The following is a 115,945-nucleotide window of genomic DNA, read 5'->3' on the forward strand; positions in this document are numbered from 1 at the left end:
AAGATTAACAAAGTTTTTAAAATATATATATATTATGTCAACTACAAAATTATGTTTATATTCTGAAAGCTTACCATTTAGGACAGGTTAACTTCTGAAAAAAAATATTTAAAATTGTATGTGTTTTTACCCATATAGTATCCAAAGGCATTTTTTTTTAATTTACTATTTTTAATTTTTATGAATTACAATTTTAATTCACCAGCAATAATTAAAAAACATGTAACAGATAAGATTTTTCCGGCCATTAAAAAATTGAAATTAGTTAGAAATAAGGTTAGGAATGATTTTAATCATAAATGCTTAAAATAATTTTACTATGGATATATTGCTGCAGTTGTTTTTAGTGTGCTATAAAATTCATTTATTTTATTATTCATTTATTTGCTTTATTTATAAAGCAATAAAAGTAAGCTATAGATAGATTTAAAAATTTTTTGAAATATACGTACGTTTCAATTTTCCAGTTGACAGTTATTATCATTGACTTCCTCTGTGTTTATCAAAAAATTATTGACGAATTTTTTGGAAATTAAATTTATTCAAGTGAATATTATTCAAGAATATAAATTTAACATAATTTATTATTTTTATAGTTTATACAAGGCATAAAAATATATCTGTATTTCATACATTTATGTTCATATATATATATATTATGCAAATATATCATAATATTATACAACATTTTAGAAAGGTTAACTGATTACATTTCTGTAAATTACGCAATCAAGAACAAATTTATTTAAATTTAAAATAGTCTTACTACTTAATTAATTTTTTACTATCCACGAAATATAGTAAATATAGTAAAGTACAGTAAATATAAAAAATTTTTTTTTAATAAATTAATATTACTTTAGTAACATCAATATTTTATGAATGATTTTAATTATTCTTTTCAATCAATGTATCATATATAAAAAACAATATTTTGTTACACAAACATTTATATCAGGAGAATTTCACTTTTAGTGAATATATGAAAAAAGAATTTGAGTTTATTAATAATATCTAATTTTGTTTCTAAAATAAGTTAAAACGTTAAAAAAAATTATAGATCTCATTTATAAAATAATTTTATAAAAAAAAATTCAATTTTTTTTTAAATTGACAATAAATATAAAAAATAACAGAGAGATTGAATATTACTGTAATACTTTTATAAATATACACGGATGTAAATATTAAATGAAATTGTATTTACCTAATTTTAATTTAAAAAATTGTTATGCTTAGAAATAATTTACTCATTCAATTAAATAAATTATAAGTACGTATTAAAAAGGTCACTTAATTTTGTTAATGATTACATATTTAAATTTTATTTATCAACAATTTGAGTTTCTTTTCATTAAATTTTATTACAATAACAATAATCATTTGGTAATTTTTTTATATCTTAACAGATCTGATCAATCACAGTAAGTTCTAGTATTTTTCTTATTTAAACATAATTAATTCCTTAAACGCATTTTTATACATATTGTAAGCTTCCAAATAAATATTGTCATTTTTTCTATAAAAATACAGAACAGATGCCTAGAAGTAAGGTACAAAGGATCATTTCTGCAATGCTCTCACATGAAATTAACAACTTTACAAAACATTCATGTGGAAAGAGAGAGCTCTCACAGTTGAATCTGTTTCAAAAATTAAAAGTTTCATGTAGCTGAGAAGCGTAGTATCGCGATCTTCATTACAACTTTATAGTTCAAAATATACTTTACTTACATGAATAGTAGTTTCCGCAAATAAAAACTAAATAAAACAACTGTCTATCATGTTAGAATAATTATCACGTTAGTATCTACACTTGTATAAATAAAAGAAATGAATAGAAAAACAGTGAAATTGTGCACATTATTACATGTAATATTTGGGAGACGTATCTAATTGATGAGTATCTCGTAATCGTTAAAGGGAATTTCTTCACCTCCGAATGGGATGTACAGACATCCATGGGATGGATGGACCTTTCCAAGAGTCAGTGTATTCTGATGATTGATACGGCCAACAAAGAGTGGCTCCCCATCTTCGGTTTGACCTGCAGGTAAGGCGTTTGGTGGAATGTTGTTGCCACTTACTGGCATCCACATAGGGCTGCAATTGCACAATACCTGAAAAATTTAAAAAAAGGACATTACTTAAAATTAAACTTGTTAAATAATAATAAAGACATTAAATAGGCTCCAAAGTCTTTCTATTTTTTTATATGTGAATTAAAAAATGTTTTCTACTATTTGTATTATAAGTGTGTATTTTATAATAATCAAATAAACTTTGATCAGACTGGTATAAGTTATGAATGGTAAACAGATTGATAGAAACAGATATTTATTCTAAAATATTTGTTTTTATTTCATTATAATAATTATATATTACTTTTTAATTCATTGATATATTCTATTATAGTCATTAATTGTACCTCAATAATAATATTAAGGTATATTCTTATTGTGTATTTATACAGTTTTATGTTTTTCGACTAAGAATATAAGTGAGTTTCGGAGTGACAAAATTAAATAATCTTGTAGAATTTCGAAAACTAGAAAGATACAAACACATCACATTATTTTACTTCATAAATTTCATATTTTACATTTTTTTAAAAAATCTGCTGTTCACATAAGCTTGTATTTCTTCTGTTAAAATGTGTTTTAAAAATAAAAAATGAAAGATTGACATGAAGTTTAGCAAAAATATTATATTATGTTTAATATCAAATTTAATATATTTAATTTATTTACTTTTAATTTTTCAAAAATAATAGAATAAATAAAATAATAAAATATTTAATGAATATTAAATTAACATTTTATAATTAGAATGATTATTATTTTATCGTTAAAATCTATTTGCAATAATTTTTGTGTATTTAATTAAGTATAATATAGCAAAAATATTATTTTTATAAATTAAAAATTCTAAAAGTAAAAATTGATTCACATATGGTTTTATTAATATCATTTAAAGTTTAATTTATTTAATTTATATTTTGTTTTTATAAAGATAAATTCAATAAATATTTACTATCGACATCATAATTATTATAAACATAATCCTATGATTTCATTCATTATCTTCTTTATTCGTGATAATTTCTTTATAAAATTAATATTTTGAGTGTAGAGTAACAAATTAAATTAGTTTTTGTATTTGAAAATAAATAACATTTAATTGTTGGAAAAAATTATTGATCTTTATTAATCTCAAATTTTAAAACTATTTTTAAATCAATACATGCATGTTTTTAAAAATTTGGAATATTTGAATAAATTGTACAAATTATTTTTAGTTGTTTTAATTATTCACGTTGATTACAAAATAATTACTTTCATCAGGATATCAAATAAAATAAATTTAAAAAATCTATTATATAATTTTCTATATTTATTTTTATTTTTAAATATAATAAATCTACCTTTGACCTATTTTTAATAGCTCATATTATATGTCTATAGAATTACATATGTTAATTTGAGTTTATAAATTGCGATTTTTAATTTTTGTAATAGCTATAAAAATAATAAATGATAATGAATTTTTAATTAATTTAACTTCACTAGTGTTATTTTTTATCGAAAATATATATTTTAATTATCTTTGATACATATGTATTAGCAACTTTTAATTTTATGCCCATTTAACTAACTCGTTTTTTATTGTTGAAGCATATTTTACGTAAGTATAAGTAAATAGAGGGATAATAAGATGAAAAAATATTGGATACCTGGTATTCAGTTTTCGTGTGCTCGAGACCGCCCCAAGCCACGTAACAAACACCGTGGCTAAATTTGACTTTACCGGGTAAGAGGGCACCCTCATGGTTGGCTCTGCCAATATAGAGGGGCTCATCGTCTTCACCACCTACAACGGCACCTGGAGGCAGCACTCCACCTTTCACATCGGACCAGATAATGCTACTCAGCTGATCATCAGGTGCCGACGGCGTTGGTGCGGCCACTGTTGCATCTACAAATTTTCAGTTCTGGTTATAAATGGGACTCTACGATTCAACATTAAAACGATTTAGAGGGCCTTTTTAATTAGGCTAATGGAGATTATAGGTTAGCTTGTGAATAATTTGGCAAGTCTCATTCCCATTAAATCAACTTTCCGTTTTAAATATTAGAGAGAGAGAGAGAGAGAGAGAGAGAGAGAGAGAGAGGAGGAGCAAAAGAAAGAAAACACATACATTAATTTTTTCTGTTGATAATTAAAATTGTTTGACACTGGGTAGTTGCTTGTTCTAATATAAAAGTGTTTTCATTATTAATATTAGAAATTATTCTTTTAATATTATAGATAAAATCATTTCCTATTTATCATTAAAACAATCTTTTTAAGAATCTCCAATTGAATACCGGAAAAATTAAGAATTTATTTATAGCAGCACAACAAATTAGAATTATTAATTCAATAAATTTTATTTGCATGCAATACTTATTAATAAACTGATGACATGAAACTATGTACATATCATAATATATCTTTTTATTAAATTGATTAGTAAAAAAACGCGAATTAAATAAATTATTTTAATATACTAAAATATAAGAAAATATGTCCAAGCCTTTGAAGTATTAAAAACATTAAAATTAAATTAAAAGATTAATCAAAAGAGAAAAGCAGATATGAATATACATAATTCGTAAATTAATTGTTATTTTTTTTAACTTTTAGATAATATAATGAATATAAATTCTTAGAACTGTTTCTACATATCACAAAAATTTATTACAATGATTCATTGAATTTATGTTTACCAATAAATTTACAAAGACAATACCCTTAAAATATCTTTAAAAATACAAAAACAAGTTTTACAAATATATTGTCTAACATTTGAATTATAACTTTTAGGTTTATTTTGTTATTATTATTTATTTATTTAATTAATTAAATTATATTAGTTGTTTAATTTAATTTATAACATTTAATTTTATAATTACAAGAAAGATCAACAATAAATCCCATTATTCTGTGAATGGTTATGAAGTTTGAAAACTATAACTGATTATTCTTAATATTCTTCCTAGTTCTGACATACAATTATTGAGAATTATTTCTAAACTTATATATGCGTAATATTGATTTTTTTTAATAATTAATTCTAACAACAAAAATAATATAATAAAAATTTATATATTAATTTACAAATTTTCTCTATTCAACTTGTACAACCTGAATCTATTACGAAAACATACCAGTTACGTATATATAGACAGAGTCAGATTATTATAGAAAATGTGAATATGAACTTCTATATCTATATAACTAAATTCTGCATAATGCGATCGAACAAATATCTATAAATATATTAAAAAAGTAGAACAAAGTTATGAATTTATGTCTTTATTTAAAATTTATTAATATTATTTAATCGATATATAATTTGCGCAATAGTTCAATTCATAATTCATAATATAATTTGCGCAATATTTCAATCAAAGCATTCAATAATTCAATACTAAGATATGATTTAACAGATCATTATCATTTTATTTATTCGGTTCAAAATAAAATATCCGTCAAGTCGATATTCATCATTTGTTTGCTGTCACGTAGACTATTACTTTTAAAATCTCAAGGACACTCACTGAGAGATCGTTATTATTTGTTTCTCATTCCTTTACATTTCTAGATATAGAAGAAAAAAAATTGCATGCAAGCAATTGCATTTCAGTGCAAAAATATTTGTAAAATGTTATTAGTATATTAATGTTAAAATTTTCATGCTGAAAGAACTCATTTCTGATGTTTACAAAATAGTACAAACTTTGATTTACATTTCACGCTTTAGTATCCGTATTTATAACTTTCAAGTATAAGTAAAGCTATAAATAAACTTAAGCATTAAATGAGCAATTAGTTTGATTATGAACAAGTACGACCTAAATATAAAAATGGTCATATATTTGATATCCACACTTTGCTAGTTTTTATTTTTTTCAAACATGCAGTAGATATTTATGATTTAGTTTTTATTCTTATTTACTAAATTCAACAAAATAAATCTTGCATGTTCCTTAATGGAATATTCAATAATATAATATTTGAGAAGATTGCAAGTTACGTTATTACAAAATCTATAGAAAATAGCCTAAAATATTATCGAATATTTTATATATACATAGCATTGAAAATTAGATATTATAATATATTTTAGGTTTTCTATTTTTTATAATATATAGAGTATTACATTATTGTTTTCTTTCCTTTAAATATTTGTTAAATTATACGTGCAAAAATAATGATTGTTATCGAAAAATTAATTTAAAAATTATAGAATTAAATAAAAAATTCCATTTAAATATACGTTATCAACTCCAAATTGAACCTTTGAAATCGACAGAAATTTCATATTGTAAACCACTTATTTAAAAATTTATGATTAAAATTTGAAAAATGTTATGATAATTATTACATTATAATTTTAAAATAGAATTGATATGCATCAATTATAATGTAATCTACTTGAAGCTAAGCCATTGTATGTTTAAATGCATGTATTTACAAATATTTATCATCTAAAACTTGTTTTCAGTTAAATAAAAATTGTTTCTAAAAATTTAAAGACATATTATAACAACTAGATATACATTTTTAAATAAAACATATATAGGCACCGAAAATACAAAATATTTAATTCTTTAGAAAAAGATATTTTTTAGTAACCTTATAACCTAATTTATGATTAATATTATAATTTACATGTAATATTGTTATAAAATTTATATACTTTTTTACTATTTATTAATAACACAAAATAAAAATTTATATTTTTAATAAACTAATGTATTATATTCAGTTTAATTTCTGTCATTATTAAGTTTATTATTTTATGTTTACAAATTACTATTATGTAGAATATATTTTATGGATTGCTTTATTACTATTAAAAATTTATATGAATTAAATAAATGAAATTATTTTTAAAATGTTATCGGGAAAAATAAAAAATAAAACGATTGTGTTAGAATTATTGACTATAATTAAATACGTACTACCACCATAATGACCGGCGATACATCTTGCTGTAGATATTTAGATTATAAAAGGTATCACTCCAAAAACATACCAAAAATAAAAGAGCAATATGAATTAGTAAAATTAGACAATTTATTTTCATTTTTGCATTAAGATTTAGTTTAAATAAAATTGATTTGGACAAAATCTGATAAAATAAAAATAAGACATTCTAATGAACATTTATATTTTATCATCAAAAATAATATTATAACATAAGTCATAAAATCAAATTTATATGCATGTAACAATTACTAGTATTCTATAAAGATATAAATAGAATTTAAATATAAATAAAAGTAAATATGAAAATATATTTTCAATGATTACTGATCTTAAAAACAAATGCATTAAAATAAATTTTAATTATTCTTCTATTATTATTGTTATTAATACAAATGTCACATTGACAAGTAATAAACAGTAATTCAATATGGTCTATGTCTTTTGCTTAAACTTTACCTTCAATTAGCCACTCGCCAGAAGCACCCCAACCAGTACATACACCAAAGTGAGTAATTTCAAAGGGCTCGGGATCAGTATAACTAAGAAAAGAACTTTGCTCTCCTTCCATTCCCACTGTGATTTCACCATCATTCCACCTATAATTTCCAATATAAATTATAAAAAAATATAAATCTAGATGGAACAATAAGGTAAATAATTAATTTACCTTATCCAAAAACCACGTAGTTCATCAGCACTCAGAATATTCGGGGTGTTTACTTCGATAACATCAGGTTTCGTTCTGTTTTTGCGAACAACAGATTTTGAATTGTTCCAACCGCCGATAAAAACCTAGATTTAATTCGTTAAAATTACACTTTTAATGTTTATATGATTTTAATTTCAATTTGTAAATTTGAGAAAATAAATTATTTTAGTTTTGTCATAAAGCGTATTGTAATAAGCTAACATAAATTTTCTTTTTTTAAATATAACTTTTATCTTACTCATAGAAATTTTATATTTTATTATAAATTATGCAAAAAAATTTCATAGTGTATTGATTTTATAAATAAAAAATAATTAATATAAGAACCTCCCACATGGGGTCGCTTTCATTGGGTCCTGTAGTTAAGGCTATGTGAGCATCATTTGGTGCCTTGATACGGAATTGAATTTGCCTACCGTTAACAGGATAGAAACGGTATTCCAATTTGTTATCAGTGGATAATGCTGTGGTAAGAATATGTATGTTAATGCAAGAAAGACAATTACTGTCAATATACAAACGAATATCGATAAACAACAATTAAAATTAATAAGGTTAACAAAATTTCTATTTATGAAAATCGTTCAAATAGTGAACAAAACTAAAGTTAATAATTTGACGAATAATTATATACTAATGCACAAATAGTCAAAATAATCTATTGTTTTTCGTACAATAGATTTAATAATACATTTCTATCTATATCTATAATTCACATCTATAAATAATTGAAAATTTCAAATTGTACTTACAAATCTAATTTTTTTATATAAATACTCATGTTTACAATTTTAATTTATTTCTAAAAATTTGACAAATAATTAATATGATTTAATATAATTGAAATTTTATATAATGTAGATCGCGAGATATTATTTTTTATTTATCCGAATTAAAAAAAAAACAGAGTATTAAACAGATCGATAGGTTGAAATAAAAATAATTTTATTGGAAAAGTATATATCATATTAAATAGTCAATATTAACACAAGAGCTAGACGCTATAAAAAAAACTATTAAGTAGTTTGTATGAATTCATCTTTATATATTTATCCGCGGAAAGATTTTGAAAGTCATTAATATTTTATTTAATAAAAATATCACCTATATGGTAATATGGTGATTTATTAAAACCATTTAAAATTTATTTAATCATTTACTTGATGTATCATTTTTGAAGATAATACCAAATGATCGATGCTTGATATAAGAAATATTCATTATTATATAAATCTCTACATAATTGCATATTTATAAAAGTATAATGTAAATCTTATAATTTTAAAGAATATTATAATAATAAAAGTTCTTATTTATAGACATTATTGGAGATGGTAAAAAAATATTAATAAACTACAATTGAAATCGTGACTCAAACATCAATTTTATTAAAAAAATTCAAGTGAATAATGCAATTATGAAAGTGTTTAATAAATTAATCAAATATTTTAATCCTGTATAATCAACAAAAGATTGCAATGATGTGACGATTTGAAATCTATTTACTTAATTAAGGATGCATGGATTATCCAGTATTTAATGGATAATTTGAGAAAATAACATTACATCTTGAGGTTTATTATATCATCATATGAACGAGTCCAATTATAAACGCAATTTTCCTCTAGTGTCTGCAAAATGAACACGAAATTGCAAGCGCGTGCTTCCGAACATACACACGTGCGTATCCTTTAGGCCTACTCGATGTTTCATTAGTAATTTAAAAATTTTTACCTCAATCTAGATTATATTAAACGTCTAATTCATATATAGAGAAATTTTTTAAAATTTTTGTACATTTCTTCGTTATTAATGTATTAATAGATAATTAATACATTTCTTGCAAGATATTTAAATAATTAAGAAATATATTTTTAATTTATCTATATTGAAATGCATGTTTATAATATATGAAAAATAATAATCTTAGTTTCTTAAATATAAAATCATATTTATGAATTTAAATAATTTTTATCCATAATTAATCACAAATATTAAATAAGTTTTTATTTTCTTGTTAATTTAATAATAAATATATATTAAAATGAAATACAAGATAGTATCGCATCATTTTTAATAATGAGATATAATTTTATTATCTATAAAAATAAGAATATTTCTTTAAATCCGAAAATAATAATTAGAAATAGCACAACACATTTTAAAATTTAAATGGTGAATATAAATTTGTTATTGGATTTTTCTCATTATATACGAAAATTAATAAATGAAATACAGTGAAAATATAAACTGTAACTATCAAAAAGCTTACTTATCAAAATTATCAAAAAAAAAAAAAAATAATTATGAAAAAGTTTTAGTCAATTGTGTACTATGCTACTTATAGTAAATATTTATGACTTATTAAATAATTATCAAATATTTGCGATTCATAAATTTAATACCAATACTATTTTTTTATAAACTGCATTTATTTAATAAATATCTTTTAAATGGTTTCAAATGTATTTCTTAACTAAATATTAATTATTAAAAAAGCCTATGGTTATTAACGTTCTCAATAAAGTATATTTTTCTAAAAAATAATTCGTTTTAAATGATGTAATAACATCGAAAATATATGTTAACCAAATACAATTTACTGAAATAACTAATAGTTTGAAATAACTTATAGTTATTAGTGATCTTAATAGAATATATTTTACCTAATAAATAATTAATTTTAAAAGATATAATAGTATGTACATACCATATTGTTTATATTTTATATAAATAAAAATTTATGAGGTTTAGAAAAACTTTTGTATTTAAAAATGGAATTCATTAATTGTTACGATTTACAAGGCAGTTAATGTTTACGAGTATAAAAAATAATTTAAAAATAAAATAATATATAAATTAAATTCGAAAAAATGGATAATTCGAATTTCATAAACAGTATTAGTGTTTTTTTAACTTTATGAGATTGTAACAAGATTTCCTTAGTAATAAAAAAAATTTAATTTGAAAAATAGTAGTTTATAATTTTAATTAAATAAAATACCACATTATCAAGATTGTTATTACAAAATCAAGACATGCGAATAACAAAAGAAGTAATTGGATAACGGTGTGTAGATGTTTGTCAGACGGAACATCCGTTACTTTCCGCTGATATTTAATAACGCCTTTTTCTTTTCATCTAATACTGCAATATCTTTTCATCTATTACATCTAATAATACAATATTCTTCTCTAATAATTTGAGACTAGGAATTATTTAATAACTACTTACCTAGTTATTCGTAAAGTATAATAATATAATTTACGCTATTCCTTTTTTACTATTTAAAGTTAAATATATATTTTTATGAATGTTATATATTTATGCATTTGTATTCATATTTTTATAAAATTGTAGTAATAAAAAGGAATTTTTCATTTACATATTTTTTGTTTTATATTCACAGATTCTCTATCGCAATTAAAAATGAATTTTATACTTATTTCCTATTAATTAAATTTAATATTTAGTATTTTAAAATATGTAATAGTATAGTTAATATTCTGTACAGAATACATGCTAAAATAGAATTCAAATTTCGTTGTTACTAACTTAACTAATATACAATCAATATCTATTAGATAAATTTTAGACATAAATATATATTTACTTAAAGGAAAACAATCCAGTGTGAGTCATATTTTGAAACGAAGCCGTTTATTCGAAGAATATTATATTGTTTACTAATTTTAACTTTAAATCACAATTGTAAAGCGTAATATCATCTCAAATATTTCTAGCCATCTCAGCTATCAATGTATATATTTATTATTTTATCAATTTATAGAATATAGTTATGACTAAAATATATTTTATTTTTATAGGAAAAATAGAACCTTATAGAAAGAATGAATATTTATCTTCTACTATTTTAATCAACGTTTGTACATTGCATTTTATTACAAATTAAATTGAAGATTAACTGCAATATCAATGAAATAAAATAAAATAGCAAATTTTTAAAGTATCCTCTTTTTATTCAATATCTTATGATTATATATATATATATATATATATATATATATATATTTATTCAATATCTTATGATTATATATATATATATATATATTCGAATATTAGTTAATTTGTTAACTAATAATAAATATTATCTTATATCAAATACATTTTTGAGTTTTTTCTCTTTCTAATGTACCTCCATTAAACGAATATTTTTTAATTTGAATGCTTTATATGGATTTCAGTATGATAGAGAAATATCTGATTGGTATTAAATTTTTTTCATGTATCAACTGAATTTTAGTTTCACAGTTAACTGTGTAGATTATGACTTTACTTTGCCTTCATTCCTATATTTAGAAAAAGAAAAATAAATTCAAATTATAAAACTATCGTTCTAACATGTGGTAAAGTTGGTTCTTTGACATAACATCCAATATGACTATCCTTCATACAATGAAGTAGTACTATACTGCAATAAAGACAAGAAATTGGTTCGAATGATTCTGTATTTTTAAAAATGTCCTTTAGTCTTCCTATAATATAATCAAAATGTCTTTCAATTTTCTTTTTCTTCCGAAGTTTTATTATAATAAATCCTGCTTTTGGATAACTTAATTTGTTTAATTAAAAAGTTTTGTGCTTTATTGTTCCTGATAGAATAATTTCTTATACTTGGATATACAATATATGTTTATCATATTCAAACATAACGTCTCTACCTAAATAACGTAAAAAATTTTCAATAATAAATGTATTTAAGCAATTATGCTATTAATAATATACTCAATAGTCGTAATTATTATTTAAAATTTAACGACTGCTGATTTCACTTGTAAGTAGTTGATTATCTCATTACTAATGAGTTTAATGGAAACTGCGGAACTTCTACAATTTAACGATTTAACGAAAACGTAATCATTATATATATCGTTCATCTAATGCATGTGATTCGTTTCTATTGATTTATAATAAAAAATCGCATGGTACGATATGTTATTATCACAATATATTATAATAATCGTTGTATTATTTGGCATTAATAGTTTTATTGGTATAATTAGTTAATCATATGAAATATAATTTTTGTATTAAGAATAGTATGTTAAGTATTCTAAGCTTATATTGAGTATTGCTGCAGATACATTCAGGAAATACAAAATAAAATATAATATTTAAAGAATTCTTAAAAAAGAAAACTGCTAGTAAACAGTTAAAGCAAATAAAGCTATATGTAGGTCAGTTCGTTATTGATACGTTAAGGCAGTGTTCGGTGCTTTTTATTTTCAATAATAATTATCGTGTTTACGAGAGACGACAGTACACAGGAAAAAACTAAGCGCAAGGTGTTATAAATTGAAAATGGTAGAAATAAAAACTGGCAATAGCATATCATTATCGGAGGATTTTTCAGCATAGTGCATATATTTCAAATGCGAAAAAAAAGAAGCATAAAGTTGTTACTGTCGTTGAACGAGTTTAAAATTCAATAATACTCACTGATAGCCATTATCGCTCCTTAATGATCTGTCTGTTATTAGTATCAATTGAAATGATAAAACCCAAGTTTCGCGCAATTACGATTCACACAACGTAGTTACAAGCTACGGACTGCAAAGAGAATTGAATAACGAAGAAGACGCAAGTGACACACGGCTTTACATTTCTCACGAACGTCGTGGTAATAGAGTAGGACGGCCAGAGTCTCACCATTCTTCTCTGACTTATGCGGAATCAGCTTTTAGACCACTACCCGCGTGCAAAAGAGCAGACGGCGGCGACATGGTGGTGGATCCTTGTATTTGCAAATATCGCTGACTAGTTTAGTTATTAGGTCCCTTACAAAGTTTTGCCGCGAAAGTCAAACGAATGTGTTCCAATCTACATATGCTGAAAAACTATATTTCTGTTTCAATAGCTTTTTATTATAATGAATAATATTAGATGGATTATTTTACCTATTCTGCACACTTTACGTCATTTTTAATAATTTTTTAAAAATAATTTTAATACAAGTAAAGAGAATATTATCATTTAATAAAGAGAAATATTATTACTATTAAAAAATACGAATTACTATTATTCAATAGTTTTATGAAATAATTTACAAATGTAAAGAGTAAGAGTTCAAATATTTTTACATTATTTTTCAACATTATAAATAATTATAATTGACTATTTTTTAGTAGAATTATTCAAATTACAAACATATCTCATTGTAACAAATGTGCTTCATTAATGCATACTTTTTTAAAATTATGTTTATTTCTTTAAAAAAAGTAACTAAATGAAATAACAATTTTCAAGAACAGAAAAAAGTTGAAGCCATAAGATTTCAAATGAAATGGTTTTTTATTTAGTACGCTTATATATAAATAACAAATACTAGATGTGCATTTATAATATATATATATTCAAATATATTTATTTCAATCAAATTGTAAATTTTAATAATATGCTGTTTTAAATAATCAATAAGTTATTGCATACAAATGTATTATATTAATACATTTATTATATAATTTTTTTATAAATATACATATAAAAGAATATTCATTAGGCAAGATTTTATGCACAATATTCATTATATTTAATTAAGATAATATATAAATATAATTCATATATTAATCAATATTTTATTGTCAAAGTGATTTAAATTTCAATATTTTCTTGTTTATGTGTAATAAAATATTTTATTTTGTAGTTTCATAGAAATACATTGAAAATTTTTAAATTATAATGCTAAATTCTATTTTATATATTAATTTGTATTTAATATTGAAAACTATATTCTTTCTTCGAAAACGTCAAATAAAAACAACAAATAATTACATACAATAAAAAAATTATTGTAATTTAGTGTTTTTTCATAGATATACATTTACAGCTACAACAAAATCTTCTGAATTATTTTAAATTTAAAGAGTTAAAATAATAGTTTCCAAAAAATATACAACATATATTAGCAATAATTTAGAAAAAAGATGAGTACAATTTTTATTATATATATTGCAACAAAATAGTAAAATTCTACATCGTGGTATATTAAATTAAAAAATATACTAAAAGTAATGTAATTTAGTATAAAATTTCAATTTGTATTTTATAAAATATTTTAATATATTAAATAAAAATTAATAAATTCTTAATTTATCTTTTCATTTTTATTTATAATACCAATTTATTAAAATATTTTATATTATATTATATTATATTATATATAAGTATATTAATAAATATACTTATTAAAACTATTATTAACATTAGTTTTATTTATATTATTAATAAATAAATATTTATAAAAACGATTAAAAGTATATTTTTAAGTAAAATTAATATTTTTTCTCAATATATAATAATATAGAATATTTTTGATTGTGTATTATTTAGATAACTATTAATATTAATGTTTATTCTTCAATATTAATTTTTTTATAATAGCACTAATATTATCAGAAATTTTTAGTTATTATGTAAAGCATAAGCAAGTATACAAAATATAATAACAGTAAACTATTCTCTAAGTCGCTTACCTTCACAACATACTGTAAGAATTAATAATAGTCACAATAAACAAAGGATATATAATACATACACAGTTTATGTAAATTATATATACATAATATATAATACACTTTATAAACATAGTATATGAATGATAAGACTGATAAAGTAAAAATGATGTCAATAAAAGTATTTATCCATTATTTTATTATTATAAAAATTAAAATATACTTTGCATATTTTTATTTTTCTTATTACCATCATATTATATACCATAATAAATAAATAATTTTTCGAACTACATATAAATTTGTACCTTTCTTTTTCATGTATCTTTATAAAACCCGCCATTCGTTTTAAATATACTTGAAATTACCAAGAGATGTCACCATTAGTTCATTATGCTATTTGACGAAAACGAAAATATGTAATATATATTACATATTGCTATCATTTATCTGTAACTATGTAACTATAAATATATAAATATAAATATATAAATCTCTAACTATAAATATAACTTAACATTTAATTATAACTAAATTTATATCTTATAATAATACAATAATTATTACAATTTTTTCTTGGTTTTAGTTTATTTTTGTTTTTATTATATTTTTTAAATAAAAAACCATTTCTCTAGTTATATAAATGAATACGCGTTGATATAAAAACATTTTTTTCTTATGAATTATGTTTAAAGAATGATTTTCTGTAGCTGAAGGGATATATTTAGTAGACTAAAAATTTGATCGAATCAAAATGAATAATTGAACAAAGCTAATATTATCCTATTCGCAACTGTAAGCGACGAGGTCATCATAATGGCGTCATAAAGCTACTCTGCGTACTGATTGAATTTGAGGCTGAGTGTATACTTACTATCTCTTTCTTTGTTAACTTTCTACGAAAGCCAGAAGTAACTTGTTCCTTCTTTCCTGCTTTCTATTACTTATAATTTTCAAAAAATTTTCAAAAGTGACAACAATAAAATTGCCGAGTTCCAAATCGAATATATATTTTAGCTATTGTGCGTTTGGCTACGGTTGGAGAATAGAATTGCCAGTAGGTAAAAGAGAGAGAAAGGTAATAGGAATAGTGTGGAGGTAGTATAACGATACAGTAGTAGGAAAAAGAAAGAGGTAGCTTGAAATGGCAAAGTAATTAAAAAGAGATAGAATATATTTAGATGAAGCGGATGGCGACACTGACGGGAAATGGCGGAAGTTTAGTTACAGTCGGGTATTGTAATACGTGCATGACACGGAGAATTCATTTCTCACAAGTGCTTGGCACATCCTCACATACTTTTACGTATTAATGCATGTGCAATGTAGGGGCGACCGCCCATGTACGCATATACGCATCTTAGAGAGAGAAAGAAAGAGCCATGCTAGTGCACGCTGGCTGCGCTGAGAAAAGCAGAAGAGCACCATGAGAGACAGCGACGGCGTGTTAACGCCGTCCTCGTTGGGTAGCCAAGTGAAGCTAAACGCGCGGTTCGTGGCGGTCAGTTATTAGTTACGAATTGCGATTTAATGCTTGTTTTCGTGTGTCTGAACTCATTGCTCCGTATAATGCACTGTTACACGCTCTTAATGACAGCTGCGCGTTTTGCAATCCTTCTATTCTGATAACGAGCCATCGTTGAAAGAGGGAGAGCACAGAAGTTCCAAGCGGGAGAAAAAACGTATAATTTGTGGCGACCACTAAAGAAAGAACGACGACCCGAAGTAAGAAAGAGATATAGAACGATATATATATATAGAGAGAGATAGATATATATATATATAGAGAGAGATAGATATATATATAGAGAGAGAGAGCGAGAGAGAAAGAAGGAGAGTGTCGAGTTATTTTTTGTGATACGGCATACGTATACAATACGGTGGAGAAGGGTACGCGTCCGTAAGGAGGCTTATGTTTGTATGCAGCAGCGGCAGTCTCGGGACGATCGACGGTGGCATCGACGAGGAAAGGCCCAAGTTCCTGACATAGTGAAGTTCAGTGGCGGCAGATTCGAGCAATAGTTGACAATATAGTGAGAGCCGACAATAGCCATTACTCCATCCTCTCTTCGATAGGCGCGAGTGCCACTTGTTTTTTCGTAACTTTGTCAGCGCGCTATATTCCGAGATCCATTCTTACTCCGTTGCGTGTATTTATCCATATCAACGCATATTGAAGTCATCCCAGTTAAAGTGAGACATCCGACATTGGAGATATAACCGTGCTTGTGCGGTGCGTGATTGAGTTGCAGTGTTTGCTTGGGTGGGGGGGGGGCAAAAAAGAGTGTTGTTGGTGGCATCATCAGATCCACAAGGTTTATCCAATTTAACACCCGAAACCATGAAGGAGAAAAGAAGGTAAGGATCGCGAATTCCTTTGCTTTATGATTATTGAAGGATATCCCTATACTCTCTTCTCATTTAATTCGTCTAAATTTAAATGCCCTCGACAACTCCTTGTCGCGGCTGATTTCTTCTCCACATGTTCCTCGATAATTTCGTCCATCGAGGTGGCGCTTCTTGGAGGTAAAGGGTCTACCAGGAAAATAAATGAAACTATCAGTTGCGAAGACGTTGGAAAGGTCTTGTTCGATTAGGAAGTGAGCCAACGTTTACCAGCTCACGGGATATTTGGCGATGTTCGAACTCATACGATGCATACTCCCTAATTCTAATAACGTGCTTCGAGACGTGTTATTGTTTTATATTCTCGAAGTTTAAAGTATATTGCCGACGAGGAGAAGCTTTAGAATTGCCAGCAACTTCAGTCTTTTTATCTATTGCCACCCTATATGACCCCCTGCAAGTTTGACAAATCTCTCTGAAAGTCTAGCACCAAGGCTCTTCCATTCATCTGTTTCGCTTGCGACTGGTCGGTCCTGATGCATTTCGGATTAATCCATTTGAGTAAATCTGGTGCGGCTAAAGCAATTTTACCCCTTCCCCTGTCTTAGCACACAGATTCGTAATATTAATTCTGTTAAATATAAAGTATTTAAGATATTCTTAATGCTTCATGATCATAGCATTCTAAAAAAAGAAAATTACTCATTGCGTTCAATTGTATACAAATTTTAATATTCTATTTTGGAAATGATATATTATTAGTGTAATATTTTTCGAACAAGGAAAATTTATGTACTTATTTATCATATTTCCTTATTTATTTGTAAATTGATAATAATAAAAAATAATTAGGATTTTAATTTAAGAGGGAACTGCAGGTAACGGTAGAAAGATAGCTTTATATAACTAATATGAAGTTTATTTGAAAGGGTTATTATCTATGTGCAGAAGTTTGTACTGTTAAGAGATAGTGATGCAGAAAGTTTTTAATTTAAAAAAAGGTAGATGATATTTAATCTATTACAGCTCAATTTGTCAGTATTCTGTAAGGTTAAAAATAATGTAAAATTTGAGGTAATTTTTCTACGTTCTGCATTTTACAACTATTTTAAAATTCTTTTGATAATGATTTTCTAATGATGCATGACATAACAAAGTTTATAAATTTACCGAAAATTTAGATAAAAGTTTTTGTTTATCTTCTCGCGAAAGAATGTTGAGATTAGCTATCTCCAATATAGAAAAATATGGGATATTTTTTTACTTAAAGATTAATAGATTTTAATTGTGTTACCTTTATCATTACTAGCGTTCTGAAGCGTATAAAATTTTTATTATTTTTGTTCATGTTTTATTTGTAAAAATAATCAGACCTTTGTTTAATAATTTAGATGATAATTAATCTGTAGTAAAAAAATAAATGCTAATTTCATACCATAATAATAAAATATTTATTAGGTAATATATAAAAAATAAAATAAAATATTATAATATTAATACATAAATAACACATAAAATTACATATTAAAGTATGAATGTAATAAAAAAATTTTAATAAATTGGCCGCAGCTATTTTTAAAATAGTTAATTATACAAAAATAATAATATTGAATAGAATCGATTAAATTTTTTTTTTTTTTTTTTTTTTTTTTTTTAATAGCTTATTAATACATGTACATAAATATACAGGCAATGCTTTTAATACGAGCTTGAGCATCTATCAAAAATAATTCTTTACAAAATAATGTTGAATAGATAATTGTATAAATATAACAATAAATTGAATTAAAGAATTAATTTAAGAAGAAATCTATGAGATAATTAACTGGCATTCGTTTTCTATATAGTGGCCATAAAGTACTTGAAACTTGTTATCGGTAATGGATTATGAATGTTTTACAATTTTATCTAGATTATAGACTGTTGACTGTATTATTTTAAGTAGTTATATATACTTAAGTATTATCACTGTAATGACTGCATGAAAAATTATATTTTTTCTGGTACATGTACATATGTACATATTAATATTTTGTATAGGTTTTTTTCTTGTGGGTTTATGATTTACTTGTGCAATTCATTTTTTTCAACATTATTACATGTACAACGCACGTACGCATACAGGATACACACATTATAGATATTAAAATTATAAAAGTAAATTTAAGTTATAGAAAAGATAGATATATTTATTTTAAATTTAGTTGATTACATCTGGGTAAAACTTTCATATATATTATTTGAGTAATTGATTAGAATCGTACTTTTAGATAAAACTTAATACATTATTTAGTATTCAAGTAGACAAAATTTTAAAATAAGTCCTATAAAAATTTTTAATAGTTTTACTTTATAGTCTGTAACTTCTTATTTGTACACATATTAATAAGATTTACAATATCAACATTTACTAAATATTACTAAAAAATACTTTTCCTCTAAAAATTTAATTTATATTGCAAAAATATTATGAAATATTTTTTATATTTATAAATGAATATTTAATTTATGAAAAATACTTTTATAAATAATAGAATTCTTGTTATTAATTTTAATTAAAAGTTTTTAAATGAAATTTTCTATTTATATAATATTTATTTTATGCAATAAATTGCTTCTAGTTGAAATATTGTAATAATTTGTAAAATCTTTCTATATAGTTGTTTATTAATGTTTATAATTAAAAAGTGAATAAGTTTACATTTATATGTCCAATATTTTATAAAAATGCTATTATTCATTACATATTATATTAATTTTTTTAATTCTTCATTATAAATTTCAGTTTTACCTTTATCTTAAATATCTTGAGTTTATTCGTATATCTGCAAACAATTTTTATAGAAAATATCCATAATATTAGTATTATGAGAAACGAGTTATATTTAATATATATTAAATGTTCATTAATTACAATAATGTTAATTATATTTAAAGAGTATATTTCTCTCAAAATAACTTTATTTTTATGAAATAAGATAATATATACTTAATAATATTTTTTATATTTTAATTTTGAATAATTATATAATAAATAGATAATAAATAATTTGACAAACGAATAATACAAAATTATATATAGATCATGTTTCATATGTGAATTTGCAATGGGATCGTCCAACTTTTCCACAAATATGTAATCAAATGTACATCGTACATTATAAGCATTTAAATATAAAATTATATAATTGACTACTTTATAAATAATTTATACCGAATGAGTAATTTGTAAAAATAGAGTTATTTACATTTTTAATTTTTAATTTGACATTTTAGTCATTTTGAAAATGAATTTTATCAATCTTTTAACAATAATCTTATTAATAGACACGTAATTGACTAAAGGGAGGCTAATCAGCTAATTCATATTTTTTCTCATATCTTAGAAATAATTAAAGACAGTGCTCAATACTAATACCGGTGATTTGATTACGTAATTTTTTATTTTTGTCTATCATTAAAAAATTGTGAAATAATTTGAAAAATTATTTTGCACTGTTCTTTGAAAATACTGAAATTATATTAAAAATTATAGTAAAAAAAGTCATAAATATTTTATATTAGAATTAAAAAAACGATTATCAAATGAAATGCAGAATAGCAGAATTTTTTATCAAATCTATCCAAGTTCTTACTGGTAGTATTAACGTATATTAAACATGTAAATATTGGAAAAAATATGTTCTACATTTTCTAGAACATATTTTCTACAATTTATACTTATTTAATTCAAAGCATTGAACGTTATTTAACGTTGAAAATCAAATATAGGAGTATGTAGATTTTAATATACTGAAAACGGCAAAAGATAATAGCTATTCGCATGTGAGATTGTAACCAATTTGACAATGTCTCTTATCTAAAACAGTATTTTTGTATCTTATTGATATAAGATCGGTAGTGTATAAAATATTTATCATTGATTTTATAAATTAAATAAAAATTATTTTAAAAATATTTTTGTATAATATGCTATGTCCAATATTAGATGTTTATAGATTGGCTATATATTGATTTTACTTAATTTATAATTAAAATTGTACTTCTATCATTGTACCAAGTTTTATTATTTATCTAGAATTTTTGGAGTTATTACAATTTTTAATGCAAATTAAAATTCTAATCATATTGATAATCATGTTGATTTCCGATTTTAATATTCAGAACTAAATTTTTCCTTGCTTCTAATACCTATAATTTTAAGTCATTCCAGAAATATTGATTAATATAAAGTTCCTTAGAATAATTCTTCATTTCTTTTTAAAATTTCAACTATTTTAAAATTTTTAATTCATGTGTTTGACATCGTTGTGTATCTTTCATATTACTTAATATATATTTTATAAAGTTATTTCTTTTATTAACAGGTGAATATTTTTCAAAATCTCAAGAATTGTAATGTGAAAACCCGTAAAATGTGGCACATGATAATATAATGATTACTTTCTTATCTAATAAATTCATTAAGTATGTTTGTTAATATTTAATTATGCTTTAATGCATTAAAAATAAATTATTATGAATGAAAAAACTCCAATTTAAAGTAAAAATCATAAAATTTATAAATGAATTTATGTATTGTTCCAAAAGTAATTCATAATTGTAATACGTTATAACCATATACTCTGTTATTCTAAGTTCAGTAATATAATATATATTATTTTCTGTGCATATATATATATATCAACATTAAGATATAGTTTGCAAATTTCTTTATTTAGATTTTATACTAAAATTTTACAATTATAAATTTTACATACAAATATATTTGAAAGTAATTTTCAAACATTTTGTTATTAATATTTATATAACATTACTTTTGTATTTAATTTATTTATTAGATGTTATTTTAAAATGCACACAATTTTTTAGTATATATTAAAGAATATATTTTTCAAAATAACATTTTTTTATTAAAAAAAATATAGCTCATGCATTGAAAACTTAAAAATATTATATTCGTGTAACCTATTAATTTTAACAATATCAATACATAATATAATAACTTGAATATATATATATATATATATATATGTAATGATATAAGTACAGACATAGCAGAAAATAAAAGGAACAACTATGTTAGTAGCTGTAAAAAATTTTATTGATGTTAAAAACTAAGAGAGTTGTGTTTTATATATTATCAAGCACTTTTATTATGGATGACGTTGATTAAGAACTTTTAATTCGATATCTATATCTATTATTTTAACATAACCTGGTATTATTATCTAGTATAATTATTAAATGAAAAGGTATTTAAATCCCCTCGATTTCTCATTATTTAATGAAAAGCATCACTCTTGAATATATTCTGAGGACAAAATATGCGTTTTCAAAAATTTAAATCCTAGCTATTCTCATTTCCAATTTTTTTGTTTTGATTTTTTAAAAATCTTCCTTGTATAGTACACTATGCTATTTTCATTATTAACTTCTACAATAAATTTTTTTCTTCAATTACTTATGCTAGACTTTTTAAGACAATATTTTATTAAAAATACATCGTATCGTTAATTAATAAATACAATAGGTAATTGTAATTAATAAATACAGTATGTAATTATGAAAATTATTTTAAATTATTGAATATATGAGAAAACAATAAATGTAAGACATTTTATAAGTTTATAAGTTGCAAGTATAAACTTTGATACTTGCAAATCTTGTAAAATATTGTTGTTTAATAATTAAATTAATGTTAATCAATAATTATTGAAGTTTTTTTCCGTTTATCATAAATTATTTTTCATTTTTTATATGACATATAATTTATTTTTATATTTATAAGGTGAAAAAATATTTATTTCTAATTTAGAGCAATTAATAATAGTATTATTGACTGTATTATAAAAGTATACGTTATCTTTACGTATAAAGTACAAATTTATTACTATGACGTATTGTTTGGAAATCTAGAAAGTGTGTTATTTAAAAAAAAATTGTAAAATTATATTTTGGTATTGTAATATAATTAAAAGATAATTTTCAGTGTGATAATATTATTTTGAATACAAATTAATTTATTTTATTAAATTTATTGTGTATATCAATTTATTATATTCTTAAATATCAATCATATTTTTGCATTTGAATATACTTACACATATGTGACTATGAATTTCATCATATTCCAATAAATAGTATAAATAATACTCAAAATTTAAAATCATATGTTATTGTTTCATTTCGAAATAAAAATTTGTAAAAACACGAATAGTTTACAAGTTGATAAAACGCTATACAGTGAAACATATTTTATAATTAAGTAACTTACACTTTCCTTTTAATTGCAATAAATAAAAATATTTAATTATTAGATGATTATGGCGGATAATATAGACGTTATATACTGTGGAAACTTAATTAATTTTTGTTTCATAGATCATTAGTAAATATTATAAAATTAAAAAAATTTGTTTTATAAATCATTTAAACTATAAAATATTTTACATAAAAAATGTAGTTGACATTAACTTATATGTGCAGGTAATATAATTTTAGTATTTTACCTTCAGTATTTGAAAAGTGACAAAGTATTATTTTTTGCAAAATGATATTAACGTTATCAACTTTAGAACTGATAAATGTCGATATTTTTGAAACTTCGTTAACAAAAAGATAGTAGCAAAGGAATATACATTTTTTCAATCTAAAATTTACTTATAAAATAGTTTCAAATATATAGTAATAATATTTAAATATAGTAAAAATATCAAAAATATATATGCTCAATTTAGTAATCATTAAATGTATAGTTAAAAACTTTTAAATTTGTAGGTTGTAATAGTGTACGAATCGATGAATGCATAATTATTATCAATCATCTTAAGCTTATGAAAAATAGTTGGTATACTGAAGTAAATCTAAACGCATTTGACAATATCTCATCATGCTTATAAAAATATCGGGTGACTAATGTAGTGAAGTGTAAAAAAATTATTTTGGGATTTTTAATAAATTTTGTTATTTAATATTAATATAATTTCATTTGAATAAATCACTTCTAATAATAAATGCTGTTTATAGTTCTGGCGACTTCTAGATCTTACATTTATATACTTAGCAGGTATAAAATATTGAAAATTAATAATTACATAATTTAATAAATCTTATGATTTTATTATATTTTATTCTTTTATACATTAATATTTCGATAATTAATGTGTCTCCTTGTCTTTAATAAAATGTTATATATGTCACTCGAAACATTTTATTTCATCTAATAATGTTTAGAATGTGGATAAAAAGTGCAATAAAAGAAATAAATTAGTAGAATTTTTTACTTCAATATTTCGGAGATAATGATTTTCATTTTATTCATTATAACGAAATTTCCATCTAATATAAGATTTTCAGATAAAGTTAAATGTATCATTACTGTGCATATAATGAAATAAACTATACTTTTTTTACATTTAATATATGAAAAAACATACATAATGATCATATATACAGCAATTAAATTAATATTTGTTATAAATAAGAACTTATTTTTCGTTTTTGATTAATATCTTTATGGACATAATATTTATAATCGAATTTGATTCCCATAAAAAGTTTATTAACTTGCTGTATTGGGAATTACTACATTATTACGAGTTTTGAACTTTCCTTTGACTGTAGCTTCAAAGAAAATTATAGTTACTTTATTTTTCAGCTTCATTCTATTCAACAATCTGAAAATAAGGATTTACATTTTACAATTAAATTTAAATTTAGTTTATATTTTGGGCTTTATTAGCAGGTTCTATAATTTTAGTGTTTCTGGAAAAATATGATAAATAATGCAAACATACGTTTATCAAATTAATTATTTGTGTTGAGTGAATATATAAATATTTCATACTGTTCGGAAAATAATTCCACAATCCGACGTCAGCCAAACGTGCAAAAATCAACTTGGAACAAAAAAAACCCACTAGATGTTGTGTGGGGTTGCCGGGCAAGTAGAGGGTTAATGCATCGATTCGATAATTAACACAGGTCTGTATTATTGCTGTTTAATTTATTTATTTTACTTTATTTCCAATGGGAATTATTAACCTTGGTGAAATTACAAATGAACTTTATATTTCTTAATAATCTTGTGGTGTTGATATATATTTACTATAAAAAGAAGTAGGTTATAATCTATTGAATATTATCACTGAGAGGTTATGGTTATTGTAGTGCTCTGATCGAACACTACAATATTATTGTGTGTCAATTCAACACGTGTGCAGTTGCCCCTAAATATAGGTCGTAAGAGAGCCTAAATAGAGATTATGCGAAGCTGTGCAGGAACAACTTATAGTTGGAGGGATTGAAAAGCCATTGTGGCGTCTGTAGCTGGTCTTGTTCTAGAGTATGTCCGAGAAGCTTCCGTAGTTGGACTATAATTCGTCCGTCTTCTACATAAGCCGAGAAATCAAGAATCTGTACTAGCTGTAAGGACTCACTTGCAGTGTATCGTGATTTTCCAGTCTCTCTTGGTTGGCTTGATGTGAAGTTCCCTTGCAATAATTGCAACTCTTAAGTTCTTTCCTTGCCTCCAAGTGAGGTTACAAGTGGTCTGGTCCTATGCAATCCAGTCTTGATGAGATCAATTCAACTATACACTAATTCACAATCGTAGAAAGAACTTCTTATTAAAACTCAGCTAGCTAAACGACTTGTCTCTCCGGTCCTCCTCCGTGAGAGTAGGTCGTGACTTATCCTTCAACTGTGAGAAGTATTTGGAAAGAGTAAGTGGTCGTACAGTACATTTTCCTTCTTAAATAGTTCACTGACCCAGTTCCACTTGGGACCCCTTCTTCTTTCAATTGTCCAATCAGAAGTGACCTTGGGCAGCATGATGAATTATGCACGCCTTCAGTTCCACTTCCTTCCGGACTCAGTCCCGAATGTGCTAATCGCGAAAGTGTCGGAAATGGGGAGCCCTTACTATTGGTCACCTGTTCTTGGTCACCTCTCTCTTTCCTGGAATTTGGCTAGATGAAGGGTCCTCTCGGGCGTGGTCGTTTTTTCGATGCGATCGACTAGATGCGGCGCACTTGGAGACAATGCAAGCATTGTCCCAAAGGCTGAGTCCGCACGCACGCCTGTTGCTTGTGTCGCACGTGCAGAGTTTTGGGTTGCAGTGAATTTTCAGGAAATGTTTGTACTCGTTAGTTTACGTATATTCGACACTCAGTCAGAATCTACATCTTCTTGGCAGTAAATACATCACTTTTACTGTACCGGGAAAATATGAGCACGCTTGAAAATAGGCAAGAGTAAATAAGTAAATTATTCACTGGAAATATTTCAGATGTTTTATTGTATTAAAAGAGGTCTCTCATTCTCAAACACATACATTTTATTTAAAAAATATTCTTAAATAAATTTTCTCTCAATTTTCTTTTAGTAAAATAAAATATTAATACCTATTTTCTGTTACAATTAGCAGATTTCAATATGCCCCTGATTTTTACTACGACAATTATATGTTATTAAAGTATTTTTAAAAAATATTTTTAACTAAAAATTTGGTTTTTTTTATATTTTTATCATTGAAAATTATATGCAAATGAATAAAATAAGTTATGACAAATGATGGAGTTATATTTTCTGAAGTACTTTGAAAAAAGTTGAAATAACATCATGAATTGTTATAAATCTTTTTATTTTATACCCAAAAGAATTGTTATTTTAGTACTAATATATTTATTGGTCTAACAGATTAAATATTTAATTCCTGACTAGCACTAGTAAATCCGCATTTCTTTGTTGAAATATTTTGAATATTTATTCTCATCTTTTTTATAATGTTAATTATAAATTAATTTTCATACGATTTTGTATGTTTTCATTTTATAAAGAGAAGCTTAGTTGAAAGTTGTTTATTAAATACATTTTTCATAAATTGATTCCAAATTTTCTAATTTATAATGAGCTACAATTAATAAAATAAAGATTTTTTTGTTTTTCATTTATATATATTATAGTGAAAATTGGATTTAGTAATTTAGTTTACAGGATATGAATAACTACCGACTACACAGGATTCGTTTAATAAGTATTATTTTTATAAAATTTTTTTTTTTTTTTAACGATATTTAACATATTATGAGTTTCAAAATGTGAGAATTCTATAACATTTTTGAAGAAACACTATATGAAAATTGAAATAAATAGTCTATTTATATTTATATATTTTCTAAAATCATTAATTTGCTTTAATTTTCCACGATAATATTTTTTATATTCACGAATATTTTTATCTTTATTATTATGTACTTATATAATATTTTGAATAGTGACAAAATTAAATATTATGAAATGTAGTTATGAAATGAGGTTGTGTCACGTTACAATCCTTATGTAAATATAATCAATCTATCTTTTCAAGTAGACTACTACAATTCTACGTTTATAGTTAGAATAAAGATTTTCTGTTTTTGATACCAGTAGTTTTCATAAGGTTAATGAATAATAATGATTAATCGTCATTTTCATTAAAATAATTAATTACATATGTTAAATATAAAAAATATAATTAATAGCAAATACTAATTATCTATTTTATGATTATAAAATGTTTAATTACTTATAAAAGTTTTATATATATGATTTACAATTTGGCAAACAAATCGAGATATTTTAATATAGGAGAATTAATATTAATTTAAACAATCGGTTGCTAATGATCTTTTACTAGGTATAAAATAAAAATGCACTAATGGCTAAAATGCTAAGGCGAAAAAATTTTTTTCTTATTTTTTCTGTAAAATTTTGTTACTATAACAAAATGAGATTTATCGTCGTTGGACATAAATTAATTTGAAGGTAAAATTTGAGGCTGGGAGAGAAGGTTAATGACATGCATGTTTTGGGTTTTCTCTTGATATGTATTAGTAATGTAAGGCTACATAAATACTTTCACCTGGTTTTAATAAATATTTTGAAAGTTTTTGTTCCAGCCAATAACTATGTTGAATTTAAGAATATTTGTTGCTCATTAGAATTATCTCGACTACCACATTTCTTCGCCGCGCATCTGCATCTTTTTCTGTCCTTCGCTCTTTCTTTGTGTTTCTCTCTCGTTCATCTCGCTATAATTCTATCTTTGACCAAGTAATTTGAAATAACTTAACAATTATGACGCTTCATTACTTTTACTGTAGATTTGATGGTACATAGGACCAATTTCTTTTATTAAATTTAGATTTCGATTGGATTTTTATTTTGCATTATAGTATTTATAGTAATAATCGACGCAATTAATTTTCATAAAATATTAAAATGTTGCTCGCACAATTTAGTGATCTCTAGATAAATATATATATATTAAATATCTATATCAAATTTGAGTTTTAATAGCGTTCAATTATCTGCTGTTTTTATATTATTTACCTATACTTGCTGCGACAAAAGTAAAAAAAAAGTAATACGACAAGTATTTATTTGGAACGATTTTGATATCCTTGATGTCTTTAATTGGTATAATATACGTAAAAATAATTGTTAATTTTTTTGTCGTTTTATATCAACATTATATAACATTATAAAATATAAATTAATTTCGAGTTATTTTTTTTAAATCGTACCTTATATATAATAACTATTTTAATAATATAAATATTTCAATATTTAAAAATGTCATTTTTTTATTACCAGTGTAATGAACTTTAATTGATGTCATTCAACAAAAATAATTATTTACTTTTTATTGAACGAACTGAGTTCTAAGATTATAAATGTTCCATAATTAAAAATAATATGTAATCGATTAAAATTATATAATGTTTAATATTCTGTTTTCGAATAATAATCTCTGTAAAACAAAACTAATAAAAAAGTTAATAAATAATTATATGTGATTATTGTAACACAGTTATATTATTTCAAATTTAATATTTAACGTACGTATTCTAATATTTCTACTTTATTTCTATTTTATTTCGACTTACTATCTAAAAAATTTAGATACATACAATTAAAATTTACAGATTGAATTTTCTTAACACTATATATAAAATCGAAATATTGTAATAAAAAATTTTATTAATGTAATACTAAATAATAGTCAATTATTGAAACTTTAATCATATTTATATTAATACTAACATTTTATTGCTTCAAGCTTGAAAGAATGGCTATTTACTATTATTTAAGATATGCTACTCAGAGACCAAATTTTTATTAGAAAATTTATTAACAGTTTTTATTGTATACGATTAAAAAATATTTTTTTCGTTATTTAAATTCATCTATTATGTTTTCATATGACTGCTTATAATGTTCATAAAATAAAAAAAAATTTAAGGTTCACAAGTAATTGGGTCTATTTTATTAAATATACTTAGTAATTCGTTTAATATTATTGTTTTATATTTAAAATAATTTGATTAAATTGATTATTTTTATTTAAATATTTAATAGTTTTGTTATACTTGGTGAAATCAATTTCAATAGAACAGAGGAATAAATTGTTTGATTTCTTGAAGAAAATGTACTCGATGATTTTTTAATATAAATTGACAATAAACCATTTATATTGCTTCAAACTATTTAAAAGTATAAAAACAGAATAGATTATTAATATAGATACAAATATTATAAAATATTATAAATTATTTAATTTTATATTTATTAGTGAATATACTACATTAATATGCAAACTTCATATGCATAGTTTAAGTATTTACATGTTTGAAAATATTTGCTATTATTTGATAGAGTTATTAAATAATTACTCAATAGCTTACAAAGAATTATAATTTGTTCCTAAATTGTAAATCTGTAAATGTTAAATATTGATAAAGCAATTTGTTTATATTGTACAAATTAATGGCATCAGTCCATTAGTTTATTGTAATCTTTTTAGATTCTTTCAATAAATATTATGTGTAAATATTAATATTTTGAATTTACTAATTGTTTCTCAAAATTATTTTATCGTACATTCTATTTTGACAAATAATTTGCCGAAAAGACTATGTTGAATTATATATGAATATATTAAAATATTAGTGAATTCTAAGAAACTATGTAACATTATTTAAAAAATGTAAAAATCATATTTATTACAATAAAAAAGAATAGATTTTTTTTTTGGTTGTAAATAAATGAATATTTTATTAATTTTTCAGTTTATCATGTATATAATTAATTATTAATAAAATAAGTTATTTTCTGTATACAATTTTTTTATTAATTTTTTGAATGTTTAATTATTTGATTGTTTCGAAATATTTGGTTTACATAGGTCTGTGTCGTGAAATATAAAATTCCATATTTCTTTCATATAGTACCTTAATTAGCGAATCATTAACTATTCAATGAAATGTAATCAATTTGTGATAGTTCTAATACTATTTTCTTGAAATGCTTTAACTAAGTGAATTATGTTACATTTTTATACACACATTATTTTGTTCATTGCGTATATAAATATAAATATAAATATCAATTTTATGTATTTCAACCAGATTTTTGTCATATAAATTTCATTTAGTCATAAAAAGTTCATTCAAGAAATTTCAAATTTTGAGTACATGTATAGAGAACATTCTAATTAAGGTTTGTATAATTGTAGAATTTATGAAATGAAATATATTTATGATTTAATTATATATTAAAATTTAAGAAAATAAATAATATAATTTATTATAGATGGTATTGAAGTGAAAATGCAAATTCTTAAAATATTTAATATTTTGAAATTGTCATAATTTAAATTAAGTTATTATTTCTCAAGAATATTGAATATTTAAAATGATTATTAGTTTTTAATTAACGACAATATTATCGAAATTTATATATGTATATATTTTTAGTTAACTATTACGTTTTATAAAATATACAAAATTATAACTTTATTTTTCATTACACTTACGAAGTGTAGAAGCTATATAATTACACAATTATATTTTGATATTTTGTAGTAAAATATTAATTTCTAGTAACTACAAGATTGTAATGTATTAAATATTTACCAAATTTTTGAATATAATTCGTAGGTAATGATAAATGTTTGTGATAATATAAATATGGTAATAAACTTAATATTAGCAATAATAAACTTTAATTTATAGCAATATTATTAGCTATCTAATTTGTAATGATAGCATATTTTGTTCTAATGCAATAAGAATGCCCTTATAAGTTTGATGGACATTCTTTGTATTGTACATATATAAAATATTATAGTTAATTTATGAATAATTCAAAATTTTAATATATAGTAACTTTTAATAGTAGAAAATAAATTACAATTTTTCAAAAAAATTAAATACTTTATTTTTTATTTTACTATGTACTTTATTATATTTAATGAACTATAATGCACATGTTGCGATATTATTATTTGGAAATTTTCAATTTAAAAAAATTTCATTAACTATAATATTATATATTATTAATTATGTATTTTTTTCTTATTAATAAAAATAAAATTAGTGTTTAGTCATTACAATTTATAATAGTACAGGAAGATTCAATTATTCATCACTCGAAGTTTATTTATTTATATCAGATTACAATTTTATAGATTGTATATAACCAAATATTAACTAATAAAAATAAAATCATAATTATTAGTAAGATTATGCAATTAAAATAAAATACGTAATAATGATACATTCTTATATCATAATTTATTGTATGTGTTTATTTATTCTATATTTACATACTACATACTTATATACTACAAATATATACAAAATATTATTTATAGTAAAATTAAAAAATTAATCTATCGATTTTCACTGATAAAATTAATATACAGAATTGTTTTATAAGTAGAATAAAAATTTATAATAAAATAATATTTCAATTAGTTTACTATTTACTATACTAGATTTTTGAAAATTAGAATTAATATCTTTTTATCTACTAGTTTTTTACGGCTTTTGAAGTTTTATAATTTAATCAGTATTCATTTTTTTTGTATAAAAACAATGAAATTTTTCCTCTTAAAAGGAATATGATTGTTCTCGTCTTCTTAATTATTTTGTAATTAATATATTTAAACAGCAAAATGTAAAACTATTATAAACTTAAAATGTTCAATTGGAAATAAAAATGAAGAAAATTACTTTTTATATATAAGATTGTATTCAAATTTCAAATATTAATTCAGAATTAATTCTTGCCAATTTTTCAATTCATAATGAAATTATTTGTTGAGTGATAAGTGTCGTCAGAAAGAGACAAAAATCACGAAAAAAGTTCTTTTGTAGGAACCCATGAAACCAACTACAAAATTAATTTCGGTAACTATCTAACACCTCTAATGAATGAAACTCCTTAATATCGACAGACGATACTATGCCAATCATACCAGTAATAAAGAACAATTATAACTAAATTAAGAGTTAGGTGGCTCAACATCGTACGTCAGTTATCGCACGAGTCGTTCTTGTCTTGATTATTATCTAAATTCGACTGATTATGTTCTGCAATCGAGCTCAACGCTGACTCTTTAACAACGAATCTCTTAGTGTGACTTCGGTCACGTCCAAGTCCGGCTGTGAAAGCGGGTAATGTGCGATTATCAGGAGCGTCGTCCACGGGAGGACTGTGGAGTGCAATCCTTTTACTGTGGGCGTGTTTCTGATTTTAATTCAAGTTCAGGTTGTGGGAAGATGATGTCTGGACCCGTGGATGTCGAAGATCTTGGAAATTTCTATGGTTTGACAAATCAACTTCAATCGAACATTTATCCATTTCCATATAAGAGCTGTGTTTACGGGCACCAGCAGCAACAATCCCCTGGATATTATGAATCGACCAGTCTTGAGAATGCCGTAATCGCCTACTGTACAGACAGCAAGTGGATATCATGTCCGGTGGCGAATTATTGTCCTCTCTATGAGGCTTCACCCTTGCAATCATTGCAGATACTTCCGTGCGTTCGAGATGTTTGCGGCTATTATACAGCCGAGGATGACATTCTCGAGGAATTTCTGTGCGTGGTTAATATATTCTGTCGTTCGTTAATATATTGATGAATGTCTTGTGCAACCGATCGTTTTCACAAGATAAAATTGGTTAATATTAATTCGTCTCATTCAGTTTGCTGATTATTTTTTCAAACGTATATACACAGTACATTAATTGATGTGAATGGTGTTCCATTTTTTATTGTTTGAAAAAATGTAGATTGTATTAATATAAAAGAGATCTTGAAACACGGTTAGAATTTTTATTATAAATAATGAACTTGTATTTAAACAGAAATATGCTTATTAGATTAATTCATATCATTGTACTATTATATGTAATTGTAATAGTTACTTAATTGATGGAAATGTAATGAGGATGAAAATTTTTATATCGTTAATTCTAAGAGATCATACAAAGTCGATTATTTTAAAACAATATAATTGAATTTATGCTGGATTTTATATACATTTTATTTGATTAAATTAATAAATATTTCTTTAAATATTTGCATTAATAAAAGTATTTTATGTAAAAGTTATTGCCAATTTTTTAACTTGAAAATTTTATAGAAATAATATTAAATTAAATACTTTATACAATTTGATTCCTTTTTAGCGATTTTTTTTATCTTGATGAGCACAAAATAAAAAATACTTTATAAAATGAATTTTATCTTAACTCATTGAAAATCGATTGATTTTATAGACATTATGATAAAATTAATTAACGTGATTATTATACTCAATATTGTCAATATGCAAATTTTATTTGAATTTAGATTTAGATTTAATTTAGATTTATTAAACATTATATAATTATGCCATAGAAATATTAAGTAAATATATAAATAAAAATTAATTATTTATGTAAGATTAAATAAATCGTTTTACTCATTTGCTTAAATATTTTATACTGTTATTATATCTAATATAATAGCGCATTTAGTAGTGTAAAAGAAGAATAATATATTAGTGAGGGTTAATGATGCAAGAGTTTTGTATTAAAGGTTAAAATTTGATGAAAAAAATTTTAAATTCAATATTCTTAAACTATACTTAAATTATATATTTAATCAACTATATTATCTAAATTTCATATTTACATATATTTAAAAGACTCATAGATATCTTCCTTATAGTTTAAAAACAGTTTATAAATATTAATTTAGAACGTTAAACAATGATGGATTTTATCAAACAGTATATTTTTATTTCTAAGTGCAACAATTTTTATTTATGTAATTAATAAAAAATGAAATTTGGTGAAAAAATGTAAAAAAAAAAATATAATTTTGATTTTTATGCAGTGATATACTTATTCAGATTTTTATAGTAATACACAGTAACGAATTAACATATTAATATTTGTTAAGTGGTGACATTTATTTTTCAATTTATATATTAAATTATTTATCAGATGAATTCAATTATCTTAGAATTAAAATTCTAAGAATCGGAAATATATCTGGAACATAAATAATAATATTTTATCACTAATTTAATCTACATTCTATAGCTAAACACAACGATATATATAAATCTATGTCAATATTTATTTATTTCAACTATTTCTAAAAAAATCATTGGTTATTAATTGCAATTACCTTATCTTTCTCTTATATTCTGTTTCAATTCTGGTTGAGCAGATTATTTTCAAGTTATTGATTAAAAAGTTAAAGATGTTGATTAAACATTGGAATTGAATATTGATTTTTTTAGGAGTAACGAAAAGCGGAAGGAAAAATCGCGTGATGCAGCGCGATGCCGACGTAGTCGTGAGACAGATATCTTTACGGAACTTGCAGCGGCTCTTCCGGTGTCGCCTTGCGAAGCTGCACACCTTGACAAGGCCAGTGTCATGAGGCTCGCCATTGCTTACCTTAAGGCCCGCACTCTTATGGATGCATGTGAGCTTTTATTGCGATACTTGTTATGACTAAGAGTTAGCGAGTAGTGAGTATTACACATGCAACATTGATATTACATTGATATAAGAAGCTATTCTTAAATTTTTTTCGCTATTGAAGTTTCTATTTCATTTAAGTTAATTTTACTGTAAATGTAAAATGACGGTAATAGAAAAGGGGGAAAATTGCATTATTCAAATTATTATATAAACAAAAAAGAATCTATGCGGTTTTAGGTAAGGTATTAAAATATATAAATTATACAAATAAATTGTTCGATAATAAATTCGATTACTATTTTAATTATATACAATTTTTTATTTATAACAATAGTTTTGTTTCATATTTTTTATATTTAAAAATTAGAAAAATAATTATTACTTTATTAATAAATAGGTTTAATATAATTTTATTTAGAGATAATTTTTTATTTTATGGTCATATTTCATAAGTTATAATTATTTTCAGAAGGTACTTTTTTATTAACTTAGATTCAATCTTTTTAAGAGAAATGTTCGTAGGATGGTTTGTTTTGTGATACTATAAAAGAGCTGCAATTTAAAAATTAATTGTCAATTGAGATCAAGGGACGTATATATATACAATGACCTCGATTGATCTGATAGATGGTTCCCTAATTTTAATTTATATACTCGAATTTATTTGAATCATTTGTATAAAAATCCTTTCCTGAATTTTATCATCTTATGTTTTTTTTTATTTGAATATACTTCTGCATAAATTCATAATTATAATAAGCTTTATATTTTATCAAAGCGAGTTTAACTTTAATTTTTCACTTCAAGTACATAACTACTCTTTGAATTGATAATCAAATTGTTTTCTTATATTCGTGTTTAGTGCAGAAATTAAGCATATTAAAGTTGACCTCGATGCTACCGTTAATGTACACACACATATGTTTGTATTATTCTAGTGACATTATATCAGAGAAAATGATAAGTGTACCTGTGTTGTTAATACATAAATTTTACTGAAATTTTCTTCTTCAACAATTACATGTTCTTATATTATTTAAAAGGAAGTAGAAATTAAAGCGATTTAAAAATGAATTATATAGATTTATATACTGTATATTATATATAGATACGTATAGATAAATACATTGTCATTTATGGTTATTAAAAAAGTTGTTGAAAACTATAAATACGTAATATTACAAATACAATTAAGTATTTTTTCAAAATAGTTTTATAATCGCTGTAACTTTTTAACTTTTTATATTTTTATAGAATGTGGTATAAAATAATGCAACTTCAAATGGGTTTCAATATTCATTTATATTTTTTTACATATTTACATATTTATTTATAATCTATCAAACAATAGTATATATTATCATAGCTCATAAAAAAAAGAAGGCCTATGAAAAACTCAGGAGCTATTGCTTTTACTTGTATGAAACATTAGTATGTGATACTTAAATATAAATAACAATATTACTTAGATAATTGTTAATGCAATAATAATAATCACTTTACTATTTTTCAATATATCGATAAAAACTATGGTAAAAGATAAAAATATTTATATGAGAATAATGTTTAATATAATTTTATCTGTATAATTTAAATTTTGACTATAAACATTTGTTTATTATCTTATTTTTTCCAAAATAGGTCTTGATGAATATTCAACAAATAAATTTTTCTATTTATTTCTTAATTTTGTTATTTACATGTAATTTTTGTTTTTTAGAATTATAATATACTTAGATATAAGGAATTTGTATCAAATTAGAATTCTTGTAAATGAAACTTATAATTTTAAATATTATTTAGACACTTGACTATGGATATTATTAAAAATATATACTTATATAATAAATGAAAATATTAAACTAAAATATTATACAAATTATAAAAATAAATTTTATATTTAAAGTAATGCATAATTTCATCAGGCTGGAATAAACATATAATAATACTAAAATAAGTGCTAAAACCTGAGTATAAATCTGTCTTAAAGTAAACTTCAGTATATCTATGCATTGTCAACAAATTAACTACAGATGAGAATCCTTGAATGCTAATTAAGTGTGGATAAAATTTAATAGAATGAATATCAGTGTCATATGGATTATTGTTCTATTTCTGACAGAGTAATTATTTTAGTTAATATTTTTGTAAATAGTAATGTGTATATGGTCAACTAGAAATTAAACATTGTATAGTGGTATATTAGTCTATAACTTCTAGTTTCTAATTTCTAATTCCTAAGGTTTATAAAACCGCATTTTTTAGAAACTAAATATTAACACATGTAACAATTAAAAAAATGAAACTATTTTATTTGTTATCTTAGAAAGTTATATTTAGTTCATTGATAATTTAAAAACAACTGCATTAGTGTTTACTTAACAATGTGAATTGATATTGACTTTTACACCAACATAAAAATCTTTCCCAAAATTTAAATTGCGTATTCTATCACTAATATTCTTATCTAATCAAAGCTTTTTATATTATCTTAGCCTTGTATTTAATAGAAATTATTTAAATATAAAATTATACTTATTATAATTTAACATATATATTAAAAATTTTTGATTCGCGAGATTTAAAAATTTTAAGTATTAATATAAAAATAAAAATTATGTGAATTTTAAATTTGAAATAATATAAACCGTTATCAATACGTTTCAAATTTGTGTTAAAATTATTAAACTAGAAATTAATAAAAAAATGTTCATATAATTTAAAACTTTAAAAAAAATTGTAGATATTTCATTAAATTATTTATAAGATAAAATTCTATAAACACACTGTACCTACTGTAGGTATAATTTTGAAAATTCTATTATTGTAAATTAAATTGAATTATCGCTGAATATTTATTATAAAATAGTTATTAATTATAAAAGCCAATCGGACTAATATAGACATTCAATAAGGTTTTTACGTGTTAATTTAATATTAATATTAAATTTTATTTGTATAATTTTTTAATAAAAAAATATAAATAAGATAAATAGAACGTTTATTTAAAAATATCTACTGTGGTTGTTTTATTTCTCTTGAAGCATAATATATATATATTTAAGAGATTTATGAGGGTATTGCATTATAAACAAAATTAGAATAAATTTAATTTGGAACAAATAATAAATGTTTTTTTACTATAATATTAGTATTAATAAAATATTAATAAGATAATTAAAAAGAAGAAAATTATTTAATTTTATAATTAATAATTTATTGCTATAAATATTTATATGATAATACAACTTATGAGCATATTAAAAGAATAGTGTGGTATCATTTAGCAAATATATAAAAGAAAAATTAATTGATTACTATAAATTGTGCTTGTATATGTTAGGAAATTTTGCGACAAGAATTACCGAATAGATTTTTTTATACATTTGTTGAACGATACTAATACAATAATTATTTTATATTTTTATCATTAATGCAATATTGTATATAATTTATATAAGTATAATTTAATAATATTTTGTATTTGGATGCTGTTATATAAATAAATAAATGATTATTTTAATTTATTTACATTTAAATATTAATCAATATCTCCAATTGCTATTAAATAATATCAATAAAAACCAAAAATATAATTTATAATTAAATATGGAAAGTTTGTTACAAAATGTATTAGCAATAAATAGCTGAAAAATTGATTTATATTTATGGAGTAAATTTTTTATTTAAAAAAATTCTATATCAATATTATATTATATTTGAACTTAATTGCAAACATAATATTTAGCCAAAATAACAGTATTTTTGTAACAATCAATTTATGTCTTATCATAAATTATTTAAATTTAAATTATAATTTGAAGAGTTTATAATATGTATTCATTACATTCGTTAAAAGTTTATTACTTTTTATGAAATAATTAAGAAAATTAAATAGTTGCGTAGAAAATTAAGCATAATATAAATTTTTATTAATATTTTTATTTATATAATATTTATATAATATATAAAAAGGATATTTATAAAAATTAAGTACCTCGAAAGTTACATAAAATTTAACTAATGTATAGAAAAATATATTGTTCATTGATTACAGTTCCAAAGCTACCAAGTAAATCAGAGAGCTCGCCGGAGATAGATGAATTGTTTCTTAAAGCTTTGGATGGCTTTATACTTATATTAGATAACAATGGTGATATGGTTTATCTTTCTCAAAACGTTAAAGATCACCTCGGAATATCTCAGGTAAGATTTTTTGATTGAAAGCACAAGCTTATATAATTTTATGGTATTATGTTAAGATATTCGTCAAAATTAAAGATTCAGTAAATGACAGTATTTATAGCTTGAATATTACAATAATATATTTATAATTACACATTAGATTAAACAATAATTTTTTTATTATATATTCATTTTTACATTTGAGATTATTAATCACGTTTAAATTACATTAGAACTCTTATTCTAACATTGAAAATTGGCTTTTAAAAAATAAACTAAGGTGTTTATTTGAAGGCCTATTTTAAATTATCTAAGATGGATTAATTTTTCTACAACTGTTGTAAAAATTAAAAATACTTTCATTTATTTATCCATCACATTTTGTCTGACATCTGTTTTTTTTCGTAGATGGATTTAATGGGTCAAAGTGTCTTTGATTACAGTCATCCATGTGATCACGATGAAATTAGGGATTCCTTTTCATTGAAAGCATCCGAAATCAATATTGATCATCCTTGCAACTTTTTTTTGAGATTAAAATGCACACTTACCAGTAAAGGTCGAAAAGTTAATCTCAAAAGTGCATCTTATAAGGTTCGCAGTCCTAACTTAGCATTTTTGAATTTCTAATATTATTTATCGTCAATAAATGTTTCAATGCATTTGTGATACCACCTAAAACAAGATAAAAAAACAAAATCAAATTTTTAAATAGTAAACTATAAAAATAAATTATTAATTCATATTAAAATAAATTTATTGATATAAAAAATGTAAAATAAAAACAAAAAAAAATAATAAAAACAATAAAATACATATCGGCCGATCAAAATTTAATACGATTTCTCCTGAATATTGTTTAATAATTATGTCTACATAAAACTAAATAAAACGAATTAAAATGAAAAAGATAGCATATATTATTTTTTAAACAAAATATCATAATTATGCGATTATTATTATGCGATATTATATTATGACCTCTAATAATTAAATTTAGTTAAAAACCTATGTAAAAAATAGCAAACTGTGCATTATTCTTTCCTAATTTTTAAATATGATTCCTTAATACATATCATTTCATAATTTTTTATTATTTATTTATAAATTCTAAATTAGTAAAAAAGTTATTAATTCTTTAAGGTAATACACTGCATGGGTCGCTTAATAGCACTATTGAATACCAGTAAAAATGAAAACACGAGTACGAGAGATTTGGAAAATCAAGAGGAAAATGATGAAAAACAACCAGGCATATTTCTCGTTGTCGTCGCCTCACCAGTACCCCATCCCAGTAATATCGAAATACCTTTAGGCAAATATACCTTTTTGTCGAAACATAATCTCAATATGAAGTTTACCTACGCCGATGATAAGTTAGTAGCATCATTAAATTTATAAGTTCCTATATTTTATATATGAAGTATAAATTACCTTTTGTTTTTATGACGTGAAATTTGAAATTTGAAAGACAAACAAAAGACAATATAAATTGTTTTATTTTACGAGAAGGACGTCAATCTAAAGATTATTAGTTATTCTTTTATATTAATACAATATAATAGAAATTTATGCAATTTTAAACTTCCAACAGTATAAGTAAACTACAAAACATAAACATTAAATACTGTAGATAATAATTTAAAATCATCAATCTAGAAATTATAATAATTACAGTGTATTAAGTAAATTAATAATAAATCAATTTATCGAATCATGTATATAATATAGAATTAATTAAATACTATTTAAAAAAAAATCAATTTTCTGTGAAGATAATTTAGATTCAAATAATTTATAAATTGGTGATTCATATGAAATCTACACAAACTGAAAGTAAAAAATAGTTTTGACAAGATGTTTCAAAGCAATTTCCACTTACATATAGAATTAAAGTGAGCTTGATATTGTATTTATACGTTTTTAATACTTAAAAATTAGTATGAAATTTTATTAGTTATATATAAAGAGAATAATATAGAATATTTTTTAATATTTTAACAATCGTGTATTAAATAAAACAATCTGTATGTATATAAATAATTAGGACTAAATAATATTTTATTTCTTCCGTACATTAAAAAGTATTAATGAAAATTATGATTTTCATCTTATATTAATTGCTATTATATATGTAAGCTTAATAGTAAATGTTATTTTGACACGAAATTAGACATTTAAATCATAGCATATTAATTATTGTAACGATAAATACAGACAAAACTTTATTTTTATTATTAACGAACGAATCAATTGTATTAATTTATCGAATAATGTATTTTATAATACATTGCTATATTTTCGTTGTTTTATTGCTTTGTATTTTAATCATTAGTAAATTTTAAATATTAGATAAAATACAATATTAAAATATCGATATGCTTATTGTTTATTTAGATATCAAAATAATTCAATAATAAAAAAAGGTATAAATGATAAATATAAAAAAAATTGGTGTTTGCTATTTGTAAAAAATTAGAAATATGTTAAAATAAAATATTTCTAACAAAATTATTTTTATTACTTAACTACTTTTTATTTTTATTCCATTGATGAAACATTGCAATATCAGCAAAAGTAGCTAAGAATTCATTAATAAAATTTATAATTTAGAGCGAGATATAATATATTACCCTCATATAAGTAAGCAAATTAATGATTTTACTGATAAATTTGTATAAAATTATGCATTAAAAATGAAAATATAGAATTCATAAATTTTTGTTTATTACATTTCAATAAAATAAATATGTGCTTTTGAACAAATAAAATTAAAGATGCAAACTTTTCAGCTTAATTGTATAAAAATAACATTTAATAAACTGTAATTATTTAAGTTTGTTAATAATTAAATAAAAATATTAAAGCCAATTAAAAATAGTTAATAAAAGTATCAATTAAGATTTCTTTATTTGTAAAATCAAAATTATTCGAAATGTAAGATGCAATCATAATTATAATAAAATTATAATTCATTTCGTAAAACTTTATTTCATTATATTTATAAGAAAATTAAAATGTTTAATGAGTTAATTTCATCGATAGATAAATATGAAAAAGAATTGTATAGATATAATATTTATATTATATCTATTAATTATTTATAATATATTATTAATATTAATAATATAATATAATAATAATAGATATAATATAATAATTCTTTACAATTATAATACAATTATAATTGTATAGAAAATGATCAATTTTAGAATGAGGAATAATTATTTATTTTAATATTTAAAATATTTAGACACAATAAGATAGAAACGTAAACATATTTTTGTATAGGTATAAGTGTATTTCGGAAGAATTTGTAATTAATCTTTATTTTCATTTGTGTTTCAAATATTAAATAAAAATATGTTTTGGTATTTATTTTAAGATCGCATTATCAAGGATTTACAAAACGTGTTTTTTTATAGATTGGCGGAATTTCTTGGCTGGGAAAGCAATGAATTAATAGGGCAATCTGTTTTTGATTTCCATCATGCTCTTGATAATTTATCCCTGGACAAATATTTTAAATCATGTAAGTTATTAATTTTCATCATTTTAAATTAGAACAAGATCTATTTGATTACAATTAAAAATATATAAATTTAAAAAATTTTGTATTCTTAAAATATCGTTTTAATAATTATTGCATGTCGAATACATTATAACATATGTAAAACAAAATAAATTAGTATGATTATTGACTTAATTATATTTTATAAATTTTTAAAACTGTTTCTAAGCTTATTTTACTCAAACAAAATTAAAAATAAATATTTTAATAACAAAAATTTTATTAATACTTCAAGTATTGAGGAGTAGATCTTGATATAATTTTAACATTATTTTCATTTAACACAAAACTAACTTTGCTGTAATATTTCTTTCGGTATACTTTTCTGAACTACATACCTAAATATATCATTTCAAAATAATGATGAATTTAATAATACATATTTATGAAATCGATAATTAAATTAAGGCATATAATACTTCATGATAAATATTTATTGTCTAGTAGAATATAATAGTATTTTTTATTTTTTAATCTATAATACAGTATATTAAATCAGTAATTTTAAAATAATTTTAATTTAAAATATAAAAACCATAATTTACTGAAGCAGTAACTTACAAATTTATTCTATATAGTATATTTTAGGAATTTTTTAAATATTGAAACAGTATAAAAATATAATGTGTTATATTTCGAAGTTAAATTTTTCTATGCAGATAATCTATATTTTTACATAATTCTTTGAAGAATATATAAAATTTAATATGTAATTTATTTAATGAGTTATTTTATTATATGAAAATACTATTTTTGTTATAATTTACAAAAATTTATAAATTTATATTTGTCATAATATTAATTGACTATCTAATTATAGCAGTGCATGCCTGTCTCTTTGCATAAATATTTGCATGTGTATGTGAAAACACAAATTTTATTACTATTTATTTATGAGTTTAAATATAATTTTGTTTACTATAGATGTAATATTTATTATGTATTATAAATTATATAAATATCATAAACTTTTGTTGTAAATAAAGTGATTTGAGTAGGTTTGTGAAAAAGCTATTTTTTTAATGGAAAGGTTCCTTGAATATTATAGTATTTATTTATTAAAATCATAATTTGAAAAAATATTTTTGTATTTATATTAATAATATTTTTATTTTATTAGTTTTTATTTAATTATGATATATAATGATATAATGATAATGGAATTATACCATATCAAATAATTTGTATATTTTTAATAAAAAAAATATACCATAAATATAGAATTTTTATATTTAATAGATTAAAAATGATCTTTAACTATTAGAGTTCGTTATTAATGAAAAAAATTGTTTATATAATTTTAACATTCGAACTTCAATAACTATGTAAGACTTAAGGTATTATTAATAAAATTAATTTCAACAATACCTAAATATTGATTACGGACATTTATAAATATTTTTGTAGAATAGGATTTATTGGGAGATTTTATTTTATGCATATAATTACGAAAACTAAATTTGAATACAATCTATGAAAAATATTATATTTATTTGATAAAATAATCAAAAGTTTGACATTTTAAATTAAGATCCACGTTTCATCATATAATTTGTCTAAATTAAAATTATGACAACAGTAACATTATTAATATTGATTGATGTAACTATTTTCGTTTTCAAAGCAAGAATCAGAAATTGCAAAAGTTAATAAAAGAGTGCAATTTAATTTTCATAATTTAAGATTTGAAGTTCCATTTCAACAATACTCGTATGCTTTCGAACTTTATTGACCAAAATTACGCCGAATAAAGCTCGTTATTCTTATATACACAGGACAAAATATTTTGCAATCAATTGAATAGACTGAATAATGATTTTAAAAGTGAAGCTACTAGTTAGGTGAACTATAAATTGAGGAATTCTTGTGGAAATTTGTCACGTATTGTCTTTTCGTTTTCTATGATACTACTATATTTTTTTCAATGTACGTGTGTTTGGTTAATGATCCCCTAATTTATATTTATCTATATAGATTCGCTGGGATCTTTCGACAATAACATTTAGAGGGGAAACTAAAATCGCCGCGCTACATTTGAAATTTTTAACAAGTATACTCACTTGTTTCATATCATACATGTGTGTGTGCGTGTGTGTGCGTGTGTAAATTTTGATTTAAAGTATTATGAAAACATGTAATGATATTAGATTCATTATACGTCAACGATTCATAAATTTTATTAGCTGTCCCCAACACAAGTAATTATTTATACAATTGTTGTTATGTGTAGCAGAAGATGAATATATTGCGATGAAATAATTGTTTTTTTTTAATGTTCCATGTCAGACCTGAGGAATATCGATTATATCTTTACTTAGAAGCCACATAATTACATCTATAATTTAAACTATAATTTAATAATTTAAATATTAGGAGCAATATTTAATTTGCTAGTGTAATATGTATCTTCTGCAGCTTAACATAATATATTTGTCAAGCTAATTAAAAAATAGAGTCTTATTGTATATATAAATAATAATATAAAATAATTCTTGAATTTAATTATTTTTTCCATTCTAATGCATTCAACCTTATTATCAGTAATTGTACATTTTTTCAAGTAATTTTATTTTTGGGAATTTGGTGTATATTTAAATAGAGCTTAAGCTCGGTGAAACTGTCTTTATTATTTATTCCGTTGTAATTCTTATTAGAATTATAAACAGGCGATTTAAATAGGTTTACATCTCCCGATCATAGGAAATAGGTAACGTGTTTACTTTTTGTTCTCTGATTAGTATAAATAGATCAACTATCGTCAATTGACTCGTACTTTTAGTATTATTTACATTATTTAGTATTATGTACATTTTCTAAAAGTCTAATGCAAATATATAATATGATATATGATAATTATAACTAATTCTCTTACGTTTCATATTTTGTAGTGTTCAGCAAAGGACAATGCGAGACAATGGCCTACCGCTTTCTGAATAAGAGCGGCGGCTATGCTTGGGTTGTTACCCAAGCAACACTTATTCACTGCTCAAGGTTACAGAAGCCGCTATCCGTTGTTTGTGTCAACTACTTACTAAGGTAAGAAAATTTGTTCTTTCTTCATATACAATGTAGCCTTTATGCTTTTGTTCCATTTAAATCTAAACGTAACACGAGACTTGAAAATTAGTTAATTTCTTTCCTCTCTTTAATCATTTTATATGTATCCCAATGTTTTATTCGTTGCACCCTTTATTTATTATTGATAGATTGATAATTTTTTATTTTTAATCTGAAAGACTAATTTTAAACAAATTCATTTGTATTTTTAAAGTATCAGTACATAATCTGAAATCGTAGAATATTTTTGAAAAATTTATATGAAAAACGTAACTTATCGATTATAATAATTATAAATTAATTTACAATTTATGGTTACTGTTTATAATTTAAAACACTTAATTTTAAGATTGAATTAATAATACAAAATATTCTTATGATACAATATTATTCCAAACTTAAATTTTATATAAGTTTACATATAAAATTATGATAAATAAAAAGAATAAAATAAAAATATTCAGAGAGTTTTTTATGTATTGCATAAGACAAAATTGAAACAAAGATATATAATGTAAATGCATTAATTTACATATATATTTATATAAATATCTAAAATTAAATCAAAACTTGTATTGTTACTTACATATATAATTTTCAAGAAAAATTCTTGTTTAAATTAGATATCTGAATATATTTATAATTTTATTAATTTATTTATTTATTATTATTTATCTCAAAATATAACGGAATGAGATTAATTACTTCTAATTTTTAAGTATATTCAAAAGATCAAAATGCTGTAGAAATACTGCGTAAAACAATAAAAGATATAATCTTTTTGATATATTTATTCAGAGGTAAAAATTCATATTTCATCATTATACTCTAGTTTGTTCATTTTTATTTAATAAAGTATTAATGTATCTGTAACATATTTTAAAAATATTTTTCGTATTTATTTTAAGGTAAAAAATTTTGATGAGAAGTTAACACTGGAATATAAAAAATATCCAGCTACAAAAATAATTGTAGAATTGGTAATTGGTATAAAATAATTATTCTTTTCATTAAATTATTGGTTTTTGCGATTGCTGTCTTGTTCATTACAAACTACTCTTCAATGTGTCAATATATTATAGGTTGTATTAGATATTTCTTTATCAAGACGAATTCTTCGTGGAAGTGAAAAAATTCATGCCTACAAAAAACATGAAATTGTTCTTCGGAACCATCTGATTTATATACAATTGTAAAGTATATAAAGCACAAGGACGTGAGCATATCACTTTGCCAAGAATTTTGTGAAGGGTCAGAGGAGTTGACCCCCCCCCCTCGTTGTATCTGCGGCCAGGTGGCGTAGATTTCTCTCCTTCTTTCTCTATCTTCTCACTCCCATCTTCATTCCTTTGCTGGGCCACACGCATTGCCACGCGCATCTTCCTGGTCGATATGACCGCCAGTCCTCCCCCCTCCAGGTTGCGCTTTTCCCTCTCAGCGAGGGCGACGGGTCTGACTCGATCGAAAGCGAGAGCACGCGTATACGCTGAAAGTGAAGGCGAAAGCTCGTCGCCACCACTGCCACCGCCCCGCGATATCCCTTCTCTCTTCAGCCACCCACGTTGAGGCATCGAGGGGGATGGAGGTAGGGTGCGCTTTTGCCATTTATCGGGTGGGTTATTTTGTCGTCCTGTGCAATCCGTGAACGACATATCGAGACTCCGTTGTGAGAAAATTGTGTTACTTCGTAACGAAGCAACGAATGCTGTTTTTACTGCTGCCACTGTTGCTCTTATGTGTTAAAGCGAATCTAGAAAGCGTAAGATACTAAACTCCAAAGTATTCTTGTTGTTACTTTTACTATTTCACTTTTTTACTTTACTTCATTTAGTGGTAGTTCTGCATATCTTTGAACCGCTTCTATTTTTGAATTTCCAAGCTATTCCAGATTCTAGTCTGCATTTTCTTTAATCCTGCTGTTTTTTCACTGTCGGTTATTTGATTATTTGTTATTTCATTTTCCCTTCAACATGTTTGATAGTTTTTATATTATGACATATATTGCATCGTTATTCACATTTACGCTTGATACTATGTGTTGTAATTAAGTTTCTATTTTATAACGACAATAAGTTATTATTATTCAATTTTCATGTTAAGCACCATCTTTTTAAAAAATACATTTATAATTTTGGCTAATTCATATTAACGTTGAAATAGGTAACGTTATTAATTGAAAATCATTGTAAACAATAGAAATTATATTTAGAATGATACCAAGTACTTTGTATAAAAAATCTATTGTTTTAATAATGTTTAATTATTAAAATTACTTTGTTAATCATACAATTAATTAACAAACTTTTTAAAATGTTTTCCATTATACTATAAAATTAAAAAAGCAATAAAATTTAGTATAGTCAACACGCGATTGCTTTCTGTTTTAACTTTTGTCTCGTTGATGCAAAGCGTTTATAATTTTATACTCAAGTATGGATAGTCACAAAAAGTAGTTTGATTGTCTATTCAAATTTTATTCAACTTCGATTTAACTTAATTGATTCTCAAATATGCTGCCATTTTTTTAATAATAATTATTGTTTAAAATTTATATTCATTTTATTTTAAATAGAATTTGAAAATTAACAAGAAAAGAAAATATAATGACATATATAAGTATAATTTGACTTTGAAATCTGAAAATATTATTGATATTTATATATTTCATTTCCGTATGAATTATACGGAAAATTAAAATTCTCAAGTTTCCTAAATTTATTTCATAAATAAGAACTGATCCTTTCATTCAAGATTTTAGTTTGAATTTAGAAATTTTATATAATACCTAATAATCTCTATATTTATAATAGGGATATATATTCATCCAATAGCTGGAAAATATAAAATAATTATTTGTTGCATGTAATATTTCGCATATATAATTCTACTTATCGATTTTTTTACTTGTAAATCTTTCTTTGTGATACATTTATTATTCACTTATAATTAACAAAGAATGTATTCATTGTTCTAAAGTTAAGGTTGAAATCTAAAATTAAATAAAATTTTTAAGTACTCAAAAGTATATGTAGCTTTATTATATAACATTAATGTCCAATAATATATCATCGTAGCTTACCTCTCATATAAATCTTTTAAATTATTAAGTTGGTCAAATTTTGTTTCCCATTTAAGTATTTTTTCTTTAAAGTACTAGCAGAACTAAAAGCTAGAACTAACTATTTGTATTTTCTATTGCGTCATATCCATTTGTCTCTCTTCCTCATCTACATTTTCATCTGCTATTTTGTGACCCCCTCCCCTCTCGCATTCTTATTTGTCATGTTATAGAAAAAAAAAACGAAGTCGTCACCATAGCATAGAAACGCCGCTGATTTTCCGATCCAACGCTGCAAATTCCTACTTATTATTGTATATGACACTAGACAAGAGCTGCAACGAATTTTATTTTAACCTAATTTTAACTAAGTGGCAATTTCACTTTATAATATTTATCTCATCTCATTCTTCTAATATATCTGTATGTAAATTATATTGTTATTTTAATATTATTGTTTGCAAATGTCTCGGATTTGTAGGTAATTATCATACAAATGCTAATTTAAGCAATCGAGTAATAGAGAAAAATAAATAGAGGGTATTTCAGTAATAGTATCATAAAATAAAATTTTGTTTGTACTTATAAAAATTCTGAAATAGATCATGCATTTTGAGAGCAAATACAAACAAGTTTCGGAATAGCTATTTGTTGTCATGGGCCAAAGAAATATTTTTAAGGGGTTAGAGCTTATGGTGTTCATAAATTAGCATGTATGTTAATTTAGATAAAAAGAATTATGAACTTATTCAACTAATTATTAACAATTCAGAGGCTAATAAATAATTCTAATAGTATAAATACATTTAGGTATTGCAATAATTAAGGTCATTGTCTTATGTTAACTTGAATTTTGTTAATACAAAATTTCAATTCAATTGATTTCGTTGATCTGTCAAGTGATTATATTAGAAATAGTAGAATAGTGTCGTGAAAAGACAATGTCTTACACAACGACATTTTCTAAGTATAAAAAGAGTATTCTAATTTTATTGAGTAATTAGCGATTTTTTATAATATTATTATATATTATAATATTATATAGATAAAAATAATATTCAACACAATTTCGTCACTAATTTATTTACAATATCATGATTCAATTGTCATTAATTGAACAAGGGGTTGGGTGAAATAGCTTATAAATTTATAGTACGAAGTGGCGATGAGATGCCGCGGTTATGTATTACTTTCGCGTGATACGGCAATCAAGAAAAATATGCCTAATCGCAAAATAATGGATCATCAGAGTATCTTTCTTTATCCAATTTTTACTTCTACTACTGCACTCAAACATGTTTCGTTTCTGATAATCGAAATCTTGTAACACAAATTCATACAATTTATATTTTTTGTTAATAAAGTAGTCTGACAATCATATAATTTCATTCATTGAAAATGCTATCCATCTTAAAGGATGTTATAATTTTTTTATAACTTATTCTATTATTAATAAAATTTAATTAATGATACTTAAAAAAATTAAACTTTATTACTATGTGCTATTCTCGAAAAGTTGAAAAATAATTTGAACAAAAATCTTCATATTGTGGAGTTGTTTAAATTAAATTTTTTATTATTAAATATAGGATATTTCTTATGTAAAATGCTAAACTAAATAATAATTAAGATAATACTTATATATATGTTAAATAAGAAGATAATAGTATATCTTATTTATTAAAGTTTTACACTTTGAAAAGTAATTTGATCAGCATCATGTTTCTGCGATTTTTTAGTTATTTAGTTAATCTTATAATCTTAAAATTCATTTTTTAAATATATGCATTTTTAAATAAAAAATTTGTGTTTAAAAAATTTACTTCTAAATATCAATAAAATATCATTATTTATCAAAATATTATATATCAATAATTGGTGGAAGTATTTTAAATACTAAACATTCAGATTTTCAATGAATATCATCCGTAAATTGTATAATGCTCGTACAATTAAATAATCAGATTTACAAACCGTAAAATTAATAACTTTATAATATTATAATATTTTTACATAAATAATAGTTGTAAAATATTTGTAGTTAATATATACTATTGATTTGATTTTTTAATGAAATTAAGATTTTTTTATTAAATAATTAGCCGTTATAAAAATATTAATATCTTATAATAAAAAATATGAATTATTATATGATTAATATTGATTCGTAACTTATTTATCTTAGCAACCGTAAACAAGAGTTTACAAGTTCTCGTTCTATAAATATTTTCATCTTATCGTCTCGCGTGATGTCAAAGTGGGTTTTTTCACACTTACTTAAATAAATCAGTAAAGTTATTATACAATAATTCTTTTGTTGCATCTTAAAGATGTTATTTATCTAGGATTGTTGATTATCTAGTATAAATAAGCTATGAAATAATGTGACATAAAGTTATTAGATATTATATATTTAAATAATTGTTTGCAATTTAATATTTTGAGGAATAAATCATAATTACATTTGTTTTAATAACAATGATATATAATTACAAATATTTAATCAACCTCTTTGTTATAGAATTAAATATTTACAATTAAATGACTTAATGAAGGTATTTCATTATTTAATGCATATTGATTTTGTAAAAATTTAAAGTTTTTTGTTTTAGTTTAAAGATAAAGTGAATGTTGAAGTTGCTGTTTTAATATAAAATTTTTTTATTTTAATACAGTTTAAAAAGGTTTGCAATGGAAGGTTATGTTTGCACACATATAATGAAAAATACGGTTGTGATGAAATCTTAATTCAATTTCTTAAATATTTATTAATAATTTTTATACTGACAATATAACCATCATAATTTTAAATTATAAAGAATCAAGATATAGAACAATGTAGAACAAATCAAAATGTAGAACCTATTTTTTAAAAAGGTAAAAATTTTAGAAATAGTTTTTTTTCGATGTATACAGAAATAAACATATCAACAAAATAAAATTTTAATTTTACAACATTCGTTAATGATTATTAATCTGCAACGGATAATTTAACTTTTTTTATCAAAAGGCATTATGAAATGTATTGTTATTATATTACTCGAAATTTATAACTTACTTTTAATACCCCTTTCTACGAAAATAAATATTTTAATATCATTTGTGATTGTATTTCTTGAATTTTATTTATAGTGTAAAATTCGTTTTTTACACCTTATTTTTTCACCATTTATATGTCAAACTCCACGTTATTTATGCAGATATATAGAAATTAAATTGCCCTTTATCACCGACCCATTTATTTCATATATTTATATAATTAACCACATCTTCCAGTTTCATTGCACTCGTATTATATACATTTATTGACAGGCAGTAAATACGTAATATTGGCGAAAGTATTTTTTATCCCATAATGCAACTTACATAATCAATAACCAAGTAGCACTCCAATAAAGTGGTTTGGTGAAAATTATATTGTGATATCATCATTTAAGAGATGCGTGAGATAAAAATACTAATGCAATGTTGGTATAGGGGGCTGCAAAGTCCTTTCTTCAAAGCTTTTTCTTTCTTTTTCACTTTGCATAAAAATGCTTTTAGAATACTTGCATTTACCGAAATACTGGCCAAAGTGATCTACTATCATCCTTGTTTGTTACTGGTCGATACACTTTACATTAGGTTAAATATTGAACGGTGGATATATATATATATATATATACTGAAAAGATTTTCTGGAAAGTATTAAATTCTAAATTTATTTAAAAACTTTGAGAATATTTAAAAATCGGCATATATTTGTAATATATATTGCAATTTATCGCAACAGTATATTATAGCATAATGTGCAATGAGAATTAATAACACACTTTGTCAGAAAATAATAATAATTTTTAATTGGTAATTTCCATTTGCAAAGAGATACCTATCATTGTATCAATTTAATCTTAATGCGATTGTACTAATTTGGATTTCCCGTCGATACCATTAAATCGATATTCCTATTTCTTGTCTAATTGAAAAAAAGTAGGCGCTGAGAGGAACAATCATTAATCACCCCTATTAGTTAAATACTTTCTTGGGTTAAAGATATAATTAAATGCATTTAGTAATTAACTACAAATTATAATATATCAATTATTTGATCTACGAATAAAAATTAAAAAATTACTTTCTTCTTAAAATGTAAAATAATTATTCGTATTACAACAATTACATAAATGTTATATATATTAAGACAATACTAATGATTATAAATTGTGGCTACATATAGCTTCATTATTTATGAATACAAATGTTATTACTAGCAATGTTTAAGATACTGTGTAGTAGAGAATCAATGTTTATTATGTTTCTTTATATGCATTTTACTTTCAAATTATAAATTTATACAAAATAGAATTGTTGATTTATTCTTATATATAAATATTTTAATATTAGTTCAAAGGTGCGCATTTTTTCATGATCTGTCGACAGTAGATATGGATATGAAATACCAAAAAATGATAATTTTTATTTTCTTATTATTTTATTTTTATATGACATATTATCATCTTTTACAAGCTATTTTTCGGAAGTTATTTTGAATAGTATGAAATATTTGATTGTTTCGAATAAATTTATGTTAAAATAAAATATAGTTATCTTATAATATTAACCGTATTTTTAACAGTATTTTTACATCAAATGGAAGAATTGAAAAAATCATTAAAAATAGCAGAGATATTTTTTGTTATAATTATAATTTTATCTTATAGATTCCGACCAATTTAAACATAACTATCTTTCTGGTCGACTTTATAAAATAAACGTATCTCATTTTTTAATATTATATAAATTTGAAATGTAAAATAATAAATATAATTATATCAATTTATATGCAATGTAATATTTATAATAGGATCAATATATAAAAATTCTTTAAGAACAAATTAAAAATTTTATCTTTTACTGTTAAGTGTAGTGATAATAAATATTAATATTTTATGCATGTCGTGTAATAATTTTTAATTGTAATAAATAAACTTAATTAATTAGGTTTCATGAAATTAAACATGTCAACTTATTAAAGTAAATGTGTTTATAAAGATGTTCTCTCTCCCTCTCTCTCTCTCTCTCGTTCTATCTTATATTCTTTGCAGAAAAGGTTATAGTTAATAGGATACATGACATATTGTCCCTAGCTGATGGATGCACAAACATTATTTGCGGATGTATATATTTATTATGTATCACGAGTATAGTTAACTTATTCTAAATTTAAAATTGATTGTTTTTAAGAATATATTTATCGTGAATTTTGAATTAAATAATATGTAAAGTATATTATTAAAACAATTAAAAATTCATTAGATTCTATTGTCTATTAGTATTTGATTTATTATAAAATAATGTCATATTTGTATTTTTATGAAAATTATAGTAATCTTATAGTATATTTTATATATCTTATAGTATAATATACATATAGTATATTAATCTTATATCTATACTAAAATTATAGTAATTCCAATTTAAGTCATTGAAATGCAGTTCATGAACCTATATTATGAAATTTATATACTTTTGAGTATTCAATTTTAGTATTTGTATTTAATTTAACAAACAAGTGTAGGAATAGTTTTAATGTAAACGTAAAATATAATGTAATAAACTATTACCCTTACAAAATTAGAAAATTATAATTAACAAAAATAATGTACATTATTTATTTAAATAATTTTTTTAATTTCTAATTTATGTATTAATACGTGTATTTTGACTAATTGTTCAAAAAGTGAATGTTAAATAATTACTCGTATATTCATATTATGAATGCAAAGTTTTACACTCTATTAGTAAAATCAATCAGCAAAGTAAAATCAAGTAAAATCAGTAAGTGTCGTATTTAATTGAACAATTTATATTAAAATCTCGAGCAAAAATAAGTAAAATGAATAAGAAGTGCAAAATTCTGTGAAGTTAGTCTGAAATGCATTATTATTGTTAACATATGACTGTTTATGTATGTTTTGAAAATAATAATCATTAAGATGTATGTATTTTATAAAAAAGGAAAAATGAATTTATTATTAATATATTTTTATATCATATTGAAAGCTTTCACTTGTAATAACTCAAGAAATATAGTATCGTATTCCATGTCTGACGTGGTGACGATTATTCACAAATCTTTATACGAAGAAAAGAAAAACTACGAATACAAAGACATGATGCATTAGTACGTATTACTTAGTTGAACGTCACGTTAACAAATTGTGACGATACGTGTACTTCATGACGAAACTTATGAACACCTTGTGATAAATTACCACCGAGGTTTACTTTCGAAATTCTTCTGTTCGCACTTAACTTTTTAAGTTGTAATTCTGATATAAGTTTATATCATGTGCGTGAGCTTCGGGGATAGGTTCCATATTGGCGATATGTTTTTTCACTTGCAAGTCAAATCTATGTAAATAACTAGTTCTATATTAATATGTGCGGAGGAAATTCCAGTTAGTGATTACCGAAGTTTCATTCTATTGGAAACATATACTTTTTGTATTGGTCTGTTAAATTAAATCTTTAAATTTAAATAAATGAACGACAATATTCTTATGCCTTTGTGATATTTGAAGCATTGGCAGAATGTTTATTTAACAGCCAAAGTAATTCTTGGAGAGGACTGTAGATATTCTGCGTCTACAAAAATCGGTTTGTTGCTACCAAAGCAATGCCTATAAGTAAATAAAGTATTCATTTAAATTCGTAAATAAATATAATTTATAATTTATAAATTCAATTTAATTAATGATTTTAGTTAATTTTTATAATATTGATTATAATATTATCGTTACCACACACGTAGTAATATAATGAAAATCTACAATAAATGAGATTATCAAATAATGGAAAAATTAAAAACATGTAAATTAAAATATTTTATTTTACATGATAACGAAATAAATTAGAGAAATAATTTAAAACAAATACAAATATTATTTTTTATATGTATATCGGTAATACTCATGTTTCAATAAAAATATCTCTACAATTGAAATTATTAATTGTTCTAATAAATTCACTTTGATGTTATATTATTAAAAATGTGTTTATCATTTGTCCAAAACTAACGTCAGTCATTATTGTTACACAAATTTAATATTGTAATATTTAATTTTTATTCATTATAGACAAATATTTCTGTGTAAAATATTTACAAAATAAATGATTGGCAATTATATATTTGCAAATTAAATAATATTATATAAGTCAAAAGTAACATTATTATTTTGATCATAGTTTAAATTTGAATATAAAAATAAAATGGTCATAAGACTCACACAAAGCCTTTATCTATAATTATTGAATAAATATTAATAAAAGAGTAAGACCATAATAAATTATAAATTTAACTGGATGAATTCATAATATAGAAATATACAACAAATTTTTAATTAGTTTTACATTCAACTTGAAGTATTACAAAGTTCTATTAATTCTTTTGTAAATAGTAAACAATAATGTGGATGTATTTAACTACTATAATTTATTCAAAAAGAATTCATATAAGTCGTACTATTTTATGATTTGAATTCATAACTTATACCACAAGTATTATTTAATGTAGCACATAAAATGATTAAGGAAATTAATAATTAAAACAATTAAATAATTCTTTAGTGATATGAATTTATAATTCGAATGAGCGAGAAACAAAAGCTATACAAAGGGGACCATCAAATGGAAGTTAAACGGCCATGTAGTGTTAGGTAATGAATTAGACATTACGACGATAATGTGCCAGAAAAAGAGAACAAAAAATATATAAGTACACGTAATAAAGGAGGAACTTAAATACGATAAAAATTGAAGCTTATTTTAAGATGAACAAGACCTTGGATAAAAGATCTATATATCTTATTAATTTCTAATTATTAGAAAACGGGTGCAATTAGAATAAAGAAATATTACTTTTTAACAAAATTACAATGTTCAAGCTAAATACACAAATAAAAATATTATTTTATTATTTTATACAAATAATTTTATATAAATGCAATTGAATTCAAAATTTTAATTTTCATTATATTATGAAACTATTATGAAATTTAATTTTACTTTGAAATTTATTTTATATGATATTAGAAATTCTTTTACAAAGGGACAAAATCCTCCACAACATAGACATTAAAAACTAGTGCAATTTCCTTTAGAATAATGTGTTATTAAATTTGTGAATTAATAATAATAATTTAATCAAAGTTATAAAATATAGATGCATAATAAAATACTATTCTCTTGCTTCAAATTATATTAAAAAACAGCTTTAAATTGTATTAAAAAATTAATGAATTAGTTTGTAAAGAAATTACCTAAATGCATATTGGTCATTTTAAAAATTATTTAAAATCGATTTCGCGTGATAAATTTTATCTTAAAAATATAGCATCGTCATCATATATATGAGCATTGAAACTAGAGTTATTCTAAATAAGATTTTTCAGGAATCTGCCTAATAATATCACTTATATATTTGTATTATATGTATTTTATTAAAATAGAGGCAATGTTTGCATATAAAGTGACAACATTTGTTATAAAAGAAAACAAAGCATTTTATGAGGTTGAATAAATGAGCTTGATGACTGAAATTAAGTTATTAAAGCTGTTTTATTGTTAAGTTATTGTAAAAAATACTAGTAATGTTAAACTATATATTTATATTTTACATTAGACACAATAGGGCTATGTGTACGGTAACAATAATTACATAACTTATATTAAATATTATATACAAAATATTAAAAAATTACTGTTGCTTATCAATAGATTAGAGCAAAATATTAGAAATGAATTAAAATTTATACAGAAGTAATTTTAATATATTATAGTTTACTTGATGGATTGAATTATTAAAAAAGGTTTTGTCTATACTATTCTATAATTAAAAAACAATAATATTACATGATTTTACTTATTTAATACAATATTTCACGAATGATAAAGGCAGCCACTCAAACAAGCAACCCATAAAAAGATCCATTTCAGAATTGTAGCACTTATGCACTTTTGTCGAATTGTTTAAAAAAATGAGACTCATTTTGGTCGCACAAATGCAGTGGTAATTACATCTACACATACATAGAGATAAAGAGTTAAAGTTTCGGTATTTTCGGGAGCGTTTATTTGATTGTTCTCGTGAAAGCATGCATGCACTGTTTTATAGTTTCGCTCTCCTCTCTCTCTTCTCTGTATAGTTTGATTTTGTCGAAATGGCGCACAGCTTATCCCTCGTAGGTCTATGCCAATGAGGTTTGTGCGCGCGCGCGCGCAAATTCCAACTCCCTTCTTCTTTTATCACATTCGTTTGCAATTCGTTTGCGCGCATGTGTAACACCGAGAGTCTCGTCGGTGCCGTGTGACAGAATAGAAGCAGCGCATTCGATTATCGCGCTCACCTTCGCTCTCCTTTCGCCTTACCTCCCATCGGCATTTTCAATTTCAACAAAAGGTGATAAAAAGTATTTTAGGAATAATGTACGAGCGTAGCCGAGCAGGAGATGCGAGTTTTCGATTTACTAAGGGAGGACCACAATAGCTAGATTAAAAGAAAAAGAAACAGAGTGCGGGTGTCGATGTAAACGTCGCTTGAGCTTACATAAGCTAGGCTATCGGCTACGTCATCGGCTCACAAACTCACGCACGGAAGACGAGCGATTGAAGAGGGGGGATACACGCGAGGGAGGGAGGGAAGCAAAGGCTGGACCAACGCCGGTCTTCAGCTATCCAGTCAACGTAGCGCTTACCGGTCGTGAGTCAGGATAACTAAGTTGACAGAGGCGCGTTTACCGGTGTGACTTGCAGATACGAGTGAAAGGGTGAAATCATGGGCTCACGGCTGCGATAACGGCAATTTGCTTTTGTTGTCGTCAACAAGGAAGTAAGTTGAGAAGAACAGAGATTCTGACTGTACGTGAGAAATATTACAGACTAGGAGAAACAGACATCAGACAGTAGCGGTGATTTTGTCGCCGAAAAGCGCGTGGATACTTTAAGTTTAGTGGAGGGGAGACGCACATTTTCAGACGACATACACATAATCTGTATATACTGACATGCATAGCTTCTTTCCAGTGATTCAAAATAGTTTCACTTTTTAATAAAGATTTTAAGATTATTTTTACGGTTAATTTAATTGAAAAAATCGACTGTTAGCTTGAACGGCAAAAACCTTGGCTAAAACATATTTATGAATCTTCATTAGTTAAAAAGTGATTTTATTGCACGATAACGAGCTAAGTTAGCTTTAAAATATTTCTGTCAACTTACAAAATTTTATTGAAGCTCTTTTATCAAATTTATATTAGTTTTAAGAAAGTAGTTCAGTAAACTAGATTACTTATCATTTGCAATATTTTTTTTTAATTCTCCTATTAATAAAAGTAAAAAATGTTTGTAAATCAACTTAATGTATTACAAACTTCTGTTGTACAGCGAAAATTCTGTCATAATTTAAGTAGTGTATACAATATTTCTGGAATCATTTAAATTATGATGCTTAAAGATCTTTTATATCCTTAATATTTATATTATTTTTATTAAGTGCAAATATAATTTAATATTAATAATATAGTTTATAAAATTTGAATAATTTAAAAAAAATAGTGAGAATTATTAACTTATTACAGGTTCATATCAAATAGACATATTAAATCCATCATTAAATTTATTAACAATATACAACTATTTATCAGTTATATATATAAGACAGTCGCAGTTATATATAAAAAGAATGGTTTTATGAAACATACATTTTTTTATACTCAGTCGATAAATATATAATTTACGTTTATGCATAGAATGTAAAAAAATGTTTACGTTGATTTTGACACTTACGATCAAGCAAAGTATACAGAGTATAAGTTTCAAATAGAATAGTGTCGATGTATCTTTATGTTCGTTGCATTTAAGGATGTGATGCTTATGTGCAGCATTACATTATATCGGCCCAGTCAATTATTATTAAGGTTTTTGTAAGCGAAAAGCGGTGCATGATTATATGTATCTAATCATTGGACATTTAAGTACATTGCTGCGATAACGGCTGTATTTACCCAAGTGTTGCTCTTCTCATGGCTTTTGTGCTTAGAATTTTTCCATTTATCTTCATCCACATTTATTTCAAATCTCGTGATTGCGACGTCGAAATCCTGATAAGTACGTATTGCCAGTTGTTATTTATATAAAAATTCTACAGGCTGAAGAATTTTATTTCAATTCTCTTTCAGTTTAAATGCTGTGAATTTACTCAATTATTAAACGTATTTTAGATTGTTTTAGTAAGTTTTAACAGTTAAATTCGAGTAGAGAAAAAATTATTTTTATCCTAATTTTTAACATAATAGGCTATTACATAAGAATTATTAGTAAAATTATAAAAAATAGACGATTGTAATAAAGTTGATAAAAATTTTATTCAATGTATGTATAATACCATAAATTTTATCAAAATCTAAAAATTTATAAAGCAAGAAATTTTCAAAATAACTGCAGACATTATCTTGCTTATATATACATAATTACGTATACATAATTAATATTGTATATTGTCTATACAATATACTACAGTTTAACAAAAACTTTAGAGTACAAAATTAAGTTTTAAAATTTTATTTCTATGATTTATAAAAATAATAAAATAATATATAAATAATAATTTACAACTTTAATAACATTAGATATGTTTTATTAAAGATTACGTCATAACGCTCAGTTTAAAAATTACAAGATAAAATTTAAAAAATAAGTCTCATAAAATATCAAAAAACATTACTTTAAAGATAATTTAAAACGTACGTATAATAAAAAATAAATTTAAAATATTTAAATGCAACTATTTTATTATATATGAATCTATGAGCCATTTGTCGCGCGTGTTTTACTTTTTAGAAAACTAATTTTATTATTTTGTAAGATATAAATATTATCTAAATCTCAAGCGAACAGAAAAAAATTTATTTATATTTTTTTTATTATAGGTATGAATAGTTGAAATTTTTTTTTTCTAAACTAAAATATTTTTAACTAACTATGGTGTGCAAATATATGGTTATGTAATGTGATGTCATATGAAGTATTTCGTTCTTTGTACAAAAGAGATTTATTAAAGTTTGTATTAATTGATTTTTACATATGTAATAAGGATCAATAACTATGACGATCTGTTAAATTAAATTAAATTAACTTGCCTTTATAATCAAAATATTATGAAATATTAAGTTTTTGAAATACAATATCATTTATATATGCGAATAATTAAAAATATATCATTTATATCATTGATTCTAATTGTTTTTTTAAAACACAAACCAATATGTATATATATATTTTTTATTCCTTTTATTTTAAAAATTTATAAATGCAGATTATTAAAAAATATGCATTATTAATTTTAAATTTTAAACCAACTTTAATATTTAAAATAATGATAAAATAATATCATGCTATATTTTTTATATGCTGTATTATCTAGAGGAAATTAAAAAAATATATTTGAGAATTGAATGAAAAAAATAAAATACAAAAAAAAATTTATTTTCACTATTATAAAATGCGTAAAATATATTTTATATAAAGCATAATAATTACGTAAATATATATCTGATGAAATTTTAATATATTCAATATGACGTTACATTTTTATTTACATCTGTTCATAATTATAGCAAAACGGAAACTTGTTATTTCAACAAGGTTTTTTTATGGATTAAAATAATTTTTTTTAAACAACTACCAATTTATTTATGAAATTTTATTTGAATGAAATATGAAAATTAAGTTATATGTAGGATCATTAAATATATATTGAAGCCGAATATCTTTAGTATATATGCTCATAGATCAAAGTACTCTTACTTTCAATAAGAGAGTAATAAATATTTTCATTTAAATTACAAAAGTATTGTTCTATCTTATCGATATTTCATGATTCTATCCCTTCAGCAAGAAATTCATATCAGGAAAAAAATATAGAAAATAGAAAACGTCCACTGGGACATTGACGTCTGAAGCTCGGGCAAAAGCCCAAGATTGGCGTCCAATTTCTCGCGGCCATGGCTCCGATAGATCAGCTTGACTTATTCCCAATCGAAACTTTGTGAACGTATAAGCAAGGTGGCAGTTGCTCTTTTTTCTTTCGTTTTACGCATGCGCGAGCTCAGCTGGGTGCGGTTTCGGAAATTCCAGAAGAATTTCACCATAACTTGCTGTTTCTTCGCTTCTACCTACCATTAAAGCTTCAGGTTTCAATGGTAATCACACCTTTCCTTAAAATTATATTTTAGAACAATTTAATAGTATCTCTTTAATCCTCGCGGAATGAGAACACATTAAAAGTAGAGACAATTTAATACGAAAAACTTGAAATTACTGTAATACATTCTAAATAACACGAATAAACAATTTGGATAAATATAAATTAACTTAGATCAATATAAAGGATATCTAAAAGCTTTCCTTTTCAATAAATGGCTAAAATTTTGTGCAGTCATTCAATAAATCGAAAGCTTATTTTACATCTTTAATCTACATTAATGAATTTTTAACCCTTTTTATAAAAGGTATTATTCCATTTTAAATTATCTGCTTAGGAAAGTAAAAGATCTTTTTAATGTATTTTGAGAAAGAGCCAAGCGAAGCGATTATTAATTAAACATACGCCGAAGAATGTCTTTTAATTTGTAGCTGTAGCCTCTGCTGAACGTCGTTGAATCTCAACATTCAACCATTTAAAAAGATTGTGCTCCCCGTTACGTACGTAAGACGTCGTCTCTTCCCATATATTATTACCTTTTTTATTATTTGAATGATCAAGCGAAATTTAAACGATACCTTAATCAATATTGGAGATAAAACTACATATAAAAACTTTTTTTGTTTATTAATCGTTTTTATGGAAATCACAGACTTCATTTCAGATAAAATTTTTTAAGCATTTGCATGGAACTTTGCTATGGAGTTCTTCATATTTTCAAAAAAAATTTTTCTAGAAAAAATCTATCAACACTTGATGAATTAACGTAGAAGTTTATTTTAATTCTGAGAAGAATTTTCGTACTTTGTTCAATTTTAAAAAAATATTCAAAAATAAAAAAATTAATTCTGAATGCACGTATTACTTATATTTGATTTATTAATTATATATTATTAATAGTTACTAATTAATAAATATTTTTAAAAAATGGAAATGCTTTAGAATGACACTTGTTATTACTTTACTGTTAATATAAAAAAATTAAACTTGAATAAAATTATACATAACTTATTATGGTTATAAATAAAGCCAACGAAATAAAAAAAATTTAACTGAGTCGACGTATTTATATTTATATTTAATATTTCTTTAAAAATATTAAAATAGTTTCATGAATTATTTAATGTCCACTATTTTAATAAGAAAAATGAAACTTAATAAAAGATTTTAAATCATCATTAATATAATTTTTTAAGTTTATTGTATAAATAATTATTGTGAATTCTGCACCAATTTAATCTATATATGTTTATAAAATGTAATACACTAGTATAGTACTGAATTGTATTCTATTGTCAATACAACACATGCGTGCGATTATTTATAAATATTGTTTTTTTAAATATTAATTTTGATTTAAACAGTGAAATTCACATCTATATATGTTTTTTTTATTATTGCTTTTAATATCGTCTCAAATCTAGTAGTCAGAATGATTTGTAATAATTCTTCATAAATTTTAATGAGTTTATGATTCAATTTAAATGAAGTTTTTTTATCTTTTAAAAATATTTCAAAATCAATCTATACATCTTTTTACTTTTTTATGATTACGCTTTCCTCTTTGAATTATTATAATTAATTACAAAATTTCAATAATTTCTATTTAATAATAAATATTCGTATAATATTGGTTTCCAAGAACTTAAATTATTTATAATAATATTTATAAATTAGGTATTATCAAATCTAAAATTTCTTCTATGCTTAGTTTATATTCCTTATTATTTATATATTCTAATCAATAAATTAAAAAGTTTTATACTAATGTTGTTATTTACAAAAAATAAAATATATTATTTATAAAGAGAAATTTATTTCTTATTATTTTGTATTTAAATACGTTTTTTTGACTATCCAATACTTTATTTTATATTTAAATAATAATATCCATTGTAATTTAAAAAAGCACTAATTTAATATCGTTGACTGAACTTTATTGATGAAATTCAATCTGTAAACACTTTGAATATGATATCAATAATAAAATCTGTAGTTTCTATTAATATTACAAAAATCTTCCTGCTTCTTTATAAGTTCACACTGTCACTCATTTCTATTACCATAATAATGCATCCACTTGGCGCGCAATTGCATTCCACCGAGGCGATTGTAAATCTACAATCAGCCGTTATTCATATATATATTCTCCTTGTCACTTTGCCTCGATAATCTAACGATTTAAGAGAGGAAGGTAACAAAGAGACAAAAAGCTAGATGACTGCGAACCACGTGCTCGATCACGATTGCGTAAATATCCTGACGTTTGTGGCCGTCACTCTATTTTTAACAGATACTGTTATATATTTAAGCTGTTTTAACCTCCGCTAAAATACTGATCAACTACTACAAAACAACAAGCACTTATAAGCACTGACTAGTATTAGATAGAAAAGGGAGGGGAGCATAAGGGTAAGTTACTTCTACCAACCGACTTTATATAACATGCATGCCATTTATGTGTTTCCGCATCACTTAAAATCGTTGCACGTCCTTGTTTACCAAATAGTTTTCTTGGAACCTAAGAAAAGCAGTTTTCTAAAACCTGGATTATTAACGTCTTCACTATATTTTCAATTTGCTATACACAATTAACGATTTTTGATCATTTTGATCTGAGACAAGCATGGTGTCTCTTAGGAGTACTTTAATACTCGTCTGTCTTTCATTCAATTTAATTTATCAAAGATTCAAATATACCGGAAGAGAAAAATTTAATTTTATACAAAAATTGTAAGTATTTGATATGACAGAAATATATTTATGGCTTTATTTTAGCAAACACTCTAAAAGCTTGTTAATGGTTGATAAACAAAATCATTCTATTAAAATTATAAACACTATAACTCTATGCATAAGAATAAAATAATATATAGTATGCTTTATAAAAGGTTCCATTCACATTGTAAATTCTGTAAAATAAATTCTTACAGAAATATTTTTACAAGTAAAATGATCTATAAATTTGTATTATGAATGAAGATAATCATCTTACATATTTCGTATAAAGTGAATACTATCTAACTACAATGCATATTTGCATAAGGTTAAGTTATAAAAATTTTTATAACAATAAAAATTGTCGCTCGTTTACAATAATTAACATTTTTATTTCTATACTGTCTATACATGTATAGGTTATATTAAACATTAATTTATTAAGTTGTTTTTATCTATTCATCAAAATTTTAAATTTACTTTTTAAAATAATTTACTCATATTTATTATATGTACAATAAAATTAATGAAATTAATTAGTCCTTAATAATTTCTAATGACTAATAACGAATAATGAATGCATATACTTAATGTTGAATAAATTGTATACAGTTCATAGTAAGTGTAATAGAAATATATTAAGATAAAAGTTCATATAAAGTTTACTTTCACTGCCTAAATATAAATATATTCTATAAAAATATTTTTAATTGTTATTTATATATTTTATTAATATATAAGAATATTATGTCATTATAATTTTTACTATACTTGATTGTGTTCAGAAAAATGTAATTAGTAATTGATAATCAAGAAAGAACATATTTTACAATGCATTCACTATTTTATTTTAAATATGCAATAATTGAAAATAAAATTAAGACTTAGAAATTCAGTATCATTCTTTAGCTAATAAATTAATATTAATATAAAATTTAATAATAAAAAATAAAATTTTTAAAAAATAAAATAATCAATTAATAATCAAAGTTACCAAAATTGATAGCCAATTTTGTATACAACTTAAACATACTTTTTACGTATTTATGAAATAATTATTTAAATAAAAACATTGTAATTATTAGAACAATTTGTAAAATAAAACTTATTTCTAACTTTAAAAACTTGCTATTAATATATTTTATTAATTCATTATCTTATTATAATATTTATAATTGATAAACATTTAATTTAAATAAAAGCTTTTTATATGAGCATGAATTTTTAATATTTGTAAGAATTATATTTTAATTTAAGAAAATTGAATTGAGTTATTTGCTTCTCGAAAAGTAAATACTCTCTTCAATATAACGTAAAAAAGATGCGTAAACTACAGTAATTGAACAGATAAAAATTCCCATCTTATGTAATGATGAATCCAATCAATAAGCTTTCGTTACCGATGTAATTCGACTGATTTCATCAAAATAAAAGCAGTTTCATTTAGAACAAATCGTGTAAAAAGTAGAATTCTAATGGAACAAAATGAGCCTATTGCTCCAAATACATTATTTATTATGTGACTCGTGAGCAACTATGCATCTAGTGCCAAGGTAAATACAAGTAATCACACGCACACGAGTTGTAAAGGATTTATTTAAATGCTTTTGAGTGACCGCGAAAAACGGAACGTACACATATGGGTTTTCTTAAGCTAGATTATCACATAGGAATTGAGCGAAGAAAAATATTCAAACACAAACTAGATACAGGAAATTGGCCTATATTATTTTGTTATTTAAGTAGGCCGAGTATTGCGTCGAAAAATTGTAATTTTACTTTTCAAACCTCAAGAGTATTAAATTATTTAATTTTTTACTAGGAATCCTTATAAATTAATCAAATATTCACTGACTAATTCAAATGTAAATATAAATAATCAATGACTAAAATGTTGTTGACTTCAATTGCTTTGACTAGCATTTGATACAGAAATTCTTAGTGTATATTATAAATTTAGTAAATAAAGAAATTATATATTGATAACTTATTACATATTTAAGAATAAATCGTACATAAATGAAGTATTATAAATTATCCGTAACAACACTTTCAATAAAAAGTATTATTAAATATTATTATTCCACCTTTTAAAATACTAATCTTCGAAAAGACATAGAAACTCATTTTCACTTTTAAAAAATTTCCGGTTATTTCGATTATATTTTAAATATAGTATTTATTAGTACAGTACATTCAATATTCATAACATAAATAACTTTCTATTGTCATTAATGTGTGTCTCAGAACATATAATTATACTTTTTATTACAGATAATCATCTATAATAAAAGTAACATTTGCATTTTATAAAATGTATCAATTTTTCTAATTTACTAAATTATTCCTTACAGTAATTTATATCACTACATAATTTTAAACATTTTTGCTCATTATCTACTTCTTATAAATTAAATAATGATTTATAAATTAAAAACTTCTAACAATTAAAATTATTGATTCAAGTTAGTTAAATTCAATAAATTTTCTTAAATAATTTAAATTGTAAAATATTTATATTTATCGTATAATTTGATTATTTTTCAAAATTTTGTTATAGAAAAAGTTATATTATTCCATGAGTTATTATAATTATTATACTACTAGTATATTAATTACAATTTTATATATTTTAAAAATTTGTTAGTATTAAATTTTATAATTATAAAAATTTTAATAGTATAACTTCTAATGATAATGATGCACGAATTATCATGTAAAAATGCATTTAAGTATGCTTAAAAATATTAAACAATGCTTAAATTAATAAAGTATACTTCTTCGCGACTAATTATAATTTAATATTTATAAACTTATACAAATTTGATAAATTTTGTCAATATTGAAAAATAATATTTCAAAAAATCAATTTCTATTTATATTTCATTTTTATAAAAAAATTCATCGAACCTCTTTTCTATATTTTCAAATTTAATTTGTAAATATTTGACCTTCAGTATTCTTACTTAAAAAATTTATTCCACTAAATTGATACATTATTTCTAATTAATCTAAGTTTTTTATTTAACTGATTTATTAATGTTACATATAAAATAACTTATATTTTTGTCTTGTATCATTATGCTGAACTCTATTTTCTAAAAGTAGAAGTGATGTTACTGACAGTGGCATTAACCCAAATTTCATACCTTTTTACTATTTTTGAAAAATAAATATACTTTAAAGATAATTTATTCTACATTAAAAAAAGGCTTATTACTTCAATCATTCTATTCATATGAAATAAAAATAATTCTATATAAATATTCTTTAATATATATGTATATGTATATGCAATTTGCAATGTTATGTATACATATGTCCCATTATGAAAACTTGCAGACGATTTGTATAAATTAAGGTATTAAATTTTCCTTGAAATGAATTTAAATTTAATTTAAATGCTTTAAAAACTAACAAATTATGATTTTTTATTATACTAGCTAATAATTTTAGTATACACTTAAATTTAATATTACAAAAGTTTCCTACTAAAGATTATTTACGAATGTGATATTCGGTAAAAGTGCATTATTAGTTGATGTTTTTGGATAAAACTTAGCAAAAAATGTTAAATTTTCTTAAAATATACAAATTTTAATTTAAAATAAATGAATTCCATAATTAACAATTATTCATTTCAAATAGCAGTCTATTTTTTTTCAATCAAAACCTATGTTTATATTGGATATCCAATAAAACCCTTCTTTGGAAAATATTAATAGCAAGATTTTTAAATTAAAATTAAAATTGTTGTACAAACTATATATTTATTCATATTGCATAATTGTACATGTTTATATAAATATAGCTTATGAATTTATTTAATACAATAAACGAGTATTACAATTTCTAAACAGTTGTTTAAGAATTATTATGATATGCATTTATGTGATACATTTTAATTTTATATTTTAAATCGTAACTTAAAGCGTTGGTAAATATTCAAAGAAAAAAATTTGAACCATCGTTTATCTCATAACATTTAAATAAAATATATCATCTCTCTTCAAATAACTTGAAAGTAAAAGTATATAAGACATAATTTCTCTAGTTTAAGGTTTAACGATCATAAAATTGAGTAATAATTATCCGAAAAAATTTTTCTTATCAATAAATTGTTCGATCCCACACGTAGTGACTGTTTCTAATGTAAGCTGTCTTGTGTACTGCTATTTACTTTTAGAAACCTGATAAACCTCTATATTAAACGGTATTTTTTCTATACTCTTTTGCTCTCTTTTTCTTTTTCAAGCATATACATTTTTATATATTATGTTTTATATCAAAGCGACGTATTAAATATATATTAATATTGCTTTCTCAATGCTTTTATTTTAATAAAAGTAATTTTTTATTTTTTGATATTAATATAAATAAAATCTTACCGTATTTGTTTATTTACCATATTAGATTACCATAATGAAAATCTTAAACAAAATTTCTTTTAAACAATCTATATAAAAAATCTCTATAACTGCATATAACTGCGTTAAAAGGTAGACATCGATTTCATTGCACCAACATTATTACACTTCTATTGTACATATTTTGTATGATTTTATAACAACTAAGTCTTAAATATGAAAGTTCAATGTTACTTATGATTTTAAATTAATAAAGTATATTTATCTAAATATCTTTTGAAATGTTAATTGAAATAATTTTGTATAAATATTTATTTACTTCGAATAATATTTAAATAATATATAAAAATTTGAATAATATTAAAAATTTTATTTCTTTTACATATCTTATCTTTTTGATATACTAACACTGTATATAAGCTTAATACTTACACTTTAGTTGATATATATCCCTATAGCTATTAATTTAATAACTGTTTTATGAAAAATGTTTGAATTTACGTTTTAAAAAAGTTTTACTTATTGTTTTAAAAATAAACTGCACAATTTAAAAACTTTTTAATTAATTTGAAACACAAATTTGATGAGAATGCTGATGAATAAGAGCATAATAAAAATCAAGGAATTAGGTTAAATATATGCGTATTAATTCATAAATATTTTAATATACTATATGATTAAATTATAAAATTGAATTATAAATTATTATTGTAGAAAAATAATAAGACATATACATGAATAATTGAAGTATAATATGAATTTCTTATATTATTGATTCTAAATTTTTTATAAGATTTATTTAATAATAAATAATAATTTACTATATACAAGCAATTTTAATTGTACTTGTATTCCACGTATTGTACACTCATAGTATTCTTTATGATTGAATTCTTACATTTACCGAAGCTATAATAGTCATAAATTTAATCGATGGGAATAAATATTTAAGATAAGAATAATATAGAAACATTGTATAATCAAATTCGCACAAATATATTCGTCAGCAAAGGCTGTGATTCTCATTTATAAAAATTTGTAATTGGAAGAAAATAATAGTTGGCAGGCTTAGATTTTCTCATCTGACACATTATTTTTCAATTTCATATGATTATCAAATCGTTAACACTGTTTACAGCACTCATTCCTTGCAGTTACCAACAATGATTTTTACGTCAAAATTTTCGGCTAACTTTTCGTATAAAGATTAAAAAACTTTTTAGTATTATAGAAAACAAATTATCTAGTCCTAATTCTTTCAACTTTCTATTTCTAGGATTTTATAATGCAATAATTAAATACAGAATAATATTTTAATTTTTTCTCTTTATTCAATTTTTTGTTATATAACTTATCCTTTTTAATTAAAAACTATAAAAATTATTTACAAATTTAATAAAATTATTTAAAAAATTAATCAATAATAATATGAATTTTTATAAAATATATTATTTTTAATTAAATTATATTATGTAAAAATCATAATTTCTAAAAGTTAATATACGATTATAAATAGTATATACGTTTTTTAATAAAACCAAAGAAATGATCGATTTATGGACTTTATATATAAATATTTCAAAACTATAATCGTCGGAATTTTTAAACATGATTAGATAAGGATAATAAATTCTGAGATTCATTGAAAAGACAAAGCAAAAATCTCGACTTGAGAGACTTAAAATTTTTTGTTTTAAACCAGTACCAAATTTTATGATTGATTTTTATGTGCAGTTATTTTGATACTGATTTTCAAAACTAGAAATTATGCTTTTGTTACGACAAAATTAAAAACAATTGTTTTGTTATTTTAAATAAAAAAATTTAGTACCTTGTATACATTTCTAATCAAATGTATTATAAATAAAAACAAAAAAGAAATTGAAAACAGAAGTATGCAATTATACTATGCAAAATTATGTGTAAAAAATATATGTATTCAAAGTTCAATTATAGTAAAATATGAAATTGTCGAAAAGATACATACTTCACCGTTTCAATACAAACTATTAATACTGAAATAACTACTTTATAGAAATTCATTAAAAACACTTATTTATATACTTATATACGTTCAACGTTTAGTAAACAATATATATAATAATATAAGTTATATAATAATATATAAAATAGTAATGAAGAATATGGTACTTAAATAATATACTTATCAGGAAACAGATAAAATGTAGTATCATAAAGATTTGTTACTTGAATAGATTGGAGTTGTAATATTCTTTTTATTTTTCTAATACCATTCTATTTTTAGTTATTTTTTATTTAAGTATTCTAGTTGAACTAATTGATACAATTTATTTAGTATATAAAAACTAACTATCAACTAATCTTGATATGTAACAGCTTATGTAATTTAACTTCATTTATGTTATAAAAATTTAACGGCTTTAACTTCATAAAAAAACAAATATAATATATTATTATGCTTTATAAATATTTATATATATATAATACAATATAAAAAATTACAAGTTTTTTAGCAATCAGAGAGATCTGTTTAAGAAATGGATTGCAATTAAATAAAAAATTAATAAATAATTATTCAACGGTCAGAAATAACTTATAAAATTTATTATAGAAATCAATTTTTATAAAATCTGTTTTGTTTAAAAATGATTAACTCACAAAAAATATCTTTACTAGATAGAATTCCTTTATTTTATGTAAATAATAATTGACTAGCTTTAAAAATTAATTTAATATAACTTTATAATTGGGTAGTTTTATATTATTATACTTATTAAATTATATTAAATATAAAATTATATTAAAATGTTGGAAAATATCTATAAATATTTTTCTTGTAAAATACATTGATATATGTATATATTAACATTAACTAATGTATATTAACATAGTTTCGTCGAAAATTTATTTTCACCTGTAAAACAAATGCATATAAACCGGATTTATACATCATCATATGTATTTAGATATCATGTATGTACATATCATGTATGAAATTATAATCGGGCAAACCACTTTTGCCAAACATGACAACAGGATAAATTACACTCATAACATTTACGACAAATTATTTAATCAAACCTTATTTTTAATTTTTTCCTTCTTCTCCATTTTTATAATGTTAAATTGACTCTTGAAGATAGAATTAGTGCCAGAAATTGTAACATGAAGACTAGAAAAAGAAAGATACATAAAAAGAGATGAATCCGCCCGAAAAATCTATTTCGACATTATATTCGTGTATAGTGATGGTTAGCAATGATCGTACAGAAAGACGACGGTACCTCATCTTTTCATCGAATCATCAGCAGTGATTAAAAGTATAAAAGGATTAAATTTAGTATAACCATTTGAGCATTCGCACCGCTTTTCTTATTTCCAATTTGTACGCCCTCCTAATCAGCTCTCGTTCACCTCGACCGAAACCCACATATCGTGAGTGGGGAAGATACCCTTTATGCTATAAGATTTTTTCTAGTTTATGCCATGAATTCTTTTCAATTCATTCACGGAATGCAACAGTTTACAATTGGAAAGTCATATCTACTTCCGCCAAAAACAGTCGATTCAGACCTGGATAAATGAATATTGTAATTCGCGATATAGCGCGTACGAACGGTCAGTGTCGGTCGGGATGAACGAGAAGCAAACGTGCAATAAACAAAAAAATTCGAGTAAATGGTCGAGCGCGTTGGCAATTTTGGGCATTTCAGCGGCATCGAGCGCAAGGATGAGGTCTACAGTCTTCGCCAACTGGAGGTGCGTGACTCTCGGCTAAAAGACGATCGGAAAGAGAACACAGCGACACCTCAACCACGAGCTCAGGTCTTAGAATCGAGCAAGCCCGTCGCCGACAAGCCCATCTCTGTCACGGCGTCTCTATTCCGCTACCAGGAGCGAACCAAACCCCAGCAGGCAGTCAGACTGAAACTCGACGACAAGGAAAACGATATCAATGATGTTAAGGTGCGTTGCACTTTTTTTAATTAAAAATATTTCTTGTACCGTAAATTCAGCCTTCATCTATAATTCTGCATTTAAGAATGTGGTTATTTCTTATTGTCAATTAATAAATCTATTTTTTACGCGAGTAAATGATACTATAAGTTTTACAAGCGAAGGTACGACTTTTACGGATCATCAGTTTTTCCGTTAGTCTTTTGTGATTTTTAACAAAAAATATGAACCCCTAACTTTTATCAAGATGCAAAATTTAATTTTTCATCGTCGATCAATACTTGATTCTACATTATTATATTTGTGTAGCGTTTTTTCAATTGTTGCAAAATGTATTAAATTGTCGAATAGATTTTTAGATGCACCATATTTCTAGTTTTGTTTAAAAATTTTGTTTTCATTTAATTCATTAAATCTATAGATTTTTTATTTTATTTCAATTAAATAAATCCATTATTGCTTTCAAAAACAAAAAGCACTTGCTTCTTAAAGATAATAAATGGCTATTTTTCATTTATTAATTCTGAAACGTAACAGTAAAGGGTTATTTATTTTCTCAATATAAGGAAATTTAAATCGATTAAGTAGTAGTTTTAAACTTACTTTATTTATAATTATTGTTTTTAAGAAATATCGTATATTGAGCAAGAAAGTAATAAATTTTAATTAATATACTATAAATAAAAAAATGATGAAAAGTTTTCGTTTTTCCATTAGGGAAACTTATTCGTGCTTGCATTTACGTACGTATAGTTAGATAAACTATAAAATACGGTTACTTCTGATTTGAATTAGGCGGGGAAAGTGCATACAATAACGTATAATAAGATTAGTAACACGTATACAGAATAAATAACCGCTTGATTTTTACACATCTTCCAGGTCAATGTGAACTCACCAGTGTGTGAAGTGGAACTCAAACAGCAGTTGCCGCCTGTCTATATAACTTCATCGATTCCGGATTCACCTATCTACCAAACACCAATTAGTAACAATAGCAGCAGACCTCCACCACAAACCGCGACCGCGAGTATCTTTGCGCCTCGTACTAAGGATATGAACAAGGGCTTCCTCACTTTCAGCGAAGACCAACCAGGCCTCACCAGTAAGATCACCGCATCTGTATCTAAAAATGCACACATTTTCTTTTTAAGGCATTCGTTGTACTTGCTAACTTAAATTCTTACCCAATGAAAGCAAATCTGTACAGTACATTCATAAGTATATTGAGATGCACGTATACTACAAGTACAGCGACATTTTAATGTAAACGGAAACAAAAGTTTATTCACTAACGTACGGTAATTCAACCAGGAGGTATATATTTTCGTGCATTTCGCGTATTTAGTATTTTACTTACCAATTAAAAAATAGTTCAAATCTAATTAAAATTAATTAAATTTTGAAAAAAAATAATTTTAAATTGGGTCCGATCGATTATTGTACCAAGAATTCTGACGGAAATAACTTGCTCGTATTCTCAAGATTTCGTGTTTTAACCTTTGGTTTTTTAGTGTTAAAGGATGAGCCTGAAGACTTGACACACCTTGCACCTACTGCGGGAGACGTGTGCGTGCCCCTCGAAGATCCACCTTTCTTGAGCGATATGCTCGACGAGTTCATTCTGCACACAAACTATTGTCCGCTACTAAGTCCCGAACTGCCGTCTGGCACTCCGGAACTTACTGAATCCGTCTGTAACGGTCCTGTGATCTCCAACATCCCCTGTCAAAACAAGGAACCTGAACAAGCGATACTTGGCGAATCAATGAGAAGGAACAAATTTTGTTCAACTGACAGCGGCGATCCCTTCATTTATAGAGACTCGCCCAGTCGCTGTAGTCTCACCACGGATCTTCACTCGCCGACGCTATCCAAAGTTCGTTTCCTTTTCTTTCCTTTTCAATCGGCGCTTTGAAACCAACCTTTTATCTCTTCAGTTCTTTTTTCTTTAACAGACCTTCATACTTATCTTTAAACAATTACTATTAAATTTCTTAATTATCATTTCATAAGGCAGCAATTAAAGAAATATGTAATTGGAATCTTTAGACCATTTACAATTCGTTGTAAATACATATATTATATACAAATAGATAAAATATACAACAAATCTCTACTTTCTTTATCCTAATTATAAGCTTATTTTGCAATACAAAACCAATCTGTCATTATATATGACATTTTCCCATATTTTAGTCGCTGTTGACTCATTACCGGTATTTATTTACTTTATAAATAGGTAATAACGAAAATACAGAACAAAATCACAGATACCAATTACCATGCTCAAATTTCTAGAATAAACTTTATCTAATTTTAACGTAGTTTGCATACAAGATATACTGTATATTTAAATATAAGAATATCATTTTACAGTTAGAGCAGCTATGTATCTCCTAAAATGTATTCTTAGGAATAGTTAAGTTAATTTATATAATTAATTTAACTTTCATTAAATTAAGTATACTTATTGAGATGCTTAGATATCATGTTAAAAATTAGTATTGATGATTGTTTTATTATTAAGAAATAATAATACTAAATCAAGCACTCGTTAGTTAAATTTTGTTATTAACTAATTATAGATTTCATATTTCAAATTTAACGAAAATTATTCTAAAGATATCATTTATTTAAATTTAACAATTCAGATTTAAAAATTAATTAATGTAAACAATAATGTGTTTTATTTTTAAATATAAACATAAAATATTACTAACATATAGGTTATACGTAAGAAATTACAATCACGTTTTATTTTAACTTTTATAGAAATAATCAATTGGTTTGCTCTTTAATATTTTTATGTTTGAAAATTTAATTTTTATAAATTTATGAATGATTTCATTTCATTAATAATTTAAATTTTTAAGTTATATTGATTCAATTTTTATTTCAAAGTTTTACTTTTAGAATAAAGGTCAAGTATTAATAAATAACAAAATGTTATATAAATTCTATATTTTGCTAAATTCAATACATACTTTATTTTTAATTCGAAAGTTCTTAATTATTTAAAAATGGAAATTTAGTTTATGTAGGAAATTTGTATAAATAATACATGATTATTTATACAATACTTTTTCTCTCAGGATAACTCGATTACATAATAGTATAAAGATTAGTTTATTGACAATAATTCATATAAATCTATATTTACTTAATAGTATAGCTTAATATTATACTTATATACTAAATGTAATTTTTGTAATTTACAGATTTTTAATATTCAATGAATAATTTGAGAAATTCCATTAATTTTATAATTAAAAAAAGATTAATCACGTAATCGCGATACTAAGTTTAGAAAATTGATGAGTAGATTATGATAATTTTGAGATCATTATATGGCTTACGTTTGTTTTCTAATTAGTGTTCTTTTATGTCTTTAGAAATAAAATATAAACATTGCAGTACATCAGCTCTAAATGTGATATAAAACTTTTAGCTTAAAAAAATTAAAAAATCCGAAGCAATATTTTTCCATTAAAAGAAAGAGGATCGACATTATTTTTTTAGAATTAACTTTTTCACTTCATAATTACTTATTATAATAATGAAATCTGAATAAAGTTAGTTTATACATCTGTACCGTCTGCTGTAGCTATATATAGCTACAGTTAGCAAACCACAACTTGCAATGAATTATTACAAAAAAGTATTATAATAACTTCATAGCCTTAAAAAAAAATTTGTTAAGTATCTGAAAATGCCCTTTCAACATCTATGTATATGCATCTATTTAAGAGCCCGGAAGGCAGTGGTGCCGGTGATTCTTTGAGTAGTCCGAACGGTAGCGGAGATAGTGGCCTTTTCGAAGACGAGATGTTAATGCTGAGCATCAGCGATGTCATGGCTGATGACGAGCTGACACTGCGAGCTCCATATATACCGATGTCCGACCAAGACGAAGCTCTACAATTACTTATCAGTGACGACATGGTTATGTGGAGTCCAAGTCAATCCACTGATAAAAAGTCTAAATGGTAGGAACAAGGGCTGTATTTCATTTGATGTAATATTTTTTTTTTACTAGTGCATTCAAATGTTTTTTGTTTTTTGTTTTTTTTTTGCTTTTCTTTAATAATGCATTGAATGTTAACATTCTTGTAGAACATTTTTAAAAGCATTTCTTATATTTATTTGGTATTGTAATACAACTAATTTCAATCATACGTACGTATATAATTAAATGCTATTCTTATATGTTAAAATATCATGAAAATCTAACCAAGTCTATTAATGATTCAGCTATATTTCTTTTTCTAATTGCTAATTGTCAATATTTTTTATTGTTTTTCGTATAGGTTAACGGATACGGGCGAAGACAATGCAAATTCCAGTTTAGCTCAGTTACTAACTAGTGAAATAAGTTCAAAGAAGATTAAGGATCGTGAAGAAACTCTCGTTAATCCAACACATGGCCTAGGACAAATTAATTTAAAAAGTTAGTATTATTACTCATATCTGTAATAATATTATAAATACTTTAATGTGATCTAAATTACATTTCTTGCAATGACTTAATTGATTATTTAATTTATAGTATTTTAATTTAAAAAATCATAAAAATAAAATTAATTTTTTAATAGAAATAAATTTATTACTGAAAGAGACAATAAAAAGAATGACCACATTTATAGCTGAGAATGTTTTTAGAATCAACGAACAAATATCTTCTTTCAGATACTACAAAGAACATCACTGCCGATCGAGAACGCACAAATAAACGCGTGCACACATTCTGCAATAAGTCCAATCATGAAATTAAACGTATTAAGCACAATGATAGCAATATCACCAATAATAATAATCTCTCCAGTCTCGAAAGTATTCTGTCCGTGTCAATTGAAAACAGCCCACTGCTTCAGCAATTGGCTTCCCAACAGGCTACAAAAAACCGAAATTGGCAGAATCAGGTGACATTGGACACATGGAGTCGAAATGGCAATAACATCTACGAGGACTCAAGTCTCTGCCGAATACAAAACTTACATAAAATCATCATTGAGGATGATGGAGGTGGGAAAACAAAGTCACATCAACATCAGCATCAGTTACAACAACAACAATCAAACAGCGTTCTGATGAATTTGCTAGTTTCCGGCTGCGACGTGAGTGCCGGTTACGTGTGCTTGACTAAGCAAAATTCGAGAACCTCGAAGGGCATAACAAATAAATGAACTATGAATTCAAAAACATTGAAGCGCACCTTATCTTTGTTATAAGTGGCACAAATGTACAAAAGGGAAAGATAACAAATTAGAAGTTTAATCATCATACGTTATTCTTTCTGTAATCGCGTTCTTTTTTAACATACTTGATATCAAATGCCAGTCTGGTAACTGGACTTTATTATTCCGCGTATCTTATGTATGTATAAATTCTATATATGCGCAAGCCGGAACAATTATAATCCTGCCGATAAGTATGAACGAACAAGTGTTTGTAAAACCGTATGTTACACACGATAAACAATATATCAAACTTGTATAAGCGTTTATGCTTACAATTTGGACCTAAAACGCATACGAGATTGTTAAAGCTTAGTACCGGGTTTCTGTATTTTTCTATCGGAATTTCATTTTGTGAACAATTGTTTGTAAAAACTTAAAAATTTATATAAATATTCAGTTCAAATCAATTGAAGGCGTACGCGTCGGCAACACATAAACGCCTATCTATATTCGCATGCAACTGTGAATATCTAAGTATGAACAAAAATAACATAAAAAAAAATAATGTAGTGTCAAGTACTAGTAGATGCCTGAGAAGCTGTTAATATTAATATTAATACAATAAAAAAGACTGTCAGAAACGAGATTAATATTTATGCGATAAGAACAAGAGAGAAAAGATAAGCAAAAGTAGTTTAACATTTAAAAAAGGAATTTTTATCTACAAAGAAGGCGATGTTCCCGCTCTCTTGAGTTAATATTGTGTACATATTGAAGACAAAAAAAATATATATAGAAAATATATATACATATACATATACATGTATATATAGACATGTATATAAATTATATATACATGTGTGTATATATTTATATATGTAAATATATAAATTGTTGATCAATCGTTAAACTGAAATACATAATATAAAAAATGATCGTCTACAAAATATGACTTCTGCTGCGTTTCAATTCCTTATCTCAAATCCACTTCCTCTACTTAGCTAACATTTTTCATCTTTTGTAAAATTTTCTTTGTTTCGGTCCTTAGTTTTTCATTTTCAAATTAAATATTTTATGTACTAGCATATATATTCTTTGTTCTTATAAGTGTTGTATTATAGTATTTTATTGACTAGTTAAAATTCATTTTAATAATATTCATTGCAACTACATATGAATTTCAATATTATAAGGATTTATAATATTAAATAAATTGATTAGAAAATAATTGTACATATAATATTAATATGCTACTAATATATATAATTTATTAATGATATACCTATATTTATTATTATACATATAATATAATTTAAGAAAATATGCATTCAAGGAATTAAAAAAATTAGTCTTACTATACAAATTATTCAATAGTAACAATATTAATTTAAATTCTAAAGTTAAAATATAATCTTAATTTATAAGATATTAATGTCAATAATATGAGTAAGAACATAGTGCTCTCAATATATCTTATTAATCTTAATTTTATTACTTGATAAAAGATTTTTCTGAAAATGTTCGTTTTCACACTCATTTTCATACATAAAATTGCTCAAATCATTCTTATATTAACTTACCTTTCATATTTTTTAAAATATACTTAACATTATTGATAAAATACTATTTAAATAAATATTTATTAATAATTAGTACCATCTGTTCTACAGAATGAACTTTGCTGTATCTTTTTTTAGAAGAAAAGAACGAATAGTTATTAAATAACTGAATTAGTCATAGAATATTCAGAAATCGCTACTTATCCTTAACATATTTATTTTTTATATGAAAATAATGACCTATTCCTTAAATAATAATACTTAGATATTATAGTTTTCTAAATTTGTTATTCTACAATTTCCAGTAAAATATATGAGAATTACATAATAGATAATAATAAATAATGTATTTTTATGTCATTTTACATTAATTCATTTCTGCTTTTTCTGACATTATCCCTTACATCCTTTAGAAATGCAGCAGTTTTTTTAATCAATAAATTTTTTTTAATCCGGCAAGTAATTTTTTGGTAAGAAAATCATTAGCATTTAATTTTTACAAGAACATTATGTTGTTTCAATGTATTAATTTTAAAATTAAAAAAAGAGTACTTGATAATATTAATATTTTATTTATTTGTAGTTTTATATTTAAGCTATAAGGTAATCTTTTTTTTAAATATTTGGAAATTGAGTAAAAAAATATTGACTAATTTAATTATATAAATTGTATGTTATAAGTGAAATTATACTATATAATATATAATATTTAATATTATATATATTTATATAATAAAATATATATATATATTATATTTTATACTATATAATATTTAATATACCAAAACATAAAATAGAAAAAAGTAAAAGTTAATAGAATGTAAAAAAATTTATTTTTACTTAATGCATATTTGTGTTAACATATTATTCTTGTTTTCTAATATATAATTTAATTTATAACAAAACTTCTTTTTTTGATGGATAAATAAAATATTTAAATAAAATTTGTATAAGTTTTAATATTTAAGTAATGTCATTAAAATTTTCTATTAATATAAATAAAGAAAAATATTTGTGTTTGTAAAGTCTCGATGAAACTTAGCAAAACCAATGTAAAAATGAATTTTTCAACAATTTAAAATACGCTTTATATTAAGAAGCGTATCAATAAATTATCCTTACAAAGCGGATTTGTGCAGTAAATTCTCTATAAGAGTAGCCATTAATTTAATTTACGCATATAAAGAAATCGAGCAAACCTGTAGATAGTTATACATTTGACTAACGAATTTATTTGGCCCGTAGGTCCAAGATCTTGAGAGTCAGTTCGATGAGAGGATGTCGGGAAATCATCAAAAACCTTCGAACCTACAGATATACATCGAAGAGCAACTCCAACATGTACCCCAATGGTCGAACAGTACGCCAAACTTTGGCTCCAGTAAGCGTCAAAAAGTTTACGAGCCTATAAATTATGAGGAGGAACTCGGCTTCATAAGTACTGCAAGCATTGTACACGAGAGTGACGAGCTCCTGCGTACCCTCGAACCCAATCTTGCTTGATACGAGTTAAAGATTTAGGCAAGATGTAAACAGGTTGAGTTATGAGGAGGGTGGGGGGATATGAATGTATATGCAAAGTAAATATAGAATGACTGGGTGACAATGATAATTCTCTTATGAGGCCTTTCACGAAATCGTTTGTTACTAATTGTGAATATACATATGTAAATAGAGATACACTTGTCGAAGAAAAAGGGAGGCTGGCAATACGGAGAAAATACCACGTTCTTATACGTTTGTGGAATTGTTTGCCATTGCAATTTATATGATCTATGCGAATATCCATATTTTATACAAAGATATGTATTACTTTATCTTGAGATAAAATATTCTGAGTGATTTTTGCTACTAAACCAAAATTCAATATTGCTCTGTAAAAGAAAAGCATTATAGCATACGTAATTTTAGTGAGGTAATTATATTAAAATCATTATCAATACTTTTCCGATATAATTTTATTGATACAAGTTTCAATAAATTATATACAACACAAATTAAATTTTAATCATTTATATAAATGTAGATATTGTTTGTTTTTTCTATACATGAGTATGATAATGGGATAGTAAAATTTCTGTAATATTTCCTCCGTGTTGTAAATGCAAATATCACCTCTTCTGTATACATATTTAATTAAAAAAAAGGAATCCATTTTTATTTAACCTCTTTTTTTTCTTTACTTGTTATATTGTTTTACTGATGAAATTATGAAAAAGGTTATTTGGAATTATTTTATGTAATAAATTGTCTTAGTTTGTATACAATCTATCTAAATTTTTACATCTCCTAATTTACTCTATTATTTTCTAGTATATTTTCTAGTATATTTTCCTATTATTATTTAGATAACATTTTTTGCAAATTACAATAAATAAATTTTTATAAATATTTAATTAATTATGAATATAAAATTAATAAAATTTGTAATGATAAAAATATTAAAATATATATATAACTAAAAAAAGATTAACGTTTCCTGTGTATCTGTATGAATTTATTACCATTTTAGTATATAATTGTTTTAGGAAACAATTAATATAGTATATATTTGAATCATTTGAGTTAAAAATAACTTAAAAATTACAATTATAAATCGATGGCATTTGAAGTTTCTTTTTTTAATATTAGTTGATATTTCTGATGAAATTGAATTTTAAATGCTACATTTAAACCCTAGGTTTACATTAAATATTTTATATTTACGGGGGTGTTAATATATTTAATTTTCATTGCAAAACCTACAATTTATTTTGAAAAATATTTGTATAAATGGTAACAATAGTTATTTCCATGTTTGTTTTTTTTATTTAGGTCGAATTTTATATTACACTGCGTTTATATTGTATACTAAAAAATGCAACAGACATGTACAATACATTACATAAACTGATTATTTACAAACATATAATAAAGGTATAAAGATTACTTTTATTATTTATACTAATTATATAATAATAGATAAAATAGCATGATTATGTAACAATCATTCGTCACTTGCATGATCAAAGACAAATAACGTTTTTAAACATAGTTAAAAAAAAACAATTAAAGTTAAAAAAGTTATATAGTAATGTCGAAAAAACAAAATGAATAAATTAATCGGCATAGAGTTTTAACTGAATTTGTAAAAATAAATAAATAAAATTATTTAATGTTAAAAACTCTTTCGAGTAACTGCCATATAAAGAATCAATGAGTGTGGATAATTGGGATCAAATAAGACATATAATTGCTTATATGTGGAAAAAAAAGCAGAAATATGCAAATATAACGCTATAAAAACATTGTATTTCTTATCTGTAATCTATATAAAAGATAGGTGAAACATATAATATCAAATGTGATGGAGATTCATAACATTAATACAGAATAAGCTATTGTAAACGTTATATAATATTTACTTAAGTTAATATAAATATATTTTGCATTTTATGAAAATACACAATTATAAAATATTATATTATAACTATTTGTTTACCTTTTCTATGATATATTTTTAAAACAATGATTTAACAAATATTGATTTAAAAATTTTCTATTTACAAAGAAATTCTAAACGTATTAAAAATTGATAAAGCATAAAAAATTAGATAATTAGATAATCGTTATTGAACAATTAATATTCTTTTATTTCTCTGCTTTTCAAAATGTGTTTAAACAATAATATCAAATAATTTCAAGATTTCAAAATGGTTATTAATGCTATATTATGTAAAATAATACGTATGTTACCAGTAATAAAATTAAAATATTTTTAAATATTTCAATTTTTACGAATCAGTAGTTCACAAATAAAACTATTGATGTAATAATTGTAGGATAAAAAATTTTTCTGTATTTATGAAACGTTTGTGTAAAACAATTTAGATGCAAAGATCGACTAAGGCAAAAACACATGCAGAAAGAGAAAAAAGAGAAAACTTACAGGATCTGTAGTTACAAGTAGTAAAGAAATATTTTCTACATGTAATACTATTGTCTATATTGGATATCCTAGTGATCAGTATGTGTGTTAATGGTATATTCGTTGGGGGTACTTCTGTTAATGTCATTAACAAGAACTGCAAACTGATGTGCTTGGATTCTGGGACTTCTGATGGCTTTTACGCATACTGATTGACTGTGTAGAGGAAGATCAATTACAATATTATAAATCACTTGCGTTTACTCTAGCCTATTTTAGAAGTTCTCGAAATATAATTGTTAACTGAAATTTATTATAATATTAGTTTCAATCACGTGTATTAAAAACAGTTTTATTTATATTGTAAAAATTTCCAGTTTAAGTTTGATAAGTTTTTAAAAAATTAATTTTAGAATTAATTTCATTATTTTTCTTCTCAAAACATTTATTACAATTTTATTGTTATTTTAAAAATTATACTTTAAAAAATTCATTTATCGTTTTTATAATTTATTAATTTTCTATATGCTGTTCTTTTTTATGATTAACTAACGGACAGATTTAATTGTATGTTTCTTTTTATTTACTTTATTTAATAATATGAAATTAGTTTAAAAATTTGCTATTGCTACTTTTTATATTAATTTAAATTTATTATTACATTCCTAATTTATTAAATTTTATACTTCTTTGTCTTGTTTAAATCAGAATATTCATGAATATTTTAAATTTACAATCATTCTATATTTTATAATTCAAATATGTTATGCTTCTATATAATTGTAATATACATTTTTGGTAGCAATTTTTCTATTGAAATTCATTGTTCTGGTATTTACAAATGACTATCGAATACTTTTAGTTAAAGATTATTCGGTATAAAATTTTCGCATACTATTTTATTTATTAACGATAATGAACTATCTTCATGCATTGCGTCAAAATATAAATGTTTTTGTTGGAAAATTTTAACATCAAATTAGTATCTTGGAAATCTATTCTATATGTTACAGATCTAATTTTATAATTTAACGTCTTCTTCAGAAATTTTATTCGAACTTTTATTAGAAATTATTAATTGTATGATATTGATGCACCATATAATATAATATAGTATAGTTGAAAAAAGTTTGTTACTACTTAATTAATATTTACATGATTATGTATAAAAACGTACATTATACAATAAAATAGATTCGAACAATTTATGCATTAAAATGATATATTCACCTTTAAAATAACAAGAAATAATCAGAATTAGAATAAAATAGGTTAAAAAAATACTGAAATAAAACCTTCAATTTTATAGACGTTTCTTTACACAAATATTATATTTTATTTTACATGTTAATTCTTTTAAATTTTGAATATAAAAGAAATTAATGAGTTGAATACGAATTTAATATTTCTGGTCCAGATTAATACAATATTCAATTTAATTATTTCAGTATAGAAATATTGTATTGCTGTATTTAATATAGTTTAATGTAATGAATATTATAGTACATAAAAATACAAAATTATTTATGAAAATATAATTTATGAAATTACATTTTATTTGCTAGAAATAGAATAAAAATATTAGGTCTGAATAACTATTAATTACTTATTTAATTTACTATTTTTGTTAATATTAAATTAATAAACAAAAGTTATTGTGTTACCTAAATGCATATAAAATAGTAAAGAATTCAACTGTTTTTAATGTCTAATACTAAGAGATTTACAATGATTGCTGCTACCAAAGTAATACTGTGGAAAGTACATTTGTAATTTTAAACAGAACAACGTTATAAAATCAATAACTTGTAAAAAGTATAAATTTATTAATTTTTAATATTTTTGATGTTTCGTTACTCGTGTAATAAATTATAAGGTAAATAAATATAAACAATTAACAAGAATCGAACTTTATTAGCAATACAGAGGAAAGAAAAATACATGTTTCGTAATGTACAGGAATCTGACGAAAAAAATTAAGACAAAAAATTTAAATTCGGTATAGGGTATTTTAATATACAATCCGTAACTGTCTATTATCCATAAATAAATATATATGCATTTACAAATTTAAAATTTGAAATTTCAATTTACAAAATTGTCAATCTCCTTGACCCTACTGACTGACGAAATCTAGGAAAAGCAAATTGTCGCTCTGAATTAATTACCTTTCCTAATTATTTTATATTTTGTATACTTGCTTATCTAAAATCTCTGTCTTTGCTCCACTAAATCTTTTCTTATTAATAAATTGATTATTGTTATAATTTCATAACAAATTCTCTTTATAAAATTAAATAATAAATATTTACAAATTAATAAGTTAATATTACCGAATTCTGATAAATGTAAACAAAAAAATAAAAATTTTTTTTCTTTTTGTATACATATTATATATTATTAATCATTAAAAGAACAATAATTATGTATCATGATTATAATTTTTTAAATAATTACAAAGAAAGCCAATTACAGAAAAATAGAGATACATAACATTTTTTTCACTTAATCCATTTGTATTGTTCTCCTCGTTGTCTTGTATATTTTATCTACTGTATATTGTTTATTTTGGATTGTTTTATTTCTATTAGATAATGGCCCCCACCTCGTTCTTTTCAATCATTGTGTAAAAATGTTTAAAAGAGAAGAGGATGATTTTTTTAGTGTTACTGCACAAGTTTTCCCAATTGAAATAAGTATCATTAAATATTGATTTTTTTATCTTAAAATCTGAAATTAAATTCTTTTGTCGATATCAAGTTCTATAGATTTATTTAATTTTGTTTTTTTATATGCGTATCGATAATAAAGTTCTTAGTTATTTTATTATTTGTGTTATATGTTTATAGTTACCGATCAGTCCTTGAATATACAGATAAAAACTTTGCACCACTTATAGTGTAAACTAGATATGCAAGGTTAAAATATATTTTATTTGCTCTTTTATATCAACAATAATTAAGTATTATCAACAATTAATAAATATCGATTTTTTATATTTTTTAAAGCAATACATGGAAGCAATTAGTAATTAACTCTTGCGAATAAACGACGATAAAATTTTATTTTATAATTTGCTTTTATAAATTAAAAAAAAATGTTATTTATATATCTACGTATTTTGTAATGGTTATAAATTAATAATAATAACATTTTTAAGTAAACTTTCTTTAAGAAAGTAGCATGTAGTCGAATAAGCGAATGGCAGATTCAAGGAATCATTTCACTTGCATGCTCGACACAAAGTTCTATATACACGCGCGCGTGTGCATCCATCCATCTACCTTTCCATGCACCAACGCAAATACACATCTATTTATTTAAATGTTTTTTGATACTCCATATTTATCACAAACGTTGTTATATATATTCAGTAATGAGCTTTTATATGAATTTATTTATTGATTCATTTTTTATTTACTTTGACGTCAATCTCATTAGTTTCTTATACGCCATTTTAAAATACAATAAAGACGAATTAAAAAAACTCAAGTATTAAAATTTGTACGAAGTTTATTGTTAATTCATAATAAATGCAAGGTAAATAAAAAACTAATCAAAAATACAATATGATTTAATTGTAAATAAAATATTATTCTTACAAACAATAAATTGAATGTATTCATATTATTTGGTAATCTTTTTATCCAAAGCAATATCGTACAACTTTAAAATATTTGAATTTTTAATACAATAAAACTATTATTAAAGGTATCCAAATTGTATGCAATATAAAAAAGTTTTATCCATGGTTATCGTGATTATAATTACACTTATATAATCACAATTTATATACGCAAAAAACATAAAATAAAAATTTAAAGAAAGATCGTTTGTTGTACTTGAATAACGTTTCACATTTATTTTTCACCGTTTATTACTTTCTCGATATACACAACTCTTTCTTATTACTACTCTTATTTGCGCAGTTTTACACATAAAATATATACGTACGAGCAAGGGTGCACATGTTTGTATATTTAATCGTATGTATAATCAATAAGCATAGTATGGAGGCTTTGCAAAAAGCGACTAATGCGTGCATGCGTCTGTGGGAATGTATTTATATTTTGTGATAGGTATTTAGATGTTATCAGCATTTTTATTTGATTCCTCTGTTGCTTTATCTTCGATACCGGGTCAAGAGCAAATCGGAAAAGCTCTTCTTTGCTCGAGTTACCAAGGATTAAGGGACTTCTCACTTTCTATACAAGGTAGTATAACTCGTAAAAATATTATGAGACTTATAATTTCTGTTTTAATTTAAGTCTTATTATTAATCTTATAATTTAATACGCATCAAGTAAATTAATTACATTTAGAAAAAGAGCAAAATTATTTAAGTTATTTACTAACTTTAATCAATAATTTATTTGCGATAAAAGATAGATTTAAAATGGAAATGTACTAGATACGATGAATCTATACAACTGGTAAATTTTATATTTGAAATAAATATAGATTCTCATTTTATGGATATAATAAAATTAGCGATAGACAAAAATAAGAAAATTGTGTATGTTATTTCTCTAAACTTGCGCTTACTTTTTCTCTTTTCTCATATTGTTTTAGTCGTTTCTATTTCTATACATTTGCATTTTTCTACAATCACTGAATATTCACCAATTAAACTGATTTGTATGATGATTTCGTGAATAATTTTCTATTACATTTTTATACATTGAAGAGTTTTACATTAAAATTGGTGCTTTGAGGACATACTTGTGTACACACATTCATCTCTCGTTTTATCTCTTTCTTTTTCCTCATTATTTATCTATCTCTCATGCTCTCACTATGTCAGTTCTACAATATATATTTCTCTACAATACGTATACAAGCTTCTGTATAAATACAATAATGTACAAGTTATTTTAATGTTTCAACTCACTCATGTATCATAATTTTGTTTAACATTTAATTTGTAACTTGCTTTCAATACATATTGGAGTTGAACCTTACCGTGACCTTAAGTCGCATATACATTTCTTATATTTCTTATATTCTATTAAGAGACCTACTCTAAGATTAATGAATTTCTTTATTTCTTGGTACTATTGGTCTTCTTCGTGTGTTTCTACTAAATTATACGAATAACTTCGTGCAAATATCGCAAAACTTTTCTTTATATTTTCATTCTAAAAATAAGAATCTGCGCTCATTTTCAATTATTGAAGCTCATTTTACCTTTATTTATCGCATTTTTGTTTCTCGACATACTTATAAATTTAAATAAATTGCGATTATGCAGTACCTTAACAAAATTAACTGTTTTATATTTCTTTCTATTTTTGTCTATTAATCTCTTGTGTCGATTATCTCTCTTTCATGTTTTTCTTATTTTAAATTTCGTTAAGTTACTCCTCTACTATCCCGAGCAGCAACGGTTGATACTCGGCGAACGACAAAATGCTCTATGTGTTTATTTTCATTCATTTTTGTAAAAAATGAAGAAAAAAAATATTTAGCATTTTTCTATTTTATTATTTGTTAAATAGTAATAATAATTTATTTGAAGTAGTGTTCTTGATAAATCACGTGTGAATATTTATCAGGAAAGATAATTAAACATTGTCCCTCAACCGAAACCCGTATTATGTCAATGCACTGAATAAGATCGTTATGTTTTGTTTTTCTTTGATTTTTTGTTTCTTTTATTATTATAAGAAATCAGTAATCATTGAAAAAAGTTGCTTAAAGACGTATCTAGACTTTTTATCAGTCGATTTTAAGGTTCAAGACCTATTAATAATGTTAATTTGATAAGAAAAGACAAATGCTCTAACTTTTTAATCTAATAAATTCTCAGAAAGTATCGACAAGTATGTGATATGCGATTAGACATTACAATTCTGATAAGACTCGGCAACTTCGTAACTTCGAAAAAGTATAAATCAGATAGCTAATACATCGCTATAGACAAATCATTAATTTAAAATATAAATTGTAAGATAGTAGAGGAAAAAAGTGTTTTTTGTTCTTATTCGTTATTTTGTAATTTTTTTTTATTATTTACATTCTGTAATTAAGTTTTTATTTTTAATATTATTTTCTTAATGTTCAAGATAAGGAATACTACATACACCGATAAGTGACTGATCAAAGATATAACATATTGTGAATGCATTTTACGATCTTGTTTTCTATTTTCTTCGTTAATAAGGGTCTTACGAATAGAAAATGAGTATATTAAAGACACGTAAAGTTGAGCTGACTCAATGCCATAGTAATATAGATATTGTAATTAAGAATGCAGATTATATATCGAGTTCACTGATATAAAAGTTATATTTCAGGTAATTTGAAAGCTAATTAAACATTCAAGCTATTAAAATTTTTCTTTTTTTTTATCTTGGATAAAATAAAACATTATCAGAAATTGAAAATTTTTTTTGAAGTATCAGAAAAAATAATTTTTAAAATAATAATTTTATTAGCTTAATAAAATCATTAATTGTATTAGCTTTATAATTTTGTTCAAACGTTCTTAAATATTATTTAATTTAATGATAAAGAAAAGTTTGAATTACAAATGAAAATTAGTCAAAGTCGCATATTACCTGCATCTCATTTACATTATGTTTAGAGAATATTTATTTATTACGTACTACTATCTTTTTTAAATACAGTATAAAACACGTAAGAAGAGAAATACACATGCGCTGTTATTTAAAAAAAAGTTAGAGATTGAAATGGTTTTTATTCCGTAAAACCCTTAAGCGATGTATATATTTCCATCGTATTATGTTGTTATCTGGAAAGTATTGTTATATTAATGATGTGTATTGAATATTGTACAATGGGATAGAGAGAAAGAAAAAAAAGAATATTTAATTCCCAGAATGAATCATGAAGATGAAGATGAAAAATTCTTTCCTCGCATATAAAATTCAGTGAATGCATTTTGCATAACTATCTGACATATAACTCAACATGCAATAATACAACTACAAAACACCAAAATAATTCTCCTGGTTTCGTTCATACAAAGTAATTTTCACATTTCTACGATCGACTTTCAGTATTGTAAATATAAGGTTTGGTTGTTTATTTAAACATGTGTACATAATGTTAACAATTGCGAGCGTAGTAAAAAGTGACGACACACTACGCGCATCATTTAATCGTAGGACATCATCTTCCAATCTTTCTGATCACAGAATCATCAAGCAAGTTGTAAAATCAAGACAATATTTAAGTGTAAGGCTTATAAGCAAGGAGAGGAATAGACAAATTAATGCATACTTGGTCAAATCGACGATATTAAATAAATAGTGACAGGTAAAGATAATTTACAAGGAAAATTAATAAAGAATGCTACGACGTGCAACGAAAATGTAAGTGTTGGAGACTTAGGCGCGCGCTAGTAACTGGTGCTTCTCTCTCTCTCTCTCTCTCTCTCTTTCTCTCTCTCGGTCTATCTATCTACTTATCTATATATATTTATGTGTAGCCCCCTTGATGGTTCAGTATGTGTTGATCGCTCTTGTAGCCGTCGCAAATTCAGCTTGAATCGAAACCTTATTTCAGGAGCTGATGTGCTCTTTCATTTGCAACTTGTATCCTTGTCTCGTTCGACTCGCCCTGCAAGAGTAGAAGTGTCCGATTTTTATTTCTGGATTACCAGCAACAGTGACAACGCACTGTAAATGATTTCATATTATTGACCTTTAAGGGGAGGGAATCGATCTCCTTTTCCATGCTCAGAAATCGTGTAATAACATTTGAATGTACTATTATGCATACACCAACACAAAGATAAGCTTTTTGTTTTGGTTTATTACTAAGTCATTATGCATTAAATACATTAATAGTACTTTAAATGTTCTAAGATTCCAAGTTTCCGAAATTCATTTTAACTCTACTATTATTTTTATGTACGATTATTGTATTACAAATATTATTAGTAATTTTATCTTTAAAAATTTAATTTTCACCAAATACATTTAATTGTCGTCTGAAAAAATGAAATTTTTTATTCTCATAGAAAATTTTTTCTGCCGATTTTTCATATAAAACAATGAGTTCAATGTCAAACAGAAACCTATAATCATTTCGTAAGAAACTAATACATGAATATATTTAAAATAACCCTAAATTTCATTTAAGACACGATTATTTTTATTCAATTATTTCAAACATATTTAATTATTAGATATCTTGTTTAAAATGATACAGATTTCATACATTGTCCTTTAGGAATACAAACTGAATTTTGTTGATAAATTTTCTACATATTCGTGCAATTAACGTTTAAAAAGTAATCTTAATTTTCAAATTAAATCATATTAAAGCTATTAATATAACATTAATCACAATTTAATTGCATAATTTATATAAATATATTTAGATTTTTTTAGATAAACTTACTTACAAATTGAAAATAGCAAAATAAAGCTATACTAAATCTATATTTACGATTGTACAATTTCATTATGTAAATATATTATGGAAATAAAGGATTAATACAAGTTCAATAGAACAGCACTAAATTATTTCAATTTGTCCAAATTTACTATACAAAAAATCTACTTTTCAAATATCACAAAAGAAATTGTTAAAAAGGGACATTTTATGTAGTGACATAAATATATTTTCTGATAAAGAAAAGCTAGCAAATTATATTAATGGCTCGACAGGAGCTAATATTCAACTCTGCAAAAGTAAAGGAGATATAAAAAAATAAGTAATTAAGTTTGCAGTATTTTAAAACAATAAAATATAAATTATACAGACTATTTTAAATAAACGATCATTATTCTCTGCATTTTTAAACATCACGAATCTGTTATTATATAAACTTATTTGGTCATACACTTCACTTCATCTCCATACTGCTCGCAATTTATATATTTATTATACCATCTATAATGTGGATAATATATTTCTAATCTAATATCTAATATTTAAAGATCTACATAATAACAACAATAATTATCACAAACCTCCTTTTGGATATAATACACATAGGCATTTCTGAACAATACGCATTCCGTAACAAGGTCTCCTGTGTCTGGTGACACTAATGCGAGATGTCGGAAAAATGCTCAGGGTTTTACAGTATTGTGCGAATTGCAAAACAATGAACCTTTTCCGTAACAGTAGGGACACATACAACATGAGCAAAGAACATCGAGAGCGAGAGATGCCTGACCTTGCGATTGATCCTGTCGATCTGGCGATTCTGATTCTCGAGCTCGCTGCCCATGTCGATGGCCATGTTTCTGAGATTGCCGATCATCGTGTTGACTTGTCCCATGTTCTCCTCCATCTCGTTCTCTCGGGCATCGTTCGTAATCTTGCCAATGTAGCCGCCCTGAGGTCCAAGGCCGTTACGCTCATCCATTACTCGTTGGGGTTGATTGTTGACAACCTTCCCATCGTCATTTCCCTTCCATGTACCCTCGTCCTCTTTGAAGCTCGCGCCCCTAAAGCGCCGACGACCGCCTCAACGTCAATCATATATTTCTTTGATACCTTACTTACTTTATATTATTCTCTTTCTATAATTTTACACTTGAGCATGAGTGGTCGTTTTTACTTGTTTCATGGATAAAAGACATTACTCCGAGTAGATTAAATGTTCCAAATTCTCTCCAGTTTTTAATTTAATTATTTACTTTTATTACTAATTTAATGATTATGCGTTTATTACGAGAGTTGAAGAGTTTTTACTAATATGGATACAATGAAAGTATACAAGTCTAGAAGACTATGTTTTTAACGAAAAAAAAATCAATTACTTATACTTATCGTTGTCTGCATAAAAATCAAAATTTTTTCGTATACTTCAAGGAGTAAATAAAAATATAAAAAGATATAAGATAAATTAGTTGAATACTTTAAACATTGCAATAATTTTTCGTATTTTACATATTTATTTTTATCATGTGATTTTAAGCGTATTTCTTTGTATAACATGGTAATGAAAACATATTTTCAACACAGATAATTACACAAATAAAAAAATCTTTTCAACACAAATTTTTGTCTATCATTAAAAACTTCATTATATGACAAACAATGATTATTGTATAATAGTTATTAATATTAAATAGGTAAAAAGTAAACGAAAATAATTATTTATTTCAAGTAAAATATGGAATATAATAATTGAAGCTTTTTTTAAAATATCATAGTAAAGAATTTATTAAAAAATTATCCAAATGAATAAATTTTAACTTAATATTTAAGTTTAATAATTAAAATACTAAGTTAATAAAGGTTAAATATACGATTCACAATATTATAATAAATAATACAATATTCGTACTTGTTGCAGGGCAGAACGCAGAGACCACAGCATTTTTCCATTCCCGTCAAGTTCTTTTCAGCCTCACGCATGTCGGCATTGATTTGATCCATTCCCTCCTCGATGCGGTCAAGTTGTTCTATTTATACCAGCATATAACAATGTTATATCCTCGCCCTTCTTTTTTTGGAGATTTCTGGCTTCTCTCTCTCTCTCTCTCTCTCTCTCTCTCTCTCTCTCAAACATACGGACACGCACAGACATTTTCCTTCACTTTCGGATATTAATTTTCTCTCTTACGTGTATACATGCACGCTATCTTTTTCTTTTTCAAAATTACGTTGAAACAGCATTGTTACATCCATATCAAAATTTAGTAGCACGAAATTTTTTCCTTCAAACTAGTAAATTGAGATAAATAAAATTTAAAATACAAAATAATTACGTGCTTTAAAATTAATGGACGAACAATACATGTGCAAAGACTGGCTGGAGAATCAATTACAGAAAGTCACCCTAGAATTGTTAAATAATAGATATAGACTCAAAAATACAAAATTATTTTTACTACACAATATTAATATTGAAAAATTGATAGCAAATGTCTAACGTTATGAAAGTAATTAAATAGATACGTATTTTAAACTTAAATAAATTAAATTAATTAATACTCGTTGGAAAAGTTGAAAATAAAAAATATAAATTAATTTCATTTTTAACAATTTTCGTTCGCATATTTTTGCAGAAACAAGAGTAGCATAGATCTATTGATACCTAAACATAAATAGTAGCAATATATAAGAAGCAAACCTGAAGTAAATACAAATAATATATAATAAATCAGGACATTGTCAAACTCAAATATGTGTGGAATATGGCAAATAACAAAATGCTGCGAATTCGTTAATGGTTAGCTGATCGATTTTCACCTTTATCATTCGTATCAGAAAAAAGATTGATTGCTACTATTTTAAAAGTTACAAAACATATTTTTGCATGAGGCGGATAACTAACCTTTTCTAAATATAATCACCTAGTAATTTATGTAGTGCACATATACATTTAATTTTTATATCACCATAATTAATTTTTATTCACTTGTTACTATCAAGTGTGTTTAAACATTTTTTTTGACGTTTGACTTTATGATGAAAATTAATGTTTAATGTTATGTTTTGAATGATAGATTAACAATTTATGAATTTTTAAAAAATATTTATTTTGATTTTTAAAATATAATTTTATATTGAACATGGAAAAAAAGAATTTTTATAATTTTCCAACTGTTACTACATATATTTTTAAATATTTTGGCTTGAGCAATTTCAAATTGGTTCAAATATTATCTTGCATTCAAAAGTTAAATTATTTTATCGATGGCAGAGCATAATTATATCTATTTTACATTATAACAATTCGATACATTTATCGATAGTAGATTTTAAATCTAATATAACATTATTATTTATATGTTAGTTTTACGTATTATATATACTTTTCATTAGAGTCTATTAACTGTTTTACAATTAATTTAATGTAGTTTTATTTAAACAATATTCGTGCTTAACATACAGGTATTCTAGTTTATTTTAAATTCATGGTTTAATTAATATTATTTTAATTAATGGTGTATAAAACAATTAAAATTGGTTAACATTTAGAGTATTTAAAAATGCATAAAATAAGAGGAACCATTATACCAAATAACATATTCTTAATATAAAATAACATTTCGAAATCCATACTTAATGATTCATAATAAAATGTTAGTCAGTTGATTAATTTGTAAATCGATATCACTAATGAGTAGAAAAAAATTGTATAAAAGATCTTTCTGTATTATCCTGCTCGTCTTTGCACACAGTTCACGAAAAATTATACCATAAATCTAAGGTTATATTAATATATGTGGCAATATAAAGTTACAAAAATAACAACATAAACATTTGATTAATGAATGCATAGTGATAAGTGAGAAATTAGACTGGAGTTATTTAAGTATAAAACCGTGTGATTGCGCGAAATATATACTTAAAATATATAAGGTCTGAGCGTTGGTCGTTAAGGTGTCAGTGAGCATGAATTAGTATTTTTCCGTCATATATTTATTTTATTTTCTTATTCTTTGCAATCTACGATAAGGAATTAAAAGAGTAGAGTAAAACGTGGAAATTTTAATATTAACTTATCTAATTATTTGTTATTATGCACATTTTTATGTAATGAACCAGGAATAATACTTTGATTTAATAAGATATTGCACATTACATTTCGTCTTCGAATCATTCGTATTTATAATTATAGTCATTAAAATGAAGCTGTTACATCTAAGGCTAATGACTAAAGTTAATAATCTAAAATGAACAAAGTAAGAATATTCATTAAATTATAATAATACTAATCTAAAATTATTATTTGAATGAGTGATTTATATTTTACATTTATCCCAAATTCTTATAATTATTATAATAAAAAAGTTAATAAACAAAATCTATATAAATAATTTTGAAAAAATTGTACACTTCCAATTCCAATTTTTAAATTATTAATCAAAAGCTATATGTAATTAATAATATCTTGAGATTGTATTTATGTTTTCAGTGTATATTGCAAATATTATAATAAAACTGAGTCAGTATATCGTTCTATTAAGAAATTTAATCTACTTAATTTTATAATTTCTCTATATTATCATTTGCATTTAATTTTTTTCGATATATTTATTTAATATGTGATGAATCTGACTAATAGATAAATCCTCATGTATATAAGAGAAAAAACAAAAGAAATACTTTTTTTAATTTATTGAAATGTATAAGTTCTTAAAGTTTTCTTATTTGCCATTTGCATTAATATAAGGTTGTATTGGGTGTACGGTTATAGTCTTAAATAAAACAATATAAAAACAATTCTTTAGTAGATGTACCAATTATATTATTGTTAATAGTAAATATTTAGAGTTAAGAAAATTTAAAATAGGGTACTTTAAATTAAAATACTATAAAATCAACTTCAATAATCATTAAACAATATTATGAAATAAATTAAAGAAATTTCCTATATATATTAATATTATGAAATAAATTTTTTATCATATTTCAACTTGACTTAAAAAAAATATGATAATGAAAAAATTGAGTGATTAAAATTTTTATTAATGAAATTTAACTAAACATGAAATATAACCGCTCGATATTTGAAAACTTTTATCAACAGACGAAACATAGGTGAGTCGAACTTAAAATTTAATTAAAAGGTAACATTGTATAAGACTTCAAAATGAATAAATGACTCGGTTGTTATAAATATTTATACGATTTTTTAAATGTAAAATTCATCCTACTTTGAGTTTAGTTCATTCATGACACAAAAAATCCTGAAACATAAGGTATTGATGTATTACCGATCATCCAAGACAGCCTTACGCAAATGCTCTCCTACATACTACATTGTGTGAGATACATCGCTGATAAATTAGTTTATATAGAAGCTAATGAGGCTAGATAGAATGGCTTACCGCCTTGCTCGTCCAGCATTACAAGAGTTTTCATCCCGACCTCGTGGCTCTAAACAGGTACAACCGACCAATGAGAGAGGCATTAACATCATCACCCAATTGCGATATCTAGCGTGCTTTTCCGTCCAAAAGATATTGGAACACAACTCTTTGCTACTACTTAGCATAGTCTCGTTATTTTCTATTTCTTTTACTATTAATTAAATTATTTTCAAAAATTAAAAAAATTGTTATTTGTTCGAAAAAATATTTATTTTTTATAATATAAGATTAATATAATTTAAAATAAATAAGATTTATTTTGTATTGAAAAATTCATTCCGGCTTTACTTTTGGAACATATTTCAATAAATACCCAGTGATATAATAAATTGAAAAGACGAAAGTGAGATCGAACCATGTGATTTAGTAAAGCTGACAGATAATTGGTTTTGTGCATCGAGCGTGTTTCATTATCTATTTAGATACATTTTGAGCTTTTTCTGGTTAAATTTTTCTGCCGTTGCTAAATTGATATGTAACTAGAAAAAAACTTTATCTTTAGCTTTTTTACATATTATATACTCATATATAGTTTATAGAACCTTTTATTCTTATGAAACCCTATGCATCTACATTAATATTAGCTGTCTTGTAAATAATCTACTCTATAGCGTCATGATATAAAGAACAAAAAATGCACGCTAATTGTATGTTACACGTAATTTTATATAATTAATATTAACTAATAATATTGATGATGATAACGGCAATGGCTATGGCAATGAGTAGAATTTTGATAATAATTATTACAAAAATATGGCTAAAATGAAAATTAAATTGAATAAGAAAATCGATTAAAAAATAGAACATTAGTGGAGAAAAAAGAGAACGAAAATTTTTCTATTTGGGTTAAGAAAGTTCCAAAGCTTGTTAGTTAAGTACTGAATAATATCTCAAATCCTCTGTTTTAACATACATTTACATCATACACGTTTATATTAATTTTATGATAAGCTTGCTTTATATTTTCTATAATTGAAATTGACACCGTAAAAAAACAACTTTTGCTTGTACGTACATACATGGTTTATGCATTATTGTTAGCCATATATCGATAGACTAAATCTTTCATATATAATATTAATGCTTTATAAACTAAAACTAAATTATTACCGTATTTAATTATAAGATATAATAATAAATATTTTACACATAAGTAAATGTTGTCGTCATAAATATCTACACATATAAATGTATAACATCTTGCGTAGAAACTTTTTATATACAAGTCATACAAATAGTGGCATATATGAATATGAAATATATTAAAAGAAGTAATTCTTTTTGTTCATATTGATATTTGTATGTGGGGATATATGTTGGTAAGTATGCATGAACGAGAAGTAAGCTGTACATAGAAGTTTGAAGGAGATGGTAAAAATATATTAAATCAATAAAATATTGCGATATCGTTTAAATAAATTTTATTGAATCTGCATATATCTATGGCTAAATAAGTTATTGTATTATATACTAGCAGAACTTATTTACTATGAACTAGTTATTTTTAGTTCACCAGTTTGTTTCACTGTATGACTACTGGAATTAAAACTTTCTTAGATTTTACAAAATAATCATGTAATAAATTGTTCTCTTGAAACTTTATATTCGAACATGAGCAAATAAGTAAAAGGTAAATAAAAGCAATGTTTAAATACGATGACATAGAGTTAGTATTTTTAGTGTTTGTTATCAAGCGTTAAATTTTTAAAGGGTTAATTTATTAATTGTTTTACCATTATTTTTATGTATTGCTTACCCCCTTGATGATCTAGCATCGTCAAAGTATTCGCTCCAATTTCCTCGCTCTATAACATTTTCGATACCAACAATCTGATAAAGTTTCAAAATTAGGACGTCAAAATTTAAAACACGGTGTATATAAGCCATAGGTAAAAGATTAAGTAGAAGAAATAGTAAATGTTTATTATACGTTTTCACATAATGAAATGGAATCATTAATTAATTTAATTATAATTACTAATAATACAAACTTTAAAAATTAAATATAAGACACTATAAAATAAGTTTTACTAAAAATTGAATATATATAATGTAATGGGCACAATAATTGTAAGTGACAATAATCACTGAGTAAAATATGCTTAATAGGGTAATCGTGATATATTCATTAAACATAAAATTAAAATAGAAATTTGAACCAAATATATGTTATATATTAAATTAACTAATTAAAAAGTTAGAAAAATAATTAGATATACTCTAATAATTGAATAATACATAAACTTTATATAAAATATAAAATAAATCAATCATTAAGAAAATAATGTTTAATTTTCCTGTAACAATATTTTAAATTAAAGTAAATATCATATGTGATTGTAAAAGTTAAAGAGAAATTTAATTTCATATTCCTATTATAAAGTTGAAATATGTAGATGCCAATACAATTTGTAGGAAAAATATTTATATGCACGTTCAAATATTATTTAAATTTGTTTTTTCGCCTGAAAAGTAAAAAATAGAAAACACTTCCTTTTCTTTCATAAACTAGAACAGTATTTCCTTAAATAAATTTGATTATTTCTACCGAATATACTAAATATAAAAGAAAAAATATAATCATGAATAATAATAAATAATGAAATTGCGTAAACCGGGTACTGATATTATTCCGAGTTTTTATACTATATGTGAATAAATTATGAACATTAAAAAGAGTAGTCACTATTTTCTCTTCGCTACTAACAATACAATATTAAATGATGGATTTTTAATTAATTCTAGTTTAATACATTTCAAGCTTTATGTTTAAGCATGTGATTGCATCATCCAATTGCGCGTTCTTCTCTCTCTCTCTCTCTCTCTCTCTCTCTCTCTGTCTTTCACTTTATACAATTTTTATCATTGAAGTTCTATTGATTTTAAATCTTTAACGTTCTTCTCATAGTATTTTCATTGCCAACACTTTAGAAGCGAAAATTAAAATAATATAAAACGAATGTTATAAATTCATTTTTATTAATACAAAATTACAAGAAAACATAATTACAAAATTCATTCACCCATTTAAATATTATTTAAAAAAATTAATTTTTATCTTTTGCCAAATATATATCAATCAATGATTATTTTTGATAGTTAAATTTAGTAAATACTTAACAAGATAAATGAAATACTTTACTTCCTATATTACTATTCTTGTAAATGGCAAGCATAATTTATTTTAGTCTTTTAGTATTTTAGTATTTATTTAGTCGTTTAGACTAATAACACTTTGATAATTATAATAAACTGTTAAAATAAAGAATTGAGATATAAAAAAGGTTTTTAATTGTAATAAATTGTAATAAAAATAGTAAAACTATCCTTTTAAGAATATTTTTTTTTATAGGTTAAAAAATATTTCAAATAAGATAAAAATGAAGGCTTAAAATGAAGGATTGAAAATAGTTAAAATTAATGATGAAAAATGTCGATGGTTAACTGTAAAAAATATATAAATGCTGTTAATAATAAAATAATAAAAATAAATATGTAAATATTACATTTTTCGTATATGTTGAGAATGTATATTTAAAATATATAAATATAAATAGACAACACTGCGTAATTGATTAATCAGAACTAGAAAGCCAAGGTTATGAAAGGAAATATTGGTCTATATAAAATATATTCGCTACAGAAACAATATTTTGAGTATGATGAATGAATATATATCGTATGTAGATACGATTAATAAACGGACAGAAAGCTACTACTAAAACAAATACACGTAACAATTACGATATAATACGAATTAACACTATATAACGTACAGATTACGTACGTAGACTAAAAGCAACACAACTAGAAGCTTTTGGTGAGGCTACGTAAGTAGGTACAAAGTATGCTTAACAATTATGTTTTAACTAAAAAGTAAAGTTTTTTTACTAAATTATAATATACTGATTTTTAAAATCTTTGTATTTGATGTAATTGAATCTTTGAAACATTGTAATGTAATCGTTATTTGTAATATAAAAAGTTAATTATTAAATTACTTTAATACAGTTATATTATAACAATTAATTAAGGATATATTTAAGCTATATCAATTTAATCTTAATTTCTATGTATGTAGAACTGATGTCAGGCAATAAATACGAATCTTTTAGAAGGAAAACTAAATATATAGCATATTATATACAATAAAATAAAATTATGTGAAAATAAAAGTTGAATAGACAATATTCCACTATGAATCATGAGTTAATGCAAAAATGTGCGATTATATAAATACTATAAAAATATAATATACGTACCTACGGTTTTGATAAGGTATTAAAGAGTAAGATTAAATGAAAGGATAAAATTAAAAATCCATTCGAATATAATCTAAAAATATGAAGTAGTTCACCTGTATTTTGCAATAAGTGTTAAGCACAATACTATATATATATACGGTTTCATTTTTTAAATATAATTTTTAATCTTTTACATTATGTTTAGATTTAAATTAAAATATTACTATCAGTTGGAGTTCCTTCATTTAAGTTATTTTCATTTTTGTCACTCTTACTTTTTTTTATTCATCGATTAGATATTGGTAGGGGATAGGATGAATATTAAGAATATGTATATATAATATATAAAGATATATAAATAGAAGATAGACATAGACAATGATAAAAAAACATTTTCAAATAATTTTTCAACGTATCATAATGAAATAATAATAGAAAATTACAAATTACTATATCAAAAAAGTATATTTTATTTAGAAATGCAATAATATGATAGCATATAATGATTAAAAAAGTTTGAAGTAAAAAGAAATATAATGTGTATGAAAATTAGACTTGATTTACGAAGAAGTTACTTTTGTCTGTCATGAATAATCAATCTATTACGTATTGCTGTACTATCTATAATGTTTTAAGTATTATATATATTTTTTATTATTATTATCATTAAGATATTTTATTATTTTTGTCATTATTATTGGTACCTGTTAAATCTTAATCGTTGTAGTACATGTATGCAAAATCAAAGAAAATTTTCATTAACGCCAAAATTACCCGACCTTTTTCTATGCATCATTATTTTCTCATAATTATTAAAGTTTTATTTTAGTCACATTCTTAAATGTGTTTATTTATTTATTTATTTATTGTTTGTGTCTATGCACATATAGTTATTTGTAAAGTATTCTCCTTTATTTATCATTGGTTGATAATGGGGAAATTAAAGCAGAAAACGACGCTAACCAACACCTTATCAACCAACCAAGCCACAGTATAACGGTTGACGTGCAGATGTCTCCAGTGACGTGAAAAGACTCATTACAAATATAAAATCCTCTGATTAGATGATATATTTTTTCCTTTTATCTGTTTCTTTAGAATTGATTATAAAATTATTATGAAGTACATGCATTTCAACGTACTGTACCAAAAGTTCCAGGATGAATTATTATAAATAAACACTTTCAACTATTAATAATCTACAGAACTATGTTACTGGAAACAAATATTAACTATAAAAAAATCAGTGAATTTTATTTTTATAATAATGATACTAATTTTTAAATATTTGCTTAATTAATTTAAGCTTAAATTATAGTTAGTTTAAAATAAATTTCAATAGAATTGTAATGCTGATTCAGTATTTACTGCTGAATACTACAAAACTATTTAAAGATATATAATGAAATATAATGATTTATAATATATATCATATATAATGAAAAATTCGTCCCGTTTCTTTTGGTAGAAATTATGCTGTTCGGAAAAGATTAAGTATAATAAATTTTATTATAAATAATAAAAAATTTAAAGGAAAAACAAAAACTCAGTGCATCGACGTACATGATACGCAACAGAATATCAAAGTAATAAATTAAAAAGAAGAAAAATATTTAAAAAATCGATTTAAAGCATTGTTAATAGTATGTTATAAAAAAGGTATTATTTTAGAGATAAATAATAAATAATATTCTGGACGATACGACATTGTATTATCCAAAAGAATTAATTGAGATAACAAAACAGATATTGTCTGGTATTGACTGATTGATTTAGAGCGAATTGAAACTCACCTCCCTGGTCGTCCAGTGCGACCAGAGTACGGATACCGGCCTCCTTGCTCTAGAGACACATAGAGGGAGCAGCACAACACACAAAAAAAGAGAAACCACCACCAGTGTTAGAGGAAGTATTCGTATATATAGTATATAAGTAAATTAGTAAGTATATAGATTTAGTAAGTATATTTCATGTATATTGAGGAGCATAAGGACACTATTATTAAAGTGAAAGTATAAAATTGTTTCTTGGTCAATGGACATTTCATATATATGTGTTTTATTTCGTAATCGGTTAAAATATTATTGTTGCATTTGTGTCACATACATTATCTGTGATAACTGTTAAAAGAAAGAAAGCATTAAATTAGTCGACAATTGGCGGAAATAATGAATTGTTATTAATATTATCGTATTTATTAATACGTCTCATCAAAGGATGTTTATATCCATTATACGGGGGGATATAATAAATAAAATATTGTATATAAATAAAAATATATACAATAATTTCCACAAAACATGAAAGATATACGGAGCGAAAAGAATGGTGTGATTTTATATTCTTACAAGGACATTTCTATCGTTGCTGTTGTTATCTTTGTGATTTTTGTTCTTGTTATTGTACTTATGTTGTACACTGTTGTTGTGGTCGCGATCTTATGTTTTGATTTTAAACTTCCCTGTGTTTTATCCTTAGTGTAGTTTCTTGATTATAGGATTAAGCATAAATTGTTCCTAGAAATGAGAAATATGAACGCCAGTATTTTAGACACAGCGTAGGTCTTTTTTTCATTAATTTGAGTATCTACTTAAATACATTATCATAAAAGTTGAATGTGCTGTCTGGATATTCTATCCTATAATATGAGATCAGAGATTTTGCATTGTATACCTTAAATTATTATCATTTTAATAATAATTAATCCTAAAATATGATTTTAACTTAAATAATAATACATAATCAAATATATACATATCAAACAACATATTTTTTTACAAATTTAAAAACTTTTCAGCTAAATGTATTTAATATTGCTCATTACATGTTTGACCATATCATAGATTTTATAATTAATTATAAAGATAGATAATTATAAAATAGATTTTATAATTATAAAACTTATAAACTATATTAATTTAACTTTGTTTTATTAGTTATGTTAAAATCATATTTTAGGATTAATTATTATTCAAATGACAAATAATTTTTAAAATGTTTATTCGGTATGATTATTAAAAATTAATTGTTCAAACATAAATTTATTTAATATATTATTTCAAAGCAGAGAGTAGTAATTGTGATATTTTTTAGAGTGATAATTCTCTTTTTAGTAATTATAGATAAGTCAACACAACAATTGAGATAGATCAATTTTGAAAAGTATTAAAAAAAAAAACGTCAAATGTGTTTTGACAAGCCAAATATGAATAGGACAAGAGTTGAAGGAAAACTGAAAATTTTCGCAATATGCAAATAACATAATTTTGTCTGTTACGAAATTGTATTACATTGATATGAAATGAGAGAAATTAAATTTTTAATAATTTAATTTAATAAAAATAAACTAAAAATTAGATACTTCGATTTCGTCATAAGTATTATGCGATTACTACAATAAAATGAAAATATATTATAATAAAGTATGTTCTTGTACAGAATCAGTGTCGTTAATTTTACTATCTTTTAGTGATACTTGTTAAAAAAGGAGATTTATTTATTCTCATTCAAATTTGTTTTCCAATTAATTTACATAAACCTTTTGTATTAACTAAATTTTATATTATTATTTATGCTATTATCATAATATCATTTTTAAACATTTTTAATATTCTGTATATTAATTAAAATTTTAAAACTTAATAAATATGATATAATGATATCTTTACATAAAAAGTACTAATTTGATATAAATTGTCTTAAAATTTACTATCGAATTATATCATATATATCAAGGAATACAAATTATATCATTATATTAGAAAATGTTTAAAATAAAATTAAAAGTTAAACGAATCGAGCGATTTAAAATTAGTTTTAAGTTTTAGAATATATATTGTAGTTTCTAGATATAAATAATAGAACAATTTTAATAAAATAAATATATAAATTTATCACAATAAATAATATTTTTTATAATTACAATTGCTACATATTAAAGAAATATTTAGTGTATATTTTGATTTTTTCTTAATTTTATAAAGGCTCAATAATATTTTCCTTGATTAGTGAATAACAATTTTTTATTTTTCAATTTCAGATTCCTCATTTTCAGTTCTAAGTGCAATATAAATAAAACATTTTAACAACGTTTTAACAATTTTATTAATCCGTAGAAAATCATGAATCACAAAGAATTGAATCTGAGTAAAGCAAAATACACCTTAGAAAGAGCAATTAATGTGTCTTCTAGATATATGCAAATTATAAACTTATATATATATATATATATATATAATTGAAGCTGAAGAAAATCATAAAGATTTAATATGTTGGTTAATAGAATGAAGAGTAATCCTGGTACATTACTGGTAGTAGATTTTCGTGACAACACTAAAATTGTTCAAAAGCATCTTCTCAATCTCCTAGGCTCCATCCACAATCATATTAATTTTATTTTAAATTTACTTTACATTTGAACCCTTTGCCAAATATATAATTAAATACCCTTACTTTTGAAGTTCTCCTTTATTATTCGCATAGTATGCATACCTATATATATATATATATGGATGTGGGTATGTAAACATACAGTGCGACAGGTCAGCCACTAACATCACAATGACAGCAACAGCAACGTCAGCATCACAAAAAATTGTGAAAAATTGTGTTATTGTATACTTGACTAGTTAGTATTACTAGATAGCATTACTACTGAGCATGACATTGATAAGTTTAGTAGAATAAAAACAGCAACAGTAATAATAGTACTAGTAGTACTAGTGATAATTGTAATAGTAGCTGGTAGTAACATCAGCAATAATATATTAATTGTATTAATAGTATTAATAGTAGCAATTGCTGTAATAGTAGCAGTAGTCGTAGCAGTCTCATCAACAGCAGCGGTAGTAGTAGTACTAGTAATAGTAGTAGTAGTAGTAGTAGTAGTAGTAGTAGTAGTAGTAGTAGTAGTAGTAGTAGTAGTAGTAGTAGTAGTAGTAGTAGTAGTAGTAGTAGTAGTAGTAGTAGTAGTAGTAGTAGTAGTAGTAGTAGTAGTAGTAGTAGTAGTAGTAGTAGTAGTAGTAGTAGTAGTAGTAGTAGTAGTAGTAGTTGTAGTTGTTATTCTTAGTGTTGACGCTGCAGTTGTTATGTTTGAATATGTTTGTTATAGATGCTGTGATAGTGATAGTAATAATTATAGGGATTATAATGGTAGCAATAGTCAAAGGAACATAAAATAGGTTGTCCGTATGTGTAGTAGTAGTAATAGTATGTGTAATAACAACTATAAAAAAAATAGATAGAATGTAGATATAGCAGGTGTAATAACAACTATAAAAAAAATAGATAGAATGTAGATATAGCGACAACAATTAATATATTGATAGGCCCATATTATTGATTAGCCCAGCAGCCTAAACCGTTAAATACATGTGTATTGCCGTTCTCACAATCATTATACGTTTACTGTAACATAAAATAGTATATGCTACATACCTATGTAATCGATTAGATGTATTATATAGAAATTTAAAATTATATTTTGAAAAGTTGATGTGTGCTTGTTATTCAACACTCCATAGATTATAATGGGATTTAGTGACAGATATCAGAAAAAAGCTTTATCATGCACCATTTATTTGACTATATTGTGAAAAGTTTCTACAAACGTATTGTCCGTGGATGTAAAACCATTTTTTTAGTAATAAAACAATATTCGACTAAGTGGATAAGAGAATATGTGAAAAACCATTTTGAAGTTTAAAATACTCTCTGAGAATGCTCAATTACCGATTTTCTATGAAAAAATGATTGTGTATTAAATATAATGTCACCTATCTGGTTTATAAATTGATAATATTGTTGATTATGATTATTAATTTCACATTATTGTTTAAGACTTTTTTACCACTTTTATTTATTATAGTAAAAATGTCAAATAACATGCATAGTTACCAGCAAATTATAATATACTGAATTTTTTATCGTCCTTGAAATAAACTATTTGCATTTTTACTTCAAGTTAATTGTATATTTTTCGTCATGACTTTTATCTGGTTGCAAAGATATCAAGGATAAAATAAAATAAACAGGCATAATTTTTTAAAAGCTATTCCCATAAATTATTTACATTTTATAAACGAAGAAATATATCTGTAGCACATAAATTATTCATACTCGACTGTACTCGAATATAAATACTGGACTGTATTTCATTAATTTTACTTGATTCAAATAGATTTATTATAAATACAATAGTGTTCCAAATAATGTAAATACTAGTTATTGCTTACTTTATAGTTGCATTTTTAAAAATTCTTTACTTAAATAATTAGATGTAGCATTGGTTGATAGTACTTTTGTATTTATAAATTAAAGAAATATAATCTAAAAATTTAATGAATATAATATTAAACAAATATATATATATTATTTTATTTATTATATATATTCAACAATGTAATTATCAATTTAATAAATAGTTAAACTTTACTGTATATTTGAAACATTCAAACGTTTAATGTAAAATTAAGAAAATATTAATATATACTTAATAGTATAAAGAATAATATTAATATACTTAATATTTAAATATTTAATAATCATTTTAAAATCATAATATATAAAAGATTATCTAAGTAATTTTAAATTAAGAATATATGAGTAAACTTTAAACAAATATAATACGATATTAGATAAATCTTTTCATCTATCAAATATCAAATACGTGTTGTTCTCAATTTTCATAATACATTATAAAAATTCCAATTGTTATTATGTATTCACAAGAGTTTTAATTAAATTAATGCATAATAAAATGTTTTAAAATTGATAATGAGTACATAACCTGTACTGTAAAAATTTATACAAAATATATTGCCTTACATTAAAAAATTTAATAAAAAGAGCTCACTTTATATTGAAAATTTGTTTAAATATCGGTAATAAATAGATTAATATTTTATTCATCAATGATATATGTGTATAGAAGTATAAGTTATTAACAATTAGTCGTCTGTTAACAAATCAAGCTACAATACCAGAGGGAAAAAGAAAAAGAGGATGCTTATATTTACTCATATATTATAGGATATCGAATGTTAATTTGTTATGTTCATTAATCATTGATTGACTTCCGAAACTGTGCCTCGAAACGACGAGGTATTGGAAAATCAATCATTCTATACACATGTATGAATACGTACATAGAGGTAATTATAAGCAGAATTGCTGCTTTTGGTATAAAAATAGTATGAAAATGAAAGAGAAATAAGACAATTAGAAAGATAGAGGAGAGATGCAAGCCTATTAATCAGAAATGTAATAGTCCCGATGATCTGTATAAACTCTTAAGTTTATACTTATAATTCACAACATTATCCTTGTTTAATCATGTATATCCCAAATTGGTAGTTATAATTTATATTAAATCAACAGTAATTAATTCGTTTAAAATATCTAAGATTCTTCATTAAAAATTAATACAATATTTGTTATTTTAATATTGATTTCGAATATTATAAAGGCTTTTACAGATAATCGAAAATATAAACACATTGTGTAGAAATCCAAGCAAATTAACAGGTAAATTAAAAGACAGATAAACATAGGACAAAAAACAGGATATTAAAAAAAATACATAAGGAATGTCTATAAACATTATCATTGGTAAGTAAATCGTGGATAATTCGATGATATTATTTTTGAGCTTATAATATTGTAAACACTTAAATGAGCGATTGAAATATAAGATGTAGTATGTTGTATTGGTTTTTATTCGTAACAAAAATATTTTGTTGTATTTTGTTCGTTTTGTTAATGTGTGCAAACATTTGCAACTTTCTACTTCTTTATCTTTTTTTTTAATAATAGCTATTCATAAAGAATCAAGGTATATATATTTTCATTTCAAGAGAAACTAGAAAAACGATATAAAATACTGATACATGTCAGTACTCGATATGTAAGCAACTGTACTTATGCAAAATTCGAATTAATATACATAATTATTGCAGTATATTTGTGTATATTCAAATTATTATTGAATCGCTTTAAATAATTGTTGACTGGCATAACTACTTTTTCGTTGCCATAAAATATAATTAAGAATTAATCGAATGGAAAATAGTATTGAAAAATCGATTAGCATGATTAGAAATATAAGACGAGAATTGTTTATGTATTTTTTCATCACCATCTAGTTTACAAATAAAATAAACATGTATTAAGATACTCGATATAAAAACGCTATGTACAATGTAACTAAAGATTAAAATAATTTGAATTTTTATTTTTATTTTTTTTTAATTTTAATATTTATTTGTTTTTATTTATTTATTTAATTAATTTATTTATTTAATTTTTATTTTCTTATACAATACACATCATCATGTTTTTAAATATTAATATATATGTTTAAATATATTAATCATATTCTTAGTTGTAGTAAAAATTTATTATTACAGAGATTGCCTTCTTATTAGAATATACTATAAATATAACAGATTATATTATAAAATTATTAAAAAGAATTAAATACTGCACGCTTTACTTATTAAAACATTTCAATAAACAACAAATACCGTTAATTTAAAAATTGATTAGATCATTAATTTCATAAAAAATACATAAAAAATAATTATATTATTTTAATCTTTAGTTACATATGTACATAGCGATTTTATATCGAGTTAATTCTATTTAACATTATTTTTAATGAACGTGAGGAATAAAAAATCTTTTAATAAAGTTTTCAAAGATCATGAATATCAAATAAAGTTTATTTCTAGTCTATTCATTTACATTATATAACTAATTAATTATTAAAACATCAATACATACAATTTCTTATATTTAAATAATTATTATACTGTTCAGTTTCATGTGCATATATCTCCTTAATTTATTTGAAAGAATTGTTTTAATTTAATTATTATAATAATATTCTTATAAAACATGTATATTTAGATAATAAAAATAAATTACTCAGATAATAATTGGTTTTATTTAAGATCCAAATATATAACACAAATTTTATCATTAATACATATAACGGTCTTGGTGAATTTCAGTAAAAATATAATACCAATAATATTATGATTAAATATATGTCATAAATTTGAATACTAAAAAATATAAGTCCAATAAAATTACGATTAGATATCTCATATAAATATGAAATATATTTATTATAATTTTTATAATATATTAATATTAATCGTCAAATTTTTATATCTAAAAATAAATTTTATTTTATATTTTGTTATATCTTCCAGTACGTATTATTGATTGTATATGACTAGATGTATGTAATAAGTGATTAATTTTTTTATACAAAACCAAGTAACTTTACCATTTAATATAAAAAAAATAAAAACAAAAAAAAATGTGTTCTTAATAGTACTTAAAAAATTTAGTATTACTATTACGTTATGTAATACATTATGTAAATTTGGTAGTATATATTACATTAGATGTAAAAGAAATTTAACAAAACTGTAATGAATATTTTTAAATTTCAATGTATATATATATATATATATATATATAAGAAAATATTTCTTATATAAGAAGAATTCAATAAATAGTGGAACAAATATTATCAAGAAAGTATTAATTATCGAAGAAAATATAATCGAATACCGAATTGTACATTTTCCATCTAAAGAATCGGATTCCATTAAGCAAAATGGTAATACAACAATCGATCAACGTTAAAAACACGACAACGAAACAAGGACAACTTAGCGTCCAGTGGGTTCAATCATGATCCTGTATGTCTGTCTGTCACTATAATAATCGATGGATGTTTTCTACCCAAATATTGCGCACGCGTAAATGCGTATGCGCGCATATGTGGGACGTTAGATGTAGGCGTGTTGGTGTTCGAGAATACGGAGATGGCAGTGGTCTATGCATCGGCACGCGCGACCTTGACAATCGATAATGCAACCCCGACAATGCCCAAGCTTCGTTCAATGGACCCGACCTTGAAACGTTTCTTTTCTCTTTCTCTCTCTCTCTTCTCTCTCTCTCTCTCTTTTCTCTCTCTCTTTCTCTCTCTCTCTCTCTCTCTCTCTCTCTCTCTCTCTCTTCTTAATGCTACATCTTTCATCTCGCTGAGCTGAAGTCTGAAAATCTCAGTAATGCAAGTCTTTCTTTTTTATTCATTACCAGTATCCTTCCTCTTCCACATTATTTTCCTCTATTTTCATTAGCAAATTAGACCATTTATCTCTCTTTATTGAATTTGTACATGTGAAAAATCATTGAGTCTTCATCCACCATTTCCGTACCCTCTTTAATTAATTTTCGTTCTATACACATAACAAGACCTCGTATTCTTGTATCCGTGCATTTTCCTATAAAATTAAATGCTAAGGGCAGTTTCTCTTGGCCGATCACTTTCTGAAATACTTGTGAACACACTACAATTGTTTTTGTTCAATTTTTCATTTACATTCGTATTATTTTTTCGTCTTTTGTATTTATTTTTGTTTCTTTTTTTTGTTTTTTGTTTTTTTTTTTGTAGAAAGACAAGAAAACATGGACGATCGGCTAAGAGAAGCTGCGCAAGGTACTCACGGAAATTGAGCAATCGAATCAATTTATTTCAACATAATTTGAGTTAATTCATTTTTCATTCCTCATCACTCATTTCAGCGAAATAGAAGAAAGTTAATTTCCGTGAATAACCTCTTAAAAATATAGGCTACGTTACGCTACTTGAATACTATAAGAATATAAATAAAATATTTTCATAGCAAGAGTATATGAAAGTGGATTGGCTTACCTCCTCGCATAGTGCCAGCATACGCCTCGTACTTTCCAAAGACTATAACATAGTAATTTTTTTTATTTTATTATTTCAGTAGCATACATATTATCGCTATATACAATAATTAGTAATATCTTAAGAAGAGCTTACCTCATCAGTCGTTTGCCCAGCCTTGTATTGAAGCTCCTGTAGCTCAGTGCGGGGTGGTCCGGGCTCAGCCGCCCCGGCAGCTGACGTCGGTGCGGGCATCCTCGGTTTATTTCAGTATTTATTTGCTGGCGACTGATTCACTGTTTGCAGTTTCTACTAGTATCCGGCTAGTCACTCTAACCTCTCACCCAATATTCTTGACTCCTAAAAATTACCGGTCAATCTATTAGTACGTTCTACTCATTAATCGAACTCTTAATTACATGTCCTTGTATTTTTCCTACTCCGAGGATAGAAAAATACTCTGAGTTTTCCAGTCGTGCAAATTTCAGGGATTAAAAACATAATTGATTCGATGCTTCTTACTTTCTTTATTATTTTTGAGATCTTATGTTTCAGTAACTTATTGTAATAATGTCATGGAATATAAGATCCTCGTCATTGAACTGGTCAATATTCATTTCTGATGATTTATTTTCTTTTTCTTTTATCTTTAAATTTATAATTCAGTTGGATGAAAAGTACACACGTAATTGCATTAGCAAAATAACAAATAAAACACATAATAAGTGATTTCAGATTTATTTTATTGATGTAAAGTTGTTTATTAATAATGAAGACAATGAAATTTACACTCCTTAAGCTTAGCTTGAACTAATCGATACTAAATATAAATCATTTGGATAAATGTATATTCCTTTACTTCGATAAGTATTTTTTTTAAAACATTTTAATAGATGATACAATCATTCAGTTAAAAATATTTGCTCAAACGGGTTCAAATTTTTTGTTAAACTTTAAATATATTTTAATTGAGAAGTATGTTAAGATGTATTTTTAATATTTTGTCGTTATGCTGATGAATAATACGTAAAATTAAATTAAAAAACATAAATTTTATACAAATATGTAAAGACACGTTCAAAATACATGGAATAAAAATGTATAGCATCTACATGTACACTAATAATTGAAAATTATATGATATTTATTTTTGTTTATAAATCATCACTTATGATTAATTTTAAATAATTCATCATAAATAATGAATATAAAATAAGTATTAATGACTAACCAAATTAATTTCACTTCTAAATAATCATTTATTTGATGTAAATAATAATTTTTTTCTAATTTAGTTCTAATCTAAAAGAGTCAGTCTTTGTTTTTTCATCTTCTATAATGTACTTATTATTATTATTATTATTATTATTATCATATTTACATCTCATTCTACTTTAAGTTAAAACACTACTGCCATAATTAAATTTATATATTAATTTTTATCAATAACAATTTACTATTAAGCTAATATTAAAATACTTCAAATACAGGATGTCAATTATTGTGTTATATATTTTAATAATACTTTTTGCCATATTTTTATATATTGAATATTTATAATTAACAATTAAATAATGAAATTGTAAAGCTTTGAAGTTGCAGTGATACTATTCATGTGAGAAAAATACTATTTATTGTTAATGTTAATTTAAATATTACATATATTTACCTGTAATTTGATTAAAATAAATACAAACTGGTAAATCAATAAATGCATTGTCACTAGTTAAAATAATTTTTCTACTTAACTTCATTAGAATTCTTATTGGTAAATTTTTTATACTTATTGAAGATTCTTATGAGATATATGAATATTAATTTTGTTTTAAACTGTTATTAAAATGTATTATATACAAATCAAACATAAAAACTTGTTAAAGTGAAAATACTGAATTTGTTTAACTTTGTGTAACATGTTGGCATAAAAAATTAAAAATCTAACAAGTAATAATAGATAAAAAGGGCCACGCAGGACACACCAATCATTTGCGAACAGTACGAATTAAAATATTGCGATAAAACCTTTAACATAACGTTAATATCTAATTTCAGAAATCTATAATTTTTTTAAGTAAAATTTAATTTTATTTATAAATAAGTAGAGGCTAAAGCCGACATATTAATTTAATTAGTCGTAATTGTGTTTTTAAATCATGATAAAATGTGCAACAAGATTTCATTAAAAATATGTAAAATAAGCGTAATTGATGTTTGTCTTATTCTATGTTAGGGATATTTTAGATTTGGTCCCTTAGAATCACGATCAAAAAATATTGTTTGAATAAAATATAAGATAATAAAAGCTACGTTATAAATAAACTGATGTGCTTTTACTTTGGAAATAGAAACGAGCATGTAAAACGTTCTGTGAAGCATTAAAGGGTCGTCAAGACGTAACAAGCGGACTTTAGTAGCCTTATATGCGGTGCTTGCGTTTGTATATATAGGCAAAATCAATATCGTGCCGCTCAGGCCGTTTGCGCAGATGCACTTCGTCCACGTGCTATTACGCTCGCACTGACGAGGTGCGAAGCAATAGTCGTCGACGCGGAGTGGGCGGGCGCCAAGGAAAGAGGTCCTAGGTCGCGCTTGATTTACGAGAGTCCGCCGAGGTCAGATTACGTACTCCGAGTCAATCGACGCAAGCAAGCCTCTCACAATCCCACTCTCATATACATACTTGCATACATGTGCACATACGTATGCACTCACTAACTCTCTCTCTCTCTCTCTCTCTCTCTCTCTCTCTTTCTCTCACTAGACAAAATTTGTTTCTCTTTTTTCTTTCCAAATTTAACTTCGACTGCTAGTGACGAGACTACTTGTCAAGAAAAACTGGATAGATTTTTATACCAGAGCCTTAACGAAAATGTCCCTCACACTGGCCGATTTTTATTTCTTAAATTTATTAGCCGATTTAACTCATTGGTTTCATAGGAAAACTTTTATCACAAATACTCGACACAAGAATTATGTACGATTACAAGTTCTCTCTCTCTCTCTCTATCTCAA

The 115,945-nt window shown here is 23.8% G+C and overlaps 4 protein-coding genes across 7 annotated transcripts in view; 1 reads left to right on the forward strand and 3 right to left on the reverse strand.

Moving 5' to 3' along the window:
- LOC105367603 (BRCA1-associated RING domain protein 1) overlaps positions 1-232 on the reverse strand; it is a 2,489-nt gene extending 2,257 nt beyond the window's left edge. The window contains exon 1 of the mRNA XM_011506371.1: positions 75-232. Coding sequence (XP_011504673.1) covers positions 75-151 — 77 coding nt within the window. The 5' untranslated portion in view covers positions 152-232. The remainder of the gene's footprint in view (positions 1-74) is intronic.
- Positions 233-1,883: 1,651 nt separating this feature from the next.
- LOC105367151 (C3 and PZP-like alpha-2-macroglobulin domain-containing protein 8) lies at positions 1,884-13,462 on the reverse strand. Of its 2 annotated transcripts, XM_011505781.1 has the most exons (7): positions 13,209-13,462; positions 8,075-8,211; positions 7,706-7,830; positions 7,495-7,634; positions 7,011-7,040; positions 3,734-3,975; positions 1,884-2,120 (listed from the first exon to the last, which is right to left on the reverse strand). In XM_011505781.1, exons 1-7 carry the CDS (start codon positions 13,216-13,218, stop codon positions 1,893-1,895), a joined length of 912 nt encoding a protein of 303 aa, XP_011504083.1. In that variant the 5' UTR covers positions 13,219-13,462; the 3' UTR covers positions 1,884-1,892. The 2 variants fall into 2 exon arrangements, with proteins under 2 accessions (XP_011504083.1, XP_011504091.1); XM_011505789.1 differs by lacking the exon at positions 7,011-7,040 and having other exon boundaries at positions 13,209-13,461.
- Positions 13,463-33,122: 19,660 nt separating this feature from the next.
- On the forward strand, positions 33,123-82,119 carry sima (HIF-1 transcription factor component sima). Its single transcript, XM_011506372.1, has 14 exons — positions 33,123-33,500; positions 35,197-35,384; positions 39,441-39,589; positions 39,977-40,162; positions 40,712-40,944; positions 42,994-43,100; positions 46,028-46,175; positions 73,275-73,527; positions 74,401-74,623; positions 75,033-75,397; positions 77,269-77,507; positions 77,829-77,968; positions 78,208-78,635; positions 81,503-82,119. Exons 1-14 carry the CDS (start codon positions 33,178-33,180, stop codon positions 81,758-81,760), a joined length of 3,240 nt encoding a protein of 1,079 aa, XP_011504674.1. The 5' UTR covers positions 33,123-33,177; the 3' UTR covers positions 81,761-82,119.
- Positions 82,120-90,715: 8,596 nt separating this feature from the next.
- Positions 90,716-113,494, reverse strand: Snap25 (Synaptosomal-associated protein 25kDa). 3 transcript variants are annotated; one of them, XM_011505814.1, is made up of 6 exons: positions 113,090-113,494; positions 112,955-112,996; positions 97,934-97,982; positions 94,438-94,555; positions 93,319-93,592; positions 90,716-91,748 (listed from the first exon to the last, which is right to left on the reverse strand). In XM_011505814.1, exons 1-6 carry the CDS (start codon positions 113,186-113,188, stop codon positions 91,686-91,688), a joined length of 645 nt encoding a protein of 214 aa, XP_011504116.1. In that variant the 5' UTR covers positions 113,189-113,494; the 3' UTR covers positions 90,716-91,685. The 3 variants fall into 3 exon arrangements, with proteins under 3 accessions (XP_011504116.1, XP_011504109.1, XP_011504101.1); XM_011505807.1 differs by lacking the exon at positions 97,934-97,982 and adding an exon at positions 104,016-104,064; XM_011505799.1 differs by lacking the exon at positions 97,934-97,982 and adding an exon at positions 99,735-99,783 and having other exon boundaries at positions 113,090-113,493.
- Positions 113,495-115,945: the final 2,451 nt, after the last annotated feature.

Source organism: Ceratosolen solmsi, unplaced genomic scaffold, assembly GCF_000503995.2.
Source record: "Ceratosolen solmsi marchali unplaced genomic scaffold, CerSol_1.0 scaffold7, whole genome shotgun sequence".
Lineage (NCBI taxonomy): Eukaryota > Metazoa > Arthropoda > Insecta > Hymenoptera > Agaonidae > Ceratosolen > Ceratosolen solmsi.

Bases quoted from the DNA above. Each gene is read 5' to 3' on its own strand.
- Snap25 (XM_011505814.1), bottom strand. From the start codon at position 113,188: ATGCCCGCACCGACGTCAGCTGCCGGGGCGGCTGAGCCCGGACCACCC. The intron at 94,556-97,933 runs GTAAGCCATTCT...TGGTATAAATAG, and splicing joins AATGCTGGACGAGCAAGGCG to AACAACTTGACCGCATCGAG. The intron at 93,593-94,437 runs GTACGAATATTG...TCGGCGCTTTAG, and splicing joins TGCGTTCTGCCCTGCAACAA to GGGCGCGAGCTTCAAAGAGG.
- sima (XM_011506372.1), top strand. From the start codon at position 33,178: ATGATGTCTGGACCCGTGGATGTCGAAGATCTTGGAAATTTCTATGGT. The intron at 35,385-39,440 runs GTGAGCTTTTAT...CATTGATTACAG, and splicing joins CCGCACTCTTATGGATGCAT to TTCCAAAGCTACCAAGTAAA. The intron at 74,624-75,032 runs GTAAGATCACCG...TTGGTTTTTTAG, and splicing joins AGACCAACCAGGCCTCACCA to TGTTAAAGGATGAGCCTGAA.
- LOC105367151 (XM_011505781.1), bottom strand. The intron at 3,976-7,010 runs GTACGTATTTAA...GAAAATTTGTAG, and splicing joins CGCCGGTCATTATGGTGGTA to ATGCAACAGTGGCCGCACCA. The intron at 2,121-3,733 runs GTATCCAATATT...TAAATTTTTCAG, and splicing joins ACACGAAAACTGAATACCAG to GTATTGTGCAATTGCAGCCC.